General features: G+C 40.5%; 1 protein-coding gene across 3 annotated transcripts; it reads right to left on the reverse strand.

Annotated features, from left to right (window-relative positions):
* Nucleotides 1-16011: 16011 nt before the first annotated feature.
* On the reverse strand, nt 16012-75532 carry insyn1 (inhibitory synaptic factor 1). 3 transcript variants are annotated; one of them, XM_055044902.1, is made up of 4 exons: nt 74919-75532; nt 74658-74830; nt 72512-74194; nt 16012-16935 (listed from the first exon to the last, which is right to left on the reverse strand). In XM_055044902.1, the coding sequence occupies exons 3-4, from the start codon at nt 72653-72655 to the stop codon at nt 16129-16131; spliced, it is 951 nt and encodes a 316-aa protein (XP_054900877.1). In that variant the 5' UTR covers nt 72656-74194; nt 74658-74830; nt 74919-75532; the 3' UTR covers nt 16012-16128. The 3 variants fall into 3 exon arrangements, with proteins under 3 accessions (XP_054900877.1, XP_054900876.1, XP_054900878.1); XM_055044901.1 differs by having other exon boundaries at nt 74658-75532; XM_055044903.1 differs by lacking the exons at nt 74658-74830; nt 74919-75532 and adding an exon at nt 74408-74608.
* Nucleotides 75533-144179: the final 68647 nt, after the last annotated feature.

Consider the following 144179-nt stretch of genomic DNA (forward strand, 5'->3'; position numbering starts at 1 on the left):
AATAAGCCAGCAGATATTATGCTAACTTGGTTCACCCTCATTTGCAGAACAGTCTGATCAGAAGTCGGAAGAGAAACTGTTGCACTGCTGACAGTGTGACACAAACTGCCAAAGTTTTTCTCTGTTCTTAGCAGAAACAACCAACACGCATTAGGTAGGAACATGGATATTGTCTACACAGAACCATAGTGAATGTAACTGTCACTTGTGAAACTGTAGATTATTAATGTTCTGTCGCACTAATTTTGTTCCTCTGACTTAATTAGATTTATTTATCAGACTCCACCAATATTTACATTTCATCAGATATGTGGCATGAGGTCTTTCTACAGAATGTAAGAGAGCTATCTTGTGATTATGATAATTCGACACAACCTGTTTTTGATAAATATGAACAAAATCTTCAAGAATACTTCCTTTTTTTGTCTTCTTACCTGATGTTTCCTGCGCAACAAATCCCTGATGTGCTGGTTATTTTTCTGACAACGTGAGATTTGGTCTAATATTTCCAAGATTAGTTCAAAAAGAGGGCCGCAAATGTCACGGTTGGACAACGGTGAAGGGTGGCGGGGGACGTCCCTGTCAGTCCGCTGGTTTCCAAAACCTCGTAAAGGCGCACACAGGGTCAGTGCAACGCTGCGGGATTGCGTTCAGAGTGAAAAAAAAAAAACAAACTAGTGGGGTCCTAGACATGGAGAGAGTTGAACTGAAAACTTAAAGGAAGTCTTGTTGAAAATCAGCTTTCACTTAAAAAAGAAATTTAAAACTAGGTGTCATTCTTGCCTCTTCTTCATGATTATGCTGTATTTTCTGTTCATCAATGACTAAAAATTCCAATAAAATGCAGGTAACTGTGAAGTTACTGCTTGGCAAAAGCATTTAAATGTTCAACAGATATAAATACTTGTGCAAGATGTTCTATTTGTTTGATTTCACCCAAGCTGGAGTCGGCCCCCTGTCTTCGCGGGAATCCAACACTAACCTGGACGTGCCGACAGCAGCTGCGCTTGCACTGTGGAACTCGAGTTTCCTGGATGCTGTCTGGAAAAGTAACACGTTTGAGAGAACAAAGGCGCAACAGATAGCAACAGCAGATTGTCAAAACAAAAATCAAGTGCCTGCACAGCAGAAGGTGGACAGCCTTTCCCTCAAATGGGCTCATCATTCAATGTTTGGATTTCAGATTCGGGGGTAGTTGCTTTGCCAAGAACACGTCGCACAAACTCTGCCGTAGATCTGAGTCGGTGCAGAGAAACACAACAGTTGCTTTACGAAGCTTTTGTGAAAGCACACCACAAGCTCCGACGTGTCAAAGAGAGGCAAAGCATCGGCGCATCGGTCCGGCTCACGAAAGAAGCTGCAAAGGCATCCTGCTTGTGAATCCTAATGGTAGACAAACTAGGCGTGGTGCCATGCTTTCTAAGATTGGGTCTTATTTTAGAACTGAATCTAGCAGCAGACTAGCAGGGAACAAAGGAAATGAAATGACTTAATCCTTTGTAGGAGTGGGGAGCTGTAAAAAGGAGGTGTGGAAGTAAGATGGCTAGTGGGATGACCCTCCCGGGAGCACACACCACCCCAGGCATACACATAAAATGTATGAAAAATGATTAGGCTGTGACTAATTGCCCGTTTAGTGTCGCTGAAAGTTGTTAAACAGACCATTGCCTTTTAATACCTAAAGTAAGGAAAGGAATTAATTAAGCAGAAATGTATTCTTCTACTCTGCCAAGCCTCTTTCTCACAGTCTCTAAAAACACTGTGTGATGGGGTTTGCACCGTTGGGAAATGGGTGGTAATGGTCTGAGAAAAGGATCTCCTTTTCTCAAGTCACACTTTTTTTTTCTTTTTTTTTGGGTGACTGAATGACTGAAGAGCACGAGGAGCAGCTGCTGCCATAAAATGGAAGGCAGAAGCTAAATGAAAGTTTAGGAGGGATTTATGGCTGCACAACTCTTCTTCCAAATGCACGAACAGCAAATTGGAAATCTATAGTCATTTTTTTAGGCCATGTGTGCTTTTAAAAAGAAGCACCGTGGTCCCAGCTTGGGCTGGACTGAGTTGATTTTCTTCGTCAGCGTGCACTTTTTCCACTTGGCTAATCAAACTCTTATCACTTTTGTAAGCGGTTATAGATCACTCGGTGACATGGCCATTGCGAGAAAAGTAAAATGTGTTGGCAATAATCGCTGTAAATGCTCCGACATGCTCAGCATGCTCAGGGTAGGCACTTCTGCATCTGGTGCTTCTGCGTCTTTTGAAATGAATCTATGCTGGAGGTTAGATTTTATTTTCGGACATTGTTGTCTGGAAAATGACGCGTTTCTGAACATAACCATACATATTGTCATAAGTAATGATTTCATTATCCAAAGTCAGTTCTGTTAGTGGGAGACTTTGAAATAAAGTGTACATAGTACATATGGCGATATGAGGAAATGCATCACTCCTTGCCCAAAACAACCAGTCAGTCAGGAGGAGGGTCTCAGTGCTGTCAATCAATCTTGTGTATGTGCTACTTATTGTGCTAATAGCAGTGAAGCAACTTACCATCACAGGAAAACTGTTAGATGGTTGCTGTGCATTCGTGGGAGGCTTTGCTGTTGAGAAGACATTGTAGTGTAGCAGAGAGCAACAGGGAGGATGTGAACCGCATGTACACAAACTTGATTGACAGCGCTATGACCCACCTCCTGGCTCTGATTGGTTGTTTCTGTCTGGGTTATCTATCTCTGCCTTTAGCACTGGGAGAAGGCAAAGGAGCTTTTTATTTTTCCTAGATTATACTGTGACGACAAAGTGACATTTTTAACAAATGTGCAAGACACATTTTCTTGTAAAAGTTGCATGCTGCAACTTTAAGAGGTTTTACAGAAATTTCAAGGACTAGATGTGGAGAGCTAGTGAAGACAAGCCACGTACTTTAACAAGCAAAGCATCAATTTCTGTCCTCTTTTGCAATTACGCATCACTCTTTATTAATCTTAAAATCTCAAGAAGATTGAGATTTATGGCGGTGAATACTTTAGCAAGACTCTCAATCTTGTCTTATATTTGAACATCAGATCTCGTCCTCCTCTGAACTCAATCCAGTGCAACAAACCTCAAAAGCTTGTCTTTCTCTAGTCAACAGCAGTGCAATCTGTTCTTCTTCTCTTTGCTGTTGGCTAGGATGCGCTCGTTCTCCACATTTCGTCTTAACTCTTCCTGCATAATGCGACACGCAAGGAACCGCGTTGCATACGGCACTCTTTGTATTTCCAGCAGCACCTGCGAAATTAATTAATTACCGAACATCTCATTCAGTGTGTCGAGATCCGCAACAGACAGCCATGGCAACGCTGAGGCACGGCGGTCCATGTGCGAACGGAGGATCAACGTTAATGCATGTATCCAACTGAGTGTGAGTTGTCTGCCCCTCATTAAAAGTTAGTGAAACCCAAGCAGCAGCCACACTCAGTTTCTCTTTATTTTTCTCTCCTTTTTGCCGGTTTCTTCAACAGCGCCTGGAGCATTGTATTTTAATTGCAGTACGAATAGACCAATAGCTGTGACAGACATGATGTGGTGTAACAATATCAGCAGAGTAAATTGAGTGTCATGTAAATGCAGTAATTATAAGTCTGCTTTAAAAAAAGCTCAAAACCATATTCAGTCATCCATTTTGCAAGAATATCTACGCTGCCCACATTGTAAGCTCACATTGTGGGATTCCTTTTTTTTTTTTTTTTTCTGTGTCTTTCTAAAGTCATAAATAATAACCTCTCCACTACATTGTCTGACTTGCAATGCTGACATTAAATTCATCTGTTTCACACGGAGCGTTTTGGCGCTCTGTGCCGTAGAAGGATTTTACATCTGAGGCTCTTTTTTTTTTTTTTTTTTGTGGAAAAAAACAAATAAAAAAAATATATATATATATACATCTCTCTCTCTCTCTCTCTCTCTCTATATATATATATATATATATATATATATATATATATATATATATATATATATATATATATAGCAGAGCAAATGTTTTTGGACTGTCGGTGCATTTGTAGATAAACTGTCTGGGTGAGCTCAGGCTAACCCTTGTCCTTGCAATTCAAATGCTTAGGAAGCAGTCTCACATTTGATGGATTTGGTTGTCGAAGTGCAGGGTAAAAATAGTCTGAACTGTGCTCTGCCGCTGTTGTTTTGTGAGTGCCTCCAGTCAATGGGGAAGACAAAGTGATTCCATGTTTATCAGAATACATCCGAACAAGAGCCTCGTTTTCAGCCTGTCTCTGCCCATTTGTTATTATTGATAACGAGGAATTGATTAGAGTGAAGAGCCATTGCTGCCACTGGGAATGTCTTTAATCAGTCATTTCCTAAGTTCTTTGTGCTGTCAGAAAACATAATTATGCAGATAACGCACATCGAAGTAAAGAGTGACCTTCTCTCAGCAAGAGAGATACGGGACTTCCCATTTTGCGTCCATGGAGCTCTCGTTGTTATCGTCAAATGAATCTATATCCCATTTTCTCTGTCATTTTTTTTCTGTATTGCTCACGATGTAAACATATTCAAAACACCTTCTTTGTTTGAAATAATTATTATTATTATTATTATTTTTTATTAAAGATGGCTTCAAATCTGAAGCCATCTTCTACCATGTTTGTATTTGTTGAAGGAATAACTAAAAAACACCCAGTTCGGTTATTATTTAAGGCATTTAATCATTCAGAGAGCAAGAAAGCTACATAAAAGTTGTTTATTATTATGATATTCTGATATGTCTCCTCGCAGGCAGTCTTTCATCGGTCACTGCCAGAGCCATCGAAGGGGCAACCGTGCCACTCAAAGCGTTTTTAAAAAGAAAAGTAACTGTTTAGTTTCCGCTGAAACCATCATCCATCGTGCAAACATGCAGTGTCGGCCATGTCACCTGTCTGTCACTGCAGGCAAACGCTCAACACTCTAATAAGGGAAATTTAGAGACGAGTTAACCTGACATGCATGTTTTTGGAACATGGGAGAAAACCATAGTCGTCTGTGAAAACTAACTAAAATAAAGAAAGAAAGAAATAAAGAGGGTAATGCTGAGGGTAGCTGAGTCCTTTTGGACCAAGTGTTGCTAGGAAAGGAACACTCTCTTACATCTCTGTCCATTTACTTTTGATTCCAGAACGTAAGCAGCAGACCAGCAGGTTGTGCATATAATTGGAGTTTCGACTTTGCATTAAATTTTAAAGTGTAAAACACTTTACGCAGCATGAATTTTCCAACCGTGGAATTTCCATTAAAGTCAGGCTATATTTTTGTCTTTCATAGAACAATTCCATTTTCCAAATTACACAAGAGGTAGGACCGTGAATTGAAAGAATCAATATAAAATCTCGAGTCCCCCCCCCCCCTCCCGAGTGAAAAACATTTGGCTTCTTACAGCTAGGTAGAAGACGTTAAATCTTTTTGTGGAGACAGCAGAGATCAGTCTGTCAGTTGCAGGATTTACACTTTACATGCTCATTAAGTTCAGTCCTGACGCCAAGGGGACCTGAAAGTCCTGAAATCTGCAGGCCAGCAAGAAAATAAATTAAAAAAAGATTCCAATTTTACGGCTTTCTAGGTCTTACAGCGCGTGTTGTGTACATCGGACTGAATATAAAGAGATTTTTACAAGAACCAAGAACAAATTTGTTTTGACCATTTTTTAAAAATTGAAACTAGCCTTTGTTTAATCCAATAGACATTGTGAGAAAGAGGTTTTCTTGCAGAAAATTTGGGGAGAACCATAAAAATGTCACTTGGATTAAAATATAGGAATTTTTTTTCTGTTATCTTGTGAAGAACAAATACACTTTGCCAAATATTCTGCATTATAAATGACTTCAGTGAACTGAACTGAGGTATGGTGGTCATACTAAAGAGCAGTGAATCAGCGGTAGTGGTCATGTTGTTGACAGAAATGTTCTTAGTTCTCGTTTTCTGAATTCATCGCTTTTAAAAAAATTTGATAACACAGCCCACAATGATCTTAAAACCTTCTGTCTTGGTTTTGTTCAAGTGAATGCTATTGTGGTTTGAATGCATATCTGGATGCCAAGCAGACCAGAGATCGCTCCAAAAGCAAGAAGCGAACTATAGTGCAAGGCATTCTGGGTAAACAAACGCACAAGTCTAATACTAGGGGGGCCAAAGAGAAATCCTGCAACCACTGAAATGCTACTCCATTTTTATTTACATTGTGATATCTTCTTTTGTGTCTTTTCCATTGGTGGTCTTTGGAACAGCGCCACCACAGGCGAGGGGAGGAAGTTTTTTGAAGTGTTTGGTTTGTGCATTAAAGTGAATCGCCCCAGCTGAAAATTTAACAAATATTGTAACAAATATTAGCCCCCAATTCAACTGAGTCTATACACCATGAGGTGTGAAAACATCCTCATAAAATAAGAGTTTTCCCTGAGAAATTTATAACAACCATTTCGCATACAAAATTGAATTAAAGGTCAATGGTGATTCGTGGTTTGAATGCTTTAAAACGAGGAAATGCCACCTGTTGTCAAGAACTGATGTGGGATAAAATGTAGTTTAAAAAAATATGTCCTTCATTTTTTCCTGAAATTGCTTGTGGGAAATGAACAGAATCAAATCTGCAGCATTTTCTCTTCCTCTAACCTGCACTTTCAGCGCAATTCTATCCAGCCTGATTCGATCGGCAGATGGAAATTTGTCGACTCCATTTCTCCTTCCCCAGAGAGTATAAATGATGAGATTTATTGTTTGTGTACAGCATGTTGTTGGACAATCACTTAAAACAAAGATTTTGTACAATGCATTGAGCCAACATGGAAAAATTTCACGTGAATTCGACAGTTATTGGATGATCACCTGCTGGCTTGATAACATGAAGGCTAAAGTAAAAGCTCCAGATCTCTTGAAGATAGTGAACAGATACCCTGATTACAAAAGACAAAAGTAATGAAAGGTATTTTTACTTTTCCCTAAGTAGTTATTGTTGCAATGTTGCTTGTTTTGTTATATCCGTGTGCCTTCTTGCAGCATTTTATTCAACCCATTTTTACTTGCGTGACTGATAAGGAAACCTCAACCTTGATTCTCAAATACTTACCTGCTGTCATCAATTTGGAATCGGTTTCCTCCTCATTTGTGACGTTGTTGCTGTTGGATTGAAGAGCGGTTTAGCAGTGGTTGATTTTCATATTTAATAGTACACAGGGAACTGCATTTTTAAAGCAATGCATTAGCAGTTTAGCTAAAATGTGCTGTTTTATCTGTTTCAATTGGGAAGCTTGGGATTTACCGAACATGGGGTCTGTTGTTCGTGACTGCAGCACCAACAAGAATGCAAAGCGGCTGCATTGTGGGAAGTGAATGCATGTGTGAGAGGGTTAAACTATTTTAAAACAAAATGACAGCACAGCTGACATCTTAAATTGTTCATGTGAGACTTCTAAAAGACTGTCAAATATCCATCGTGATAGAGGTCAATTGCCTCCGTCAAGGATTAAAAAGAGCAAAACTGCTTCAGACTATTTAGCCTTCCTGTTTTCCGCAAAGGTCTCACTCTCTTTTGCTTTCATGCAACCTCAATGAACTGTAGACGCAAAAAAAGAAACTGCTGTTCTTTATCAAGTTCCTTATATTCCTTTTGTTTCATAAGAAACAACTTACTCATGCTGAACGAAACCAATCTTAGGCTAAGTTTTTAACACCACCGAGTCGCACTCATGTAGGACACATTGACTAAAAAAAATGATTGGACTGTTCGTATGACGGTTACTCATATTCAGCTACCCCAAAAAGGAAACAAAGCAATGCATACAAATGACTTTTTAAAGTTTCATAATATCCACTAGCTACATATTCCTAGAATTAGTGTTCTAATGTACAATATGCCCCCGTCACAGAAATCCCACTGCCATTAATCTTTTGACACACCTCTAAGGTATGCTGTCAGCAAGCCACCGTGAGTTCGCGAAGCTAAGCCTGACATTTGAATAATTGTAGTCATTTGAGACGGATCACTGCTATAATGTATTGGAAACGCGCAGCGGCTTAAGCACCACAGTGAGGCCCCCCACTATATTGTACATCTGGTGACCCATTTTACAGCTGGAGCAAAGAGGTCCCTGTAAACACACTAGAGAAGCTCAACTAATTGGAGCAAGGTAAGTACAGCGAAAATGATTGTAATTAGAGCCTCAGTGAGACTTTTTTCTCCCCCCCATCTCTCCCCTCTCATCTTTTTTTGCAAACAGAAAACTGGAAACAATCACCGGCATAATCCGTAATTTACATTTTTTAGCGTAGCTGAGCATCAAGCCATTTCTTTCTCTTCTGCTTCACAGAGTCCTGACAGAGGAATGACTCTTACCTGTCCTTGCCACCTTCCAGCGGGGCTATTTGCAACCAGGAGCATGCATGGGCAGAAATGAATACAGGGGGGCTGGGGAGGTGTGGGAAAGTCTAGGGTGTACGCTGTGGTAAAAGCAGTAAATATGACTGATGGGGGAAACCCTTTGTAGGGTGAAATAAGGGCCGCTCGGGGACTCGGCGTATACACAGCACCTGTCTCGTCATCGTTTAACTCTTAGTTGTTGGATATACTAGACTGTCAGCAATTCCCTGCCTCCTTGGCCTTTACCTGTAAAGTAGCATGGTAACGCTGACGAGGCAAACCGGAACGCACTGGAAATGACTGCCGATGCCTTTCTTTTGAGTTTTCCTTTCTCCTTTTTGTCAGAATTAGACACACTGGTGGAAAGGTGCACTTAGCAGCATTCGTATTAAGCCGACCGCCTTTCATACGTAGTTCCACTTAAGAGTAGCTTCCTTAAACGATCTTTTCTTCTCGACACATTAGGAACTTTGTGTCGTTGCAGCTGTCCTCTGATAATTCTACCCTCCAGCTTCTTGCAATTTCTGTCTTCCCCCAACCCAATTCAATTGTCTCTTGATATATTCTCCGCTCAGCCGAGCATGTCATGAAACACATTAGTTGTTTGCAGTTTAATGCGTCGAGGTCACGTCTCTGCTGTAGTACAGTTTGAGGTCTTGTGGCACTTCATCCACTCTTGTTTCTCCCACCACGTGGTCTTTTTTTTAAATTTATTTTTTTTTTAAACCGCAAATTGCTTCAATGACGATGCCAGACCTCTCTGCCACATCTTGACTCGTCATTGGTCTCTGCTCCAATTACTAGTCATTCAATGTGATGGTAATGGTCCCTTTCCATAGCTTTTTAAAAAAAATTTTTATCAGACACAAGGTTTTCTGGTTGAGTTGTAGCAATTTTTCAAAAGTATGAACATGCTATGAATATAAGTGTGTATAGTATGAACACTTTAGGGCTTTACCATGTGAGCTTCTTAGAAGTTACAAGCTATCACAACACACATGGCTGAGGAAGCTTCCGTGTTGGAGCAAGATCTTTGCATCCAGCTTTAACTAGTTTAGCAACAGCGCTAAAGACGTAAATGCTGATGTTCCCAACCCTGAGACAGTTGCTCTGTGGTTGTCAGGAAAGAGTTTCATATTGGTAGAAAATGTTCAAAAGGCTGTTTTAATATATTCCTATTTTAGTACAATGTAAGCGCAACCTAGAACTCTGACAAAGTACTCAATTTGAGCTTGTGGATTTGACAGCATGCTGTAATTATGTTGTTTACAAGTCATTTAGTCAATAACGAATAGCCTGATGTGTCCATAGTTAGAGTCAGAATAAAGCTAGAAATGTATTAATTTATTTCTTTTAGTGATTAACTGTGACTAAATAAGACTAAAATAGACTAAATACTATTTATAGAGTATTTTCAAATTTGTTTTGGTAAAATTTGCAATTAAGCTAATTTGGAGTTTAGATCTTTGTCTCATCAGAAACATTCCTTAAAATGCAAACTGTTGCACCGATTTTGTTGGTCGATTCTAATGGTTTATGACATCAAAAACAGACCTTGAGTGAAATCGATTTCAGCTTTTCTGATGTCATCAGTCACCCTTTGCCTTCTTTCTACAACTGGCGTCGACGGCTTCATGCATTAAGACCCAGTAGGAACTTTTCATCTGTCACCAAACATTGTCTGTTGGTTTGTTTCTCTTAGAACATCGTACTTTATTGGAAAAGTTTTCTTTCTCTTACAGTGAAGCAGGTCATCTGATGGCATTGTTTTTTTCTTTGTCCCAAGAGTCACCCCCCCTCTCACACATATCCACAGTCCATGTCCTTCATCACTTGTGAAGGTCTAATCTTATCTGCGGTGGTTGCATGGCTCATCATTAATCACTCCACAAACCCAATCAAATGGTGACTGATGGTTGATCTGGCCTTGTCCGGCCATCCCTCAGTTCTCAGGGTGGCTATTTGCTCTGCTGGACCACTATATTGCACTGCGCTTGTGGCTGATTGCAACTGCTGATTGTGTGTGCATAAAAGCAGGAGCGTTGTCTTTATCGGGCACAACATGTACTGTGCAACCCTGTGTCAACTGTTTTGTGGATCTAAAGGTTCAGCACTTTGCTCACAGTTTGACTTTGCACGAGTTTGAACAGAAGCTGAGACGGTGCATTATTTATCTGCCGGTCCGAGGCAGTGTGGGATGTGGGCCGAACACAGAAGTGCGTGTGCACTTAAAGATAGGGAGGATATAAATGTCACATGGCTGCAAACACATCAAATTTAGCTACTCCATCTGTTAGCTGATCTGTAGTAATCAATGAGATGGTGTTGACCTCCTCACTCCTCACTTCATGAACCTTTAGCGGTCGGCACAGAGCGTGAAGATGTGCCCATCCATTTCCCTCAACTGGCTCCCAAACAGGAACGTCAAGGATGCATATATAAGGGGTAGTAAAGAACACATCTAGGCGCATATTTCTGTATTTTTGCATCTGTATACTCCAGACATTCAGCAATAACGTAAAAGAAAATGTCAGTGACTGAAGCCCCTCTCTCCCTGAGGCTGTGATTAGAGAATTGATCAGCAATGAGAACCAATACATGCCCAGCGCTGATGTCAAAACACAGATGGCATGACTTATTTCGCCGCATTCTGAAAGATTTGTTTTGTGTAATCCCCTCCTATGGACTTGTCTAGCCAAACGACTTCCTGGGGGGGTTGTGCTGCATTGATCTCCATTAATTGCCGTGACAGGCAAATATAAAATTAAATACGAGTCTGAAAAACGCCACTTATTTCCGCGCGCAAGGTCCAAAGGCAGCAATGACATGTTGGTGCAAAGCTCATTCACAAAACAATAACTACTGCTTGGTGCTCTGCGTTGATGGTGGTGGGGGGAAGGATCTTTCCGCTTGACGGATCATTTTGGTATCGGCCCACTCTGGTTTTCGTAACCTCCTATTCCTGTCCCACAGAGAACTGAGGATACATCTCTGCCCTATTAGGGATGAATAATAAGCTTGTTGGCAAAAGAGACATTGCTAATATTTTGTCCAAATATCTCAAATCTGTCCCCAATGATAATGTATTCAGTGTCGGTGCCAAACAGCTCTGTGTTTGAGGAGATGATTTCACTGCAGATATGACTAATAAATTCTCCCGGTGCACGAGAAGGAAATAACGACCTCCTATCGGGCAGGTGCATTGCCATCGCAAGATGAGCTTTGTTTTACTGTAATTGATGCTCTGCTTTTGCAGAGGCATATTTTTGTTTGTTTATGCTAATGGCCATGATAGCCCGTTGGTCTATCAAGCAGGGAAATGGCAGCCGATGCTCCGGGGAGAGAGTCATTGATCTCTCCTCTGTGCTTTTCTTCACAGGCACCTGACGGTGTCGGAGTCGACTCTGAGACTAAAGAGAACACGTGGAAAAAGCAGGGTAAGAAATCACTTCGGCCTGATTCATGTGTGCCACACCAGCCTCGAGTTAATTATTGCCTGTGTGGCGTCTACCACGCTGCCTGCCTGGAAAGTGCACTGTCCGCTCTCCTTGTATTGGGCTCTTGAGGCTTAATGCTGCCTAAACAGCAAAGCCGTAATTCCCTTAAGCTGTGCTCTATGCAATAACTGTTACGCTGGAGTACACAAACAAAAACAGAGGTGGTCTGTTTTGGATGGAAATCTCCACAGCCTCTAATAATCGTCGATGTTGCGGCGGTCATTTGCACTTATTGAACACCTTGCACATCACAAAGTGAGGAACAAGAGCTGCTGGCATCAGATGAAATCAGCCTGACTTGTTTCTCCAAGTTGTTGTCTTTTTTCGCCATTTGAGGAATTTCCTATCAACTTCGGTGATCCAGGTAGTGCATCTTGTGATTTACAAAAAGAAAAAAACAAACATACTTTTTCCACTTTTTTCACAGATGACAATGTATTTAACATTTTCGTGTGACAGATAAACAGAAATTAAAGCCTGATTGTGAATTGGAAGAAAAATTAGGAATTGTTTTAAAAATACAAATGTCATGCATTTGTGTTCAGGCTCCTCTACATGCATTCAGTACTTTGTAGTACTTCCAATTACTACAGATACAGAGGCAAGTCTTTTGTCTCAACCAGCTTTCTACATCCAGAAATTGATATTAACGACTCTTCTTCATGTCAAAGTAATGTTGGACTGGATGGAAAGGAGCAGTGGATATCAATGTTTGTGCCTTGCTGCAGACACATGATTGATTTTAGGTCATGGCTTTGACTGGGCCATTCTAACTGGTCCACTGCAACTCTGGTTACTATGTCGTGTTCTGGCTAAGCCATGGCTGTAGCGTCTTTATACTGGACCCCTGCCCTACATCTACACCACCCGGGTCATCCCTTCTAAAGAAAAACATTGCAAAAACATGACTTTGCCACCAATCGTGAGGATCGTTTGTTCTGAAAGATGTGCAAAACTGTTCTTTTTCCAATAGTCCCAAACAGTCTCTTCCGACCAGAACTGGCTCATGGCATAATTCACGCGGGACTTCATAAGGCTTTCTTCCGTTGTGGCGCTCATATTGCCGTAGTGAATGAAAAAGACTAGATTTGTCAGCCGTAGGACTAATGGTTGTCCTGCCAATATTTCCTTCCACCTGACCTCTGGGTCTCTGCGGCTCATCCAGAGTTAACGGCTCTTTGGATGCTTCTGACATGAATTGCTCTTTTTGCCCAGCCTTGTCACGTTAGGTGTATCGCCATGTCTTGGCGGTTTGCAGTTAGGTCATACTCTTTTTCTTTGTGACATACTGAACAGTGCTTACTGAGATGTCCAAGGTCGATATGTTTTCTTTTTTAAACTTGACAACCTTTATCTTGATCTCTGTGGTGTGTTTTTCTTCCCCTTAACGCTGTTTGTTCATTAACGTCCTCCGACGAAGGCCTTTCTAGGACATCTGCAATTATACTTGAATTAGATGACATGCAGCAAAGCAAGTGACTGGATTTAAAACGGAGCATCAGGGTAAAGTCGACCGAACACAAACGTGCAGCAATCTTTTCAAATGTTAATGTGTAAAGAAATAATTCAAAGCCCTGGATCTCCTTCTATGCTGCCCAATTATAGCACTGCATTAGGTTGGCAGGTCAAACAGCACCCCGATAAAACGGACTGTACTTTGGTACTATGGTGAAGAAAAGGTGAAAAGGCTCAAGCGGTATAAATTCTTGTGCAAGGCACCGTATACAGCAGAAAAAGAAGGCTTCATAATCCCTGCCTCTTATGAAAGGCTAAGTACCCACTGGGTGACCAGAGGCAGAAAGGTCGGCCTCACCGGAGTCAGCAAGGATTTTCCAGTTAAAGATTTCAACATTTCACTTTTGTTTTCAATACTGAAAACACAAGGGTGCGAGGACCACACTCACAAAGCTGTTTCCCAGGGTAGAGCATTGGTGTGTGGGGAAAGCAAATAAATAAATGAAAAATAAATAAAATAAAGAGAAATCATTGAGCGAGAACACTCTTTTCTTCAGCCACCGGCTCCCGCTCCTGGACCCACACTTTTTGAAATGTCAGTTCTTTAGGGCTACAATTCTAATTTTTGTTCTGCTCAGTGTAAGTAAATAGATCTGACTGTGAGTTTTTGTTCACAGATCCCAGGAGAGTGGCTCGCACGCTCAGCAAAGAGACCTCTCACTGCAACCTCCCTCTAACATATTGATCAGGAACGGCTATCGGCGCTGGCCCTGTGAATAAAACGCTGCTCTACCGAGTTCAATTCCCCGCTGGGCCTCTGAATGAAGAGACAAAACCTTTAGCGCTTGTTCTCCCTTCCCTAACCCCCCCTCCTCTTGCGTCCACCCCCACCAAAACCCCTCATCCACCCAATTGCTATTTAGCTCCGCTTCTACATCGAGTGTCGCTGCTAGCAGGCACATCGAAGGACAAAAATTGAAATGTCACTTTTGTGGAGCGCTACTTCCGAAGTGCCTGTGTATCTGTTTTGCTGCCTGTCACTCATACGGTTCAGGCTCCACGGCAGACCAAGGAGCGATCACAATGAGATGGTTTATGAAACCGGAGGTAAATGGCGTTGTTTTTCTGACTCTGCGCTCAGTCGTTTGTTGACATCAAAGAGAGGAGGAAGCGCCTTGACACATGCATCTGGAGACATTTCCCTCCTGGAAGCAATAATCCTCCTGACATTTGAAATTACCAGAACATGAAAAAAGCCAGTGTTTGTACAGATTTAGGGTACAGAATGAGTGGCGTTTTGTTTACACATGATAGACAAACCTTTGCTGTTTTTTTCTCTTTCTCCTTGTGACTCCTTCAATTGTGTGATGAGGGAAAGATTTTTGAGATCTCTTTCTCTCTCTGTCTGTTTAAAATAATGCAGTTAAATGCAGTGGGGTAAATAAATAGTTGATCTTCTGCTGAATTTGTCAGTTTATCTCCTTAACAAGAAGTTAATGGTTTGGACTCGCACCATTTTGAAACTACATCAAATACTGCGTACAATCCATTGAAACATCTCCACTGTCATGGGCAAGACCAAAGAGCAGTCAAACGACGTCTTGTGGATTTCCCTCAGTCACTGGCAAGAAGCTCGGTGAAAAAGAGGGCGCTGCCGGCCCAACAACTTTAACACGGAAGCAAGATCTCACGATATGGGGTAGAAAACATTGAAGATGGATTAGGGATGTTTCTTACAGCATGACAAATAAAGTGAAGGAAACACAGGAGTGGCTTAATGGTGCGTTCCAGTTTTACTCGAACGGGGACAGTCCAGAAAAATTAACGGGAACGAAAGTTGGATTTCCCACTGGGAAACATAGGAGTAATTTGGACCATCCTCAGTTACGACTTGTGAGGCTGACTTTGTGTTTCAGTATGGCCTCTGCTCACATCAGCCGGAGTAAGAAGCTGTGGAAACGTGTTTATTTTACAAGACACACATGCAAAAGTGTGTCTACAACCAATGTTATCTGTACCGCCTGTAATTCTCACCCGAAGAACTAAACGTGATGTTTACTTATGGAAAGTAAAGCACATACTTCTGAAAAGTATGTGCTTTAAGACCTATTGCAAGCAATGTTTGTGGCCATGTTGAGATTCCGACTTCTCAACCAGAGCGCCGCTACTTCGGGTCTGACTTCCAACCAAGCTCAGCGTTCCCACTTCCCAGGTAACTCAACGCAGCATGAGAAGCAACACATTAAAGTTCCACAGAGAACTTTAAGGGTTTAGATCTTAATCCCTCTAGAAATGACGGTGTGGACTTTTGAAGGAGCAGACACTTCGAGTTGTCAAAATAAAAGCCTCAACACTTTTTTGTTTAAGTGGTGTAGGCAAAAAAAAAACAAACAAAAAAAAACACTCTCCTGGTCACCAAGTGCAGACTGCCGCTTACGAATCACCACCAAGTATTAAGTCGCGTTTTGCTTCTGGGTCAAACTTGTATTTCACCAAATTAAAAACAAAATTCAGCAGTAGATCAAATATAATAATTTCCCCCACTGTCGGCCCCTTCATTGTAGTTTTAACTTGAGTGTGGATAGACTTCTTTAGACTTTACATCCTATTTCATATGATTCCCTTTTGTGTGTTCCCTGAGCCACAGAATGAGTTTGGGTAGTCAAGTGATTTCCCATATATCATTTATTTATTTAGTAATTTATTTATTTGTGTATTAATCTATGAGCTATGTATTTAATATTAAATAATGCACAGTTCTCTTCATGAGATTTGCCTGCTTCCTCAGTGGTCCTTTGCTTTCTGTTTGGTTGGAATATAGGGCAGTACAGTTTGCGTGCTCTTGTCAGAGACAGTTTGTGTGCTGCTGTTTCTCAACAGTTTTTTGCGGCAGCCGGGATTTAGGAGACCTTTCCTGGGTAGCGTGTGGGCTCCCGTCATCGCCTTCACCGGCGAGGAGCCATAGGAAGGGTCCAGACAGTTGTATAGGAGCGAGTGCTCAGAGGAAGAACGCTTGGGAGCGACTGAGCTGCCCAGGAGACCCGGCTCCGTGTCGCTGTCTGGCGTGGCGTAACCGCTCTTGTCCTCCCGTAGCTCCTCCTGCTCCTCCTCTTCATCGTCGTCGCAGCACAACGCGTGGTACAGGATCTTGTCACTGAAGCGGACTCTTTCCCGCGTGCCAGAGGTGCGCGAGGTCTTTTGGCTGTGCGTGGAGCTGCTGGCCTCCTCGCTGGAGGAGTCCGGAGTGATGATGCGTGGCCCGTTGGGGATCGGAAGCCCGCCGTTCATCTGGGAGTAGACCGAGGCGGTGGTGGGGGGCGGCGTGGGGGTCTGGGTCTGGGTCGGGATAGTTCCTTGGCCCAGGTCCTGCCGTAGATCGCTGGATCTGCGGGCGGCCGCGCCGGCGGCCTCCAGGTAGCTGCAGAACTCCCAGCTGTCGGAGAGCACATCTGCGTTGAGAAAGTCCAGCCTGAAGGCCTCTCCCAAGCCCCGCTCACTGCTGGACGTGCTGCTGGCTGTGGCCACCGTCCAATCATCCGGCTCCAGGTCAAAGTCGAAGTCGGACGTTAGTTTGTCGATTTGACCCACCACCTGGAGCAGGAAGAAGCACACGGCAAAAACAACCAATGAGATGTTTCAAAGAAGCCAATGACATGGAGAATGAGCTTTCTGATGCATTCAAGCAAATGTGATGCTGAAAGTAAATGTTGGGGAAAAGTAAAATCTTTAATCGCAGCCGTTCAGACTCTAAAGTCTAAACGAGCTTCGAGATCTGATTCAGAGATTAAAACTCTGCTGTATTTCTCATCAAAGTGAGTCAACGTCTGTCTATCCAGTTGCTCTCAGCATGTGACTTTGTCTAATGTGGCTCATCATCAAAACCATCAAAAATAATCATCAAACACGCATCAAATACATCAAGCAACGTTGCAGCTGATTTTAATCAAAGGTAACTCTAAGCACATGGACTCTTAGGCTTCATTTAAAGTTTCGCAGTTTCCTGGAAGTTTGCTCCTGATTTGTTGAGCGTGAAAACCTGAGCGCTGCTTCCACGTGTTTGGTTCTGGTTCTCGTGACGCAGAGGAGGCGAGAACCGCCAGACCCGACCGGTCTGGGAAGGTTGATACGGCAACAGGTCTTTAATGCTGCGCCAAGTCATTCAGTGAGTTGTAAACTGACAGCAGCGCAGTACAGTCGGCAAAATGAAAACAAAAAGGCTTTTCTGTTCCATTACCCGATGTAGATGAATTCATCTAATAAATATGTCTCAGAGCTAGCTGACACATAACTATTAAAAAAAAAAGCAACTCCTGCTGTTAAATTGGCTATGTAGCAACATTTAGGGCAGTAGGTAGAAAAAAAAACAAAAAACAAAACAGAGGCACTGACAACATATGATTCATTTGTGAGCACTGTGAGGGTCCTGTGTCTCGCTAACCATTAGCCGCTAACGACGTGTGTCTGTAAGTCTTTCAGGGCCTCCTATGGCACAAAACTGAAGGGTTGTTTCATTTGATCATCTCTCCTTCTGAACCGCCTGAATAGCCTGATCCTGGGTGTCTTACCTAACCCAGTATCCCGCATGTTTCTTTCCCAAGCTAAACACGCAGGAATTAAAAAAAAAAAAAAAAGTATTTGCATTTTGCATAAGCTTGATGACATGCTAAGGAAATTCCTCCATCATCACAGCTGTGCTGAAGTAGACGCAGGACACCGACTCTTGAGGACCGCAGTCGGGCATTCTTGCAAACGAATGACTTCACCAGATGAAAAAATAAGAAAAAGATTTTAGATACATTGATCTACTTGTGAAGAAGAAAAGCTAAAAAGACAAGAGACTTTCTTTTTTTTTTTTTTTTAAACATCAAACATAATATTCAGTAAGCCTTTATTTCTGTTTATTGGTCTGATGTAATTTTTTGAGTACTGTGGTTTTATTAGCTGCAAGCAGAAAATCATCATAAATAGCAGAAATAAAGGTATCAGTCTGTGAGTAGGTAAGTCCACATAATGTTTTTCACAAAGTGGCAACAACCTCCAGCTCATCATGACAGATCCCATGGCGTTGCCAGGTCAGACTGGATATACGGTCCCTTCAGCACATTCTGGGTTCTTCCCTCGGGTCCACTCCCAACGGGGCATGTCTGGAAAACCTGCAAAGGGATTCGCCTTGGGGGCATCCCGATCAGCCCCAAAGCCACCTGGATTTCCCGTTACTCCAGCGGCACCTTTTACAGAATACCTCAGGGGCATCCAGATACACAAAAACACACGTAGCCCGAAGAAGCATTCTCCCACGACAGCCTCAGCAATTCTACAGAGGTAAAGATCTGGTTCGCTGTTTCATAGCGGGGATGAAACCCACAGCGCTCCTCGTGGAGCCCATCTTATCCGTAGCTATGTTTTCATCACAAATGAGCACAAATCTTTGTCTATATATATGTCAAAAAAACACAATTTTGCAATTGCGGTAATCCCAACGAATACAAAATGAAATTAAAACCACAAGTGAATCAGCTTTCTCACGCGGTAAGTCATTAAAAGTCATGGAAGCAAAGGATGCAAACATGAGAAATGAGAAATATTCATAAGTCAGACATGGCACTGTCAGTAATCAGAGGAGTGTCAGGTTCCTAATACTTTGGAGCAGCTATGAATGCGCCGCATTGCGGAGATAGTTGTTACAATTTTACAGAATAGTTCTGAATTTAACACATTTGCTGTTCACAAAACACCTGAACATTGTCTGGAAAAAACCGTAACAAACCACCATCCTCCTACAACTTCCTGTTGCCTTCATCGTCTTTTCAACTAGTAGTAACGTCCAGATGTTGATCACATGACTTGTGATGTGGTCAACATCACAAGTTTTGTCACTTACATCTTTTTCATTACGGCTGAAGAATTGCGTCATCATAACTCTAAAATGTTCAATCAAAAAAGCGTCCATTTTTCTTAAGAATTGCCATTTTTAAGGACATTTATTTTCGTAATTTCAATTTGTTCAATGTTACGGTTAACGGAAATGCAGCCTCACCTTCCACAGCTTTCCCCAGCTGAGAATTTTGATCCGTTCCTCTTTTTTTTTGTCTGTTCCTCTCCCACCTTCACAACAACTCACATTCATGTTCGCTCCTGCAGCTGTCTGCATAATTAGCAAACTGAGAGCTGGCAAACAGCATCAAAACAAACTTTCAAAAACATCTGGAACCACATGAACACTAAGCAAAGTTAGTCAAAATGCCTTGCAGAACTTAAACATAGCACATGCTCCTTTATTATCAGTTTTCTTTCACAGCTAAAGGCAAATGCCTTCTTTTGCACCAACCCTACATGATTCAGATGGTTCAGTTATTCATTTAGCCCACAAAACAAACATTTCATTTCATAGATCATGTGCAGAAACAGTAGAACAGAATTATTCTCAAAGAAATGGCTGTGAGCTTGCGTTAGACTAAATCTTAGTGGAGTTTTTGTTGTAACGTGACGTTTCCAGGTGCTTCCCGTGCCGACGTCCCACTGATGTGCGGATGCACAACCCGCAACGCCACCTGCCAAGTTCAGCAAAAGTCAAGATTCATTCACAGCTGCTAATAGATCTGTTTGCTTTCCTGAGACTATTTTTTCTCCCGTTTTTCTTCCTTATCCGCGAAACCTAAATTGTTTGTTAATGTGTTTGAAATGGGCTGTGCTTTTCAGCACGGCCTCCTGTGGACAAAGTGTCTTAAATTGCTCCACGTCGCATCCGCGCAACATTAAATGTCCTCAGAAATGAGCTCGTAGCGCCGACAACGTGCCACGACTCGCCAAGCAGACCAGGGGCAGAAAGGGGCAGAAAGAAGCCCGTGGTCTGATTGGTGGAAGCTGCTTTCAAATTCATGCTAATGTTTGCTTTGTTTGTGTTTTTACCTTACCTTAACCCAACCCTAACCAAAATCAACAGAAATATCCCACCGCTGTATGAAAACGTGTCACTGGAAGACATTTTATTTATCATTCCCTCCAAATTGACCTGAATGCTTCTGTGATCAGGAGCCGCGGTGTTGAGTGTTTGATGAATAGAATGCCCTTCAGTCGAAATTGCGCCGCTTTGCTTGGCAACACCTAAAATCCAAGCCCTCTGTACTTGACATTTCAGCTCCCTCCATCAGCGCGTACGGCTTTCAACGACGGATTGTGAAACGAAAGCCCTCGCGGCGCTTGTAAACGATACGTCTCCCCCAAACTATCCAGCAATTAAGCGCCGTTTTGAACTTTTGTTTAGTTCTACAAAAAAAAAAAAAAGAAAAGAGAGAGAGAGAGAGGAAAGAGGTCACGTGGATTAGCGACATAAATGAAGATGAAAAGAGGAGGAACTGTAATTTCATCAATTATTTGCAGTGTTTGCTTCTCTCGGGCTTTAATGACTGCAAAATAAGTATGATTGCAACACAAATTTAAATCCCATCCCGGTATTTAGACCAGGAAAATATTCCATCCACAACTTTTAATTAAATTCTGGGCATTACCACCCAGTTTCAGAGACAAATTTAGTTTTTTTTTTTTTTTTGTATACGTTTCATTTTCTCAATACACCCTCAGTCAACAGAACATTGATAATAAAGATTTAAAAAAGTATTTTAACAGTTCTTTTTATTGCATTTTATGACAGAGAGATTTGGATTTGTGAGCAAGTTATAATAACGTTGAATAAATCAGTTGTTGGAGGAGCATGGATTTTTGTATTCATCAGAGTCCAGTTTATTAAATGATCGAAACGCTTTTTTTTAATCCTCTGCAGAATATTATTTTTTTCTTCCTCATAGGCAGATGGAAGAAAATTATGTTTGAATCTTAAGAAATCAAAATATGGAAAACCTGAAAGGCTCCATGACTCCAAAAAATCACAGAAACTCAAGAGACATTTCATGCCGTCAAGTGAAACCATCTATACTTTGCATCCAACTGTACGCCTGGCTTTCTTTTTTCTTTTTGCAGATCCGCCAGCCGCATCATCGTACACCTCGTGAGTACCTGGCCAGTGCGAGTCTGCTGGCAGGCTGTCTGAGGGAATTGGGCTGTATGAATCCTCTAATCCCTGAATTACTCAACCCTGTTTGCTCTGTGATTTGCAGACTTTGACTCATTGGAGCCCTTAATGCAAAATGCCTCTCTAGGCTGGGGGAGCGAGAGAGAGAGAGAGGAAGACTTAAATCGCTTTGTTTACTTCATTACTCAACTATTAATCAGTGGATTTAAAAAATGATCAGGTGCATTTCAAGACATCGTTATAACAGCAAGTTGGAGGTTGCATCTCAGTTACGGCGGCGCGTTGTAGGTTCATTAAGTGTTGTAACTGTCTTGACTTCAAGGGTCTGCTGAGACTCTGGATGGTTTATGCAGCAGCAACAGAAAGCTCTGCACTTTTCTTCTTCTTCTTGAAGAAGGTGTGATGAAACTGGAGAACAAACTGGAATGACTTGACAGCTTTTGGGCAACAGAATGATTTTTGCTTGTACTTTTGCTGTTTTTAACACTTACAATGCACAACTGTAGCAACAAGGTTCTGACTACCGGGAGCAGCTGGTTAGATTCAGAAAAGCTTAAATAATATCCGAACTATGACCTCAAATCTCAGAGGATTTGAAAGGGAGGTTTTGTGGATTCGTGACCATAGAAAGATCTAAAGAGGAGCGTCAAAGGCAAAGGAAATAGATCAGCTGTGCTTCATTAATGATGCCGTTACTGTGGAATATTGTCTCTTCCTGGAAATCAAGCTGTTAGCTTGTCATATGGCAACAGAGGCTTCTTCAGATCCGTAAATTCTGGGGTTTTCCGCTCTCACTCCAGACTCAAGGTTATCGATTTCCAAATTAAACTTTTTTTTTGTGTGTGTAAAGAAAACAGCTCTGGATCTCTCAGCAACAATCCAGACCTTTTTCTCCTTAGTCCAGGAAACGACTGACGTTGTCTTGACTCAAGGAACGTCACTATTTTGCTTCTCAAGGATCCAGGTTTTCTTTCTGCATGTGCCACTGTTTCCACCCCACTTTCACTTTCTACTTAACTTCCCTTCTTCACAATCAGGATTCAGCACTCTGAGCAGCCAGCTTCTTTATCTGTGACCTTTTGCGGCTTACCCTGCATGTGGAACGCATCGGTGATCATCTCCCCAGTAGCTGTAACAGCGTCGGTTGTTTTCTCCGCGGCCGTGACCGCCATGACACTACATTTCTTTTTCTTTTTTTGTTTGAAAAAAGGTTTATATCACTTTCACCTTGTGAAATTGTAATTTGCTGAGGAACAGAATTTGGGGGATTTTATTAGACGTGACCTTTTAACAAAGAACGAACTGAAATGGATTCCTGAAATGCAGCCCTGCGCGCAATAAAAAAAGATACGTTAAGTTTTTAGCTTTGTTAAGTTGAACTTTTTAGATGATGTTGTAATGCATTCAGATGGGTGAGTAACATGGTGCCGATACATGTTGTATCTATATTTTTATTTTTACTACTGGGCAGGTTCACTGGACTACTTCTTCCACGATGACCCTAAAAAAGTTTTTAAAAAAATAAATAAATTGGACATGCATGGTTTAGAGTAAAGAAAAACCAGCCTGTGAATCTCTGCTTTCTTTTTATGGCTCTCACACTCGTTGCAGTTTATGACACAGCGATGGCCTATTTTTGTGACTGCAAAGACTATTTTCGACACAGTTGAGCTGTAATGGATTGTATGCGAGTTGATGTTCTGTAAGTGCTGCGGATTTGACTGTAACTCCAGTCTTTAATTTTCTCTCAAAGGCTCTGCTGATGGCTGTTTTCGTCACTGGGTTTGAAGAGCGCGATTGCAACCGTGTCAGTCATTTCCGTGCGCGTATTCTGATCATGTAAATTATAGAAAAGAAAAAAATAAATAAATAAATGAAAAATTCAAATTTAGGTGTTTAATTGGTGTAATTTCAGAGCATCTCTCCGTGTGTCACAGTAAACGTCTCTCCCACACGGGCTTTTCTATAAATTTCAACCAAACGAGTGAGTGTTGCGGTAATTTTAAGTGTTATTGTAATTTCTTTTCTCTGTCTCACTGCACACTATCAACCAGCAGCGATGAGTCAACTGTGTTCACAGCACCTGATCAACTCGGAGCTTAGTCATTTCACAGCTCTCAGAGGTGCTTTAAAGGAGAGGTTGCCTCGGCACCATCAGACGGGGGTTTATTACTGTACCTCAACACCTGTCGGAGATGATTGGGCCGGGTAATTGAGGGTCAGAGTGAAAGAGAGCTCTTTGAGCCTTGTCTGTGACAGAAAGTTAGAGTGATGGCAATGACAGTCCACGATAATCTAACACAGGGCCATGGTCAGTAATGTAAAAGCACTCGAAGAGGCTCCTCTTTGGCAGAGGTGTGATTTAGGAAATGGAATCATCCCCACCGACTGTTATTTAGGCCTTGGCAGTGTATTGGCTTTGGGGAAAAATAAAATAAAATAAATGTTTTAAATAAGATTTAAAACAAGATATAACAACAGACATCAGTGTGCATAGAAGCTATAAAATGCGATGGTGTTAATTTAAATTGTTTTCTTTGTAAGGACTTGGTAGTCAGAGCAGTTCCTTCTCCAGGGTCGGCCCGAAGCAACATCAGCTCCTTTAGCCAAAAGAATTAGCTTAACTTCGCATTGTACTTCTAAGACCATATGTTTTAAGTTTAAGTTATGAAACTAATTCCGACTGGATAGTGTTTGACACTCTTGCCTTAGAGTTAAAATGTGTTTGCTCCTTTTTTGTGCGGCGTCTGCATACCCGACGGGGTAATCAGTTCCCTACAGACAGACAAAAATGATTATTTTAGGTCATTTAATAACATAAAATAATAACTGGAAGGTTACAAGAGAGTTTTCTCCAGTAGTATAGAGCAATAAAAACCTTTGTCATCACTTATTTCAACTGTATTTTAGCTTGTTTGGAAATATTTTGGGATAAACATTTTGTCAGGTGACAACATGAGACCCATTTTTATTAAGCTAACACTTGGTTAGCTGTTAGTCTAATGTCAGCTTGTTAGCTTACCATAACAGAAAGCAATATTGGAAAAAAAACATTCAACTCAAAACTATAATTACACAAAAACTACATTCTTGTTTTTTTTTATTAGGTGTCCAATGTCTAAATGTGCATCAGAATCAAAATGGTGAATATATGTATTTTATATTTCAGCAGCACAAGCAGCAGCTTTCATTATCTAAGAAAATTACTTAGAACATGTTGCACATTTTTATTTCTGATTATTAAATTAATGCCAAGATAAATATGAACTTGTGATGCTTTTGCTCAAGTGTGTCATGTAGAACTACACATACATTTACTGAAACTGTAAATGTCATGGGTTTGTCTCAGAATTGACCCGGCAATGCACCCTGAATCAGTGACTCCTGGGATTTGCTCTAAACAAGATTATACAGGAATAAATTATGCCGGATGAATAACTACTGGTGCCATTAAAACCAAACTTTAAAGACTTAACATAGGGATGCTTTTTCTTTAGGTCATTTAATAACATAAAATAATAACTGGAAGGTTACAAGAGAGTTTTCTCCAGTAGTATAGAGCAATAAAAACCTTTGTTTTTATTGCTCTATATCAATGCGTGTATCAATTAGTGATACACGCAGGTCCCCTGCGTGTATCACTAATTGAAAATGGACTGGAACATTAGCACAGGAATACAGGCAGAGGTCAAAATCACTGAATGTGAGAATTTAGGTGTTAAACGGCATCTGCTGAGAGGGAATATATAAACACATTCTCTAATCACTGTGATCTTTCAGCAGATGTTTAAGGGGAATAACTTGATAGGCATTAATGGCATTCTATATGAGCAGATTTTTGTTTGCTGCCGAGTAAACAGATGGAGATTGCCATCTTTTACAAGTCTTACATAAAAGTGCATATTTAACATTCCTCTAATGATGTCTGTGGAAAGGCTATCATGTCTCCACATTCATATTCTAGTATTTACCAGCAAATAAAAACTGCTTTGAAATAGGACATCTGTGACGATGCGGTTTGTACATATGTAAAAAATAAATCAGGTGCAATTTACCAAGAGAGCTCGGATAGAACACCCTCACTGGGCTCGTTTGAAATGCGCGACGTGTGAGGAAATTTTCGCTGGAGCGCTTCATTACTCTGTATTCAAACGGTTTCTCTCCATCTGTTACTTTGCCACCCATTCTTGCAGGAGTCGTTTTTCAGAGGGGTTTGCGGCGCTTGTTTGGTTATTATGCCCCATCCTGCACGGCTTTGCTTTTGTTCACGGGGAAAAATTGAAATGTTCATTTGAGCTCTTCAAATAAATCAAAACAAGCCTTGTTTCTTTCTCAACATGCTGCAGTGGATTTCCATCTTACCCCTCTGCTGCTTTTCCGGTGCTGAAAGCCAATATGAAGGTCTCAGCAATTATCAAAATGGCCTTGCATGCTGGCTTCATGAGTAAATCAGTCACAAATATTGTTTTAATGCAGTTAGCGCCTGCAGTTTTGCACTCCCCCACCACCTTATCCTTATTTTCCCTCAATTTAAATCCCCCAAAGACAAGAATATGAATGGATTCCAGCCACTTGCATTGTTTTGATATGGTTTATCTTACCCCCCTGAAGCTAATTTATCATCCCAGACTAACTCTGAAGGAACATATTTACTGCATTCCCAAGGAAAATTATCTCAGGGATCCCCCAGGCATGTGCAAGTTTTTTTTTTTTCCTTCTTCTTTTTAGATGTCTTATTTAGCACTGGATGAAACAGCGGCTTGGGATTTTAAATACTCAGCATCACACAGCTGCAAGAAGCTCAGAAAGACGAAGCTCATGGCAGGTTACACTAAGCAGAAAGCTTAGTAAAACTCAACTCAGCAACACTGTTTCTTATCTTGTTCGACGACAAACTATCGTTAACCAAAAACTTCTTTTTGTCTCGCCTATTTCCATTTTATTTTTTAAAGTGTTAATGTTATGTATTTTCTAGGAACATCATGCTGTTAAACTGCTGTATGTAGCAAAAATTACCCTGCTAGGGACAAGGGAGTACAGAAAATAGATGGATGGAAAGAATTGATACTCTGTCTCTTTAAATTAAAGATCCAGCTCTTTCCGACATTCCACCTCGATCACGCCACCACAACGCTGCCATTAACAACCGTTCTTATGAGTGGACTGAAAAGCAGTTCAAATGATGAGCTCAGCAGTTCTACCAGGTGTTTGCTAATTGCTGCTGCCGCTAGTCTGGGGGAGTTTTGTGGGGGGCTGCTCAGGGGCAGGGTGCTACGTTAGGCGGAAGCTCGACTGGCGTTCGCAGCTTCAAGGAGGAGCTTTAGTGGAAATAGGCGGGGCTTTGTGAGACCCAGCTCAATGGTTGCCATGGGAGATTCAAGGATTTCTCAGACATGCCTGAAAGAATCAAAGCAACACTGCAGGTATGTTTTTGATGAGGGAATAACATTATAACGTGTTGTAAAGCTAAACGAAAAAGTTCTGATTTCTACATGATAAATAAATGGGCAATATCAGAAATGTATTCATTTTTTTTCACTCAGGAGTTAACAACTCTGCACTTAAAAAAATAATCCAACTGAACCAACTTACAACAAAACACATAATGTGTTACAAGTTATCAAATGAAGTTTATGCAAGTGAATATACTAAGTTAAGTTGTTGTTAAACAAGCACAGATAAATTAAGTTTGATGAACATAGTTTGATTACACGTAACAGGTAATCACCTCATTTTTTAAAGTTGGAGCGCCATTCTTTCTGTTTTTTTCAGTGTGGATGTTGGGCTGATATTGTGACAGTTAATATCTATTAATATAGCACCATATTTCTGAATGATCTGACGAGCTCTGAGCCTTTCAGGGAAGCCACTGATAGCTTCACGTGACCTCACTGTTAAAAAAAAAAATCTATCTAAATCTCCTTAATATCCATAAAATCTATACTTCCACATCCGAAGCTGGATAAATGTGTTGTTAGTCTTTGACCTCCGTTTGCGTCACGCCGAGCAAAGCGAAACAACACTAGCACAAAGCGACGGCGGCACGTTCCACTTTCTTCACGAACGTCCGAGGCCCACTTGTTTCTGCTTCGACGTGAGCGAGGCTAATCTCTGCGCGCTCGCTGTTGGTGTGAGCATATCTAGGGTGCTTGGGATTCCAGAGCGGTCTGCTCTGCGGAGATGCAATGAGCATTCGAGTGGACGGCATTAGCAGAAAAAAAAAAAGGAAAACAGAAGGGGGCCTGATTTAGGTCAGGCAATCTTGATTGGTGAGATGCGTTCCGTGGTGTTGGCACGCGGATGAAGTGTCCTTTGAAGTGTTCACTGGAAGCATTTGGTGTAATTATCCTGTCATGAGAGAAGCTATAAGCTCGAGACTTCATTAGGCGCGTGCTTCGTCCTTTTTCATCTTTTCTCGTAAAAAAAAAAAAAAAAGAGCCCCACTCATCCTTCTGCAGACCTTAAAGTGCTAAACAACGCCATGATGAGCAAAGAGCCAATACCTCCTGACACCTCACTAATCAAAAACATCATTACAAACTTCACCATATAATGGGCTTCATTTATCCCTCAGGGTTTTTTTTTTTTTTTTTTTTTTTGCAAGAGGTGGGCTTCTTCGCTCCTTGAGGCCTGGGAAATCAACCACTTCCTTCCCAAAATTTAGGTCATTAGACTGGACAGACTCATTTAACAGCTGCAGGGCATATTTGGGAGGTTTACGCTATCAGCCTGGAGAGGTTATGGGTTGTACAATCAGGGAGGGAGCAAGACGGAAACAGCAAGAGGGAGGCAGCAAATGCAGCATGTGTTGTTGCTGGCAGAGCACACTGATCATTTATTGAGGTTCTCCTTCATTGCTTCTATCCGTGCTGAGAGGCCTAGTGCCGGTAATGACCAGAAAAAGATGGTAGGGCCACGCTACAGGGCTCCTCAGTCTGTCTGCTTCCCAGAGATAGCGACGGATTAGGCCTGTGTAATGTCGGGTCATGCTGCTCACATGCAAGTGGAAAGAGAGAGCGAGAGGGAAAAAAAGAGAAAAGGAAACACACGTGTGTACACGTTCGGGTGGCGCTCAGCCGTTTAATGAGTCAACGAGGCTTTTATGAATTTCTCTTTTTGCAGCGACTGTTTTCAGCGACTGTCAGAGGTACGTATGCAGGTCGATCTGCTCTGGTAAAAGTGACCGTGAGACGGGGAGGGTGCGGGGGGAAGCAACGCTGTGGGAGCCGGCTCAGACCAATCCAGCAGTAAATCCCTCGTCCTAATACCTCAGACTCCCAGTTTGTCTACCAGCCAAACCAATAAGCAGACACACAGGAAGAATATACTTGAAGAACAGGGGGGAGGAGGGAATACAAAATAAATAAAAAATTACAGAGAGCAGTTCCAAAACCATGTGGTTATCCCAATTTTTGGCAAGAGCCGCTCCCAGTTTTTTTTTTTTTTTTTTTGGTGCTGGAAGGGAATATTTGGATTTACTTAAACTACAATTCATTTGATTTGTTGCAACAACAATGTGCTGCATATCTCTTATTAGAGCAGTAAATTGGTGTGAACACGTTAATACACCAAAATAAAACGGAACAATATAAACAAATTTTCCACGCTGTCAGAGCCGGTTTGACTCACTGACTGTGAATAGTCTCACAAACGGTTAATGCCGCCTGAAAAAGTAATTATATACACATCTCATTACAGACTGATTATGCGGCAGTAATTGATTTGGTTGCATCTTGGGGTTTGACTTATTTATTTGCCACTTACAGTATAGTGCGGAGAGGCATTAACCTACACAAGCAGCAGCGGCAATATTTCTAGCTGTAAATCGACAGACTTTTAGACGGAGAAACGTCTTTGGGAACAACACGGCAAAGATCGGGACCCGGACGTTTTTCTGGCACGCCGTATACAAACGCCGCTGTCCTGGGTTCGATTTGGAGCCACGTCGTCCAGTTTTCTCTCCATTCTTGCTAGTCTACCGATCAATAAAGACCACAATTGTTCAAAGGCATTTCCTTTTTTTTAAATATTGTTTTCAGAACAAAAATAAATCTTTCCACGTTATTTGATGAAAAACTTATCGCATATTAAGGTTTATGACATATAGGTTTTCCTGAGTTGAAACTCAAAGCACTTCAGTGATATTTCTGCAGTGTTCTCAGGCTGTTTGCTGGCTGTCACAGCTGTGAAAACAGGAAACTCTCAAAATACTCATATTATTTCAATTTTCACATCATGAAAATGTTTGGTAGCTGAAAGAACACGCGCATTTTTGTAGTGATGTGGAGTTGAAACTAATGTTGAGGAAAAGCCGAGTTCACTTTTCTGTCTTTGTAATAGTATGCCATTCAAAATTCCTCATACAATTATTCATACCAGCTTTCATATTACATCACATTCCAGCCACAAACCTCAGGATGCTTTGTTGGGATTTTTTTTATAGATGAATACAAATTAGTCCATGATTGTGACGTAGAAGGGAAGCAATCCGTCCAGCCATTGTCTGCACCTGCTTGTCCAACTTTAGAAACCTAAAAGCCAGACTGTTTGGCGTTTTATCCGATGTTGGTTATGAATGTAAACTTACAATCTTCAGTCAATAATTCATGTCTGAATTTCCCAAATCTTTGTTTGAACCTGATTTAAAAGAAGCGATTTAAAGCAGAGTGGCTGTCTGCATTTCTAATCTTTGCTCTTTCTAACTCCTTTATGTATATCTAAAATTTCAAGTAAAAGTAACTATAAATAAACACACAAAAAGAAAAGCAGCAACAACATGCAATGTCACAATATTATTTTCTAAGCAGTTTTCACAACAAGGCAGTGACATGTTAGATAAAATTATATATTTTTTTGTATTGTAAATATGTTGGAATATCACAACGCTAGCTGCATTTCCGTTGCACATGTGTGCAAAACTTTGTTGACATTCCGCTAATGTAGAAAAACAAAATTTCCATTAGATGTGAAACACTATTAAAATCATATTCAGAGGTGTATAAGTTTGTTTATACACATGTGAATAAGTTTGTTCATGAAATAAGTCACTAAAAAACAAGCTGCGCCCTCATCCTCCACTTACTTCCTGGTTTCTTGTTCGTGGTTTGCACCAGTGACAATATCCAGTTTTTGATCATGTGACTCGTGTGAGGTGAAAAAAAGAATTTTGCTGCCATTTTGGAAAATAGACTCATTTTGACACACAGTAACAATACTCTTCATCAAAATCATCAGTTTTTAATTTTTTATTTTTTGGAACTGCCGCATTTTCCAATTGTCAAATTGCGCGATGACAATGGTCTACGAAAGCACAGCTACTGTGACCAAATGATTACAAGTGGTGAGATGAATGCAAGATGTGAGGTTTCATATTCTTGACTCCAAACCATGTTTCATTTGCAACATCTGGCACTTCTCCTCATCCTTTTGTTCACCTCATTCCTCAGAAGTACAGTATCACTTGGAGACGCAAGCACGTCTAAGCACAGATAGGTGTGAATTAAAATCTCCTCTCAACTTTAGAACTGATTAGCACTTTGCTTACAGTCAAATTATCAGCCACGTGGACCTCCATCACTCCTTAATTGTATGTAACGATGAAACTGCGAGCAAATGTGCTCAGAAACTATTTAGCTTTGTCTGTTCTCTGAGAGAGAGACAGAGAGAGAGAAAAGAAAAAACCCAACGAAACATTGAGTTCTATTTATCGTTTGTCTGGGAAATGAGTCATATCAAGATTAACCATGCAAAAGCTATCACCTGCTGCCTTTTTGTAATTAAGAATCCTTACTTCCAGGTTCATGTTACGGCTCCCATCACAGCCTGTGTCCCAGAGCAGGAGACAAGACGCCGCCGCCTAATGACTGTCTGAGCAATGCCGCGGAGCATGTCGTTATTGCAGGGTGTGTAAATGGGTTTGCGCGCACCCAAAAGTGAGGAGTAACAGGCCAAGTTAGCTAAGAGTACTCTGAGAGCTACCATCTGTCCCCCCAGCGAGAAAATGCAGTGGGATCTATCACCTCGGCCAGTGCTGAGGCGGGCAGCAGAGTCTCTCTGTTGGGTCGTGTGAAAAAGGACGACTCTGCCATGCAGCTCGCTGTTAGTCGTGCAGGTATCATCCATGACAGCTGCTGGACTGTTTTCAGCTGTTGACATTACTGCCTGACTTCTGTAAGTCACAGCGGCTGCTGGCACTTTAAAATTTTACCGCATGCACGCGCAAAACTAGCACACAAGCGCATTTGTTGTTGGCAAGTGTTGGCAGTGAGAACAGCATCTGGATCGGTTACTCAAAAAGTGAATTAAGTTTCGAGTTGCTGTGAACCAGTGGACTTCAAACAAAAATCTTATCCGTCACTGGCATTAAGCTACGCCAAGATTTTTAAGAGACGGCCTTTAAAGGGACTATGTCTTTTGGCGGTCGCCCAGTAACAATGGTTTCAACTCCTTTTTGCGGGATTTCAGGGAAAATGTTGAATTCACCAAAGTTTTCTCTATCTCTCTCCCCTTCTTGTTGCTGTGCATGGCAGTCGGCTGTATCAAAAAGAAGTCCAGTGCACTTACACTAATGGAAAAGTTGTTAGTTCCTTGATCAAAAAGTCTAGGAAAGTGTCATGGTTTTGAAACTGAGATGGTCACCCTTCAAGGCAATTGTTGTTGTTGGAGTGTGAAAAATCAGTTTCACAGTGTTGACATAAACAAATAGGGGGCAGTGTTGTATCCCAAAAATGAAAAACTGTGCCTGTACAATTAGCTTCATCATATGCAGCTATAGAGCTGGAATCAAAAACAGAACCTGAAAAATTGTTTTGGGTTTGTTTTTTAAATCCAGAGAAGTACCAAAACCAGTTTTGTCTGTTGACATTACTTTAACTTCATGCTCTATAATATGTTATGACATTTTATGTATTTTGTAAGTTTTTTTACTCTCTATTAGTCCCATTGAGGAATTTGTTGGCAACAAATCAGAGTTTCTGAGAAGCAAATATAGAGATTATGGATTTAGAGTCTAGAAGTCCAAAAGTTTTTGCTTTTAGAGTTAGGTTTCATGTTCCTTGTATTCTTCATTTATCCTTTTATAAAAGCATTTGCAACTTTCCCTTAACCTGTAGCGTAAACAGCTGTTATGTCAAGACATGGCTGGTTGACCTATTAGTTGTGGCAGATTGGGTCTCCTTTCCATTAGAAGTAACACAAATATTTTGGGAATAAAAATCTGAGCAGTGTGGCATGCATATTTCCATTTTTTCTTTGAGTTTGCCACTCTGTTTATTGCAAACTGAGTTTGTTAGTGAATTTTGTCAAACACCATCAAGATTAAGCACCATTCTACAAGTGCTTGAGGTATCTTGACTATTTCAATGAAAAAAAGCTCTTAAATGTGGTTAATCTCATCGATGCATGTTGACACAGCATCTATATTTTGTGTAAGCTTTCAAGCTTGTTAGTAGAGAAACCATATGAAAATGTTGTTATACATTTTCCATGAATCGCAGCTACTTACAAACAGAAATGAACATTGAAGGATTAAGAAAGTTTCAGCATCACAATGACTTCCCCCTGAATGAGTCCAATAACCAAAACGGTTTGTAGTAGGAAGATAAATCATCACTGGTGGTTTATGGTTAGGAATTAGGACCTGGATTAATACTAAATTCTTAATCTAATGTCAGGATAGTTATCCGAAAAATTGGAATTTCTCAACATGAAGGTATTGAACAAATCTCGGGTTAATTTTTGGTTTTCTGTAAAAAAAAGCAAAACAAACAAAAAAAAAAACTATAGATTTCAGAAGATGGACGGTGAATTTCCATCTTTTTCCATTCTGTGAAATCTGTTGTTGATTTTCATTGCAGCTCACAGCCGGCGGTGCGTGACTTTGGAGCAACAGTCCAGCGCCGAGAGTACCAGCAAACTCGACTAATAATAAAGGGCATGCAATCAATATGCCACTGGCATTTCTAGGTTTTCTTTGCCTGCAGTGCTTATCTTAATGGGAGTGTGCTCCATTTTCTTTTATAGTGTGTCAACTCATATATCATTACCCAACAAATATAGCCCAATCTGCCACAGTGGAGTGAAAACACAGTGGGTCAGAGGAAAGAGAAAGAAAACAACTCCTTCATGTAATTTGTTTTTATTTAAACTTTCGCCGCGGAGCTTTACGGGAGCCTCGGCAAACCTCAGGAATAATTTACTTCTTCTTAGCTTCGCATTGGGCTGCGGCAAGCAGCCAGCCAGCGTTTTCTTATTTTTGAAAACATAATGTTTCATGAACTGTACGACAGAGGGTGACATGCCCAACACAATTAGAGCCCTGTGGGAGGTCGCTTTAATGTTAATAATAACGTTAAAAAGTACGAGAAAAAACAACAACAAAAAAAGATAATACAAGTGTGTGATGTTTCTGGAAAGAAATGAAAGAATGTTTTTAATCTGCCTCTTTCTCATTGTCAAGAATGTGAGAAGATGGGAGAACTTCGAGTAGATGAGATAGAAAAATAATAAAAACAACCTGCGTCTCCTTTATCAGAAAATAATTGCAGATTACGTTTGTTCTTTGGTTCTCACAGCCGAGTGATTTTTATTCGGTGCAGGGCGCCAGCACTTATGAACCAGAAAATGTGGCCATTTCTGTGTGAAATCAGCCTGGTTTCTGTTGTCTTCACAAAACATTGTACTCCCTCTGATTCAGTGGAGGAGGAGATCAAACTTTTCTATCTTTTTGAACGAAGAAAGGCTGTCTGCATTCTGAAAGTATCGCAAAATTACGCGCACAGTGAACAGCCTTAATGAAAAATAATGGAAGACAAAATTCGTTTGTGGAAAATATTCACCCCACTTGAACTTCACGGTGTCTCGTTGTACACATCAGTGCTTTCTGTAAGGATTCATGCAATACAACAGCAAAGCGAAGCACAAACAGTAATTGTGTCGTGGCAGAGAAATGATAAAGGGCGTTAAATTGTTTGGGAATAAAAATCTGAGCAGTGTGGCATGCATATTTCCATTTTTTCTTTGAGTTTGCCACTCTGTTTACTGCAAACTGAGTTTGTTAGTGAATTTTGTCAAACACCATCAACATTAATACCAGCAAAATCAGGCCTGATGAACTACCAGCTTCCCTTTAATCAGTCATCCAAAAACGGTTCAATGTGGCACGACATAGCAGGGAGAACATTAACCGAAAGCAGCTAAGGGGCCTATCTTAGGTGTAATCGTAGGAGTAGTATTAGCGAATCCCCAGCTCTGAAGCAAGAATTTGTTGAATGATTAATTATCTCAGAAGTGACTGCGATGAATGACAATAATATTGTATATGTTGAGAATATTTTCGAGTAATATGGCAAAAAATAATGCAAGAGCACGTTCTCAGAGATCATTACATTCTAATGAACATTGAACTCTGCACTAGAAAACTTTTTAAATATCCAAAATAAATCAACAAAAACAACAAAGAAAATGAATTATGAAATATTTGTAAACAAAATTGTCCTTAAAAAAAGGGTTACTTGAGACCTAAGCACCAGACTGAAGACTTTTGCCAACCAGTTTTTGGTAGAAAAAAAATGCAAACCATAAATCATGCAAATAGAAATGAGCGAATTCCTTATTTACTTATCAAATAAATTGATAAATTGCTCATTGCATATTTTCCCAATATGTTTTACAAATGTGAAAGGCTTCAGTCACATGGCACTGCAGTTGCAAGTACTCCTGCCGCAAAGAGCAATACATCAATATGATGTTTTCTTACCACTTCACAGTTATGCAAAGTCCCAATGCAATGCACACACTGCACATCTCCAGACTCAAAAAGCCAGCCATAGTAATTTTAGGATTTTATAGTCATGTTTCAGACTGTCTGGAGAGTTTCTGATGAAGCAGGTTTATTTTTATTGTGGCTGGATAGTTTTTCTTACCAGTGTTTGGTTATTTCTGCCTGCAGATAGGACCCTGCACACGAAGGGTCACAACACCCACACGTATCGTGATGGAGAGCGAAAACTAAGCTCCTGAGTAATGGTGAGCTCCCCTTCCTCGCCACCACTGTGCTAAAGTAGGCCACAGATATTGGAATCACCGACTCCCTTACCGCTTTCTCTCAAAACAATTTGTCATTGCTTCTAGGGTTCTGCCATCTCTATCTGAGGCAATCTGCAGGGCGGCTGCCTCAGAGAGTGACAAAACCTGTCACAGTGCGTCACTTTCACTCTCTCCCTGGGAAGCGGCGGGACATCTTTGAATCGGCAGCACCTTTATCAGATATGGCAGTTCCTAAAGCTCTGCCTAGAACAGCGGGCGAGTCTAAGGAGAGGAGCCGGTGACTTTACTGAGACCTATTTGCAAACAAAATCACCGGGAGACATTCCCCACAAGGCACCATCTGGCAGCCACATATACCTGCCTCTCTTGCCACATCGCCGGCTCAGCTATTTATAGACGCTCTCGCGTTCGCCTGCCCGCCCGCGCATTGCATTGTGTGCAACAGCAACCAGAACCTAGTGAACTGGAGAACTACCTCCTGGCAGTCAATCATCTGAGTGACAGATGCCAACACATTTTCCTCGTAATGTTTGAATCTTCCTAACTGTCTGCCATATCTGACGACAAGAAATGAACGATCATCCGGCCCTTAAGAGAGAGACCTCTCAGAGACGGCGAGTCCTGAGATGACTTCCTTTGTCCCCATTTCAGCTCTTTTTGTCTCTTGTCCTCGGCTCTGGGCATGCCGCGACGAGGCGCGGAGCAGAACCTCCCTCTACATCGACAACGACAGAATCTCTCATGAGTGTGGGAGTCGGCAGTGGAAGGTCGTTGAGAGTTATCAATGAAACAATTAGCGTGTCATCTCAAAATGCAGGAGTCTGAGTTCTCTTCATTGCTATTATCTTACTTAACTTCCAACCTTCAGTCCTTGCAATCTCATTGAGAGCCGTGTAGGAGCAGAAACGTGCATCTCAAAGCCTCTCTGTCATTTTCTGCATATTCATATGCATTTAAACCCCACATTATTATACTCCATATTTGAATGAAGTGCTAAAATATCTTAGAATGACTTTTTAAAAATTGTGTGACAAAAACATGGACTTTCTGCAGGTGTTTTCTGTATTTATGTCCACATACATCACCTGACTTCTGCTATTGCTTCAAGCGAGGTTTCATCATCTTTGAGGAAGTTTTTAACTTTAGCACAGTTTCAGATGATGATGTCAAATGCAGCCTTTATGTGTGGGGGGATTAGTCATCAAAATCCAGATGTTTGGCTCGCTTTTTGCATTCAAAAGCTGAAACGGCTTGTTTTTCCTCCCTCTTGTTATTTCGGATAGATTTCCTCAGCCATGTCGCTGGGAGAACAATTAGTCAATGCTCCCGGATCAGCTCCTTTAATTACATATTGAAAGAGCCCTCATAAGTTCCAAAACATATTGATTACTTGCCTGAAACCTGCAAAGAATACATATGTGTTCCTTGCGGAGCGATACTGCTGCACACTTTTTCCTCCTAACAATTCTCCTGATTTGCGTCCTAATATGTGCGCGTCTCTTGACAATTGTAGGCAGCAGATTTGGCAGGGAGACGTGGTGGTGTGCGGAGAAGTGTTATCTCAGCCACATAAGCGCTTGCAGCAAGAGGAGCCTGATGAAGAACATGGGGGTGGGGGGAAATCGGGTTAACACTGACTGTGTTTTAGTGTACAAATAAAGTGCTGCTACTTTTATTTTAGGTCTTGTGTAAAGGGAGGGTGATGGTTGTCCGGTGAAATGCACACCAGCAAACAGAATCCTTACGAAAAGTATCCTTATCTGTTAAGAGCTTTCATATTTTGTCACATCACATTCAAAAATCTTATTGTATTTTATGGAGATTAAGTAGCAACTTCCATTGGACCGCTACTCTTTCTCCTTTGGGTTTCATTACTGTCATTTTTGCTCATGTGGAGGGAGGAAAATGCTTCCCAACATTGTTTTAACCTAATTTCACTTATAATGTATGAGCATGGGTGGATCCAAACCATTGTATTGTAGCTCTGGATGTCTGTTTAGTTCTGTTGTCCTATTTAAAGATGAATCTCTTTCTCAGCATCGGGTCTTTTACAGCCCAGAACAGGTTTGATGATGCGTGGTTTACTTCATCCATCGTCCCAGAAACTCAGATCATCTTTATTGTACCTTCTGGACCACGATGTCCCCACAGTATAATTTTGCGGCCACTGTATTTTAAGGGTGATGTGCAGTAGTGATTTCCTTCCACACATGCAGGCCAAAAAGTTACATTTTGTTGTCATCTGAGCAGAATACCATCTTCCTTGAGATTGGTGTGCTCCCTACTGGCTTGTTGCCAACTGCAAATGGGACTTACAACCTTTCTTTAACAATCAGCTCCTACTAGTCACTCTTCCACAAAGGTCTGGTTGGTGGAAATGCATGAAAAAGCTAAGAGTTTCCCATCTGAGCTGTGGATCTCTGTAGCTCCTCCAAAGTCGCCCTGGCTGCTTCTCCAATTAACGCTTTGGTAGCCTGGCTAGTCAGTCGAGGCGGATAAACCAGTGGTCATGTGTTGGGAGGCATCGAGTCACTTCGTTCTCTTTTCACTTTCAAATGGCAGACTGAGAAGTGTCTGCTATGGTTGTTGGTCTAAATTTGTTCTCTAATGTTCTCTGTCAAACCTTTGATGGCTTTGCAGAGCAGATGGATTTATACTGAGATTGAACTACTAACAGATGGACCAATTTCACTAATTAAGTAATTGTTGGCTTTTTGCAGGGATATCAGATGGAAGACAGCTGAATTTATACATTTAAAAATAAAACTCTTCATACCAACGGCAGATTAAGATTTATAGTAATCTATTTATTTGCTCAACATGAGGGTGATGGCAAGAATAACTTCCAACCTCAAAGGCCTGCAATTCTTAAAGAAAAACTACCAAAATCTAAAGAAAAAACCCAAAAAACAGTCAGGGCTTGAATTGGTGAAAGATTATTTGTTTTTCGAAATGAAATTGTTTCATATGCTTATGAGGGATGCCTGTCTTGTTTAAAACCAGAAACATCTTTGTACAGAGGTCTAATTTATTCGGGCTTAATTGTTTTGCACATCAGTTTTTAGTCGGGAGAGTAAAAACTCAGAAAACTACGTATCCTTTAATGTTCCGCTCTGCATTCTTTAAGGCTAACACTTAAAATTTGTGGTTGTAACATGACAGAGTGTGAAAATAACAAGGTGCATTTGCAAGGTGCTATGTAACGTATTCACTTTAGCTCATTTGTGTTTGACCAGAACCAATGTTTGCCCAGTGATAGAGAAGTAAGTGCAATTTCAGAATGGATCAGTCTGGTCTGTCAAGCTCACACAGTTTAGAGGAAGTAAAAGGGTAGCGAACCTGAAATGTTGCTGCATAGTAACAGTCATCACTCATCCATCTCCATCAGATATTTTCCTGTCTGCTGCATTCTGCTTTGTTGTCTTGTTTAAAAAAAATAAAATAAAAAATAAAAAAAGGTCAACCTGGGTTGCTTACTGGCATTCAAGCAATATTATAAAAGGCCAATTACTACAGACAAATAAGCAATGCATAGCGAAGGTAAAGGAACAGAGAGGCAGTTTTCCATCCTTTCCTCTCCCTCTCATCATCTTTGGCTTTGGGCTTTAAATTAGCTGTCCCATTGTGCTGAGCTGCTGACACGAGTCGGAAACGCGGTTTGAAAAGCGATGTATTGTTTCATGTAAAGCGCATTCATCAGTTAAGTTTAGCTGACTTTGGCAGGGAAGACAAAGGATGAGATGAAGAAACGCCGTGCAAATGGCTTTGTGAGGTAGGTGGGACATGCTGGCTAACCTGTATCCCTGAGAACCTTTTGTGAGAATCTCTGACTGAGCTGTCATTCTTCCCAGCCGTATTTCTGCCTGACGCCCTCCTCTATCTGCTCAGTCTGCTGGTAAATCTGTAAGACCTAATGCAGTGCCTGTTTGCAGGTGCGATGATGTAGAGATCAACATCTGAAACAGAGCACCCGCCCATGCAAGGTCTACACTTCTGTTCACACGCTGCTCTACAAGGTTCCCAGGCACGTTTAGAAGGAGGATGCATTAATAATCCATGGATTCTGAATCTGTGCGTAAGTGCAGTGCCAACCGATGAGTGCATGTCCTTAGACGGCCATTCGTTTGACACCTTTCAGAGTTTCTCCCCCTCTCTGTCTCTCTAGAACCCCTCACTTGGTTTGCTGAACTTTGATTGATGACATCAAAAGGAGTGGTGAAATGTGGGGGCTGAATGTAGAGATAACTGACTGCTGAGAATGACTCAGTCTGTAGTGGAGAGTCAGTCTTCTGCAGCCTAGAGGAAGAAAGCAAGAGGGACAAGTCTGGAGAAGGTATCACGGGCTGAATGAGGCCTCGCGGCCTGGTTAGCACACGGAGCTTCATCATCCGTGGCTCATGTTCGGAAGCCAACATGACTAATGCTAACGCTGCTTCGTTTTGAGAAAAGACACATCAGAGTCGACGTGATGTAAACAAAGAGCAAGAGTACGGCATCACCTGCAGGTTCCTGTCCAATCAATCAAGTCTGGGAGGACAGAAAACAGAAACTCGCAGCACAACACGCAACTGCAGCACTACATATATAAGCTCCTTCCCTCTTTGAACGTACTGCAGCACTCATGCCTTCTGGCAGATACGCCTTCACCCATAGAACAACAGCATCAATCACCAGTTTTTCAAATAAAAACAAGTCGCCATAAAGACACAATGGATACATTTCCTGTATACAACACACCGAGTCATATGGACCGCCAGCCCGCCTGGTGTTGCTTCCACCCTGATGCCAAAAGGCGATTATTGGAAAGGAAGCTTGTACATCTAACCTCGAGGCTATAAAGTTTTGTTTAGAGGACCAGCAGTAGCCCTGTACAATACGTGTGGCAGCTTTGACTAGATCTCTGACATCATCGCATCATGGAGTGCGACCTTGAAGTGAACGTGATAAATTTCCGCGGCTGCATAGAGTGTGCTTGGGGAGGTCAGTAACCGCAGAAGAAAAACGCCGTCTTCTGCGTCTCCTCCGTAGCCGTAATTTATGCATCATATTTTTCTTACTTGTCGCAAGGTGATGGCTGCCAATAATTCCAGAGTGGCGGCCGAGAGGTCTGTCGCGCTCTCCCTCTTTAAATAGCCGCAGATCTAATCTGCAGACAGCAGCAGAGTTCTGACAGATCCTGCCTTGGTGCCTCCTCCCACTAGGTGACACATTCTTATTTTTCCTCTCCTCCGCTCTGGTATTCACTCCATGGAGCACTGGCCCCTCAAGCTATTGTCAGTTCTCTTCTTCATCCATGTTTGAAAAACCAAATGGATTTACAGTGTTTACTGTCAACCTCTCCCTTTTGTCCAGGCTTATGAATGTGGGACTCTCTTCTGTCTCCTCCCTTTTTATTTCCACACTGTTTGACTCTCCATGATGACTTGGTCGACCTTCTTATCGGAGGAGTGCTGTTGTGGCATTGGCTTTTTATTAAGCATATCCTTCACAGGTGACCTTATAATATGCCTTGACCTAAGCACAATATAGTACAGTCAATGCTCGGTATATAAACTTCATGAGGCTTTCAGGCAGTCCTGGCTCTTTTGATCCTAAACACACAGGAGTGTTGTTTGATTCCCATTTTTAAGGCCGGTCGGATTGGGCTTCATTTCGTCTCGCTGCCCTGTTCCTAGGAACGGGACAATGAGGTCACAGAACCTGAATTCTACTAATTTAACCCAAATGACTGTGCATAAAAAGGAGCAAAGTAGTTTTTCTAAATGTGTTTTGAATTATTTTTTAAATCAATATGGCTCCACTCAACGTTTAAATTAGGGATTTTACGATTGTTGTTATGGAATATTGTGATTATGTCAGAAAACAGTTCACTTTGCGCATAATTATTGCCATATGTGTCTCTTATTTCAAAATCTTCGAGACTCATGGCAAACCAGTGTCAGGGAAAAGGCGGCATCTAATAAATGTTTGTCTGGAAAAACATTTTTGAAGGACCTAAGGTTTGCCCAGCAGGACAAGCGCCATCCTAACTGTGATCCAATTCTGATGCTGACATGCACAATGTTGGCACCTTCAACAGTGAACAGTGGTCTGCATAGGTGTCCACAGTCGTCCACAGCTGCACAATTTTTAATCAAAACCAGTAAAAATGTCTTCTGCCGTTGGAGCTCCAGTTGACCCAAATGGGCCAAACGTTGGTCACATGTTCCCCTTTGCAACAATGTCACAGGTTCAGTGTTCATTCACTGAATTTGACAAATACTGACAACTGCACATATTCCACAGACTCCACAAGAGCTGGAACGCTTAGTCCTTGTCATAAAACTATCACAATAGATCAAATCTATCTCCCTTTGCTGCGTTTAGCACATCAAAACTGGACAAAATGGTCACTTCCTGCCATCCACAGATGGCATGATGAAGAGTGACGCTGTATTTTTTATGTTTTTTTTTTTTTTTTGCTTTGACCTGTAGGTTAAAGGAAAGAAAATGTATATGTAATTGTCAATAAGGCAATCTGACAATCAATAATGAATCAAAATTGAACTACAACAAATCATCCATGTGTAACCGTCACAGAATGCATGTGGGGAAGCTGAAACGGCCTCCTTACTTTAATAGCATTTCACAAAGAAAGTACCAACCAATTGGTGCTAATTAAAAACACTTGTGTAACTCATCATTAGAAAGTGTGGACATGTCGATTAAAAGTCACAGTTTTGAACGTTTGCTGGTTTGGAACAGCAAATGGTCCAAGCAGTTCTGAGAAGGAAAGACATCAGTGATGCTTTCACTTCTTTGCATCCCCATAGAGAAGCAATTCTTCTGAAAGGTTTTAATCCAATTTCAAAAGCAACCCAAGAATTTCGCCTTGGACTCTACAAACATCATTTATCATGTTCAATGTCCAACTTTGTAACAGTACGATTATCCCCCCAACAACTTCAGCATGGGTAAAAAGGTAGATGGGTAAATGGGTTAAATAAATTGCCTCTTTTCTTAAACACATAGATGCATGACTGAAGTCAGCAAAAACTGATTTGATTAAATCACTAAACATGTAGAACGGTATTCATCCTCCTGTCATGTCAGAACAAGTACCTCATACCTTCGTATTGCTGTTACAGGACCTGAACACCTTTTAGTTGTTGAATTGACCATGAACTCATCTGTACTTAAGATAACCATTGTAACAGATGGGATTATCAACTGCTGCAAAATTTAGTTTCTCATTTCTTAATAAAACAAAACATGAGAACAATCATTGTCCTGTGACTGAAGAAAAGGTTAGTCTACATAGAAAACCTGTTGTGTGTTGCAGGTTTCTGCCCAGGTCCCTCATGAAAATGAGATCTGGATCTCAATGGTTAAATAAAGGCAATAAAAGTAAATAAAAAATAAAAAGAGTCAAGTCATTGGCATGAAACAGGCAGAGAAAACAGAGAGAAACTTGGAATAAAAACCCTGGAAGTCAGGGCTAGTTTTAATAGTTAAGTAAAAGCATCCCTCCAACGCAAGGTCCCTTTGCATTTAGTCATTTAGTCTGTTTCAGAGTGCAGTGTGAGGTCATTTGAATATCAGCTCTTCCCAAACAGAATCATCAACATGACAGCAATCCTATACGCAGCTGCTAAATTATATGAAACAGAGAAAAGAATGGAAGACGCAGCAGAGATCCCAGCTGAAAACGCTGTGCTCAGACCATAGAAAGATATTCCTAAACAATGTGCACAAACCTCACTGAGCTGGAGATGATTTGGAAAGAACAGCCAACCAAACTGCCTCTGCAGTGACATGAAAGACATACAGAAAAGAAAAAGGCTGCTTCGTATACTACTTCTACAAGTGACAGAACCAATCTGTTTTCAAATACGTGTTTATTTTTGTTAAGAGAAAAATAGTGTGAAATGTGCTTTGTATATGTGTGTGTGTGTGTGTTTTTTTTTGTAGTTGGAGGTAGAATTACATAATTTTATACCTGGCAATGCTGCATTTGTTTATTTCTAAAGCATGAAATTGTGAAATTGAAAGAGATTTTCTTCTTCCTATCAACGTACACATAATAAGAGAGCTGAAAAGGAACAAATAATGATAAAAAAAATACTTTCACATTTTTTCTTGTAGTGAAATGAAGTGGTCACACATTTTAGTGTAAAAATGGTGCTGCGAATAAAATTGGATGTAATTACTTCTCAGTAGTTAGGGCGAGAGCGTAAACACAAATTGCAAATCGTTTCTGCATTTGTTTATGAATTTGTGTGTATTGGTCTTCTGACTTTTGTCAATCACTGTAGAGAACCCGATTCATTTCAGTGATCACCAAAATTTTTAACTTCCTTGAATGTCTCGAAGCGACAGCATCAACAAAACCATCAGTCTTAATTTATGTTAACTTTTTAAAGCCGGCTCTAAAGTAAATTCTGCGGCTTACCCGTCTTTATTCCATCGCACCAACACCAGAAGCCAGCTATTATCAAACGCCGTGGCCCATTTTGCACCCGAGCCGGCGCTCTAGAAGAGGATGCAGCTGGGTGTAATTTGCTCGAATGAGGGAGAAGAAAACAAGGAATTCAGTTTTACTTGCTATTGTTTGATGACACGGGGAAATCCATTTCTGTGAGATATTCTCTCGCCCCATACTCACTCCATGCACAATTAATTTGATACAAGCTACAAGCATAAATCCAAGATGATTATGCTGCGTTCAGGACAACAGCAACGAACATTTCCATCTTCTCAGAAGTGAAGAACAGAAGGAGACAAGGAAATTAGTTTCTGTGTATTATGTAGATGTCGCCTCATTCTGCAGCATCGGCAGGATTCAGCGGCTGAGGTGTGTTTGCGTGCGAGAGCTTGTGATTGGATGAGAGGTGAACGGGATAAGCTTATTAAAATTAAACACGCTCTCTGTGTTTGTACATTTACATTTAAAAAAAAAGAAAAGAAAAGGTTCCATGTTTTTGTTTCTCTTCAGAAAAGCTAGCGTGTTTCGACAACAGCGGGTGTGGCCGTTTATGGATTATTGTCAGACTGGGTCCATTGAGTCGTACGTAAGAGGACTAAGAGTTTATTCCACTTACTGGCTTCCCCGTCCTCCATCACAACACACAACGCAGCTATTTGATCTGGAAAGTGGCCAGCCATTGGGTTAATAGATGGGTTTGGCCAGACGTCTGCGAGGTGACCGCAAGCTGGCAGTTTGCTGGATATGGTTGCAGATTGTAAGTGGACATGTACTCTGCTTCTCTCACTGTGCAGTTGTCACTGTATTATGAAGCACTCTGAAACTCCCTTTCTCTCCATCTGCAGTTCCAGCCTCTCTAGTCCTGATTTTTTATTTTTTTATTTCTTGCAATGTCTTGCGAGGCGCCATCGCGAAGGTGCCATCGCCTCTGACATTAGATCCCAGATCCAAAGGAGGGATGTCGTTAATTAGTCAGGCGAGTTTGATGTCAAAACTGCATGATGGGATGCTGGGCGGAAAGGATGTGGAGGAATAGAGGCACCAAACAGAGAGTCTGTCCTGAAATGACCCATCTGTCTTACAGAAAAATGGTCCACATTATCAAAAGTGCAAACTTTGGCACTATCCTACTGTAGTTATTAATGACCCCGATGGAGATGCAGCCACACTCCACTTTGACCTGGAATTACATAAAATTGTATGCTAAAATATGTATATTGCTCTAAATATTCACTCTGTGTGTCCTGGTTCCAGCTACTTCTTATTTCAGCACTGCTCTGCTTCACGGTTTAATTTGGCTTCTGCTCTCATTTCCAGTGCAAACAAAAAGAGAGAGAGAGAAAAAAAGAAAACGAGAGAGCGAGAGAGAAAAAGAGAGATAAGTGGGGGGCTAGGGGTGTTGTTGTGAACTCATTTTTCTTGTAGTCTCTAGAGAAGAGCGGTGATGAAATTGTTAAAGAGACGGTTTGGGCTTTTGGAAAATACGGTTCTGTTAAAAGGTTGCAGGCACTTAGTTAACTTTCTTGGTTTTCTTTATTTAGCAACCAGCTTTTCTGATTCCAGAGGTTGAAGGTAGCAAGCAGTTCAAGAGGCACTGAGGCCAAAGTGATCTTGGCAGTAAAACTCCAATTAAAAAAAAAGTGAAATTGTGACAAGAAAGTTGTGTTATTAACATGCCAACAATTATGTTTTGTATTCGGTTTGCATTTATGCATAAACTTGGGATTTAAAGGAGGCGGTGCTAGCTTTGTGTCCTTTCTGACAGAATTAGAAAAGGGAACATATCAAGACTTTTTAGTGAGAATAACTGAAATACATAGTAGTATCATCAATGGCGATTCACTCGAAGGCTAATTGATCGGGCTAATTGGAGTCTGCTTTTCTGGAGCCGGACTTGTAGCACAGCCGTGATGCAACACCGTTTGAAAGAAGATGAACTGAGTCAAATTTTTACTTGTGAAAATAACAAAGATGATTTAAAATATTCAGAAGTGCACAGGAGTATTAGCACAGCAACATGCACACCGCCTAAGATAACCGGCAGAGCAATGCAAGCCAAATATTTGTTAGGGTTGGTGTACCTACTCGTCATGCGATACTGCAGAACCTCATCTGCAACTGCAGGTTAATGGATGCTGACAGAAAAAAATTGTTTTATCTGTGGTAAATCATACATTTGCCTCAGTTTTTTTTACATGCGGCATCATTAGCATTTTAGCCTTTATGTAAATTTGTGTCAATATGAATTCTATTTTTCTTAATTATCATTTTTTTTTCTTTTCATTTTTCTATGGACCTGCGTATGCTCCTAATAAGGTAAGCTAACTCGGCAGCTGAAACCGGGATAGTAACACATGAAAAGTCCTCGAGTGATCCATTTGCTTATGATGCATAATAGTTATAGATGGTGGCTCAGCTGCTAAAGTCAGCAGGGCTTTAATTGGAAGGTGCTCAGATTAGTAATATGGCACAGTTGTTTTCTGATGATGCTTCTAAATTTAGATTAAAACAGGTTTGTGCTTATATTTACGTGTAAAAGTCAAAATTGCATGTTTTCTCCACCCGTCTTCCATTTTAACTTCAAGGTCAACAATATCCCAATTTTAGCCTAATAGTCCCGAGACAGTGTCAACATTGCTTAGATAATAAACGGAAGCTGCAGACAGGGAAGATTTCAATTGCTTCTTATAAGAACCTCACTTCAAAAATCTACAATGTACCTTTCAAATGGAAATGTTAGGCAAAAAAAAAAAAAAAGACCTTAGAAGTCACACATGCACATGGCTGCTGCCAAGTAGCAATGGATGGTTTCCATAGAAACACGTCCACTTTTCTTAAGCATTGTGATAAAAGATAAATTATTAAGAGTGTAATAAATTTTTTAAATTCCTCATTGTTATAATTATTCAGCATAAAATCAGTCGTAATTTCTGTACCAAACAAAACCACCCAGAAACAACATGGATTGAGAAGTAAAACATGCAAATTTTACACCTGTGAGTGAATCTTTTAAAGATTACATTAGTCCTGATGATCAGTATGTCCAAACAAATGACTGATCGGGCCTCACTCTCCCTAAAGCAGAAAGTAAAGTGGTTGGAGTACGTAAGCAGGGCGATAAATAACATCAAATGTTTGAAGATCCCATCAAAATGCAAATGGGATATTCACTTAATGGGTCACACTTTATTTGGATTGTTCCGTCGGTGACTGGTGCGTCACTCGAACGCCTCGGGAGCCTGAAAAGCTGCTTGTAATTGCACAAGAAGTAGTCGATATATCTCCGGGACACAGCCAAACTTATGCTTGAGGTTACTTCAGTGGCACAGTGTCCTGCCAGGCCTCAAAGCATTAATGCAGCAGAAAAGGAGGAGGAATATATGAGTGGACCCTTGCAGCGCTGTGTCGGCTTTGCGTTGACCTGATTAGTATTCTGCATGCAGCACAGGACGCTGGTCTAAATTTAACCAGCAGCAAATACGAAGGTGGCCTCAACATTGCTGACGGAACAGATCCGAACCGACCCGAGCCGCTCCCACACCTGCTGGTGTTTGCGCGTTTCTCGCCCGTGGCCACGATTCTGGCTTTGGAGCAGCAACAGTTTTCTACGTGCAGGAGGTTGGCCGGGTTTTCAGTGACGCGCCTCGGTGCTGTTGGTGCGATGCTTCAGGCTCCGGTCCTGCTGCTGCGTTGCTGCGGTTCAGCAGCAGAGATGGCTCATTAATAAATACCTGCTCTGTGAAGTCGTGTGGTGTTCATGACACACTTTAATCGGCGCTTTGAAAAAAAAAAACGGAAAGATTTTTAAGTCAAGCTGACGTACGAAGAGTTCAATATAAATTTTCCAAACTAGGCTGTATCAGTAGGACTTTGTGTGATAGACAGACCCTTTTTATATATAATCAAAAGTTTTGAACAGCAAAAATAAAATTAAAGAATGGGAAAAAAAATTGTATGTAAACCGTTTTGCTTTGATGCTCTTAAAAAATCCAGTGCAATCAGCTACTTGTCTGGCTATACACTTTACAAATTCAGCTTTTACGAAGTTTTTGCAAGTAGAAAGCCGTTCAATAATACTTTGATAATACAAAAGGAAAATTAAATTTTGTTATGTGCAATTTACTTTAAAGAGTTGTTGTAGAAGCTGATGACAGTGGGCAGGAAGGAGCCCCAATAGTAGGCTGTAACACAGCATGTATGAAAGAGCTTCTGACTGAAGAAAATCCAGTTAAAACAAAGAAAAACAAAACAAATTTGGTTTCAAGCAGTCGCATCTGAACAGTAACTAAACAGGTAGCAATGCGTGCCAACATGCTGATCTTTCTAGCTCTTAAAGATGAATCTTTGTTGTGTATCGTACATAATATTCTTGATATTATGAAGAATAGTTCTTTGCAGTAATCTCAATATTTTCCAGTCTAGCTCTTAGAATAAAGGAAAACAACAAGAAGTTTAATTTGCACAAAACAAACAAAAAAATAAACAATGCTCAGGTCTCATAAAAACTTAAATCTTCTGGTGAGATGAGGCTTAAACTGAACTTTTTCCACATACACGCCAAACGTCATCATTGATTGAACACTAACACCTTGGATCCCCTCTTAGACCAGCAGCACACAGAGAAACATGAATGTGGAGGAAATGGCAGATGGAGCTAAATACAGTAAATTCCTACAACCTGCTTGAGCCTGGATTATTTAAGCTAATATATGTGTTAACAATATATTAGAAACAAAGTTGCAAAAACTATTGGAATATTGTTTAAAATAAAAGATTTAATAAATGTAAAAGGCTTGCATATTATTTATTATTCTTTGGTTATGCCTTATTTGTCTTATTGCTCAGAAATCTGGGGAAATGCAAGTAAAACAACTATTGAAATAGTTAAGCTGCAAAAAAAGCTGTAAGGCTTATTAATAAAGTGGGATACCGGGAACCAACGAATAAACTTTTTAGTCAAAGTAATATTTTAAAATTTAAAGATATTGTCTATATAAAAATACTGGAATTAATGTTTAAAGCATTGAACAAAAGTCTCCCTTCAGGTATTCAGACATTATTTAAGTTAAGAGAGAATAAATATAATTTGCGAGGTTTGTTTATATTTGAATGTGCTAAAGAGAAGAGCCAGGTGAAGTCTAGATGTGTTTCAGTTATTGGTGTGAAATTGTGGAATGAATTAAGTGATGAATTTAAGTTATGTTCTTTTTTAATAAACTTTAAAAGAGCTTTAAGATGTAAAATGATAAAATCTTACGCTATTATTTAGATTTATGTATGTATGTTGAAAATATCCTGGTAGGTTAAAGGGTAAAAAAAAAAATATAGGGTAGGCAAGAATAAGCTTTGCTTCAGCCTATTCCTTTTTTGGTAAATTGTGGATTATTTATTGTTTATTGTTATTTCTTTGTTGTTTCTGGTGATGTGGACAGTTTACCAAAATAAAAATAAATGAATGAAAATGAATGAATGAAATGTTTACATCATATGCTTGTCAAAGTTCACAGGAAAAATCAACTGACAGTCCGGGACATGTTTTGAAAATTAATGATCAAAGATGCTCTCCATTCACTGTGGCTGAGACTGTGCAACGACTTTGCTTGTAATGTGATGAAATGTTGAAGTAATTCAAGGTGGACAAGCTGCAGCCCCTTTAATCTCACAACAGACTGTTAGCCACTGACAAAAAAAAAAATGTTTACAAATGAATATAATTTTAGCCTCTTTTTTTTCTCCTCTATTGTCAATTCAACTACTTCGCCTAGCATCTTAAAGTAAAGGAGATGCCCCCTTCTAATGCTTCAGCCACCAGATGTCTAACGATGATCTGTAATCGCTCCCCATTCTGCTCCAAGTAGTGAAAGTGGCAGTAAATAGATAGCTTTGTGGGGAACCGGTGAGAGTGAAAACAGAGAAAGAGAGAGAGAAAAAAAGTGTCCATCTATCAATTAAATGACAAGGCCCAGTGTGTGTGCAGGGAATTAGGAGAATCCAATGGCCTATTTTTTTTCTCTCAATGGAAATCGTCAACACTGAAGACAGCAATAACGGACAAAGAGAGGAAAACCGATAAAGTGTATAATGGAGGAAAAAGAAAAGGTGGCGCTCGCAAAAGTTTACAACAGTTCTGACCTCAGAAGCGCCGGTAGTCACCTTAATTTAGAGTCTGGATGGGTGGGGTTGCCTATTTGTGGTGGAGGACCTTTTGTTGGTGGGGGAGAAAAAAATGCTTCCAAGTTGAACTGCTGTGCTGGATTGGTTTATTGTGACATTCACCTCCCTCAACGACCGCCATTTCTGCCTACAGTTCCGAAGCGTGAAGCACGTCTGTCAGTTATTTTGACAATGTGGCGTGAAAAGGAGAGTAAGAAGTGGGTGGGTGGGATGAGTGACGATTCTGTTAGCTCTGCCAACGTTCCCTTTTTACACTGTTCCTTGAAGCTTCTTTTTTTGCCCCCTTTTAATAGCTCAGTTCCCCACAAAAAGATAATGGCAGTAGAAGTCTCCAATTGTTTTCTGCGTTCTAGCCTTTCTTTTCTTTTCTTAAGCAAATAAATAAATAAATAAATGAAAATAAGAAGCCTACCTGCAACATCTGCTGCTGCTTTACTGTTTTATCTGATAAATGATGAGCTGATGCGCAGACTGAAAGAGAAGGGTGAAACAGAAGCCAATTCACACGTCTTCGTAGTTTCCATAGCACTGGAAGACAGTCATTTTAAGATATTATTCCGATGACCTTGCAGGGGTAGGATATTATCTATTTATCAGTTTGCTGAAGGACGCCGCATAAGATCCTGATTTGCAACAGTTTACGCAGTTTTCACAAAATCAGAAATCTGGGGAAATGCCTTGGACGCAGTTTTCACAAAATCCGAGCTCGGCTTTGCAACAAAGAATGCCTTCCCTCAAGGATATCCACTTGTGTTAGAGAGTAAAAGATCAATAATGCATCCTGTGAATCTCCCGAGCCCACTGATAAAAAATAAACAATATATTTGTGAGGTGAAAGTAGCATTTATTGATCTTTGGTATCCCCTTCTCTGTGTTCAAGTCAAGGAAAACCAGTTCTAATTGTAAACATTGCTGTAAACAAGGGCCCCTGTTTCTATGCACTTTCAAGCTGGTTGAATATGGAGGCTCTTAAGCCTGTGAGCCACTGAAGGACGAAGCAACTGAGCCGAGTTAGTGAGTTGGTGTGAAACAGATTTCGATCCAAAACGCACCATTATAACCAACGCTTCTGCCCCTTGGTGTTTCCACAAAGCTTTATTGTGTAAGCTAGCATGTAAGCTAGCTGGTTTGCTGTCGAGATCGTGGAATCATACGTAAAAAAGTAAAACAAAAACAAACAAACAAAAAAATTCTTAAATGTAGCAACAAATGTGACTAAATCTACTAATCAGCCATTTCCTGATAAATACCAGTTTCTGCTTGAATTTACAATTTTTCTTCTTGTTTTAATGGAAAATATAAGAAAGTTGTGGAAATTCTTTGATAAAAGATATCCAGTTGAATCAAAAAACTAATATTATTTTATGTATGAAAGCACAATTCCCAACCTGAAAACCCCAATGCAGTATGTTGAGTATTTATAGTTTATGCTACAACTAGCATAAACTTATAGCTTGAAAGTAAAAAAGTTATATATATATATATCTATCTATATATATATATAGATATATATATAAAATCAAACCTTTATGATTTTATTTTATTTATATATTTATCTATATATAGATATATATATCTATATATATCTCTATATATCTATATATCTATATCTATATAGATATATAGATATAGATATATATCTATATCTATATCTGTAGATATATATATATATTTATATATATATATATATATAGATAGATAGATAGATAGATAGATAGATAGATAGATAGATAGATAGATAGATAGATAGATAGATAGATAGATAGATAGATAGATAGATAGATAGATAGATAGATAGATAGAAATATATATATATAAATAAAATAAAATCATAAAGGTTTGATGTGGCCTTATATCCTTGACTCAATACTTCATAGAACCATCCTTCGCTCTAATAACTGGACGTTTACCACTGTATCCACAGGTGGATGAAATCCAAATACTTTCCTTACACAGTGTATTGATTAACAGCAAAAACCTTCATTTTGACAACTCCTCTACAAAAAACATAAGCTATTCAAAAAATAATAATTTTTAAAAACAACCATCTACAGTTTGATGATTACTTTTCTACTTTTTTTTTTTTTTTTTCCAAAGTCTGCGCTCATACATATGTATAGTGCTGATGCAGGCGGACAAGAGTGGGTTGGGAACAGCATGAGGCAGTGTGCACTGTGTATATCTAATTGCCTGACCACCAACAGCTACAGTCAATTTCAGATCCAAAACTAAGTATTTTTCCTGAGCTGTTTAGCGTTTCCCGTCCTGACGGCATTTTCCCTGGAGCCCGGCAGAAGAGGGTGCTAACTGTCCATCTACCCGCGTTTAGAAATTTCCAAATCTGGAAATCAAGCTGGAACCGTCAGACAGAATTTGAGAGCTTTAAACCCTCTCTACCTCTCCTGCAGAATTTGGCTCCGGAGCTGTTTCCCTGCTGCCAATGTTGCGTCTGTGCGATTACGCTGTCGGGGAGGTGATGTTGTCGCCCTTCTCTGAATTGAATGGGACGCATTTAGTCAAGAAGGAAGAGAAGGCTTTTGATGGGGTGAAGATTTCTGAGGGGCTCTAAATTTTCACTTGGATTATTAACCCAGGGAGTATTTTTGAAGATATTAAGCTTTGTGAGACATTTACTTTCACTGTTTTACATCAAAACAGCATTTATTTTCTTTTTTTTTTTTGGACAGTTATATAATTGAACATTGTTTTTTTTTCTCCTCTTTGACAATTTTTTTTTTAAAATACTATGTTATAAAGTCAAATGTTAACCAAAAGGTTAAAAAAAATCCACAATTACAACAGTGTGTTTTGCTTTTAACCTAATTATTATTGAAAATTGGTTCTTGTTTCCAAGCATTGAGGCATTTGATCCCAAACAGATTTAAGTTGAGGGGTTTGTAAAAAATTATTAATTTGCAAGCTTGTTCCGTTTTAAATTTTTACCGACTTCAATTTTTGCAGCAAAATAAACTCGCAACAAATTAGAACTATTTTTCAAAGTACCGATGCAATTTTACAAAACCTTAGTAGTTCTGTGCCAGTACTGTTTTGGTTTTTCATTTATTATAACAAACACGCTACAGTTTCTTTCCTGATTAAAAGTTATTTGATTAAATTACTGCTGAGTGAAAAAAAGGTTCTTTGTGAAGAAACCTTCACACACCCATCTTATTGTTTCTTTTCTCTGAAAAATAAACTAGCTCAATTGCACTTGAACAGAACTGAGTCGAGTTGATCTGAATTGAATTACCTTAATTTGTTCGTTCTACAGTAGATTATCCACGATGTCTATTCTTCCTCGGGAAACGGAGAGAGAAAAGGTATTTTACACATGAAGAAAAGAGTGTTCAAAAAGGCATAGAAATCCAAAAATCCAGCTGAAATATTTGAGTTTTTACAGTGCCTGGCGCCTATGTGCAAATTAATATTAGTTGGTTTAATAATAACTGAAAGTGCAAATGCATTACTCCCTCATAAAGCCATGGCCCTTGTGTGTTTCTGACACAGAAGTTAAAATACCCATTCAAAGAGTTGTTAAAGATCCAAGAAGCCTTTTGCTGTCAATCACTGCACAGGACATGGTAGCCGAAGAAGTGCAAAAAAGGTTGTTTGCAGCAGATTTTTGACGAGACGCTGAAATACAGGAAGGATATCGTGTGGTCGGACGAGGTTCAGGCTGAGCTCCTTGAACACACCATGTTTGGAGTTCAGGACACCATAAACTACTCCTTAAAAACACCGTGCCAAAAGTGGGCTGCTCTACAGCAACCTGCAACTAAAGGATTCATGTAACTGAAGGGAGGATTAAGGGGATACATGTACGGGGACATTTCTTATCGAGACAAAAAAACTGTTTATTGGTGTTGCGGAAGAAAACCGTGAAGCACTAAAATGGCCCAGTATTCTGCTTTAAACCAAACTTTTTTGCTATTTTCAAACACAATCCTTTGGTCAGCTAGCTGTGGCGTCGCACTTTAAGCTGACGTCACGGCAAATAAACAGCTATTCACATGCAGTACCACGCGGACCAACAGGGGGCGCCCGGGGACCACAGTTTGAGAAAGAGCGCTTTAAACAAATCAGTAGAAACGGCTGAAGATCAGAGTGCAGAGAAAGGAAACGCAAAACCATCAAGAATCTTAGAAAAATGGCTCAACACGACACACGAGCATTGGATGTGACGGTACAAAGATAAAACCTTTTCTTCCACTTAGTTCTTTAAAGACTGTGTCCCTCTCTACAAATTTAGCTGCTGGCAGCCCATTTAATCTGTATATATATATATAATATATATATATATATATATATATATATATTATATATATATATATATATATATATATATATATATATATATATATATAGACAGACAGACAGACAGACAGACAGACAGACAGACAGACAGACAGACAGACAGACAGACAGATAGATAGATAGATAGATAGATAGATAGATAGATAGATAGATAGATAGATAGATAGATAGATAGATAGATAGATAGATAGATAGATAGATAGATATTGCCTTCATTTAGGTCGCAGCAGATGTCATTGCCTAAATGTAGACCAAAGCTATTTTTGGTTGTTACAAATGACTCTGCGAAGCAATGGTGACGCAAGACAGATGGATGCGATGCTTCTGCAGGGCAGGGGACTCAAATCTGTGAAGTCTGAGATAAAAAGAAAATATATTAAAACAGAAGGCAAGCAAGAAAGGACAGAGGAATCTTTTATGTTCACGTCTGAACTTTCTAAATATTATTAGACAAACGGTTCCGGTACAGACACTGTCATGACAGGTGTTTCATAGATAGGGTATTTTATATGTATATGAATATATATATAGATATTCTGAGTGTGTTTGACCTGCAGCCATTGCATTAGTGGATGAGCTGCTGCCCCTCTGGCTCATGCACCCTGAGGATGAACACACTTAGCCCCCAGCCCTGTTTACACGGCTGCAGCTCTGAAAAAGAACTGTTGTCTGCAGGCCAAGAGATAAGCCCCTCTCACTGTCTCTCTTTTCATTTTGTCTGTCTCTCGCTGGTTCCTCTTTTCTCGATTTCTCCTTTCTAAAGGCTTTCAACGCACACACATATGCAGACTGTAAGGGACAGCGTACGCCCTGCTTTTCTATTTTTTTTGTTCTTTTTTTAATGCTGACTAAAAGGCCCCCACTTAAACCCGCCAATGGATGGATGGCTTGTGCACCCTCACCCTCACCTGACTCTGAAAGTACCGACTGCGGGCGAGGCGCTCCATCAAGCTGCCCTCTTTGCCAACGCGAACAGCTGATTTTAGAAGTTGTCGTCTCCGCTGTGACCTTGACGGGCACCGGGGGAACTATTGCAGCCGCTCTCGTCATTCCTCCCTCCCTACCTTCTTCTAATCCCTCTGGATGGCTCTGGAACCCAACAAGAACGGGTCATACCTATTAGGTCAATTAGTCATGTGTAGTTTTTTATTTATTTATTTTTTTTTTTAAGCTCGTCACGGAAACGCACGCGGAATAATAAAAGCTCAAACTCGCAGACCGAGGCCCATGATTTATGTTTTCTTAGTCTGGAAAATGCAGCTTTGTGAGGGTCAGTGGAGACATAAGCCTTCACATTGGCCCAAAGCATTTATCGCTACTTTTGACCTTGACCTTTTTGTTCCTTTTTTCTTCCCTCTTCTTCTGAGTAAAAGTGAAGAATAAATGAAAAAAGTATTTAAATTGTGGTCAGCAGCATGCCGTAGCTCGGCACCTAGTAAAGTAAAAGCAGTGTGTTGCCAACATAATTGTGTGAAGTAATCCTTAGCGTTTCTGCCAACCATCTTTGTTCTTGTGTGTAACTCCTGCTCCTCCCTGGGAGCATGAAATCAGTGAGTCATAGTTGAATTGAGGACACCAGAGAGGTTTGACCTGTCAAAACTCCTCTGCTGTTTTGTATGTTGCCTCACAGATATGGATTTTTCTGCATCGAGGTGAATGTAATATTTTTTGCTTATTCCTGACAAAAAAATTCAACATGAGTCTAAAGAAAAAATTGAAGGCGAGCACAGGTGGTACTGCTCCAACTTTGCGCTTTGTTTATTAGGTTGTACTTGACATAAGGCGAGACCAGTTCAATAAAATTCGTTAGTTTGACTGCAGTGATTTCAATCGCCTGTTTGAGTGAAGCAGAAAGTTGACAACAGCGTAATGTTTAATTCAAGTGATGATTAGCTGATTAGCAATGAAATTATCCATTTAGTCAGTTTGTAGTAATTGTAAATGATTGTTTTTTTTTTCTGGCCCTGCGGGATAAAGTATACATTACAAATCATTAGCACTGAAAGGGAGCAATTTGTGCCACCTGTAGATAACACCAGGATTAAAAAACAAAACTTAGAATCCATTAATTCATTTATGCAAAGTGCTTTAAAAAACCAGAGGCAACCAAAGTGCTGTAGAGGCCCAAATTAGAAAATACAAATGTGATAATAGACAATGCAATCGTCAGTGCAAAGAAACAACAGCGCTCTCTGGAATTAGACGTCAGTCTGCAGACGTAAGTCTGAAGGAGATTTAAATGGATTTCAATCTCCAACTCCATAAAATACAAATGTATGGATGAACTTTACGCCGATCAAAGTTTTCTAGCCTGTTTCCAATTTGCCGACTTTTTTTTCTTTTCTTTTGCTGATTGCCGATTCCTTTCGTAGGGCTACATTGCACGTTGCTCAAATCTTTCTGGCCATTTTACCATGAACACTTTAAATTAACATTAGATGTGCTTGTTTTCCAGAGAGTAGACTCTGTACAATGTGGTCATTGCTTGACAGTAAAGATAAAATTATAGCCAAGCTCATATGTTTAACTCTTTTACAATTTTTAAGGTTTTTTTTTAGAAGTATTTGTAACAGAGATCTTACTGACTCACACAGAGACAGGTAAAAGTTGGTCTTACGGCTTTACATCTGATTCCACCTGACTGGCCGTTCAGGTCCAGTTGTGACACCGATTCGTCGTATGAGACATTTCCAGGTTTTGCTTTTGTTTTGGCTCCATTTCTCTGTTGTCAAATTGCTAAGACTGATGATACTAAAGCCAGCTGAGGAGACTGATGGTAATTCCAAGGCTCTTAGCGATTGAAGACCCTTGATCAGATCATTCTTCTCTTAATCATACGCCTATTTGACAAAATAGCCGCTTCCCACAGGCCTCCCACTTGTGATCACTGGAGAAAAACGACAAGCAAGCGGCCACAAGTCAGCATGAAACATTACATCCAATCACCGACAACAACAGCTGTATGATGCTTTACATTAAAATGGGATTGGATCATTTTGGAATTATAGCAGGAGTGTATATTTCTAGAGAAACTATATTCTACATAAACTAAACGTGAGAAATAAATTATTCAGTTTCATCAAAAGATCCCAAGATGTTTGAATTTGTGTCTGTGTGTGTGGGGGGAGGGATCGGGGGGAGAACATCAGCATCAACCTAACGTGAAATCAAGGGGAAAGTTTGGTTCAGCCCATCCTCTGAAGAAAAACTGATGAATTAGGAGAATAAAGTGAATATTTATCTGTTCAGTTTCCCAATCTGCTATAACTTTCTCTCTTATCAGAGCGTGTTTTAACACACAGCTGACTGCAACCCACGTCGGCCTGCAGACGTCCTCCAGTTAATATAAAAGCCGATCAGAAAGTCTAATTACATTCTTCGCCCTCCGAGGCCGCGCCGCTTTGCATAAAAGTCAGAAGTCTTCATCATCTTGGCCATAAACTGCCAGCCGCACAGGTGACTGCTCAGACGACAAAAAATGTTAATCACCCAAATAGTCGTTGACATGTTCTGTCCCCTTTCTGCTCTTAGCTGTGTGTCTGAATAATTAGGCTGTCCTCAGCTGCGCCTCTTTCATTTCGCCCTACCCCGCATTAGGTGCTGTGTTGTCACGCTGTTGACAATGACAGCGGTGGCAGCCATCCATGCGGTGCCATTGGCAGAGTTTGAGCTGCCAGGGATAAAACAATGACAGAAAGAGAGACAAGCAGGAGGGGATTCCAGAAACACACAGAAATGCTTTTGAAGACACTCACTTTGGCTTAATTTTTCCTGGGTTCTCTGTGTGTGTCTTTGAAGGTGTTTCTTTCTCTTCTGAGATAAAAAACAAAACAAAAACATGCATGACTATATCACCATGCCAAAGCCTGTTTGATATCAGCAACATATTCCTCCTTCATAACTGAGCTGGTTTCCCGTTGGAGGGCTCTCTGAAGAGCAGGGCCAGCTTTTTTCACCTGCAGCCACAGCACCTGTTCAACCAACACTTCCTGGCATGGACCTCGCATTCTGTTGGATCCGTGGCGCCGTTGCTTTGCATTCAACGTCCAACGACAAACTCTAGCCGCGCGTCGGCACGAGCCAGCGGCTAGTAACTAATCCAAAACATCTCGGGAGTTTTCCGCGGACACAAAAGCGCCCAAGCTAGCCCTGGAAATCACTGGCCACAATTTTCTCCGCATCCAGCTCCCAGCACGCAAAGACCCGAGCGAACAGGTGTTGCGGGGCGACGCCGTGCTGTTTTTATTTGGCTCATTTTCCATGCTTAGCGCGTGCTTTTTGTGATTCATGAGTTTTGTTGCAGCTGTCTGTGAAGCCGTCTTTGCAGGATACACAGGTTTTATGGCATCTAAAATCTTACTGCGGCTTTCACCCGGCAGTCGGTCAAAGCTACTAGAGGTAAAAACATCCATCACTGAGACACTGACCATGCCTGAATGTTTTTTAGTCTTGCCAGTATGTTTTGTTTCGATTTAAACAATGAGTTAAAGCAGAAAGATCCACGGCAGTTCATTATGCGCACTGGATACAGGGAGTGGGGGGATAATTTGTATTCAGACCCTTTTACTTTGCTTCTCCTAAGTTAAATCCAACACCACCTTCAGACCTGACCTAATTAATAAAACAATTCCACCAGACTGTAAATTCCTACATTCTGTGAAGGCCACATGTGTTTGTTAACGAACAGGAATGAACACACCAGACACAAAATTCAGAAAGAGGAAAAGATGGTGCTGCTGTTTGCCAAAAGCCATGCCGACAGTGAGATCAGAAATGAACTCTTCAACCAATATGCTAAATGGTGTGTTGTGGAAGATGAACCTGAGCCCGTCATCTCCATGGCAGAACATGGTGGAGGCAGGATGAATGTGTTAGGATGCTTTTCATTCAGCAAGGAGAGAAAAGATGCTCAGAGTCGATGGATGGCACTAAATATAGAGCCTGGAGAAGACTTGAGACCAAGGCAGAGGTTTCCTCACTCAGCGGAGCAACGACCCCAAACTTCCAGCCTCCACTACAATGGATTGGGTTCGATCGGAGCAAATTCATGTTAGAGTGACTGGGCAAAAGTCCAGACATGAATCCAACTCGGGATCTGTGGCACGACTCAGAGATGTCTTTTCAAAGAGCCTCTCCAGCAAGGCTCACTGATAAAATGAGTTATTTAGAAAAGAAGAACGGAAGAAAAAAAATTAGTCTAGCTATGAAAAGCTGGTAGAAACGTATCCATCCCCTTTGCTGTAATATCAGCAAAGAATAGTTGATTCAGTATAGCTTAGTACAAATGCACACCACACCTTTCAGATTTTATTTGTAAAAAGAAATTCCATTTTGAAATGACTACTTTATGTTGGTGCATATATATCTTTTTAAGAAGATACATTGAGGTTTGTGGCTGTACTAAAAAAAAAAAACCTTTAGATTCAAGAAATATTATGACTTTTGTAAGCAATCCATGTCCTAAGTGTAATTTTATTTATTAAAGTTTCAAAACTTTATTAATACGTTTCACTATCATTTTTTTTTTCCTGCCAGCAGCTGATATTTATTTACCGACATAACATTATTTTCAGCCGACTCTTGGACCGTGCAGATGTCGCCAGAAGATAGTGCCAAATGTAAGAAATGAATTTAACGTGGCGGCGTCCTTATTCTGTCCTCTGACTGCATTTTATCCCCCCTCCCCACCGACAACAAGAATATGTGCTTGAGGAAATGTGCTTGGTAATAAATAGATTGCGTCAACACTAATGCGTACCTCTGACAACTTCCTTATAGAGACCTTGGCCATTCGTCTTGTGTGATAATATGATCAGAAATTGGAACAAATGTACTTTAAGACAAGGTAAGCAGGAGGACAAGACTCATTCCTCAACGTTCCATTAAGCGTTTTCTAAACTGTTTTCACTGAAATAAAGTATTCAAGTCGTCCATTCCTTGTTTCCATCCCTTGAATGCAGGGGACAAGAACGTTTATCACACTAGAGCCAATCAGTTTTGTTCCATTTCTTCTTCTTTTTTTTCTAACCATAATCATATGTGCAGACAGGACCAGGTGCAGAAGGACGTTGTCCCCTGGGCAGCAGCTAGTTTTACAACGGACACACTGAAGTTTAAACAGATGCAAATTGCAACTGAAATTAAGGTATAGCTCAACTTCAATGTTTCCCCTTGTCTACTTAAAAAATGTTTTCCTAAGCAACTTTTCAACTTTTCAATTATAATTGGTTTTTATTTTTTTCATAGAACCAGCTTGCGTTCTATAAATGCCTTCATCGACACAAAAAATAACTTAAAATATTATATTTTTACTCTGTATGTATGTGGTGGTGCAGCAATCATAGACATCTACTGAAGCATTGTTTCAAAATTATGTGTGGATATTGGTTATCCACACATAAACCTAACAACACGAAACATACAGTGGACCTCCGCCAATTCCCTGTTCGGTATTTGTGAACTCGCCTATTTGCAGATTTCTCTGTGGCACATGACTCCTTTCCAGCTTATGCACGGAAAAATATTAATTTTAAAAAGAAAAAAAAAATTGTAGAGCACGTCTAAAATATTCAAAAGAAAAACACAGCTTGGGTTAGCTGAAGAATTGAGGATAAGCTACTTGATCAGCTATTGGTGGATGGCATCAACTATTACAGCAGTTTCTGGTGTCGCCACCGTGCCTCATTAATGCTTAAAAAACCAACAACAAAGACGTGGAGTGACAACAGGAAAGGTCAAGCCACCAGTTTGGCAGAATTTCCCATTTTGAAAACAAAAAACTGAACAATGATTATCGATGCTGACTGATATGCAACACAAATATCATAAATGCCTACTAATACAAATTAACAGATATTTGTTGTCTTTACTGTTAAAGCAGACAGCTACATATGTTTTTAGAGGCGGTCTGAAGTATCCACGAATTTCCTGTGTTTGTGAGTAGATGTGGTTGCTAACCTACTGTGGACACCTGGCGTTAACTGTGCAAGTTATACGGGCTTCAACTTCTTGGACAACTTAAATATGATGTATAGAAAACATTCATCTGTTTTTCAAAAAAATGTATGTTGGGCTCCCAAAACCACTTTCATGGAAAGCATTGTTTAGCTGTGTGTACCATTATCTATAGAAGACAACCTTAATTGAAAAGGTGATGGGTAGATGGTCTTTAATATTTAAGAAAATCATGATTCTGAATATTAATAGCAATAAAGAACAGCCATATTATATGACGGCAACTCATGGACAAAATGTATCCATATGAAAATGCAGTGAACACATTAAAAATCCTTGAAAGACCTTGAGAAATCTGGAAATTAGTGTAGGGATACTGTCCCATCATTGTGCAGTTTAACTTCTAGTTCTGTGTAAAACTCTTCAATAGGGATGATTTATGAGACGTCGTATATTGTGGCTAAAAATAAAAGGAAGGACCAAAAAGGCTCCAGACGATCACTCAAAGAGAGGAACTGGATCTGAACTCGTGGGCGACGCCAAAAAATGGGGCAAAACCAACAATCCACCCAAGGAAAATTTCTGTTTTCCATGTGACCTTTTAATTTGTGTTCATACCTGAGGGGGAAAAAGGCAACATACATAGGCTTAATTGAGACAAACAGCCTGCTCCTTAGTACACCAGGCTTTGACACGACGGAATGATGTCGCTTTTCTCTGAGACTTTGATAGACGCCGCTTCTCCCACCATTAACTACAGCCCACTGATTTTATCCACAGCCCCAAAGGATGGGCCCAAAACAACCCCGAACACACCAATTTTAATAATTGTTCTGAGCTGTTTGTCACAATTTTGTGAAGCTGGAGCAACCATTATCCCCGTCTAACCTTCGCGCTTCCCTCTTCCTCTTTTTTTTTTTTTTCCTCCCGCACACTTTCCGGAAAACACATCCGTCCGCAAACTGTTCAGCTCTTTCTCTCCCTTGGAACAAGTTTAAAATAATGATAATTAAAAAAAAAAGGTTGGCATCTGAACCACAGAGTACAAGCATGCATAGTAAAAAAAAAACAAACAAAAAAACACTGCTTCATCTGTAACTAGCCCTCTGAAGGTGTGTTAGGTGATAAAAATCAATGAGCACAAAGAGCGCAATTTTTGGAGTGTTTACCTCAGCAGAGGTCTAACCCAAAGCCCTCATTACAGCGTGTGCTGAGAGCAGGGTTCGCAGAAGGAGGCAGAGCTAATCCAGTAGGTTTTGCAGGCATGATGGGCTTGTCAATGTGCCAGGCCTGCATCCTAAAGAAGCTAGATCTCCACAGCAAAGCCAGGTAAAAAGGGGCTCAGGGGAATCATTTGCATGTTTCGCTTTTTTTTTTTTTTTAAGTCTCTTTACCTACTTCCAAGGTTAGACGCTACAACAGTCTTAGCTTGTTCTTTTCATCTCCCTCCGCCCTTCTTTGGTGACTTAAAAGTGCTCCGTTATATCATACGTAGGAATGTGATACTATCAACACGGTGTCGCGTTTTTTATTTTAAAAGCGGCGTTTGGTCACGACTGCGGCCAAGTAAGATTCAATAAGAAATCAACTCTTAGGAAGAAGAAGGAGAAGAAGAAAAAAACGATAATCAGGCATTTTACTTCCACTCCTCAGGCAATACTTTATCAGTGCTGGGAATAATTGAGCCACTGATTCATTCCAGGGATGAAAATAGGAAAAAAAAAAAAAAAAGAAGAAGAAGCAGCAGAAGCAACCTACGGAGCTGAGCTCAAGGCAGCAGCACAGGTTTGGGGGAGATGGCACGGTGTTTTGTATTCAGGAAAGAATAGATAAGGCTTGAGGTTCCTCATTCTTGTTGTCTTCCTAAGCAAAGAGAGCTCTGCTGGAGGCGTGTCACCCAGTTTAATTTAGGAATTTAATTTCCACACACAAAAGAGGTCTGACAAGGAAGAACAAATTGACAGACACGGCGGGCGGGTACTTCATTTCCTCCAAATGGCTTTTAATGAGAATAAACCCTTTGGTCAAGGTATGTCGGGTTGAAGGGCACTCTCGTCTTGTGTGGTTAAGCTCTCAGCCTTTCCCAGGGAGGAACAGTCACCCCGCTGAGCTGCTCGGTGTGTTTCGCGAGGCCCCCTCCCCGCCTTAATCTAAAATAAATAGATTCTGTTGAAGAGACCGGGCTGGGCTGTCGTCAGTGGAGATCACTGGGCTGTGGTCAACTGGGCAGTAAAAACCCACAATGCCAACGGTCGAATCAAAATGGCAGTTTAGTGGAAAATGATCCATTAGAAACCAGCCTGGGGACTGGTTGTAATTTCTGATGGTGGGAATTTATTTGGAGGAACGAAAAGAAGCAAGGTCATCTGCCAAGTTTGTTATTGAGGCTCGTCAAATCAGATTCACTGATGGATTAAAATGTGATGGGATTTTTTTCCAGTATCCCACTCCCAACACATAACGTTGACACTGTAATAAAGGGAGATTCAGAACCTGAACGGTTATACGATGTTTTATAATTTTGGTAGACTCCCATTGCCCTAACCAAATATTGAAACAGTATTGCTGTAAAAACCAATGGTTTAAAATTGGCTGTGCAAAGAAATGTTTAATTCTTTGCTTCCTCTTAACTCTTCTTCTCCCGTCGTTCCTGCTGTTAGTATTTCCTGCAGTGGCGCCCGGTGATTATTAGTGACCGCAGCGTTAGCAATTAGTTCACCTTGGTGATGCTACAATTTGCTGTCAATGTGTGCTTATATTTGGAGGTAAGCTGCCAATTTTATAAGGGAAAAGCTGAAAACTTTAGAAGCTGTTATTTAGAGAACTGATATATATATATATATATATATATATATATATATATATATATATATATATATATATATATATATATATATATATAGAGAGAGAGAGAGAGAGAGAGAGAGAGAGAGAGAGAGAGAGAGAGAGAGAGAGAGAGAGAGAGATATGTGAGGCAGCTACTTTAATATAAAAATAAAAATTCAGATTATGCAGAAGGTCAAGTAAACATTAATTAAATAAATAAATATAAGAGGCAACAACAAGGAAATATTAGGGGGAGCCTGTGATAATCTGAGATTGAATTAGCCTTGGGACTGAAAACCCGAGGCTAATTGGGCATTTTCAGCTGGAAAGTTTGCAGTCTGCTGTGGAGGAGTAGGCTAAACCCTGGCTGCAAGACGTTGGAAGCAGGGCTGATTCCTGATAAATATGAAATATGCCACAGAGACATGTAGAAGCATAATGGGAATAAAAGAAGAACCAAATGGACATAATGAATATTTTGTGGTTCATGAAGGTCACAGAGATACGCCATTGCTTCCCTTCAACATTCGGATCAGGTCCTCAGCCAAAAGGTTCCGCTGTAGAAATAATTTCATCAATTTCAGAACATCTTAATGCCATTCTGACGCACTTGCATAAAATCACAAACATATTCCTGGCATAGAGCCTGAATGTTGGGCACTTATACAATAAGCTGATATATTTTGTGATATTCATATTGTGTTAATACTTCAAAAACAATTTTGAGCTACATTATGAAGTTGATTTGTTAAAAAAAAAAAAAAAAAAAGAACCTGTGTTTGTTTCCACAGATGATGAGTTCATTGTGTAAAATTATGTTACACAATCAAAAATAATCATGTACTGCTAAGAGCGTTTCCTTTGGAGTCTTTATCTGTTGCTTAGATAGATATGGCTTGTAATGGGATTGTAGTATTTGTGTCTTTAATCTAAGAAAGCAGTGTTAAAAGAGTGTTATGTATTTTCCAGGAGTACAGTTATGCCATAATGACATGGTATAAAGCTCAAAAGAGTCGCTTTTGCATGACACCCTCACTTTCAAAATCGAACAGAAAGCTTTAAAACTCACTGAATAACACTCATTTATGACAAAACATCGCAAACCCGTCTAGCCAGATGGTGCTACCATATCATTTTGGGTATGTTCTGACTATAATAATCCAGTCTCATCCACATGCCCGTACATTTTTCAGGATGCCATCCCTGCCAAGACAATCTAAAGCAACCAAACGGACTCGGCGCGTCTCGCCGGAATCCTTTGTGGTTGTTCCTCCGTCAGTGAAAGAGCAGCTTGTCGCCACACTTGTGGTTTAATATTAAAACTGCATCTACTAAGCAGTTTTCTTCTCACTGGCCTGCTCAGCAGCAGCATCAGCAGGGAAAACAGAGTGAGGAGAGGACATGGCCCTTCAGAGGGAAAATAGCTCTTTGATTTTGGTTTCAGTCTCTCACCGGCTCCCTCTGAGTTTGGAACAGGTTCAGTTCGGTTACCCTCCAAAGGGACCCCTCCCAAATGTGGACATCTGTTTATTATTATTATGATTATTATGATTATTAGCATTTCTATCTCTGTGTTGACATAACGATTTAACAGCTGAATAATTTGGATATGAGAGGACACCACATCTTTCATATGTCCAGTTTTAATTGGACACGCTCCATTTTTTAGTAGAAACGCTTATTTTTCAGATTGCTTAAAGTGAGGGGGTGGAGGGTCGAATTCATCTCTTGTTTCTGCTACGAGAAAACATTGCGTCTGTGTTTCCTTCGCACATTTTTAAACCCAAAACTACTTGGTGGTTGATTCTTGTTTTACTCTTGTTGCTTTTACTGCTTCCTTCTTGGAAGAAAAAGAAAAAAGGGGGCTGACGTTTGAAGTGCACAGATTTTACCTGACAGTCGTCTCTTGCTGTCGGCTATATCCTCCCTCTCAGAGCTTTAGTAGGCCAGCCTCCTGCATTACATAAGCATAAGCACACAAATACCAAAAGGCTAATCGTAATTGCTCTTTGTCGAGCTTTTATTCATCCTTCCCTCTTGGAGCTTTAATTCTACGAATCCTGATTGCCTTCCTGTGTTCATTTGTCTTGGGGATGAGCACCAACATGAAGGATCTGCAGCTCGTGCTATCATTCTGCATAATAACTACATCCGCATAATAACGCTCCATCATTCCTGTTTGGGTCCATATAGACATGTGTAGCTTCCCCCCCGCCCTGTTTTTCTTTCCCTCCCCTTTTAGCCTACGCCATTACTGCTTTTATGTTGTCTCAATCTTTCAGCGCTTCATTGATCTATTTAATTTGCCATGCTGAATGTCTGTAGTTAACACCATGGGTTAACTCTGACATCTGTGTCTCCACAGTTACCCTTTAGTGTTGAAATTCTGTTTCTGCAGGTTTTTTTACATGGCCACTTTGCATTTTGTTTGACATTTCCTCCCAGTTTCTGCCAACCCCCCACCCACACACACCCTGCCCCACACGCTTCTCTAATGCCCAAGGTTGACATGATAACTCGATGAATTATTTCCTCTGCGGATGCCATTCATGCCAGTGCATTATTACAAATGGTGTAGTTTATCAGTGTATTACCTTCCTGTGTCCTTCCTTTAGGTCCGTCTCATTTTACCTGTCATGAGGACTGTAATGGGATTCAAAAGGAAGACCGGCTTCAATTGACAGTAATGGGCTCTTGAAGGGAGGAAACTAGCCGTGTAACATTTTTCTTTCACATGTAAAGGGGTGTTGTTGTTTGAAGAAATCAAGCAAGGTATGAAACAATGAAAAGCTTGATGTCTCCTTTTTATCCACCATTGGTGCTTTTTAGGCATACACTGTGTTCTGGGTTGGGGGGGCATTACATTTACAATGTGATTAAACATGTTTTAAAATCAGAGGAGTATGGCTCCAGTTACATTTTTTTTTCTTCTGGATGATGTGCATCTAGATATTGTGTCAGATTCCAGTCCCAATGAGACCAAATGCTTTTACTGCATCAACAAGTGACACTAACATTTGGAAAAAAAGGTCCTGAGCAAGCTTAAAGCAGCTGTAGGATTCTTACAAAGACAAGTGTAGCTGGTGTTTAGTTTCACTCCGTTTACCAGGGGTGGAGCAAAACGCCCCGATATTGAAACGACGACACACAACTTCGCTTTCGGGAAACGAGACAAAATCCAATGTGACTTGAAAATAATCTTAAATAATCTGTCCAGTCCAGACTCATTCAAAATGGTAAAATATCTCTATGACGTTTAGCAGCATTATTAGTCATTCTGCAGACAGCATTTGCAAATCGCTAGCCAAAAAGCTAGAAAATGATAGAGCGGGGTCTTTATCTATGTACCACGGTCCAGATCTCTTACAATGTTTTATGAAGCACAAGAACTACAAAACTTCATATGTTTATATTTCAAAATAAAAGCTCCAAAGATTGATGTGGGGTGTCAAACTTAAGACCCTCACCTTGACATTTTAAGTTTACAGAGACAGCTTGAGTTTACTTTCCTGACCAATGAACATAATGACAACAGCTCAACTAAAAACATAAATAAATAAGATAGACATCTCCTAAGAGACGACTGCTTTTTACTCTCTCCTTTAATTTTCCCGTTTCAATCCAGGGTTTAAGAAAAGCAACTTCACCATATGTGGTTCCTGCCAGTGGGAATGTGTAAAATGGGTCTCCACATTATTGAAGAAATAATATTTACTGGTTGTCCAGTTGTCACACATGCACTGAGACGAGGTTTTTTTTTTTGGTTGTTGTAAATAATTAACTCTAAAAATGATTTTAGAAGATCTGTTACCAAAAGCTACAATTTGTAGCTTTGAAGTCTTGGTTTTTACCTCAAACCTAACCAATTTTGAAACAAATAAAATAAAAAGAAATGAATAAAACAAAAAATTGTGTTGCTTTGGATGATCTGAAATGTAACTTGTTAATACGTAGACGCTAGGCATTTAAAAAACTTTCTAATTCAAATCAATACATATAGAAATAAAGTCGGTTTAAATGTCAGCATCAGAGAAACAACTGCATGTTTCGTAGTTTTTTTTTTTTTTTTTTAAAGTTCTAGGACTGCACTTTTCTTCGCTTCCACATAAAAAAAATAAACCCCCCAAAACATAGTGTTCCCTTCTCGACGCTTTGCCGAAGAAAAGTATCAGCTCTAAATGCCTCACATGAACATCACAGCCCACTGGCTTCCATTTACATACTGTGACGGTGATTAAAGTTAAACAGTAAGTTCACCACAGGGTTCGCTCAGACCTCACCGGGTGTTGTCATAGAGACTCAAAGTCCCCGTTAAAAATGATGATGCTTGTTTTTGTAAAGAACTTAAGGTGCGAATTGAGAACATGCTCCAGGGAAGAGGGATGCTATGCATTGAGATGATGAAGGCTGGCAGACATGAAACAAAGACCCCTAAGTAGTGACCTCTTTTTGAAACTTAGTGGCTTTCACGCGGAGCTTGCAGCTGAAACAGCAAAGAATAGTTTGACCTCACTTCAGCTCCTTGTTTTTACTCGTGGGGATTTTTGTTCTAAATAAATATAATATTTTAGGCTTACGTATTTCGCTTAGCAAGTGGTAGTCAAGAAAACATAACATAACATAGGACTTTCTTTTATCTGCAAACGTACCCAGTATCTTCATTGTCACTATTTTTCCTATCAAAGTTAAACAGTAAATTTGGCTCCTTTCCAGAATATTTTCACAGTACTGAATGTTTGGCTTTGGCTGCTATTATTATTAGTAATTTTCAATTAGCAATATTTTATATTAAAAAAAAGTATTATAAATCGTTTTAAATCCACCTCAAGTTCACATAAATTATTTAAACTGCCGTGCAAAATTAATATATATCTTGAATCTTTTTTTTTTGTACTTATTTTTCAGCTATAAGCACAATTTTTATTCATATGGTTTGGTTTTCCTGTGATTGAAGAACACACAAAAACCCCACAAACAATCTACATGTTTTTAGGTATTCCTTAGCTAAATCTGGTGTGATCATTTGCCTCCAGATGTAACCTGAGTAGCTAATACAACAAACCTCTGTGCGTAATCGTATCTCATCTGGATCCAGCCTTACTGTGAAGGCCTGAAAAGACTAGCTGGGACCATTGGCGAAACAAACAGCATCATGTGGCCCAAGAAACATGGATGGCAGGATCGAGGATGAAGTTGTGGAGAGGTTAAAAGCACGGCCGAGTTTCATTACCCCACGCTGTGGACATGAATTGTTCAAGGAAAATATTCAAAACAGAAGCAACAATGGAGGAGCTAGCAAGAAAAAAATCTGTCAACGGGACAGCAATTTGTTGTGGACACCCCGATGCAATTTTGGTCTGTGAAGAGGATTGCCCAGGAGAAAACCAATGCTGTAGGATAGCCATGAAAAGCCACATGTCCAGTTTCGTAAAACATATGCAGACCTGGACAAGCCATTGCCACACAGTGCAACACGATGGTGGCAGCGTCATCATTTTCTTCGGCAAAAACAAAGGGCAAGTTGATCACAGCTGATGGTAAAATGCATGGGCAATCCTGGAGGAAAACCCAGTGAGTCCAAAGGACTCAGGACAGAGACTTACAAAACAAGACACTTTCTGGGTAGTCTCACTGATGGGCTTTGTTGCAAAGAGAAATGCAGCTTCCAGCCTGTAGTTATGCAAAACTGTTAGTGACACGTCACATGTAGGCATGCAGGACTGACCTTGCATTCAGATTTTAAAGTGTTTAGACTTTAATAAAATTCCATATTGATTGTCTGTGAATCATCTGAATTCTAGATAAACACATTAAAATCTGTGATTGTAATCTGACGATGCAGCTTAAAGGATGTAAATTCCTGAAGGTGTTAAAACCTGACAAAGACACATCTTTAACAGCTGATGAGTTGACCAGAAAGGTAATACTTTATTAAGACTCTTTAATCCACTTGACTTTTAAAAGGATAAACTAAAGAGAAACTTCAATCTGCTTTATCCCTTTGAGGAAATAAATGAGACCAGAACAATGAATGAAGCCAGATTGTGTTGCAGTGTCATGATAAAAAAAAAAAAAAAAAACAAGTGTCATGTTGTTACTTTGAAAAACTTTTTGTCGATTAACTTTTTGGCACAAAAGCCATGTGCATCTATAAATGTTGCAGCGTGGAGCAAATTTAGTGACACCTTTGTTTGCTTTTGCACAGCTTGTGCTTTGGAGTGTTTGCTTTAACTTCTCGGAGCACCCTGGAGTCCCCAAGGACCTGGTGGGTGATAATCAGACATTACTGCTCCTTCACTAAGTTATCGCTTTCACGTAGTGGTTCATCAATTATTTATGTGACAGTTGTTATCTGTTATTGCCTTCCTTTCATGAGGCCAAGAATGAGATGTTTTATGGAACAGTAGGCGTCCGGCGCATCTGACGGCGCAACAATGATCTCGTTTCTTCTTCCTTCGAAGCCAGTGGCAGTCTCCTAGGTCAGTTAATTGCATGATATTGATATGGGTATTATGGCTGCCGCTGTAGCTAAAGTGATTTTGTCACCATTTCAATATGTGGGATTGTGCTCTTCCAATAAAAAATGACATTTGAGCCACTTTGTGCAGCCCTCTCTAATGGGGCCTGGAATAAGAATGGTGATATGCGTTGGTGCTGGCAGAGGCACAGGCTGTGTTTTTGTTTATAAATAGCTCCAGCCAGTATTATTCCACTTGCAGTTGTCCCATAATCATCAATCACTCCCGCACGTGGGCCGGCTTCTCTTGCTCGCCAGAGAGAAGGTACACACTGCGAGCGGTGCCCTTGCACCTCCCGACTGCTGAAGCAGAGCGCGGTGAGTGGGACAGAGCTGGCAGTCGGGCGGTGGCGGGTGGAAAGAGGGTGTGGGGAGGGCTGGCTCTCATGTAGTGATGGAGTGAGTTATGACAACTTTTAGACCCCCTGCGTCCTTTCCTTCAGGTCATTACGTGCTCCAGCATCCTCCATTTGACTTCTTCAACACATTTCCACACACACACACGACATCCGCACCAACAGAATTTCCTCCTCTGTTTATGCCTGATTAGAAGGCAGATGGGAGGCTAAGCGTGTGATGTGCAGGGAGGATGTGGGTTAGGTGTAACTGTTTGCTAGGGCTTCATTTGTCTTTGTCTTTCTATGTGCTTCCATCTCTTTCTGGGGAAGAAGGGCTCACTGCTTTGAGGACCCTGCAGGGGGGAGATCCTGATGTGATTTTGCAGTCCCTCATCTGTGGACAGGCTCTGACTATCAGCGCGCTGACACATGTCCTCCGTCCAACTGCAGGAGGTCTACATGCAGGACTCCCATAAAAGCGTGTCTTTGATAATCTTTTCCCAGACATTTTGCTTGTGGACACATCACACACACATTCTGTCTTTCCATCTTCACAAAGACTTTCTATTCCCTTCTATTGCTTTACCCTTAACCCTAGGATTGGGGAAATGCCTAAACCTAATCCTAACCTACACACACCACATATGCATCCTGCTTTTCCATCTTTACTAGGACTTTGCAATAACTTCAAATCACTGTTTATTCACTTCTATAGCCTTACTAGTCACCAGAAACAGTTTGTACATCCCACTCCATTATTAACTCATTTCACAAACACATTCAGTTGCCCTGGTTTTGGATCTTGTGACTCTTTACAAATGTTCAGGGTGAATTTATCAGAACACGACCATTGAACATGGCCACCCCTACCCCCCAAAAAGCAATTCCTCTTTTGGGACTTAGGCCTTGGGCACCAAAAGGAGCAGTGGGTCTTGACAACGTAGTATTTCTTGATAAAATGGGCTGTACAAAGTAAGATATGCGAAATCACACACATAAACACACACACGCCAGCAAAAATACAGTAAGGATCCAGATGATCCTTAACAAAATGGTTATGTAACTATTGCAGCACCAAGTCCTGTAGCCTCTCGAAGCCTGCGTCTTTATTTCTTTTCAGCCTTGGCTTCTTTATTGCTTTCCAGCTGCACCTTTGTACAAGACGCCACTGAACACATGAGAGGTTTGTAAGTAGCAGATAAGCAACTGTTTGCTGACTGTGAAAGCATGTCAGCTTTGTGGTAAACCAAAAAAAAGGTGAGATCTCATCCCTTTTCGCATCTTAATCAAAATCTCTACGCTGCAAAGGAATTTTATAGCTAATTAGATCCAGCCCACCGAGAAGCCGATATATATATATGTGTGTGTGCGTGTGTGTGTGTGTGTGTGGGTGTGTGTAGAAATTTTTTCCCCCTGTCCCCTGCTGGTGTCTTTTCTTTCCCCGTTCCCCTCGAAATCCCTTCCAAAATGCTTTGGCACTTGTAAGCTGATGTGTCGAGCCTCACCTCCCGGAGTTCCTTGGCCACATCCTTGAGCTCCTTGAGAATGCCTTCCAGCTGGTCGATCACCATCTTCATGTGGCTGCGGATGCGTTCTCTCGGGCTGGGGGTCTCAGAGGTGTCCCGGGCCGGAGCTCTGCTGAGGGACATCCTTTACAAAGCAACGTGGGGCCAGTGGCCAACAGGCTGAGGGCGTGGGGGAGCCGAGTCGGGGTCCATGTCTTTGGCTACGAGGAGCCTCAGTGCTACTGATCCGAACAGGGGCCCCGGCCACGCAGGGAGACCTCAACATCTTAAAAGCACCTGGGCAGCCAAAACGCCTTGCCTCGCCTGCACACTTGGCACAGGGTCACACTCTGAAATCCATGCCTTCTGGCAGACACTTCCCCAGATGAAGAACAAGTCAGCATGGGAAAAGTTGAAAGGAGTAAATCCATTGAAAAAGGAGAGAGAGGGGGGAAAAACACATGGGTGGAAGCTGGTGTGGAACTCTTACATAACCACGTTGAGCCACCTCATCTCATGTGTCAAGTGTGTATATTTGAAATTGTTCCCAGGTAGGTGCTATTTTTGAAAACACCCGTCTATAAGGGGAGACGACTTTTCCTTTCCTGCACAGTCCCGTTCACCTGGTGACATCACCGCAGACCGACATAGAAAAGTAAAAGCAGCGGAGAGGTTCACGTCAATCCTTTTCAACGGTAAGATTCATACACCGTAACCTCAATAGAAAAAAAAAAAAGAAAATCCCAGCAGTGGCTCAGTTTTCACAATGATCTTTTTTTTCTATTCTCCCAGCTAGCCAGAGGGGACAAGATTTGGCTTCTAAATATAGTCCCCCAGTGAGGACTGCTGTCTATAAAGAGATAAATGATGGATTCTTTTTGGAAAAAGGGGAATATTCCTCTTGTGCCCAGGAAAAAAAATAAATACGATTCTCCTTAGAAATCAAAATGAACTTTGTCTCGCCTCCATTATCTTCACAGATGGTGGTCTAACCTTTTTTTTTTTTTTTTTTTTTTTTTTTGTCCATGAAAGATCTGAGGTGAAGGACTGGGGGGGGGGGGTTTCTTCCAAGCAGCCCCCAATTTCTCTAACCCCCTTCCTAAATGCGGAGCTCATTCCAGGTGACGTGGGATCAGAATGAAATGACTTCTAAGCCGGCAGAACGTGACTTGTGATGACAATTTGTGGAGGGATCACAAACCATCATGGTCCCAGTGAGACATGTGAACGGGGGGGCCGGAAAGCAAATGAGTACCGTCCCCTGGAATCCGGGTGGCACATCGTCTTATGCAATACCGCTCTCCAACTCCTCTTCCGAAACGCTGACCGAGGGCGGTCCACAGGGGTGTGCCCAAAAACCAAGGGAGCAGAAAGAGAGACAGGGAAAGAAAAAAAAGAAAAAAGTAAAAGGATTCTCTTGTCTCCTTCAGTTGTTGCTAAGGGAACCCAGTCTGCCTGCTTGTGCTGTGATTGGATAATTATTTTACTTCTTATCCATGTACTTAGTTTTCTCCACGGAGTCTCTTCAGAGGGGAAGGGATCTCTGTGCCATCCGGCAGCACAGGATAAATCCCATGAAAGCTTCCCTACGGAGCCCCAGCGAACGGAAAGGGGGGGGAGACTCTCGCCAAACGCAGGGCGCTGCCACGGCCATGGGGTGCGCTGGCCAACTGCACATGGCACCTGGACAGACGGACAGACAGACAGAGAGGAAATCCGTCACTCACTCTGACACGTCTCACCTGCCTCCCCCCTCGTGTCCCAATGGCATGGAGAACGCTGAGAGACCTGAGGACGGACACAGCGGCAGGAAGGATGTCTTGCAGCTTTCGAAAATACATCTCTTGCATCACTTCCACACACACACACACACACCCAGGACACACACCTACTCACCTTCCCTGTACATCACTATGCTGTTGCTATGCCTAGAGCCCACTGTCCAGGCACAGCACGGTTACTTAAACTGCGCACAAAGCAGCCGGTTCTTCTGAGGTCCTTCTGTCGCACACAGTCACACTTCTCACCGTCTTGCTGTTCTCTCTTCCTCTCACTGTCTCTCACACAAAACCCACACACACTCTCTCTCTCTCTCTCGCACGCAGAGTTCCACCTCCCCCCACCCCCCTTTCCTCCCACTACTTACTGTCTTGACAGAGAGAGAAGCTTCTATCAGCAGGGTTATTTCACTCTGAGGTTGTGGCTCATCAGAGGAGGAGTACAAGTGGAGGATGGAGCTGTGGAGGAGGAGGAAGGACAGGAGGAGGAGGTGGAGGCAGGGGGCATGAGATGGGAACGATGAATGGCCCTGATAGCACTCTGGAAAAAAGGAGAGAAAGAGAGAGAGAGAGAGAAAGAGAGGAGGCAAAAGATGACTAAGAGCCGGGGAGGCGAGGAGAACTCCTACTTCGGATTGTGATGCGGCCGCTGCCGTCACTCAGACAATCGCGCTGCCGAAAAAGCGCTGCCACCCGTCATCCCATCCGGAGGCTGCACGTTGAAGAGGGGGAAAAAAAAAGAAAGCAGCGTGTTATTCTTGTGACATCCTCTCCCTCTCAGTGTTTTTGGCCTGTTAATCTCTCTCTGTCTCTCTCTGTCCCTCTCCCTCCCTCTTCCTCTCCAGCGCCCTCCGTCTCTGTCACTCTTTCTCCGTCCCTGTCTCTCTTGCCCCTGCGCTCTCACTGTGTCCTCGCTGACTGCCGGATGAAGAGCAGCTGATGCCAGAGTTTATCGTGGAGCTCCGGCTCCTGCCAGCGCCACTCGGCTCCTCGGCTCGGCTCCGCGGAGGAGGGGCCTGCTCGCTTTAAAGGCGCAGCGCAGCAGCGCAGCGCATCACCCGGCGCCTCCTCTCGCCCCCTTCTCCTTCTCTCCGCCGTTGTCGACGCGTCCTCGCTCGCTTGTCTCCTCCCGCTCTGGCCCGTCCTGCTCGTGTTGAGGGTGTTATCTCTCCGCAATCAGCTCGAAGTCTTCCTCCGCTACCTGCCAAGCTGGCCCCCAGGGACCCGGGTGTCCGAAGGACCCTGGAGGTTACATCATTAATAAGCAGGGCAGGTTGGCGTTTGATGACCTCATCTAACTGACAGAAGTAGGTGGGGGAGGGGGAAGGAGCGGCGTGACTTTTTTCCTCTCCCTTGCCGTCTTCATTAGGCCCTTAGTCAACAGCCAAATAAATCACAGTCTACTACAAGCTCAAAACCGAATTGAGAATGGAGACGTTTTCACTGTCAAGAGGATGCTGGAACCAGGGGTTGCTGCCAACAGGCAGAGGGCCTCATGCACTGACTGTGAGGAGGGATGAGAGTCAGGCTCGGTGGGTCGAGCTGGATCTTTCGTGCGGTTCTGTTCTCTCTGGTGGTTTCAGAGGTTTGTTTGTGACACAAACCTTTCGCTGTGTCACAAACACATTTAACCTACTTGTTGCATACTTCAGTGTATTTAACTTGCGATGTTGTGAACAAATCTGAGGAACAATCTGTCTAAAGAAACCAAAGAGAGTAAATTTGAACTCTTAAGATGATATTATATATATGTTTATAGTTTTAAGATATAACAAAGTATGAGGATGCTGTGAATTATTGTATCTTTACTAGGATAATATATTGTTTTTTTGTTTGTTTATATAGAAACATTGCCTGTTTTGTGTGTAAAGATGTATCTTTATGATTTATGGTTGATTGACAGCAATTTTTTATTTCCCTCCAATTAAACGTTTCAAACTCAAAATCTTGTTTACATCAGCATGTGACGAGTTCATTTGAAACTGTAAATGAATGAAATAAGCACAAGCGCAAGCGAATAAACAAATCAATAAACCCACTCAAAGCGATGCTCAGTTCAAAAGTGGAACAGAAACATCCAAAGTTGTCAAAATGTCTCTGAATAAAATCAAAAGCCACCAACTGCAAGTCACCCGACGGGTTAAGGAAAACTACAAGTGTTTAATTGAGTTGCAGTTTACATCAAGCACATATAAGGTCAAAACAACACCAGCCGACAGATCAGAGACAAAGTTGGGGGGAAGTTTAAAGCAGGGTTAGATTAGAAAACACTATGCCAAGCTTTGAACACCAAACTGTGTTCAATTCATCACTCAGAAACAGGAAGAGTGTGAATCTGCAAATGCATTGCATGGTCTTCCCAAGTTACCAATGTGTGCAAGGAAAATATTAACTGTAATTCTCAATGGAGCTGGTGATCAACATCTTGGGTGGGAAAGTAAGTTGACGGGACAGTCTTTGGGTTGTCCTCTCCATAAATCTGGTCTTGGTCGAAAAGCGACACCCACAAAGCGATTGTTTGAAACAAACGACGAGCGTTCCTGCTAGCGTTGGTCAGGAGCTCAGGGGCTGTGACCGAAGGTGCTCTGGCCAGTTCAACGTTTCGTATCACATGCAACTCACCTCATGTGGAGAACAATGGGCATTGCAAATTACCCAGTATGCACCGTCGACATAGTGAAACATGGAGCTGAGAGCATCATGCTGTGAAGATGGCTTACCGAAGCAGGGAAAAGGAAACTGGTCACATTTATAGGAGAATGAAAGGATCTAAATACAAAGTATTAATTCATGGCAGCTGAAAACAAAAGCAATTTTTACACTTTGGATTTTTATTTGTTTAGCAGTTTTGAAACATTTTTGTATTTATTGCAATAGCTTTTATTGGTCACCACATAAAACACAATGAAATGTGGTTTTATAACATGACAAAGAAGATCAAAATGTATGGCTACTTTTGCAAGGCTGCGTGTGTATTTTTTTTTCTCTAAATGTATGGGTGGCTGGCCTTTCTGTGAAAAGTCTGCACCGTTGGACACCATCAGCTCCAGGGCAGTGATGCCTTTATGGCAGGGGAGTGGGAATATTTCCTTCTTGTAAAATACATGTTTTAATGCTTAGGTCATCATGACTTGTGAGTTTTACTGGAAATCTCTCGTGACTCTAGCAAAAATATTGGTTCCACTTAATATTTCTGCCAGGGATTTATTGCGCCATGTTTATAGAGACACTTTATAGAGTGTATATATTTTTCCTAGCTGGGCACAGTCTGATGTATAAACATGGTAATAAACATATGCTCATGCAGGTTCAGGCCCACAAACACATAAAGATCAAAGTGGATATTCTTGTCCGGACTGGTAATTTGAAATGACACGAATAAAACCCCAGGCAAATTTGTATTTCTGTACATTTTCCCCTGGTTGATGCAGCAATGATTGTTTTTTTTTTCCTTTCCCACAGCGTCTTGCAGAAGTGCACATACATCTATAATATTTCCACAATTTATCAGGTCAAACCCTCAAACTATTTTGTATTATATGAACAGTTTATGCTGTTCATATAAAGTATTTTATTGGGATTCTATGAAATAGACCAACAGAAAGTAATGCGAAATGTAAACTGGCAAATAAATGTTGTTCCTTATCGTCATGTTTTTTCCCCGGGCAGGTGACCTTTCACCCCAGGCTAATAACTTCCCATCATTTCGATGTGGGGTCAGCAACCTTCACTTTTTTACCTTTAATCCAACGAAACAAAATTGACTTGGAGCCACAAAAGTAACATGAAACAAATAAGCTTCATCAAGCAAAAGTATGTACATATTATGTGTCATTTTTAAATGACAGAAATTCCACTTTGTTTTTTGTTTTTAAGTTTTACGCAAAAAAGGAATGAACATGTTTTCACTGTGTTGTTAAGTTTTAATGGAAAATGATGTTGAAAACACGCAGACTTTGCAACCAAAAAGACAAAAAGTAACTTTCCCCAAAAAATATTTCTGCCACTATTATTGTCATTCCTTGTGGAAAGGCTTTGCATATTTTGCATGAAAAGAGCTTTTTTTTTAATTTTTTTATTTAAAATGCTAATCTTTGATCAAAGTCATGAAGAGACAGAGTGGACAGTCTGAAGGGCCACATGTTGCATGTTGCAGACCCCAGATTTAAATCATCAACTCCAATGTGTGTGCTGTGGAGGGTGAGTTTTCTTCAACAGCATTTTGTTCAGAAAGTTTTATTTTGGTCTAATCGGACCAGAGCAGATTAGACAGAGATGTGATTTGTGGAAACATGAAACTTATTACATTTGGGGGCTTTTTTTTTTCAGCAATTGCTGAGGAAACACGGTCAGATTTGTGTTGGGCACCAAGAACTTGTTTTGTTGGCATGTCTCTTACCTCTCGTCCAGGATTACCAGAGCAAATGTCTCGTTTTACCTTAAACTCTCTTGTGGCCAAGCTTTTACATTCAGGTGTCTGACTGCATTTGCAGGTTTGCGTTGCTCCAGCATTCAGGAAACTGAGCACTTTTCACAGATTCATTCGTCCACTGAACCCTCTGAGCACTTCAGAGAAACTTCGTTTCAAATTGCACATAGTTGCGCGACGCGTACTACTCCTGTAATCTAATTTTAATCGAGGAAAAAGGCAGCCGAATGAAAATTCACGCCAACTTTCTTAGAATTTGATTTTAAAAATATCAAAAACCATTTACTTTTTCATTTTCCCCTTCGCTGTTAAATGGCACTTTGTATTTATCTGTTATATTAAATCCCCCGGGGGAGTAAAGAGGTGGATTTTACAGACAAAAAATAAAAACGTATTGAAAAAATATAATAATTTAACAGCTTCTCGATGGAACAATAATAAATAGCGGCTGAAATGATTTTGCTGCCTATAACATTCACTTGTTGTTATTTGGTGAAGCTTTCATACACTGGACTGATGCAACAAAACATTGGATCACTTTGAAATTCCACAATCTGGAAAGAAAAACAATGACATAAAGTGGATGTAGGTTTTTTTTTGTTTGTTTTTATACCAAAATGATTTTTAAGTGAGAAGGAAAAACTTTTCCTTCTGCTTCATGTCTCCAAATATGCTTTTCATTCCCTGGCCATCATGTGGCACTGTTGTGTAGTTGTGGCTTGCAGGATTTTCTCACCACAGATTTCAGTGTAAAATGGAGGCTAAAGCAGAGAAACAAAATATGTTTTTGGTGTAACCTCGACGCCCCATGGAAATGGGCTGTCGTGAATGTTGCATGGCACAAACGTTGTGTGAAAGAAAACCTGCGTTGACACAAAACAGGATCAACGGGAGTTCACATAGCTGGACTTTCTAAGTTTACATCCGGCACACAATGTAAATAGGTTGGAGCAAAAAAAAAAAAAATAAAAGAAAGAAAAAAAAAGTGCAGTCTGTTCTCCTCCCACATAATTTATCTACAAACATGTATTTTAATAATTTGGAGTAATAAAAAGCGCTCTCGCTAAGAGGCTTAAGGATTTTCCCGATTAATCTCTGCGAATCATAATTTTTTGCAGGGCAAAAAGGAATTGCGAGAGACGCATCTGGCGAATAAAATATGCATGATCAAACATAAACACCGACGCTTGTTTACGGCTTTGCAGTGCTGTCCTTAATTTCACGCAGACAAACAGTGGTGGACAGAGAGCTCAGCCCCGGCCTGTTTTACAGTGACACCAGCCTGCGTGCTGACCTTTTGGTATTTCCCTCCTCGCCCCTGTGCAACTCGTGTTTGCCTCCGACTGCGTGTGTGTTCTTAAAAGACTCGTGCGGCGGAGTGGAGCCTGTATCCGACTGCAACACTTTGCGATGGATCAGTGCTCTTCCACAAGTCAAAAAGAAGCTTAAGTGATTGATGTCTCGTTTCCTTTAGTCGCCGCCGGGGTAAATCTGAAAATGCGGAGCACGGCTGTGCTTGTGATAAAACAACGTTGCATTTTTGGTGAAGCTTGTAAGTTTTCGCAGGGGGTGGAGCTCAGCATTTTTTTACCACCGGGTAAAAAAAAAAAAGAGCCTATCTTCTTACCTGAAGGACCCACTGCACATCTTTCTTTGTTATTGTTTGAGGTGTCAAACGTCAGGGATGAGCAGGATGTTTCCCTCAGAGCAAAGAGGGAGCTTTCTGCTCTGAAGCTGATGAATGCTCTATCTTGCCTCCATTAATTTATTCCGAGTCAGAACAGTTGATTGATCTCCTCATTTGCTTGACCAGACACTGTGATAATATGTCTCGCTGTTATTCAGAAGGCAACAAAATCCCATTGTAGCAAAGGCTGTCTTCATGAACGCTGTCGCCACGCCAACGAGAATACCCTCAAACAAACAGGATCGCAACGTTTTTCCTTTGAACGTGACTCTCTTGCATGTCTTCCAGATTACCAACATGACTGCGCTGACTTTCAATAATTTCAGTGCATTTTCACGACAATGTGGCGACATTTCATCCGCCATGAGGTTGATTTACAGCTCTAGGCCCCTCCTCCTGGCTCTGATTGGCTGTTTTTGTCTGCAAGCTGTGCATGTGTCCAGATGACAGTAGCATCTGAACACAGGGAACAGATGGAGAAAATTGATATTTTCACAAATTATCTGGCACTGTATACATTATCACAACATGGTGGATGCTTTGACAAATATGTAAAAAACAAATCTATTTTTACTAAATGTATGTACTGCAGGTTTAAATGACACCCCCTCTCTCTAAACACTACAAATATCACTGCTCGTAGATGACTGATGAATTCTATAAAAGCTTAAAGTACTTGAGGTTTCTAACTACCACTCAGTAGGCACTTTTTCAGCTATGCTTCTTTGTAATAAAGCCCTTTGTGCAGAACAAGCTGAAGCATGTTCCATTTATTTTTCGTCACCTGTTTCACGTTTCTCCCATTGTCACCTGTAATCACCTAAACAAGACTGTTTTTGATTTCCCTGCTCTTTAGCATCCCCTCGAAGGCTTGTTTGAAAAATCCATCCCCTCTGGAATGAGGCCATGTAGTGATATAGTCCACAGGTGATGGTGAACTGTTGTTATTCAGCTCAGGTATGGCCGTGTCAGCCATGTTACGTCAACAGAACATACTACTGCTCCAGCACAACAAGACAAGGAAACAAAAACCTGTGCACTGCACGACGGGGATAGGCTGGTCACTCGGAATGGCAATTTCTTCCAGCTTCTTTGTAATCCTTTTTGCCTCATCCCTGTTCCTCGGAAGTGTTTCTGTTTTTCTTAGCTTGGCAACTTCACCTCAATCACTTTCAGTGCTTCACTTGGCCAAATGTTGAAAAAAAATTCAGGCTGCAGTATGTAGGTTTTATATATATATATATATATATATATATATATATATATATATATATATATATATAAGAGAGTCTATATATATATATATATATATATATATATATATATATATATATATATATATATATATATATATATATATATATATATATATATATACTGTTCCAGAGTGAGGAGGAGGGTCTTAGCGCCTTTTTATTGTCTCTCCCTTGCTATCTGTAATGCTATCCACTTCTTGCTGACAGTAGTCTGTCAGGAAAGCTCAGTCCAGTTGGCCACCAATTATGGAGGATAAACAGTTTTTCAGGGATGTTAAGTAATTGTTCTGCTATATGCACACTGAGCAGCACATTCACATCTGTGATTGACAGCGCTCAGACCCTCCTCCTGGCTCCGATTGGTTGCTTTTGACCGGGAGCATTACTTCAGACGGCAACAGTTATCCAGGAAGGAAATGGAGGAGCTCTTTATTTTCACAGATTATGTATCTCAATATAGTGAAAGTTTTAACAAAAATGTAAAAAACAAACATCTTTTTATAAAAGTTGCATGCTGCAGCTTTAAGGCCTAGTAAGGGCTTAGTGTTGGACAAGGACAAAAATTATGCTGCCACTAGGCACCCAACAATTATTATTTTTTTTCAAACATGATCTTGGGATGGATTATGATTGGCTGTTGAGTGAAATTAAGTGCACTTTTTATATTAACTGAGGTTTCACACTTTCACTTTAGTGGTGAAACCTCTGTAAATACTTTTTTACAGCTAAGGAAGCAATGTGGTTTCATGTCCTATATGATGCAGTTTGTGATCGGTCACCGGGCACACTCACCATACAAATATCAGAACCCAGTCTCTTTCAAGTACAAAAAGCTTTCAAAAAATCTATAATGTCTGTAATGTAAAGGTAGTGGGCTGTGTGTTCCCAGTTGCTTCATTTTGCAATCCATAGTGCCACTGATGCACTGCAGTGCATTTCACTACTGGATGTCAAAGGACAGAAGCAAATAAACAAATATACAAAAATAGAAAAACTGACAACAATAGTTGAGAAAAAAAATTTGAACTGAGTACTGAACCATGAGGATTTTAGTGATTGTCAATCTGGATTTGTCAATCTGGACTGGAACATTTCTCAGTTCCGGAGAAAGAGGTGAGTCAGAGTCGTTGCTTTTTATTGTTTTGACTGTTATTTCAATATTATTTAAACAGAAATTGAAAAATGTAACCAGCAAAACATTAGAAACAAAAGAAAGCGCATCTCTAATGATCCTAAGAAAAAAAACCGAACCTCCCAGACAGTGCAAATTTAAGCAGCTCCCCTGTTTGCATGTCCAAAGCGTTCTGCGTTCTAGCGGCAACAAAGAGTCTTCAGCTCCTATTATCTCCGAAGCAACAGTATGAACACAGGCAGCTAACTGTAACTGCATACGAGCGAGCGCAGGGACAGTTACGGCTTGGCCACTCTTTCTGAGGGTCACTGTGGTTATCTCCTGCTGTGAGGATGCACTGAAAATAGAAATGAGCCCAGCATGCTGAGATATACTGTGGCTCGTGTTATATGGACTTTCTCTGCAGGAACCACAGAAAACCATATGCTCTCAGTATGATCGCAACACTGTCCTTTTGAGGACTATCAATGCTGTATGTATTCTTGCTAAGTTACTTCGTTTCCTTCTTTCTCAGTTTTTATTGTTTGATCAAATGAAAAGAAGAAGAAGAGGAGAACAGTTTGTCAAGCTGGTTCCTTGATCTTGGAGGAAAAGGGCAAGAATGACCGCTGACTAGATAGGATTCTATTCCCTCTGTGTTTTACTGTCTTTTCACTGTCTTTTAAATTTTTGGATTTGCTCTGATCTGTTCTAGACATCTGCAGTTCTCATGAAGAAATGTGGATGGTGTAGATTTTGCACTATAGGAGGTAGCAGAAATATTTATTTTGTGCATCAAATCATAACACAGTCCATGGTGTTATGATGAACATTCATCATAACACCGTGATGTTATGATGACGCTGACTGAATGTAGCTTCATATGTCAGCATGGAAATCAAATGGGGCATGATGCAAATTATAGAAATGATCACAATTTTAACTTTGGGGAAAACAAAATTTAATCTGAAGATTATCTGTCATGTGGATATCATAATTTCATCAATTCTATTGTGTGAAACCTAAAATTCACCTCCGAAACTGACTGATAAGAAGTAAAAAGACAGTTCTAAGACGGATTGACTTTGACCAGTGACTGTCAAAGTCACTGTCTGAGTATTGGACATTTTCCAATGCTTAGCGTTGTCAGTCACTACTCCACATGAAGCTGCTCCCCGCTTTCTCTCTGCAGCTAGCCCATCCCGTCATAAATGGTAATTGTACTTAGCATGACCGCCAATGACGGCAGAAAAACAATTTTTCCATATTGGTAAGAATGTTTGCACATTTAGCAGCGGGACATGAGATTGACTGACAGCACTAAGACCCTCCTCCTCCTCTCTGTTGACTGTTCTTGGTCAGGAGCGGCGCATTTCTTCAGACAGCAACAGAAGCTTTTCACAGATTATCTTTGTAAAAGTCACATACTGCACCTTTAAGATGAGGGCCTCTGCTCTTCAAAGAATGCAAACACCACCTGCAGTTTATTAATAGTAACTGTGCTGCTAGTGCTAATTACCAGTACGTGATGCTAATCACATTTCAAATTGACATCTATAAATTACAGCCACTCATGTCAGGAAGACTAAAATATACGGAAATATGTCAAATGTCGTTGATGGAAAGAGAAAGTATTCCTTGGAAGAATATTAAAATTTTTTTTTTTTTAAAAACTAGACGCATACAGCAAATAATATAGTCTGGAAGGAAAGTAGACAAGTCAGTGTGAAGTGATTAGGAGAGAAACAATCATCGTTGTGGCAATGCCCAGACAGCTTAATCTCTCAAAAACATTTTTTTCCACGAAATTGCCGCCAGAACAGTTGTTAATCAATTGAGTTTGTTGTTGAACTTTTCGACTCATCCACTTATTTTTGTTTCGTTTTATTTTTCATAACACAACCATGACATCCTTGGTTTTGCCTATAATTTAACTCTCAGAGAGAAATCGGAATCAGCCAAAAGCTCTTTGCCCTGGAGTCGTCACATCTCTGTTTGAGTCACATAAGACGATGATGCTAAATGTTTTGTTGGCATAGAAAATAAAAGGAAATAATTGCAGTCCCTATAAATGTGAGAGGACAGGCGTGCGTGCGTGCGTGTCATGAGTTGCTGATTTGCAGGTGCAGCAATCATCCCCAGCCTGCTGGCAGTAAACTATCAACTGAACGACTGTGCGGTCGCCTCGGCTCTGACGGTGCTCAAATCTGCATGAGTGGATGAAAACACAGCCCTGCAGCTCTCATGCAGAATCCGGAGAATTCTGCGGGTAATTCCCGTTCTGTGTCAAGGAATTTCAGAGAACGAGTACAAAGTCTATGACCTGCAATAGCCTTTAATTAATCCCACAGTGATCGTGACACCGTTTGTTCTTTTTACCATACATCACTGCTGCAGCACTTTGCCCACTTTTAGCTGATTCTTTTAATCTCTTCTTCTTTTCTTTCCTCTCCCTTCTTCTCCCCCCAGCATGTTCATGTTACACTCCTTGGGAAATCTGGAGCAGTCGTCCCTCTTTGACCCCGGCTTTCTCTCGGCAGCCAAAGTATCTTTGGTGTGGCGTTTGCCAGAAGCTGCGAGGTAGAGAGCGGTGGAATTGCAAACGGGCTCGCTCAGATAGCGGACTGTGCATCTCTCATCGGCCCTGCCTCCTGAGCCACGTGCTAACAAGCCCAGCAGCCTCATTGTGAATTCATAACAAGTCGCACCAATGTGGGTCATCTCTGCTGGCTCTAAATCTTACCCTGCTTTCTCTCCTTCATCCCTTTTTTCTTTTCTCTCCCCTTTCTCCTAACGCATCTGTTTGCTTATGATTATTGTTATTTGTTTCTTTTTAAAGTATATCGGTTTGAGTATTGCCTTATAATGGAGTCAAGAAAAACACATTTTCTGGCAGGGCAATTTCTTAGAGGGAAAACCTGATTATGAATGTTTTTTTTATCTGTACAGTCAAGACCTTAATTAGAACCCTTTGAAAGACGGTTGTTCGGATAAATAGAGAATGATTTAGACACTTTGGGAAATTGCCGCCATTTTTTTTTGTGTGATCTGTTGTGCGACAGATGTGAATCGTATCCACTGGGCTTTCAGACATTACTTCTAAAATAGTGGTTCGGCGCTCTTAGGGTAAAATAAAACAGACTGTTTTTTGTTTTGTTGTGTTTTTTGTTCTGTCGTCGTCATTTTTTTGAATGACAATATGAGGAATAAAATTCTGGTTACTCGTCTTACCACTACACAATTTCTGTCATGTTGCTGATAATCAGAGGAGACGCACTCATCAGTTGGCCAGAAATATTCAACAATCTCTTCTTTTTGCTCTGATCAGTGATCGGCAGCTGAAAAACTGACAAAACCGAAATATTTTTCTTGTCATTAAATGCACCAAAGCTGAGATCTCCCCGTATTTTCTGTTTTTTAAATGCATAGCCAAAACCATGCACTTTGATGCAGATTTTTAAAGGGTTCTGGGGAATAAGGAAGCTTCGCTTTGATGCATAAGAGGGGATAATCGTATGTTTCTTTTTATCTTTTGTTGGATTGAATTTTACTACCTCTATCAAAGAACATCCAGCACATCCTTTTTGTTCCTCTTCTATGTGTTTATAGTCTTTACAACAAAAATAACAAACAAACTAATTGTGCAAAATCCAATTCAGCAATTCAGTTTTAATAATCTGCAGTGATTCCAGAATATGTGTCCCTATTTAAAAAAAAAAAATCATCAAAGCAAATAAATTAATAAATAAAATGTTGACTTTCTTTCACTGCCAGAGCCTGCTTAATGCAATTCTTCTTGGTCAGAGCTCAGCGTTTAGCTGAGTGAATCATTGTTTCCTGTTGGCGTGACTTTAAAGGGTTTGTATTCAGAGACCATGTAACAGGCCTCTTTTAAAGTACAACCACAGTAATAAATATTAAAAGTGGTAAACATTACCAAACCGAACACCGAAAAAATATAAAGGAGATACTGAAATTCTGAAAATCCAAAAGGTATTTTAATTGACACATATTCTTTCCAATGTATACTTGCCGACACATTGGATAGTGTATATAAATGTTAGGATTATCCTGACAAAGAAATAACATATATACAAATAGTAGGGGGTAAGAAAACACCCATTGTGTAACAGTCGCCTGTTTCACAAGCGTCCATTTCCCAAAGACAAGCGCCGTTTGTGACACACAGTTGGTGTGAAACTTGTAATCTTTCCTTTCCCCATGGTGGGTTAATTATCTTTGCATATGAATGAGGCTGATGCAACAGATCTCCTTTAGCTACAGTAAATAAAAGTTGCAACTGAAACCTTAGTTAATGTGTTAAATGCTAAACTTTAAATCATGGCAGTAGCTCTTGCCGTGGGGAGACACTTCATATTTTGTGCTCCCAGTCATTTATGTGCCTTTTGGTGTTTGAGTAATTTTAAGATTAAGCCTATGCAGTAATGGTGGCGTCCATTATTACTCCAGTAAACGGTGCGCTCGCTGTGTGGCGTCTACGTTCTTGTTCTGCGCATGCGGGTTGCTTTGGTGGAACAAAAGTCTCATAACCGCTGCTTTTAACTGGTACTATGAATGACCACATTAAAAAGTAACAAAATAAAAATAGAATTTCAGCAAAAAATTGTAATTGAGCAGGAAGATCTTCTGTGTGAACACAATCAACGATAGCTAACACTTTATTTGAGGAGGTGTATTTAAGACTGACATAACACTGTCATAAACATGACATAACACCTGTCATGAACATGAAGCAGTCTTTATGAATGTTTATGATTGTAGTCGTGACGTGTCAATCAGTAAATAATGACACTTTTAATGCAAATTTGTCCTAAAGATTGCATTAAAATTGCCAATTTTGCATTAAAAGTGTCATTATGTACCGAATGACACTTCATGACAAGAGTCATAAACATTCATGAAGACTCATTCATGTTCATAACATGTGTTATAATATGTTTATGACAGTGTTATTTCAGTCTTATGCACACCCGTTCATTGTCACGTTTTTTTTTGTTTTGTTTTTTTTTAATTTTACTACAAAAATATTTTAAGTGATTAGTATCAAGCACCGTTTTCACTGAGCCAGAAATAAATCACATTGACCAAAGGAAAGAGGAAAACGTACATTAAATATGTGCATTACGAGTGACTTTCCGTTACCGCTCCTCCCGGGGAACATTTCCCTAATCAGCACCGACAGAGTCCTCACACTGCTGCAGACCCAACCTTCAGGTGCTGTCTAACGATGCCTTCTTAATTCCTCACGAGAAGTCATTAGCCCGTTCAGATATTTATGGGGTCTGAAAAGAAAGATGCTGTCAGGAAAGAGGAGGAGGGAGAGCCGCTCAACCAAATACGCCGGTGAATATATGCATATGAAAATGTACTCCGATCCAGTGATTGAATTATTTAGCTCGGCCCTCATGCCTACTGCCACTCTCGTTACATTGCCTCAGGCAGCCCAAGCTCCTTTCTCGTTGCTACGGTTCGGAGAGCGTCGGGAGACAGTTGCATGACGTCAGCTCAGCATCGGCGCGCCGAAAGTCAAGATCGTGAGAGGATGCGGCTAATTATTAGGAGAATTTGTGGAATCAGTCATTGTCTCGGCGTCATTTAAAATGAAGTCTCTGCCTCAGTGAGATGCAAAAAAATAAAACAAACAAACAGTTTACACAGAGCAACTGCACGGGCAGGCAAAAGTTTGCAGAAACCTGTTCATCTTGCACACATTTCTGCTTTGTTGGGAGGAACTTAAAGTGAACATGATACAGTTCTTGGTGTTCGTGGTCCAAATGAATGATGATGGTATCGCTAGAACAGCTGTGGTCTAAACCAAGTTTCAAGGACATAATGCTCACACTAAGTAGCTGATTGGTACCTATAACGTTGGTACCTGTAACTTAATATTTGGTTTTGGAAAACTTTGAGGCATTCACTGCAGTTGCAGAGCTTCTGTTGATGTCAGTAACACTTCCACATCTGTCCACAGGTTCTCGTGGCCCACTAGTGACCAACGTTCTCCCGGTGTCTCAGGCTCGAAGGGTTCTTTCTCCAGACAGCATGTTTCAACTCCTTCCGCAGATTTAGATCATGACTAAGACAAGTCCAGGTCAGAGTGATCCGATGTATTGCTCTTTTCCATTCTTGGGTGCTTTTTTTTTATGATTTGCTTTCAACAAGGTCGACTCCCGTGAAGTCCGCTCTGAAGGATGGTGCCGTGTGACACTGATGTACCTTAACCTCCGAGTTCACCTTTAATTTCTTCTTCTGAGGTTTTTCCGGGCTCTTTGGTTACCATTTGTATCATTATTGTCTTTGGTTTGTCATCAATTTTCTTGCTGCGGTCATGGCCATGGAGGTTGGCTACATTCCCATGGCCATTAAACTTTTTAATGTACTTGATTTTACTAAGAGGTTTCAGAGTAAATTGGGTATATCCAAACTCACATTTTCCCTTGTTGAAAAAAATTTGACAACCATTTCTCAAATATTTCTTTTCTCTTCACAGTCATGCAATGAATATACACATATATTTTTGTTCTTTCTCAAATAAAAGTGCAATAAAACACATTTGCATTCGCGGCTGTAATTCAACAAAATATGTAGAAGTTCAAGAAAAATAAAAGAAGGTATGTCAACTTTTGCAAGGCACTGTAAGCCTTACATTTAATATAATTCTATAGTGGGGGATCGTAAGGCCTTTATTGGTTTGGTTTTTGATCAAATATCATCTCTGGCAGGCAGACTTTCACTGTCTGTTGAAAATGAATGTTAGTAGAAAAACTTATTTAAAAGCATCAGCGATGTCGTGAACTTTCAGGCCTGATCTTCATTTGGTCAGTGGTGTTTGTCAGACAGAAGAAAGTACAATCATTTTTACGTTTTATTGTCTAATTTCTCAATGAATATGATAGGTTTGCTAATCAAAATCTTAATTACTTCCACTGCTTTCAGTGCTAACATTAGTTGCTACTGTGTTGGCATGAAATGTCAGGTAAGGTGCTTGTGGGAAGAAAAGTCTTTTGGCAAATGGGAAAATTTAAGTCCATGTCAATGCCAAGATGCTATTATTGCCACAAAAATGCGTGCTATGGCTAGATTGTCTGTCACTGCGTCTCCCACCAGACACAACGCCATGACCTATTGGCGTATAAAAGCAACATTCGCTTTACAGTTTCATAAAACATACATAAGAGTATCTGCAAAGCAGATTTCAGGCCAAGAGGGACCTCTGATTCTCGCTCGCATCCATACATCACATAGATAGAGCGCGTTGCCCCCTCTGCTGCACCCACCGCCCCCTTCCTCGCCCGCCCCTCTTCACTGACTCATCAACAGCCGCTCAACATGTGTCAGGCCAGCCAGCAGCCTCCATCTGTCTCCCCGAGCGCCAGCCAGCCATGTCCATCCCAGAGAGCCACACAGGCTGAGAAAAAAAGTAATTCCCAAGACAAAGTGCGTTATGCCATGCAGCCGTTCCCCCTTGAAAATGAGAACTCCATTTGGGGAGCCGAGGTAGTTTAGCTGGGCGGGCGGCCTGCCTGTGTGTCAGAGAGCCAGGGAAACATGGCCCCGGCCATGCAGTGGAGAGCTGCATGGCTGTAGATAGTAAGGGGAGATTTGTCATCCTCAACCGCAAGCCGACATGACGGCGAGCTGATTTAATACAGAAGAACACAAAACTCACAAGTCCACAGATGGGTATATCATTGTGCGCCAGAAAACATACGCTGGGTTTGGACATATATATATATATATATATATATATATATATATATATATATATATATATATATATACACACACACATATCGCTGCTGAGTACGCTCAAACAAGACACAGAATTATTAATGCTCAAGTGCCCGGTGAAAACAAGCCTGCTTCAAACAGGTCGACTGAGGCCGATTGAGTCTTGTGTCAGACGGCTGTCGGCTCTTCTCAAAAAAAAAAAAAGTGGAGCTTCAGCGTTTTCTGATAAAATGCTAAATGAATTTTAATGAGTCAAATGCAGTCTGTCTGAATACCAAAATATCAGTTATTGTCTTTTTTTATTGCTTTGTTTTGTGTATGTCTTTATTTGTTTATTTATTTATTTAATCCCTGTGCTTTCTTTGTCATTGCAGCAACGGTACAAAGTCATAAAACCTGAATTTCAGGACTTTAAAAAAAAAAATCTACTTTTTCTTCTTACCAATAAATATCAACTCAACATCAGAGGCTTCATTTACAGTGAGAAAAGTCTGACACTACCTACACCAGTTTGTTTCCTGCCTCCATTTCATTCTGATGCAAGAGGTAAGAGACGGTCACACACACGGCGGTCCGTGTGACCAAAGAGAAACATGATCCATCAGACCAGGCAGCCGTTTTCCATTATCGCCATTCAATTCTCATGTTCAAGTGCGTGTTGGTTTGCGCTTCCTGCTGTGGACAGGGGTCAGCATTGTCACCTTGATTGGTCCATGGCTCCTCAAGAAACTACTCCGATGTTCTGTTTATCCTGACGCCTTTCGATTAGAACCAGTGTTAGCTTCCTCAGCTGTTTGAGCCCCAGTAGCTGCAGTTTTGATGACGTTCTGATCCAGTTTCCAGGCTTTCACAATTTGAATAGTGGCAAATTCACTTATTTCCTTACGCATTTATCCTGCTTCTAACACAGGAAACGTGACGATAGACTGTTCACACATCGCAGAGTGTCTTCTACTGACTAACAAGTGTGATGATTTAGAGATTATTGGTGAACTTCAGTAGTTAGTAGTCGTTATGTTTTTTTTTTTTAACACCTTAATACACCTTGCCGAGTATTTTGTCAAGTTTCTAGTTCAGAAATCTTGGTAATGTACTAACTTAGAAATAACTTTTCAGCAATATTTAGGAGCTTTTTTTAGGTCAATAATTCTTGAGCATAGATAAAAAGTACTAGTTGTGTTTGTAACATGGCATTTCGTCTGTGTTATAAGTGAGCAAATCTGCTGGCGGAACTAGAATTTTTTTCATCGATGTTCAAAATGATTAACTTAACGCAATCTCCTATGTCTTTCTGAAAAGTTACTTCTAAGGTAGTTTTGTCTGATTTCAAGTGTAATCAAATTTTTCCACTAAAAACCAGACATTAAAAAAAGCTTCTGTGTGTATCCAAAAAAACTCCAAAGTTCACCCAAAGAAGTTTCAAAGTACAATGCTTTGTTAATACTCTTGTATTTATCTGTTCTTACGTATTTTATGTTGTTTAATTGACCTCGTAAAGTACTTTGGTCATGTAAAACTTTGTATCAATGAATGATCGGAAATAAATTACTTTGATCCTTGAAATGTTATGCAGACGATGATGACAGCGACTGCATCTGAAAATAACCAAATGTTTTAGGTACACTGTCAGTATTTATTCGCTACTCAAATCCACTTTCGTACTCATTCAGTCAGAAGAGAACAGCACATTTCACTGTTACATTAGCATTAGCTCTGAGAATCACACTCAGTCAGTGGTGCTGTGCTTAATAAAAAAACACGTTCAAGTACTTTTGACATTTAACTGCATAATATTTATGTTGTATACCGTCTAAATGGCACTATTCAAACATGTTCCTTGCAACCTTCGAATAAACAAACTTCTGTTTAACAAGCCAACCAGCTCCAACTGATCAAGGCGCTCAGTCAAACATTCGCTGTATAATCCTGTTTCTAAACACGCCTTTCAAATTGACGGTAAAAAAAGAAAAGAAAAGAAAAGTAGCCTGAACGTTATCGAGTCGCTACTCTCATGCAATAAGAACATGCATAATATGGCTCAACTCCAATTGCGTTTCAATTAGCGCTTGCGTTGAGTTGCACTTTACGGGTTAATTATTTCACGAGCCGAACTCTCAGGGAGGCAGGCCAACAAATTAGAAATGCAAAATGACTGAAAAGTTCCCGGCGCCTTCTTGTGAAGAGAACAGAGCCACCTGGGTGGTCCTGTTACAACGCGACCAGGAAACATGAACCTGGCGAACAGATGTGCAAAAATTAAAATGATCACTGAGATCACTTTGGTGGAATGTATTTACTGAGGATCAGTTTGTGACAAACAGACTTTATTCATGTTGGGATTGACAATGCACAGATTCAATTTCACCAAGACAAAATGAGTTGCTTTCTTTGAGCTCATCCTAATCACCGGACTTCTTTTGTTTCAATGTTTATCACACTATTAGACCAAACAATTTGAGGTCCGTTAGTATTGCTGAATATGCAAAGGATATCACAGCTATAACCCACTGAGCTGTGAAGGTGCCTCATGTGGGATAGTGGAAACTGAGAGTGAAACTAACACCACCGCTTGCTTTCTGATGAATTCCACATTTTCCTGACCACCTGGGGGCAAACAAAGAGCATTGAACTTTCATTCGCAAAAGATCAGTCCATCCAATAACATTGGAAAACAATAAATGTGACATCATGGAAAAGTAACACAGACAAAGCAGAACGCCAGGATTCCAATTTGAGAAGGCACTCACTGACAAAAACCTACATTTTTTTGGGAGACATGTCCCAGGTCTTTATCCCAAAAAAAACAAAACAAAAAAAACCCAACTCATCATTGAACTCATCCAAATATTTAACCAGCTCATCAAGAAACTATTTTCCATCGCTTGACTTTTTCTGCTAATATCTGACACACGTTCAGGAAACTCTCAGCTGCGAGTTTTCGAAAACAAACCCACTGCTCCACATGACGCCTTGTTTGTCTGTTCCAACGTCTTTCTCTTTGTCATTCACGGAGGTGACTGAAGGAAAACACAAAAGGGATATTAGCACTCACTGCGTGATGAAAATTATCCAGAAATTACGGAGCAGTCGTGAATTCTTCCGTGAATTTCACGGAAAATGAATAGGACATTTGAACACGAGGGCCCGTCTAATGTCTGACTAATGATTAAATCAGTGGTTCCCAAAGTGTGGGGCGCGGTATGGATGAATGGAAAAAAAAAAAAAAAACAGTTACACAAAAATGCTTCACTGTAAAGCGGTTTGTGTGGAGTTTGAAAACAAAATATGTGCATAGGTTTATGTCTGGCTGACCGGTGTGTGTGCCCTCATTGGGAGGCCCAGAAAATCTTTGGGAACCACTGCATTAAATATTCATGAATAATATAAGCCAAATTCAAAGAAGGATGGAGGCATTTCTCTGTGTCATTATCTCATCTTCTACAGAGCTATCATAGTGTTACAGCCATGGAGCGGCTTTCAGTATTTAAATAGGAGATACATAGGAGCATGTGCAATATGTTGCTGTGATGGCGCTGCAGAAAACAACAAGGATCCACATCAGATTATTCTCACAACCTGCACATTTCTGCTTCGATGTGAGCAAAGTAAAAATAAAGTGAAGCGGGGTTTTTTTGTTGCTTTTTTTTTTCTCTCGAGTGAAATGTATTTGATGAATATCAGCCTACAGTGAAGACTGTCAAAGAAGATATAGTGATAGGGTTTGGAGAAATGAAGGAAGTTAGAGAATTTTTCAGGCAAAGAAATACCACTTCCACCTGCACAATGACAGGCATATAAAACATTCACCTTATCAGCGTTCTGTTGAAAAATTAATCTTGTAGCTCTGATATATTTTTAAATAGATTTTTTTATTTATTTATTTTTATTTTTTTAAGATTCCCCAGGAAACCAAGATTACATTAAAGATGCCGGCTTAGTGGATGCCTGGTTATTTACTTATAAATCACACTTTAAGGCGTGCGGCAAAATTAAATGACTTATCAAGACGCGTTTTTTTCTTCTTCTTTTTTTTCTTGCAGAGCTCACACTACATTTCTCACAGATTTCAACTTCAGACGGGAGAGGGATGTCTTCATTACGAAGCACACGAAAGCAAAAGAATTCAATTTTTTAACTCGGGGACAGTTAAAGATGGGGGAAGGCGCCTCGGCGGGTCAGTGCTCTGCGAGGGGTGCACAACTTTTGGGAGATTTCTTTAGAAACTAATCCTTTGCTTGAAACCCCTCCACGGCTCTCTTCATGGATCACTTTTGACTCCACTTCACGATGAAATATCCCGTACGTTGCGATGAAGAAATCCCTCTCCACCGAAAGTGGCATCTTAATAAGTCACTTAATGTTGCGGCACGGCCGTATAAGCAAATAACTTTGCGGCTTTCTTCTGCTTGACAAGGATGCACAAGTTTTGGGCAGTGTGCCAGATAGAAATGCAACAAAATACATTATTTTGAAACGTGAAATTCAAAGTGTTTCAGGCGTTTTGCATAGTATCTGTAAGCCATGAGCACACTTGTGCTTTTTCAGTCTGTCGATCTTTATGTATTGAACATTATCCAAGTGGTGTGTTGTGTCTTCCACTGACCTCTATATCCCGAATAGCTGAAAAGTCTGTCACCTTGTATTACTGGTGACAGGTACCATCTCTTATTTCATTTTATAAGGAGCACCAGAATGTTATCTGAGGTTATGTGTTGACATGGACACAGGAGCTTGTTGTTACTTTGTTGTGAAACCTCAAAACTAACACCAAAATCTCCGGAAGGTACGACTGCCTTTCCTGTTTCCAGTCCTCTGTGTATCAGCAACAGGCCGAGGGATGATGTTGCTGGGGAAAGATCAGGATATAAGGCACTTCTTTCTTTTTTTTTTTCGCTGACAGCAATGGTAAACCAATTCTCCCCCCCTCATTTCTAGTAATCCTGGGAAAGAACCGTTTATTATAGCTCCCTGTGAATTTTGCATGAGGTTTGCATTAATCACAGACCTCTTTGGCTGAAGGTCCTCTCAGCTTAAAGACGGTTTATTGTGCTGCTGAAGTGCAGAATGTTCAGGGTGTGCATTTCCTGGCTCTGCTAATGCGAGACGGTTTACATTTTTTAAGCGAGCCACCGGACGAGCTCTCTCGGACGAGCACTCGCGTTTCCTGAGAGGTTGGAAAACACGGAGCAAAGGCGTGGATGGGGACTGAGAAGCGCTGCACAGTTCCGTTATTGGAGGCGGCTAAATAAGCCTGTCATCACTTGTAAGTGCAGGAAGGCCCACTGTGGGATTAATGTCAATAGCAAAAAGGGACAACAGTGGTATTTGTCGGTGAGTGTTATTGAAAAGTCAATGCATTTATCCCTTTTTCTCCTCTTCGCTCACACTTCTGCGCACGCCTCCCTGCATCACGAGCAGACGAAGCGGCGTTCTGCTTTATCCTTTCCACGAGCCGCTCGAGGGTCAGACTCCCCCACGAAGGAAGCGAGGATGCTCACCGGGTGCAGTCACTCAATGCCTATCACTCATCACTGGGAGTCCCGCTATCTCCTCACTGCTCACACACTGCTCAGCGGTGTCACTGACCGGCGAATAATGAGTAGTGACAGCCAAGGACAACCCTGCGCTCAGCCTCAGCCTTGGACTTGAGTCACCATGCAAAGCAGCAACACACACAGACACAGGAGTGCGCGCACGCACGCGCCTCCACGCAAACATGCACACGAGGGAGCAGCCAGATGTAAATTTTCACAGACGGGTATGTTTACATACGCGCTGGCACGTTTGAAAACTGTGGATTAAAAAAGATGTTATTGTTTAAACGTCTCAGCTGAAAAGTAAAAAAAAAAAAAAGAGAGAGAGAATTTAAATGCACATGTGTTCAGAGTCTTAGTATATACTGCATACCTTTGCCAAGTTTTAACTCGATGAGTGATCTGTGTGTAAGAAGTAAAATGTCCTCCTTTCCACAAGTTGACATTTGTTTTACATGCATTCATTTTAGACATATTTGCCTCAGTGCAGCTTCTCCACTGAGCTAAAATAAACTGCAACCTTCTTGATCTTTAGGTAAGCATCAACCTCGCCCCCCCAAACACCTAAACGATAAAAGCCGCCTGCTCACTAAAGTCATTTTTGAGTGGAGTAAAATCCTGCTACTCCCTGATGCACGTGAAGGCAGACGGGTAGCACTGAAAGCGTCGTTTATCCCACAATCTATCGTCCCAGCCTAAAAAGTTAGCCATGAGAGCGAAGACACACACACACACCCACACACAGAGAGAAAGTATAAAACAAATTGTCAGACTATTTAAATGTAGAATGAATCATTTTTAACTGTTGGTTAAGTCAAAGAAAGGGAATTTATTTTCCCAGAAATAATACAACCTGTTCTTTTGCTGGTGAGTATAATATTGTACACAGTGTTCTTTAAAATCCTGTCATCCTCACCTTTTGTTTTTGGCTTAGATTTGGTGAATAGTTTTGTCATAAGATTGGTCAGCTGGTCTCACATAGACATACTGTATCTATTGTCTTCCTTAAGTCTACATTTAGGTGCCCAGCCAATCAGCAACAAGGGAAAAAATATACATAAATCAAGTCATGATTTTAGGTGATTTCGGGGTATTTTAAGGGGAAACTACCATATAAAATTTAGAATGTATTTATTTGGTATTTGTTGGTTTGACTGTCAAAGTGCTTTTCAAAAAAAAATGCAGTTTATATTTATTAAATAAACATAAGAACCTGCGTATTACGCTTGATAATGCCATTTCCTATGTGGTAAAGAGAAAGTAGTGACTCTATGTGTTATGAAAGACGGGATTTTAAAGCCTGTGGGAGAATGTGTCCTTGAAAAGCAAGTCTGGGTTTGATCTGAAAGGATTTACCAGTGGAGAGGACCTCTCTAATGTTGGAGCATAATGCATTTCTGAGTTACTAAAGCATGCATTATTGAAATAACAACTTATCCCGTCATGGCAATCCGAGGAAAGTGCAGGCTTCACATTGGTCCAATTTAGTGCTGGTAATGCAAAAGACAAGGTGACATAACAGGCAAAATGGCAAGTGAAATGCAGTAAAATTAATAATAAATGCAGACTTTTGTCTCTGGCAGTGAAATGGGACTTGACTGTGTAATTTCCTCTCCTCATTATACAAAAATTGCATACTTCTAAAAGCCGGAGCAAATTTTAAAAGCCAGAAGAATTGCTGAGACAAAATTTAATGGCAGGATCTGGAAGAAAAAAAAAGAAAGAGAAACCTTTATGCATAAGCTTTTGAGAACAATTTAAGTGAAAGCTTGACGGGACACTTACTTTGAGTGCGGGCAGTTCATGAGATTAAATTAAAAAATAAAAAAAGACAAAGGTGGGGGCCAGGAATTTAACTCTGGGAGAAATATGTTTTTATATAAGGGCTCCATTTTCTTGAACAAATGCAGATCTGCAATATTAACAGATGTGAGATCCTAGCCAGGAGACCCTGGGAAGGCCTTCAGACGTTCACACTTGAAAGCGGTGAGTCTGGGTTGACTTTAGAAACTTTGGTAAGCTTCAGCAGTTGCTGGCTCCCTTGGGAATTAAACAAACCTCGCTTCACACTGCCTGAACTGTGAGAGGCCGCAGAGATGCTTGGCCTCGGTACACAGGAACTGAAGCCTCCAGGGCTCAAACGCCAAGAAGCAGACAATGATGTCCTCTATCCGTCTCTCTTCTCAAAGCCGATTAGAGCACCGTGGGCCTAGTGGAGGCAACTACATCATTCCTGTCTGTGTGGAGACATCTTCTTCTTCTTGTCCTTCTTCTTTTTTTCTCCAGCAAAAGCCTTGAGACACAAGCTGACAGCTGTTTTCGGAAATCTACAAAAATGACACAGAAGCTTTCAATTGGAGGAAAATTTACATTGTTGTGGGTAATGCACATTGACTTTTGAAAGTGTGTGCGGCCCTTGAAGTTTCCTTTTACATGTTTGTCTTTTCCAGAGAAACATGTGCCTTTTCTTCCCTGCAGAAAACCTTCGAGCCGGTTGCGCTTCTTTAAATGTGAATGAGGATCGATTTGATGAAAGACGATTTATTGTTGAGGACCACTGACCCAGAGTAAGGCTCTGCAACCTGCGTCTCTTCGGACCTTCCACTGTGGCTCTTGATAACGTTGGCCAAAAAAAGGCCAAAGAGTTGAACGTTTTGAAACATAAAGGTAATTTTAAGAAAGACTCGTTTTGCAAGTTCTTTATCTTAGGAGTGTAAAGAAGTGCATAGGAGTGTAAAGAGTGTAAAGAGCTGCCTTTTCACAAGTTGCCAACTGCATTAAAAAAAAAATAGACCCCTAAAAAAAATAAAAAATATTCAAAACTTTTTTTAATTTAAAAATGAAAAAAAAAGTCACATTTAGACTGCTTAGAGCTCTAAACAGTTTTTCTTTAGCTGAACCAAAGTCCAAAAAGAGGCTCTTATGGTTTTGATGGATATTGACCTCTGCCCTGAGGCCTGGTCATCCTCCTTGTCCGTTCCTTCAAATTATTCGCTTACATGTACAAGTTCGACTTTAACAGCAACTTCAACTGTGTTAAGAGTGTGTAGGAAAGGGGAGAGGATTGTTTAACGTTGGATCGGAGGGGAATAACGACACGTAGAGTCAAATGAACTCACACTCGTGTCATGCCGCAACATGCGCTGAAGATTCAATAAGTACTGATATCAAAAACAATAAATAAATGCACTATACATGCCTAGAGCCAATGCCTGGGATGTGCGGATCTGCTCCGCTCAATTGCCACCGAGGAAAATCCCCTGTGAAATCAAACCACTGGTACATATAGATGTTCTCGCACTCCATCACGCTTTCTGGGATGAAGGAAGTACAGCTCTGAAGATTTATGAGAAGATCACAGCGAGCAGAAGAAAGGTTTATTTAACAGCCAACATGTTATAAGATCACCCCCCCCCCCCCCCCCGCGGAGGCTAGAGAGTGTTGCAGTAACCATGGCAACAGGTATACAGCTGTTTCAAGACATATTTCAGAGATTTGTGAAAAAAAATTCATTAAAAAAATCATTACTTTTTTTTAAAATAAAAATATAAGTTTTGGGGGGGGGTTTTATTCATAATAGCTTGCTCTTTTCAACTTTTGGCTCAAATATGTCCCTCTGCTGATATAAATAATTTATTTTTTTTTAAAAAAAGACAACATTGCCAGGAGACCTTTAACTTTAACTTAAAAACAGACATGCTCTGTCATAATCATGGCACATTACACGGACTTTCAAAGCCCTTAACACACAAAATGGATGCCTCTGTGTTGATGCATTAAAAGACAGAGTAATGTCCCCCCTAAATAAGTTACATTTGGTTAAAATTACATGCTTCCCATTAATCTGGCATCATGTCTATTGTCTGACTCCATCTCTGTGCTACTCTGTCTGAAACGGCTCTCAGCCCAGAAAGGAGCAAAGTGGACCGCTGGCCTTTTGTTCCCTTTTTTTTTGTTATTCTAATAGCTTAGAGCCAAAGCCACCGGGCTTTGTGAGCGTTCCAGACGGCTATGTAAGGTTTTGTTTAAAATAATAAAAAAAACACAATCTATTTGTACCCACCATTTGCAATTTTTCATGTGTCCCATATGTCGTCTCAGACGATACCATCCACGTCTCCATCCGTCCATCCGTCTGCCTGTCCAACTCGTCTCTTGTGCATTTCCTACACCGGGGCTCTACTTCAATTTATAGAGCAGTCAGAGAAGGTAAAAACATTCCCTGGGGGAAAACTGCACTACCAATTGTTCAGGAAATGACCGGCCAGAGCAGAGAGAACTGTCAACTTAATCAGAGCAGAAAAAGCCTCACCTGACACCCTGACAACTGTTGTCTGTGGAAGTTGCCCCCTGCCAAGCCGTCAATGCTACGCTGAGACACTCCGACTGAAAAGCCTTTCACTTTCAATGATAATCATACATTTCTTCTTCTTTATTTTTTTATTTAATCAAAAGTGGTAATAGGAGTTTTGAATGTCTCGAACGAATCGTTCCACAGTTTAGACAGCAGGATACAGAGATGGCTGACAAATGGGGAACAACCAAATATTTTGGACACAGAGAAAACCATCAGTGCTATGAATGATGTTTTGTACTTTCTGATCCCCCTGATCCGCTATTTGCAGGTTCAACATCACTGTTTCAGTGGAAGTGAAACTGCTGCGACATCAACTCATGATTCTTGTTCATTTGATCCCAGTGATGTTAGGTGGTTGAGAAATCATGCTTTCAGACTTGTCCTATTTTTACCTCTTAACAAAAACGTCATTTTTTTTTTGTGAAAAATTGCGTTTTGCTAAATGACCAATTAGCAAATGGTCATTTGCTAAAATGGTCATTTGCTAAAATGCATCTTCACAGTTACTACGTTTTAAGTTAAATGACGCTTAAGCCTCAGTAATAGTTAGAGGGTATATTCAACATGTTAAACATCCATAAAAATATTTAACCTAATCTTACGGCGCTTTGCATGAAATTAATGGTATTTACATGTTTCATTCGTACTTGATTGAAATTTAGCACAATTTATTCTGTTAGAGAAGCAGTGCACATGTGAGTGCTGGTATTTATGCTGGATAGCAAGTAGGAATTATAATTGTTTTCAAAATCTTTTTCTCCCTCATAGCTGGAAGTGATGATCAAAGATTAAAATACACGCAGTGAAATTAGTTGCAAGAAGCACTCCCCTGAGCAAGCTATATGTCTGTGTGGGATTATTATGAATATCTTCTACATCCATGCATCCTCCTCCTTCCTGCAGAGTCATTATTCTGTAAACTCTGAACCTCTATATTACATTAGAAATTCAAATGCCGTTTTAGCCATCACTGCAGAATTTATGACTGGGGAAGTTGGCAGCTCAGGTCAGACAAGGATTTTTTTTGGGAGGGGATTTTTTTATTTTCTTTTATCAGCCACTGTTGTCTTTGGTAAAAAAAAATGTCCTGGAACCTTACATTATTCCAACAGAAGACCAGCAAACGGAATTAAAAAAAAACCATCCATTTGTCATATTATTTAAAAATAAGCAAGACGGTGAATCTTCCAGAATTTAGCATATGGAAATGATTTTGGTAATTCTAACAAACTTTGGATAGCGAGGATTAAAAAAAAAAAAAAGGCAACGGATGATGGAAAACAGAATCCTCTGGTTCTTTACTCTCAGCTTCTTTGTCTTTAATAAACTAATATCCTCATAATTAAAAAAATGTAACAAAACTACCAAGGTGTAATTATCTCTGTGCTTGTAATTGTACTGTAATATATTACATTTTCATTCTACAGCAGTCCCACATGGTCTGTTTCACTCACTGCTCAGCAACACTCCTTCAAAGTTGGTACACTTGGTAAAAGAAGTAAAGTTCATCTCTGTTTTGTGGGATTTTTTTTTTAATTTGTCATTCAGTTTAAAGTAACAATTCTCAGCACAGCTGTTTAAATAAGCAACGCTAATGGACCTCGGAGACTCTGCGATGGGAAATATCCACTGAGCTGAGCTCCATCTGGCTCAGACGCACCGAGTTTTATGCTTCTTCCTGCTTTTTCCCCTCAGGTTTGTTTCTTCGAAAGAACAAGGAGACGGTGTTGCACTTCTGTTATTTAAAGATCACAACAGATTCACAGGAAAAACAACAACGAGAGAACCGTTGTAAAGCAGATCCTCTCTGCTTTGCTTTTCTCTCCTTTAAAAGCAACAACAGCAAAAAACAAACAAAAAAAACTAATCGACTAACACTACTTGCTTCAAACACAGACAGCCACTCTGTCGTTCCACCCTCTCTCTTCCATCAACGGCCAGATGATGGTTTTCGTGTTTTTTCGCGATCCACCGCCGCGCCGCACTGAGACTCAGCTCAGTTACACAGCAAGACAGCCCTGGTGTCAGAACGACTTAACCCGCCGCAGAGCTGATTCTGACCCAGTCTGTCAGCCCAGTCAGAGGTAAACCCCCGTCCCTCTCAGTCAGAGCGCGCCCATCGGAGTGGAGGAGACCGTTGCAGGGAGATACCAGTGCATCAGATAACCTAATTGGACATGAAATGTTATTAGCCCCCCAGCCAAGGCGGTTAAAGTTGATTGGGGCCTGTCGTTACAGATTCTCATCTCCTGGTTAGTGATAGGTGAGCGTGAGATTATCGTCGCTGCTTGAGATGATGCTGAAATCCTTTTCCTGACAGCTGAAATCTGTGCACCGCGGCCTCATCCTGCGTCTCCGTATGGTCATGTGTGAGAAAGAAGCGAGTCCTTTCTCTCTCTCTCTTTCTTTCTTTCTTTCTTTTTTTTTTTTTTACACATTCAAACATACACCTCGTCCAAATTTTCTGAGTCCAGAGTCGCACATGCAATGTGGCGTCAAAGAGAGAAGTCGTCAGAGTGTCAACACTCGTCTGACCCGAGTGACTGATTTACAGGCAGCGGCAACCTGGAAAAGCCGAGTATTAAAAATGTGATGACATTCAAACGTGTTTTCACGTCTGACAAGTTTAGTTTGATTGCATGATGCTGCACTGTGCATCTGGTGTGTGTGAGTGAGAGAAAGCACTGCTGGGGTGGTTTTGAACTGTCCACTGTTTTGTTTCTCTCAAAGTTTTTTTTTGGCTCTAGCAGCCTTCATTTGAAAACGCTACGACAGGAAAATAGGTAAAGAGAGAGGCAGAAGACATGCGTCTCTGGGCTGGGACTCGAACTTGTGATGTTTGGAGGACAAAGGACTCCAAGTCCTAGTGGTGGAGTTTATGAAATCCTGCTCAAGCACCCAAATTTTTACAGGTTTAATACCAAATTGGCAACAAACCCGCACTTTATTAGACCGAGACATGACAAAACACCAAAATCTAAGCAAAAAAACAGGAATTAGATTATTTATCTAACTTACAAACTCATCTGCAGGAATGAGTTTGTAAGCAAAACATTTGATATAAGGCAACTTGAAAGTTTAGTTGAAAGAAAAAGTGACAATACAGAAAAAAAAAGAAAAGAAAATCCTTTTCTTGGTACAACCCAGTGATGCAATCAGTGACATCACGCGTCCATTTCAAACAGGACACGCTGTTTTAAATGGACGCGTTTAAAACAACCTTACACACCCGCTCATCTAAAGGGACAAAAAATTGTGAGTATAGCAGAAACAAAGAAAAAATTGAGCACAAATGGACCTCGGTACAAAAGAAGCATTTATATTCGGCGGTTTTGCAGTGTTACCTTGAAATAAAACATTTTTGCAAGGCGTTCATAAGTTGATCACATAAAAGGCACAAACTTGCCTGCAGAAACACGGTAACAATCAGGGGACTCGTGGCTTGGATGTTCAGACAGTCAGGCTTTTGAACTGCATCAACAACAGTAGTTTCATGAACTTGCAGTGCTTTTAGGTTTAGCCCTGACACAATTTAGTAGGTATCCCTCACGCTGGGTCATTCTGGGTCGCTAAGGGCCGATATTGTCACGGGAATGTCTCAGTGCAGAAAAAATGAGCTTAGGCTAATTAAAACTGTTTTTCCGGTTGCGATTCTTTTAACGGAGGGAAGTCATGAAATGATTGTTGCTGTGAGCAGCATCAAAATACAGCTGAATTATTTAATAAGGATGTTAATATACACTCATGTCGCAAAGAAAGTACGGACTTTTTTAATGGTTAGGGTTTTAAATATTAATACATACCTTGATCTGCTTTTTTTCTTTCTTTCTTTTACCAGGTTTCTAAAACAATTTCAACCTGATCTCAAGTGTACGCAACACAACGGTTTTTACCTCGTCATTATTTATTAAACAAAACCAAGGCCACATTGAGAAAGCTGTTTGAGAAAACCAAACACACTCTGTGATTCGGAAGCTTTTACAACCACTTTGTGTACTGTGCGGGATTTGGAGTCTGTCTCGTCATTTTGGAGCCTCGCTTCACTCGACGGCTTTGCCTCGGCTCGTTGTAGTCTGGGGCGGGGATTTGCTCACGCCCAGTTCCCTTAAGGCCCAAAAAATTCAGGAAATTCCTTTTCCTGGTCATTCTGTCATGGGATCACGGTTTCGTCATCAGCAGAGGCAGGTCACCTCACATTCGATACCAGAAAGCCTCTGTGCACCGATAAACTGACGGTTGATCCTGAGGCTACGGAACGATCCCAAATCACCAGCCCTCCACCGCAATCCCATGGTAGTTGACGTGAAGAGTTTGTGCTTGGGTAGTGTGTATTTTGTCTCTGTGTAGATATTTGGTGATCCCATGTACTTGTTAGTGGGTTTAGACATTCTTTTTATTTCTTAATTACTTGTAATTATTTACTCTATTATTATTATTATTTACTTACCAAGACAGTAAATGTGGGGGAAATGGAAAATAGTTGACACTGATGTTGATAAATTCAATGTAGCGTAAGGTTCTTGTGTGGTTTTGCTTTGAAAGCCACATGCAGTCATTGAAATAGTTTCCTTCACAGTCTTCATTATTGCTGACTCGCCCAAAACTTTGATCTTGTTTGAAGCTTTTGTTGTTTCCAGTTCAATGCTCACAAACACCTTGACAAGTCAACCAAAAAAATACTTTGGATTGTCAACAACAAATGAGATTTTTAAAAGAAAAACAACAACAGTTATTTTATTTGATGGATGACCTTTGGATAATGACTTACATAGATATATAGATGTTGCTTATTGTGGCATTGCTGAGGCAACGCAGCCCACCGTGCGCTCTGACTGTATGTGTGCTGCAGCATGAAACAGCAACATACTCCAGCACCAGAATTTAGCTTGAGCTAACTGTGCAGTGTTCATTTTAATGCGTTTGGTAGCTACAAGCTGTTTGCTGATGACAGGACAGATTTTCAAGCACTGCTAAAGACGCAGGCTGTATTTTTGCTGGCATTAAAGTGAGAACTGGACGCAGTCCCAAAACAAATGAAAAAACAGAACAACAACAACAAAAAAAACTGGCCAGCCTGGTGCTGTGCACCTCTAGCATTCATTTTGTTTGTCATTTGCTTCATTTTGTTTTATGTACCCTGTGGCTGGTGTTTCCTTTCCGTGACTTTATGGGAGCAGTGATCCATGTTGACCAGACGGAATAATTACCCAATTTCTGCTCCCATTGTCCAGGAGAAGCACACAGCTCTGCCGAATGCCCCGGCTTCGAAAATTGGGACCAATCAGCTTGCGGATGAGCGGAAAGTGCAGGGAATGCTGTGGGAATTCATTTTCAAACCTCACCCGGACCATAATGCGCGTTGTGTTGTTTGATCGGGTATCATGTTTCGCCCCCGCCCCAACCGATGGACCTTTCAGTTGCTGTTTGGTGAGTGAGTGATTATGTGTGTGTGAAGACAGACATGAGTGTTGTGAAAGTGTACCACTTGGGCATTAGAGAGTGATGAGCCGTAGAAAGTGTTAGACATGTAATCATTTGAGCTGTTCATCTCTCCGTTTGGTTGTGTTAAACCCCGGGGGGTGAGGGAACAGAGTGGATACCCCCCGCACCAAGGGGGCCAACATCCCGGGCTCCCATTTGTTGAACCTTGTAAAGCTCACAAATAAGAAGAGTAGATCCAACAAGAAAGGTGCAAACAGAGTAGATTTCCTTCCACATCACGTTAATTCCTCCTGCATCTGCTCCCCGCTGCAATCCTGCAAACCCTTCTCCACGTCGGCGACGCTCGCTCTCTTTCTGCTCTCGTCTCTCTTCGCCCTCCAACGCAGCCCCATCCATTTGTGCCATTTCATTATGCTGCTGTTGAATATACTGCAACCAAATGTGCCAAAGGAGTCGGTTCGCGATAATATGAAAATCTGACCTCATCTCGCAGGGGTCGCGGGCAATAAACACCTGACAAGAGGGTGGGCCGACGGAGCCTCAAATTCTAATTTTCTCTCAGCACCTTGTTGGTTCGCCGTGTTACCAGGGTCAGCTCGCCTCCCCTCTCCCCGTGGTCAGTTCAAACCCGTAGAGTTGCGGTGCATTTCATTTCCGCGCCTTCTCCCTCCTCTCTTCTTGAGCATCCAGATTTATTGATATTGACCTTTTGCTGAAATTAAGCACGCAGATCCCTGAGCAGAGAGAGCAAAGTTTAAACCAATTAAAGAGCACTTCACCAATCAGCAAGTCAAGGCGAAAGCTGTCTCACAGGCTGGCCCAGTAAAATTATAATCATTTGCACTGTATCAAACCCGGTTTGCAGAGGCCACAACGCCTAAGTGATCTAATTAGGTGAGTCACCTTAAAAAAAAAGATAAATAAAAAAAGGAAGAATGACAAGACTCAAGAATCACCCCGAGTTTGTAAACACTGCTGTCATAATGACGGTAAAGAATATTTACACTGTATCCGCACATGGTTTGTGCATAGCTATCGCAATCATTTCTGTCTAAGTACAAAATAAATCTGAACAATTTGTGTGCTGTTTGGGGGAATTATTCATTTTTGTCCAGTGTGTCTGCTGACCATGAGAGCTGATAGACTCTGACTGAAGGGTTTAGTGTGGACATCGGTTTAAGGGTGTTTTCACTCCTGATAGTCCAGTAGACTCGGTTTGAGATGTTTTTTTATATTTTTCAGCTGAGGTTCACTTTAACGCAGCACTCGCTGTCAGATGCAACAAACCCCTTTAAGAACCTTTTCACACCCCATGGTGGCGCTGCACCCAGAACTACTGGAGAAAACACAAAACCACAGAAGAAGACGGAGACCATACCGTCCTTCTTCACAAAATGTAAACAAATTTGGAGTGACATCAGATTTTAATGTTTGTAGGTTTGCTTTTTTGTCTTTGGTAAAAAAAAAAAAAAAAAAAAAAAAAAAACCCAACAAGCCATTTCTCCTGCTAGCGTTAGACTCACGCATTTGTTTTGGTTGTATTTACCCATAATTTTTCTTTTTTTTTTTTTTTAAGTTGGATAGTTTATGAATTAATACAAACTCATCAATATTGAAATTAATATCTAAAAAATCCTTAAGTCTCAGAAATGAGAGCATTTCAAAAGCACAAAATACACCAAGCATTTCTAGTCTAGTTTCTACACTTGACATAAGACCAAAACTTTTTCATCAAGCCATAAGAGATTTTTTGAAGTTAATAATTCCTTTATATTGATGGCAAACATGCTAGTTCCACTGACAATTTTTTTCACCTATAAAAATATCTTGTCAAAAGTGAGATAAACTGCCAATGGAACTAGCATTTTTACATCAATAAAAACAAATATTCACGTATTACAAGCACCTATGTCTTGTTGAAAAGTTACTTATAAGTTCGTTTTGTCGTATTTCAGGTATGCTAAGATATTCCAACTACAAACTCAAACCAAAATTCTGAGGCAACATGAGCTTTTACATATCTGTTACACTTAGAAAGAACAGCACTTGCCATGCTACAATTCAGGGAGTACATTCAGTTAGATGTCACACAACTTGAAAATTGTTTCTTAATTCAACACGTATGAGCAGTCACCAAATAAGTCATTAGTTTCTAATTGGTCCGTACCCTCGGCGCTCTCTAAAACCGCAGATCGAGTCCCTCTGGTAATGTTCGAGCTGCTACTCAAAGTGGAGGAGTTCAAGTACATTGGCTCTTTGCTCATTGTGCTGGTAAGTGAGTGTAAGAGGAGTGTGAAATTGACAGGAGGATCGGTGTTTCAACTCTCACCCCCAGTTCAGGCTGGCGCCCGCGAGTATTTTGCTATAGTTTTAAGTTGCTTAACCGAGACTCCGCCGCCGTGAGGCAGAGTTCACAGGCGGAGGAGCTTAGAAAGCAAAACTGACTGACGTAATAAATTGCTGCTGCTTTACCTTGAAACGAGGCGGCCGTTTTGGAGAAACATCGAGGCGGAAGTGTTGATGGAACCGCGCCGTAAGCAGCAGACGCTGCTGTTCGTCCTTCTGTGTCTGGAATGCTGGCAGAGAGCCTAGCAGCCACTTTCCTGAATAATTCTGTTAATTCCCATTTTCACTGCTACAACACTACCTGTTGTCTTTGAGGAGGAGGTCTGCGTCCTTCATGCATGCCGGCCCCTCCTCACCAGTCAATCTTAACTTTTTAATGCAATATGGCCGTCTTCTGTTTGACACAGCTCTTGTCTCGTCTTCGGCACCGAGCGTCCTCATCTTCAGAAGCTTTCTGAACAACTGAACGAAATTCTTCATTGGCAAATTGCACTGTATGCTGCTGCAACCCTTATTAGGTCCAGAACTACAAGTGCACGGACAGTATATTTGTGTCTCTTTGGTGTATGTGAGTCAGTTTGAACTTTTCCATTCCGCTCCAAGGCCCAGCTGCTCCCCAGGTGACGGCGCCGTGTGTTCTGCATACAAATAAACCCGTCTGTCTGAAAGACACGGCATACAGTTCAGCCCAGCACCCCTCCATTGTCAGAATACAGACACGCTTTTAACAGTGCAATGCAAACAGCACAGGAAGGAACACTGGACGGAGATTCAAGTGCTTCAAGTGATTAGTGTGGCAAAAGACCAATAACTAGTGCACCGTACATCCTGTCCCCTCTTGGCCTAGCGTAGCATGGCCGGTGCATGTGGAGTGTGGTGTCACATTATACGTTTTTATGTAGAAATGTTTTGCATATTGAGGCCAAATCTCTGGAACTATTTTACTCGTTGGGAGAAAAGCTGCAGTAACACAGCATAGCTAGGCTTTTCTCACTAGTGTTTTTCTTACGTTGACACAAAATCACAGTCTTTCGTAGGGCGTTACACTTTTTCCCGTCACAGTATATGCGTCTCCATGTTTTTGTGCGTTTTGTTTGTAGACTCGCTTAAATCTAATTTCAACACCTGAGAAAAAAAGATGCCGATATTTGTTTCCTTGCGTAAAAATCCAATCTACTTTGGGATAATCATGCGTGTGAATGGGCACCTAAAGAAAATATGTTAATATTATTTCACTCATGAATTGTGTTGTTTTTGGAAACGCCGCTGCACTATGATGACTTCCTCTACAGTCTTAAGTCATTTTACAAAAGACTCCATGAAGGACTACTCTGCTGCACTACTTCTAAGCTTGATATTATATGAAAGAGACTTTCAGATATCACTATTAACTTATATTTCTGGTCATGAGCATAGTTTTATCTTTCTTTCTGTTACCTGAATATTACACAAGGTGTCCCCCAAGGCTGTATGTAAGAGCCAACCTTTAAGATTATGATTCATGAACTGAATGTAATGATGCAACCTTCCATAAACATGGCGCTGACACAGTTATTCACAGAAAACAGCGTTAGCTCAGTATTTGCAGCGAAAGAAAAATAAAAAACCCTGCAGGTTTTCCTGTTACTCTGAATATGAATTTGATCAGTTTTCTGCTTTATAAATATATATAAAGCAGAAATATATAAGGGTGTCGTCACGTTGGTTCAGGCTTAAATACACAAATATTCCAAAACATAATCTTTAAACATAGAAATATATTCTACATTCATTCCTGTCCAACAACATTTCTTGATGAAAACAGAAAAAATTAACGACACAAATTGTCCTTAGGACCTTTCAGGGCTTCACATGTTACTCAAGCAGAACGACTGCACTCAGACTCTCACTGCACAGGGGGAAAAAAAAGAACCAAAAAAAATCTGCATTTTCCTACGTCTCCTTCCCATTTGCACAAACTGGGAAAAAAAAAAAAAGAGGTTGCGCATCATCATTAAACTGAAGGATTTCAAAGCCATTTAAAGACAACTGAGATGGCTGTTCCTGTTTTTAACGTTTTGCTGCTGGTGCCTTCTGCTTTTAACCCTTTGTATTTCTTGTTGTCTGGTTTAATTACTGGACCTTGCATGTTTTAAAATGGTCTCTTTGCATCTGAAATATTGTGTCTGAACAAGATTTATCTACATGTGTTTCATTTGAGTTCAGTTAATGGAAGTTATTTAGATGTACAGCGACATCAGAGGTGATGTTGTCTGTCGACTCTTGTGCATTATTACGAGATCTTCACAACGATCTCGACTTGAGCCAAGTCTAAATCTCAGAGTGTTGTTGCCATGGCAAAAGTCTCCATGTTTATTTCTGCATATCATCTGAAATGCAATTTGTTGGCAGGGGGGTGAGGGAGGGGTTGGCAGTCATTTATGTCTAAAAGGTTGGTCCGTTCTTTGATTTACACTCATTTTCCTTCCATGATTGTCATTGAGAGTAAAGTAGCAATCAGACAACTGGCTTTCTGCAGCCAATTTAAAAGGACATTTTCTCTTATTTAGACCACACCACGGTAGAGCAGCCTTTCAATCTCCTCCGCAAGAAGACACGGTTTATTTGATGTCAGGATGTCAGCAGGAAACGGGTCAAAGAGGGAGAAGAAAAGGGGGAAGTCATTCTTTCAGCGGTGCACATCAAATAAACCAGATCAAAGTCAAACATTAATAAGAGGAATTCACCTGAACTTTCTTCTCACTGTAACCGTGTGCATCTTTAGCCTGCTTTTTTATTTTTTGTATGTAGTTGTTACTTTTTGTTCAACAGACAATGTCTAGGAAACAAAACTGGGTCTTTTTGTCTTTTTCAAGAAACTATTGTCTTCCCCCCCTGCAAGTTACACAAGTGAACAGAACGAATCCCTGCAACAAACACAAAGGAAAGTAGTCTTATAGGCTTACAAATTTGTCTAGTTTTTCCTTTTTGGCCCGTTTTGTAACCCGTTTCCGATCATAAAACAAATGTTTATGTCAGGCAAAGACAACACAATAAATACTAAAAGCAGTTTTAAAAAGATGATCTTATTCGGGTTTTTTTTAAAGTAAATAAATATCCGCTTCAATCTTACCTGATATAAAAAAGTAATTACCCCTTCATCCTTTTAACAGGCTGTGCCACTCCTGATAGCAGCAACTACTATTAGGCATTTGCAAAAACTTGGCAGCGATTACGCATTACAGCTGTGGTGAAATGTTAGTCCCGTCTTCAAAGAGTTGTTTCAGTTAAGCCGCAATAGAGAACTTCTTTTTAGGCCCGAGCAGCTAAGCGCTGCGAAGGCCTATTGTTTTCCTATTGTTTATTATTATTATTATTATTATTATTCTTCCACCCAAATGAATTGGCTTTTTGGGGCTTTATCATATTCAAAAACTCACCAAACTTGGCGTAGGGCTTAAGCCTGTTTAAAATTTACGTATTTTAAAGTCGTCGCAAAAATTGCAACAGAAATGTCTCTACGGCGCCACCTAGAAATTGTAAAAACACCCTTTTTTACCCTCTGCTATTCACTTACTTCATCGTAGAGACATGAAATTTGGTACACTTGTAGAGCTCCCCAAGACGCTCAAATTTGTAATTAATGTCATAGTGCAAGTATCACAGGAAGTCAGCCATTCTGATTGAAGTTCCCATTTTGACCCTATTTTTGCCGATTTTTGCCTTTTACAGCCTTTGTATTTGATCTATCTCCTCCTACGGATTTTGATTGATCGACTTCAAACTTGGTCAGTCTGTTCATAAGGCATGTCCCATCTAAAGTTATCTAAACGGTGAGTTTTTGAGTATGCTGAAGGGGGTTAGCAGGGGTCAAAGTTCACCTACTCGCCATAAATAAATACACTGCTATATCTCCTACACAGAAACTCACAGAAGCATCAAAGTTTCTGTGATTGATCATCATCGGGTCTCCTACAATACCCTATGGTCGAATGATGACATTACTTAGGCCACGCCCCTGAGAACAGGAAGTGTAATGTTTTACTGTGAACTGTCGCTATCTGACCCCTTTGACCTCATCAACATGAAACTGTGCCCAGACACAGAAAACATGTTGGTGTGTTGAGGATTCTAATCCCGACCAGCTACGATGGAGCAGGTGGGCGTGGTGGCGTGGCGAAGTCACCTGTAACGCCATCGCCATACGTTTGGCTCTCAATTCCACATTTTCGGGCCCAGCTGCTGCAAACTCATAAGGATGGACCCTCATCCACTCCCCAACAGGAATCCATCACAATATTTGGTGGGCGTAGCCTAATTTCTCTATAGCGCCCCCTAGAAAACTTTAAATGATCAGCCCCAAGCCATGCTTTAACCTACAAATACGAAACTTTGTACACATGTGTACCTTGTCAGGACGTACAAAAAAGTCTCTTGGAGCAATGGTCTAAACCCCACAGGAAGTCGGCCATTTTGGATTGAAGTTCGGTTTTTGACCCCATTTTTGCCGTTTACAGCCTTCATATTTGATCTATCTCCTCCTAGGGATTTCGATTGATCGGCTTCAAACTCGGTCAGTCTGTTCATAAGGCATGTCTCATCTAAAGTTATCTAAACGGTGAGTTTTTGAGTATGCTGAAGGGGGGTTAGCAGGGGTCAAAGTTCACCTACTCGCCGTAAAAAAATAACTGTTATATCTCCTACACAGAAACTCACACAGGTACCAAAATTACTGTTGTTGATCATCATCGGGTCTACTACAATACCCTATGGTCGAATGACATCACTTAGGCCACGCCCCCTGAGAACAGGAAGTGTCATGTTTACTGTCAATGGTCGCTATCTGACCCTTTGACCTCATCAACATGAAACTGTGCCCAGACACAGAAGACATGTTGGTGTATTGAGGATTCCAACCCCGACCAGCTTCGATGGAGCAGGTGGGCGTGGCGAAGTGACCTGTAACGCCATTGCCATACGTTTGGCTCTCAATTTTATTTTTAAAGTTTTATTTTTTTTAATAATTTTGTTTTGTGGGTTAGAGTACAAACATTCATTAATTTTGGCTATAAATAATACAAACATCGTCATTCAGCAAAATTTTATTGTGTTACTCAGCTCCGCTGAGTAACACATTCTGGTCAGTGTTGATGGAGTACGACTGGCCCCTGGTGGCGCAATAGTGGTACTGCTGGCGCAATACCATTATTGCGCCAGCAGGAGTCACTGGTACTCCATCAATGAGAAAACAGATCAAGTTCGGTTTTTTCGGACGGCCGTGAAAACGTTTCCAGCGCGTCTGCCGTGAGATTTCCAAAAGGACAGCGATTACATTTAACCTGAAATGTTATATGTAAGCCCTAAGATAATTTTTGTTGGCTTAAAACACGGAGTAAATGTAGCGTTTTGTTAATGACTGTTATTTCCTACCGCAAGTAAATGCATCATTTCCCTCGTCTCTGCCTTAATGGCCAGTCAAGGGCAAAAACAAATTTAAGCAATTTGATTGGTTGAGAAGGACTGCACGTACTGTAGCTGTGCTAATACTTACTGTACGTACTGGCAGTCGGCAGGAGACCCTACATGGTTGAGGTTCGGCGCATTACGCTGTGGACTGTACTTTTTTTTTTTGCTAAACTGTTGGAGCAGCTAAGTTTTCCTGAACATTATGCCTGGTTTATGGAGCCACAGAACCGGACCACGCTAACGTTTGCTTCGGTTTTGGAGCTGCAGACCCGAATGACGCTCATGAGCCGGAACTGTCTGTTGGAGAGGAGTTTTATTGCCGTTCGTCTTAAAAGTGGTAACTGGAGATGCGGTGAGTGAAGCTCAGTTCACACTACACGATTTTAGAAAAGTCGGCCAATTCTGAAAACGTGAGAGAACACACACTAGCCTATTTAAAATCGTAGGTGTAACGGGTTCGTTCTAAGAGTGTGAGGTTTCACTCGAACACATTCTAATACCAGCTACGAAATACCTTCAAATTAAAATTCTGCACTACCACAGCTGAATTTGGAGTAAACAAACAAACATGGACAACGACGTTGAATTGGTAACTTTAGTTTGCGGACTTATTTTAACCCAAAAAAGACGTAACCAAAAATCAAAGCCCTTGATTAAGAACTGGATATATCGTAAGCAAGGATTATATTTGTTGCATCGCAACATGGAGGTGAGTTTTTTTTTCATAAAAAATACTGTTTTCAATGTTTTTAGAAAATCAAATGGGAGTTATCCTTTCTCCCCAACTGACCGCGAAAGCTTAACGTAGCCTATTCCAGCTCCTTTAATTGAAACTTATTATATTGTTTAAAATTGTATTATGACTGCAGAATAAAATCAAATGCGCCATTTCAACCAAAGATTGGAATGTGCTTCTCAACCAGATGTACTCTGTGCAATAATTTTATAATTATCTTTCATTAAAAGATAAAAAAAAAAAAGTCGGAGGAACACCACAGAGATTGGATGAATGAGCAAAGATGATTAAAGACAGTCAATATCCCCGATTTTAGATCAAAGCGGTCCCGACGTTCCACCGACTGAACTCGATCAGTCGTAACACACCACACACTACAGGATGATCGGTTACGATTGTTTGGAGCGACAATCTTACAACGTTCTGAGTTCTTAAGACTGATACATTGGGGTTGTAATATTTACTTGGACCACTTGCTGTGATTAATACCTAATTATTGAGAGAGATTAAACCTGTGCTTTTGTTCTAATGTACTGAAAGTTAACTGTGCTCTCTGAATGTGCATTGCCCTTGGTTTATTACTGATCAGAAGGGTTTATTAAACTGATACATCTTAACCTTTACCATTTTCCTGACTCATTTTAGGAAAATGTTAAAGTTGCACTGCATTTAGATCTCAGTTGTAGTTAACATCAAGCATGTGGGCGTGGCTCAGTGTAAAACTTTCACTATTTGCCATGAAACATAAACATTAAAAAACTTCCAAATGCAAGATCACAGCTGCATCACACTTCCTGTGTTTCTCTATAGAACAATCCTGAACACATTTCCATGGTCACTTGATGAATTCACCCTAGCCCCGCCCACTTTTCAAAGGCAATCACCAGTTTTTTCTCCTGTGAGTTTTACTGTTATTCTATCATATATATGGGTTTCATCATGTGAATACTGACTTAAAACGATAAGATGATGAACTCTGTGAATGCTGGCTGCTGACCAAATCGCATTGGGGTGTAGAAATGTCGAACTGCAGTGCTTCACCATGTGCATATGATAGGCTCTAAATGATACGTTGATCATCCGACTGGCGCCAAATTGGATATGTATGACCTTTGTTGACCTCTAAACACCCCAACAACATTGAAATGTATTTTGACTCCACTGCGCCAACTACATTAATACACCAGCTATATCTCCTCGCTATATCAACGAATCTGCACCACATTTTTTGTGCGTCGTCAGGAAGTGCCGCCGAACGCATCGATGCATACCGCCTGGTGGACGGGCGCGGAAACCGCGCAACGACTTCTGTGTTGGAACGTGGGGAGCGTTGATGGAAACGGAGCAACAGTTTCCGCGGTGCGGGCGGAGGTGCTGAAAACTGCTGAGAGTATCTGTGGTGGCTGGCGTCGGGCGGCGGTTGCTAGTACCCTGCGGTGGCAATAGGCCGGAGCGGCGCTTGGCTGCGAGGGCCGCTCGAGGCTGCTTGCAGCTTTAATTTTTAATTAGATTTAAGATGAACCTTTGACTAGGCCACTCCCAAACCTTCATTTATTTCGTTTGAGCCATTCAGAGGTGGATTTCCTGGTGCGGTCTGGAGCGTTGTATTCCGGCGCAAACTGTGCAGTTCCCGAACTGATGACTGGACGTTCTCCTTCTAGGTGTTCTGGTAGAGAACACAATTTCCAAGAAGTTCAACACGTACTTCATCTGTTCACCGAATATTTTAGCTAACCTCTGTGGAGTCGGCAAGATGCTCCTGGCTAATGTGGGAACAATATCTTTGGCCATCAGTGGTCTTGACCTTGACGTTCCTCTGGATGCTGCTGTTGTGTGGTTTCAGGCTACGGCGTCTTCATGGCGCTTAAGAAACATGTTTCCATCTTCTAACTATTTAGAAGTCGAGTTTTTGTTTTTTGCGCAGTTTGTTACTAATGTGAAAATGCGTTTGATGATCTGAAACGCATGTGAGAGATCTTTATAGAGCAATCGGGTTGCAGATGTGCCACATTTGTATTCGGCTGTCAGAAACTTTTTAATCCACACTTGGAAGCACGTTTCTTTCACCCATTACACAGGAGAATTGGCGTCTGTGACGATCCAATGCAAAGCTGCAAGGTGATTCAGTTGGATGTGTACAACCCTCTCATATGAAATTGATCAGCGCTGCATGGCTGCACAGGAGGCTTAGTGCACACTCTGTATGCTCGGCAGTGGCGAGCTCCTGACCTTCTATTGACAGTTTTTATACTTGTGTCACCTTGTGGATCAATTCCTCCCCTCGACAGTAGAAAACCGAATGCCACCCTCGCTCTGGGGAGCCACGGCTAGCGGGCGCGCCTCGCTTCTGTATGGATGACGAGGGCGACTGGTGCAGATCTGAACGTTCACCGAGTGCTCTGAATAAGTCTGCCTCCGAAGCATCATTCCAATCAAAAAGCGTAATCTCTGAAACGTTCAAATTCATCAACCCCGTCACTTCCGCTAATCCCCGTTGTTGCTCCGTCTCTGTCGGCGTCGCGGACCTAAACGCCGCTTTCCAACCCGGGTCATGAATATTTACCGTCGCCGCTGACTCATAGGAGAGCGGTTTTCACGCCGGCACCCAACAAAAGATTTCCATTTTTTAACATGTAAATATGGCAGTGACAACAACAAAGCAACAACAAGAGGCTTTTATTCCATCAGAGATTCACATGCCTAATCCCTCCTCTCAGGCGATTTGTCCTCCCACTGCTGGAGATTGAAATCGTGACGCATCTCGAGCTCGTGGCCCAAACTGCCTGCTCCCGATTCGTGCAGTGTTTGTTTATTATTCCATCCGACCTTCTTTCCTTCCCCTCGTATCCGGTGATAAACTGTGTTTAATATGAAATGTCTTGACAGATGTGCAGACCCGTTGTGTTTGGAATGCGAAGTGTGCCGAAGCTCGCCCGCCTGTTTGTTCTTGTACAACATTTACTTTGAAGGCGAATAAACAAAAGTGGTGTCTGAGGGAGGAAATCAGCCGACCGGTGGCTCCCCACGACTCCTGGAGATTTGGCAGAAGCTTCGCCAAGCCCACTGGAAGTGAGTGTTTTAACTCTGTGGGGGAAGGTGAGGTCAGGGAGTCGATCCAGGCTCTGCTATCGCCGCCTTTGATTTTTATTTGAGTGAGAAGAGAGACCGGCTGTAGCTTCAGCATCATCACACATCAGTGTGTGATGATCAGCATCGATCATAGTCTTAAAAATTCATAGTTTTTGCATTCTCATTAAAAAAAATCAATTTCTGAATTTTGTAAAATATACTGGCCAACAATTATTGCTCTTCAATAATATTGCACAGATTGACCAAAAGTTCTTCTATCGTTTTCCTTTCACCACTTAACGGTTGTCTGAAGCTTTGTATTGATCCATCACCTAAAAAACCTATTAAATAGCTTTTGATTGTCAATGTGTCCAAATGTAGAAAAGTTCAATATTAATATTTTTCCAGGCCACTTTTTTCTAAAGCACAAGTGCTTCAGTCCAGCACTTGACAATAGTAATTGAAAATAAAAACATAAAGTAAGATTATTTCACTTAAGTCATTCAACAGTGAACTATGAATGATTTTAGCATAAGAAGTAAAAACCTGGGGGCAATTTGAAGGACTTTTTCAAAAAATAAATACAGTTTACAGCTAGCAAAGTGATTCACAAACAGCACATAGTTCTGTTTGGCTGATTGTTGTTGGTTCAACTTTTATTGTTGGATTCTGTTCTTTTTCCAGGTGTTTCATGTTTTCGTCCTTCCTTTATAGCTAAATCCAGTTAATTGTTCATTTTTAACCCGTAAACCAGGAGCCCTGATATATATAAGTTGTAACTTTACATCTCGCCTCAACGTGTCCTAAATGAATTTTACTTTATTTCTTTCCCTATTGTGCATCTGAATGATGCAAGAACATAAATAATAAAAACTAACAAAACAAACAAACAAGAAGAAAAAACCCCAACTAATTCTGTCCTAATGTAATACCAAGGCTAATCACATCTTTCTTGTTCCCTTAATGAGGCAATTGATTTTATCTGACACAAAATTGACTTTGCTTGTTCTTTCGTTATTTTGTTAAAGCAAATTCCACCTTGGCATTCGCTCAGAGGAGAGGCGATGCCTGCAGATGAGGCTCGGCAGCCGTTTCGCCTGCTGCATCCCTACATTGAAGCGCATTCTTGCAGCGCTTTGTGCAACTGTAATTCAATAACGCGCACTGTGCTATGTCAGGGTAATAATGCTTCAGGTACGAGAAAGCTGACCTCTTAAAAATGCATAGGTTCTTGATATGACTAAGATATCTAACAAACCAAATCATAATGTTAAAAAAAAAACAACACAGTTGGTGTTTCTTCTTATGAGTGACATATTTTCCAGCAGATTTATAAAATAAACACGCAACACTGGGGCATGCCTTCGTGGCAAGAAGTAGAAAAATATATTTTTTATAAGGCCATGCATTAATAATACCAACTCCAAAAAAAAAAGTAAAATGCTCCACCTTCTTCTCCAGGCAGTGTTATAACACTGTAATTACAAATCCAGATTCAGGGCCTAAGACATATTCCGAGGGCTGGAATGACCGGGAGTTCTTTGGCGAACACACAAAAAAGAAACAGACGTTAATTGCGTTGAAAGTTTCTTCGGGTTCAGCAGTTTCAGCAATGCAGCCATAAAAAAAAGAAGTAGAAACAATACCACAGCTGCATAATCCCCATTTTCTTTGCCAGAGAAAAGGAAACGGTTTATAAGATTCCAAAGCAAAAAGTCTTTCTGTTGCTTTATTAGCGACGCCAGGCTCCAAGCCCTTTAAAGAGCAGGATGATCTGTACCGCCTTGAACCTTAGAAAAGGGACTCCATGACTTTCCATCAATTCATATTAAGGGAACACCAGACACCGAAGACATATAAACCCGGAATCAAGAGTAAAGCTGGAGAAATGGGATTCCACAGAGTACCGCAGGGAGGAACTATTGGCTTTCGTTGGAAAAATCTTTAAATCCTGCAGAATGAACACATGTCAGGCCCAGATAGCTCAGTCACCATATTGCAGTTGTTACAATGTACTGCGTCCAGGGTGAGCCGCTGCTTGTTCTCCTAAATCTAAAGTTAATGTGCAAAAAAAAAAAAAAAAACGGTGTTAGATTGCGATGCAGATAGTTCAGTTTTATCCAGGTTGAATCTCTTCTGTTTTAACCTGGAAATGAACTGTAGAGTTTTCTCCTTTTTTTAAGAAAAGAAAAAAGGTAGTTTAATCCAAAGCTGAACATCAGACTTTCCGATTCAACGTCGTCTGTCAGCCACGACGCAGGAAACTGCTGCTTCTGCTGCTTGTGCTGTGGGAAAAAAAAAACAAAAACAAAAAAACATTTGAATGCTCAAGTCTTCATTGAATCAATATGCAAAGATAGAAATTGAAAAGTGAAAAAGGGCACAAGTGACAAAAACCTCTATCCCACACACCGCCCAGCTCATCTCACACCTCGGTGGTGAGCTCGTTTTAAAAATCACCGAAAATCGTGAGTCGCCTTCTCTGCAGAAAACTAGAAATGTGAACAAGCAGATGATTTTCCAACGGATGCTGGACACATTTGACGGTTTTTATCCGTCGCTCTCACTGTGTGTAATCCCTTTGTTTTCTCTTTTAAATGGACCACTGTTGCTCAGAAATGCTGAAAACCCAAAAGCTTGCCATCACCGTCACCTCCATCAACTTTCAAAACCACCATTTCACTTAAGAATCTTATCATCTTAACTTCATCGCGGTGGCTCGCTTCCTCGTCGCAGATCAATATTAAATCTCGTCAGATACTTTCAGGGCCAGAGTAGATTCTCTGCATCACTCCTCCTCCTCCTCCTTCTTCTTTTTTTTTTTTTTCGGCTTCTCCTCTTTATTGAACCAGACAAGACGCAAGCGCGGTACACATGCTCTTCCTCTCAAAGGCGACACCGGTTCATTCATTAAGGCCTGAAGCTTGCAGGTTTCTCTCCGGCGGACGTGATTGACACGACCGCCGTTCTGTTCTGCTGAACGCCCCCCCACCCCGATTCCTCTCCTCCCCTCTCGCCTGTCACACAAATCTGTTCACCGCGCTGACGTCTCACTAGCTCTCTCTCCGGATCAAAAGATTAAAGGTGAAAAAAGGGTATAAACAACCCACTATCTACCTTTTATTTAGTTTATTCTTACCCCCTACCTCAGTTCACCAGAGGTCTGAGGCTATCCCAGCAGAAATGTCTATATTAAAAAAATAGAATAATAGTAAACGGCAATAATAAAACCAGTCGAAGCAGTCGATGTTGCGGAGAACATTTAGGATTTGATTGGAAGTTTACTTTGTAAAGGTACAAGGAATCGTCTCGATAGTTCGATCGTTGTGCTACAATCTGGTGCAATATCTGTGTTTGAGCTGGATTTGGTCATAAATATGTCACATCCAATAATAACCAATAATCACAGATTGATTTGAAACTTGGCCAATTGAACTGTGCTCCCTTTCACAGACTTGAGTAAAAATTCAAATTTGTAAGTGATGCTGAGGCCCAGTGTGTGAACAACATTATTAGACTGAGCGCTGTCAGACTCATTTATTTTGCTGAATTGTTATATTTAGCGAAATTTTATTGTTGAGGGGCAGAAGCAGGCCTCCTGACACACATATTAAAAAAATAAATAAATAATAGAAAAAAAAGGGCACTAGGGGAATTAAGAATAAAAGGAGCAGGGGCTCAAACCCACCTTACCCCCCTCTACTGCACACGCCTGGAACACATGGACCGCTTTCTGCACAACACGCATTCACTCATTCTCACATTTTCTCACATTTACTTGTAAACCCTTTTATGTAAAACCTGTAAAATTACGATTGTTTCCCCTTTTTTTTCTGTTATTTAGACCTAAATTTTCATCTAATATTCACCAAAAAACATTTTGTTAGACAATGTATTTTTATTTTTTTTGCATGTTTTAAAACAACAATGAATTGCAGCGTAACGTAAAGAGGTTCTTCAGACTGTAAAGATTTTCGGTTTTGCAGTTTCTCAGAAAACATTGACTACAAATTGGAAATCGAAATGAAACGTCCTGATGCAGCGACAATAACATCGCCGAGAGAATCTGATCGGACACACATACGTTTCCAAAAAAAAAAAAAAAGATCAATAAATGCAAAACGATGACAGATTCTGACAACAGAACGTTCAGTCCGTTACAGTTTTAATGTTTTTTGACCCGACTGTCTTCAGCTTAGCTTTGTGGGACGTGTCCAGGGTTTTGTGAGTCTGAGGGCTGTAGGCCGTTACTGGAGACATGGCGTTCTGTGTGGGGGGTCCACACAAAACAACCGTCCATCATGTCTCAGTTCAGGATCCACATGCACCACACTTAGTGATTATGACGGGGTGGCATCTGTGCCACCCCATTATGGGGGTTGTTAGGAGTAAATAATTCTGTGTTTTCCTCTTTCTCAGGTTTTATCAGCTTTGGTTTATGTGTGACTTAAATGTTATGGTTATGTAAGCATGCAGCCGTGTGAGCAGATAAAAACAGATAGAGAAAAGACAAAGAGTCCTTTTGTCCATAACAGAGTGTTCCTTGTAAATTTATTGTAACATTTCTTGTCTATAAAACCACAAGAGGAGGACATTTTAGCGGCATTCGTCTTTTTTGTTTTTCACAATGTAGCATCAGGGCTTTTTTCTCCCTATTTTTTTGTATTTATGTTTGTCCGTAACTTTAAGCCCTCACCGCCACCCTGGGCGGGGTCTGCTCCGGACCACCTGGACCCCGAATCGGCATCGACCGAGGTTAAATCACACGCATGAGCGGTTAAAACAATATGTTCGCCTGTGATGTTAAAAACTCCAAGTTTTGAACACTTCACTATTTTGATACCCAGCAAAACAGGAAAGCGTCTGTCACCGACGGTTCTATAATGAGGGTATCAATTTTGAATTGTACATATTTCCCAGATTTTTACAGCCTTACCGGAACAATTATTCCAAGTTATATAAGGTATGTACCAGCTAACTTGTCTAACTGGTCTCAGATCAGTAACTTGACACTTTGGTGGCCCAGATTGATAGTTAATATACCAAATATTTGTGCTTTTCCTAACATTTAATGTATTTTTAGCAGGGCTTAATGTGATATTCTTGATCATTATTATTATTATTACCATCATTATCATTATTACTAACTGATCTTTTTCCATCACTGCAATGTACTTTTGCAATATTAGTTATTAAGCTCAGTATCATTTATTGGGGTGTGGGGGGAGAAGACACCGAATTTAACCATCTAATCTGTCAATAATAATACTAAAAAGAAGAGCTTTAAAATGAGAGCAAATCTTACATGTTATGCTCCTATTGTGATTTGTTATATTGTGCAACTGTGAAGAGAAAGCAACGCAAGAAGAGTCAGACACATTATTTAAACACAGAAACGCACATGGAAATATTATTAGATGCATGGAGTTGGTTTCCCTTTAGCTCCAAGAAAGAAAAAAAAGAAGAATTGTGCAAGCAGCTTGGCTGAATATCATCACTTACTAGCCTGACTTTGACTTATCTTGTGTTCTTGGTGAACAAATGCCATCACTCGTGTAAACTAGCTAGTTTTGACTAAACGCCATGTGAAAGTCCTTGGTGTTTTCCTGGTGTGTAAACCTTATCTAGGTTCTGCAGTGTGCCTCACGCTGTGCTCACAATGTGCTAAACAGCCTGGGGATCAAACCCGCCATTTTGTAATTTGAAGTGGACCACTGAGTCACGGTTTCCCATCTTTTTGGCAGGAGGTTGGTTCTGCCAGACATCCAAGGTTGACTGCTTTACACCCACAAGTTATGCACACACACACGCACACACACAAACACACATTTCAGTGTGCACTGAAACCTGTCTGCATATTGACATGCTTGTCAGTAGACATCGACCAGTTGCCAGTATTAGGTTTTAAAAAGTCACAGTTTCAAAACTGCTAAGAATATCTCCTGTATACCATTCCTTTACTTTTAAAGTTCTTCTCAGGAGACGCCAGAGAAAGTTCCAGATTGACTGGAGAGGCTGGAGTAGCACAGCGCTGCCCCCTCTGCTGCTACATACGTAGCATAACATAATCACTGTTAGCTGCAATGATCAACATGGTGTATTATTTGTTTTATTTATTTCTTTTTTGTTTTTGTTTGTTTTTCAATTGAAATCGATTAAATCTTGTTTTATTAACTTTTTTTTTTTGTGTGTGTGGGGGTGGGGGTGTGTGTGTGTGGTGTGTGTGTGTGTGTGTGTGTGTGTGTGTGTGTGTGGGGGGGGGGGCAGGGGGTGGTGTGTGTGTGTGTGGTGGTGTGTGAATATCACACCAGAAAGTGTTCCAATAAACAGTTCATCTGAAGTAAACACTTTTCAAACATATTCAGTCTGAATGACAGTTTGGAGCTTTCAGTCAAAAATACAAAACAAAACACATTAACTGGCTCATATTAGAGTTTCATATATACTAGATTTTTCTTCTAATTTCTTTCACGCACAGTAAATATACCTGAAGAATGTGTAACCTTTGTTAATAAAGCATTAAGATTATTTAACTACAGGCATAGAGCCTGTTGAACTAGACTAGAGAGGACAGATATTCTTGGCAGGACGTTTCCATCGACTTTGTTAGATTTGGCAGGTGGTAGTTCCTTTCGTTTGTTGCAGTTTGTCAAAAGGTTTTCTTCTTCCACCTTGAAATTGTCTATGATTGACACTTGTTTTTGTTTTGGAAATACACTTGAAGATTGCTGTTCATTTTCCGCCTTCACAATTTCACGTCTCTGCAGATTTGATACTTTTGTCAACAACTTTTATTTGATGAAAAGACGGAACCGCTTTTGTGCGGCTTTTGAACCGTGAGTGCATCAGTCTTTTCCCTTGGTGTACGCAAAGGTGTAAACAGGCGAAATCTGTGAAAACTGCATTAATCCAAAACAAACTTCTAATTGCTTAATCTAAAGGTTCAAACACTAAATATACAGGGCCTATAAAAAGTGTTCAACTCCTGTGGTGTTTTATCCTCCTAATTCCTTTTAAAAATCAACTTCGATCAACAAAATTTGGCTTTTTGACTAAAGTAATTACAATAAAAAAAAAATGATGGTAAATAAAATAAATGTCTAACTGAAATCTATAATCATAACAATTAAATAAAACTTGTTTACCTAAAATGAGTGACTGTATAAACATTCATTACCTTCATGTCAGTATTTACCAGGCGCACCTTTGTTTGCGATCACAGCATGTTGGTTGGTTATAACCAGTGTTTCACATCTGGTTTTACTCCATTCTTCCTTTCGAAACTCTTCAAGTTCTGTCAGGTTGTGTGAAGGTTGGAAAGCATTTGGTTGGTGTCACAGTTGTATCTTGATTCAAATCCTGCCTGGCAAATTGGAGCTTTTCTGTTCATTCAAGCGAGAGCTTTTCTTCTGTGAGTCCTTTGTTTTGCAGAGTCCCAAAAGGCTGTGTTAGAGGTCCCTGCTTTTTTTGGTTTGTTTGTTTATGTACTCCAATACTGTATTAAACCTGCCTGTTGGCTTAAGGGATGTGAGATTCATTTTTCTGAAGTACGTTATTCTTGCTGTCACAACTTATTGTTTTCTACACTTTTTGATCGAATTGCTAAAGTTCGGTGCCATGTGCACTTTCTGTAATTTGCCTCTGAACTAATCATCAGCAGAACCAATCAGAAACTAAGTCAGAGAGCATTATGCTAACGCATTCAGGTGAGTGAATCTTCATAAGCGCAGACAGTGTGAATGCACATTGTAGCATGTGATTAGATAACTTTATTAGTTGGTCACACTTGAACACAACTAGATTTTAAGTAAGATATAAATGGTGTCCTAGAGATGGCCTTCTGTCACCAAACCTTTCAACATCATGTTGAACTTTGAGAAATAAAATTTACTTGGCTCGCTAATTTTCCTCTAGTCTCCCAGATCCAGGGACTCCGCGTGCACAGTGGAAAGCACAGACAACAACCATTCAACATCAAACTTCAGACATATCTAGAGTGTTATCCAGAGAATTCAATGTATATAGAATGTTACGTCAGCATTACATCCAGATTATCAAGAAGTCCAAAAACATAACAAAACATACAATTACCTGCAATGAGTTGGAAAGGAAAACACAATAGGAGAGACACAAGAATGCATTTTTGGGAATTGCTCTCATGCTGCAAACAAAGCAATTCGTTTTTCTGCTGTAAAAACAGACATTTTATAAGGAGGTGTATTCCCTTAATTTAAATATATGCATTTGAAGGTGTGTCTTCCCCTTGTAGGGCTGTTTAAAGTTAATTGTATTACCTTCTTTGAGACCTGTTCAAACCCAAAAGCAAATAAATGGAGAGAGCAAAGGTCATTCTCAAACAGTCTCCTCCTTTAAACACTCCAGACCAAAATTTATGCTTCAGCTAGACCTGGTGCTTTTTCTGCCTCAGCGATTCATCAAGAAACTGATTCCTGTTATAAACATACTGGCACAGAAATCTGGTGTCAGATGATAACTGTGAGTTTGGATCTAAAAATTGCAGGGTTATCTACTTTTAGAAAAACTCTTTTAGAATACCTGAAATATTTTACTTCTAAAACGTTTAGTTTCCTAATCCTGTTCTATTCCTGCTGTTAATACTTAAAAGAAATATCGTAATACATTTGATTATACTTCTAGAAGAATTGTTTTCTAAAGGTTTTAGTGTTTTACTGAACTCCTAAACAAACACCAAAGAATTTGACTCATCTTGTGAACAGGCAGACCCCCTCGACCTCTGACCTATCCGCTGATACAACACTCTCTTTCTGAAGGCCCTCTTTAGTAATTTATGTAAGATCAGAAAGTCAGCAGTTGTTTTAGTTTGAATCTTTATCCAAATCTACCTAACTTAAAATCTACTCAAAATATTCATGCTACATCTAATATTTCATATGCACAAAGGTTAACCGTTTCTGAAATTAATATAACCAAACTTATACTCCCAACAATCACAACGTGTCGACTACGGTGTCAGTCGCTTTGGTTAGGCGACGCTGGCTGTATTGAAGTATAAGAGAACAAGGATCCTTCCAAAGAAAACCTACCAGGCCTCCAACACCATAAACAGGTTGTTCTCTGTTCAACATCAAGAACATGCGCATACATATGTTTTTCTGTGCTCCATTCACAGCTCAGTAAAAGAAACGATAGCAAAGCAGAGGATAGTATTTGCTGATCATCTGCTGTGAATCTGCAAGCATAATGTTTTCTACGGTCTCTATCAGTCGCCAAATTTCACGGGATCCATGGCTCCCAGCAACTTTGTCAAACACACGGAAATGGAGGGCTGGAACGCTTCCCTTCTCTGAGACTGTGACACATGAAACGAGCTGCAAACATTCCTGGACCCGTTTTGGGGAGCGATCATCCTTCCTTCAGTGACAAATCTGATTCCAGCTAACGAGATGCTTACAGCACACAAAGGAAACTGAATGTTTAATCATCTGGCTTGATTTGGGAGCTTGTAAGAAACAGTTTGTAACTTCAGAGAGAAAAGCTGCTCGAGCGTCTGTGACGCCTCGCTGTGACTCCAGCCGAGTCGTTCCTGGAACACGGAAATACGTTTTGTGTGTCACAAAGTCTGGACAGGCAAAATCAAACATTTTCTTTAGGTGTTTGATTATTCATCATTAACCTTTCAGTCTTTGGTTGGTTGTATTTTATTATTATTATTACTATTATCATTATTCCAGAAGAAGCAGAAACGGTAGTTACAGCCAGAAGGAAACATTTAACTCTTAGCCGCGTCTCAGCATTTTCACTGTGCTGCAAAGGTAAGAAACAAATATTTGTTCAGGAAAATTGAACACCGATTATTACTTTCAAGTGATTTACATATAAAATGTCACCTGAAAAAAAAAAAAACAGGATGCATCCAGGGAAATCTCTGTTTTGACATGCCGGAGTATGACAGTTTTTTTCGTAAGCGCGTGAATGAAAGACTGCTTCACATCCGTATCAATTTGCCTGTGACATGCATGCAAAATGTCATATTTTTTTACCAATCGAATTTCTGCTTTTTGGGGAAAAACACATATTAGGTGGTTAAAAAACTAAATAGAAAATAAACAAATAAAACACACACACGCACAAAAAACAAAATAAATAAAACCCTCCAGCTTGACTTGTCTCTTTCGGAAACAGCTACACATTTTGTAACCGCGCGAGATTGATCGTGTGAATATTGAGTGCTCAGCAAAGGTCTTGATGGACATGAAAAAAAACCCGGAAATTTCCGATGATTGACTAGTGTGGATTAAAAATGACGTGACGGCGGTCTGAACTGAGAGCTCGGCCCACATGCTGGATTGCAGAATCTTTAAATGGTGTCTGATATTTAAAACAGACTCTTATTGCAGGAGTAGGAGCTCCAGTGTAATTCTTTACGATCGAGTACGCTGAGAGAGAAAGCTCTGACAGCACTACTCACCAGACTTGCATTTTGCAAGCGCTGCACATGAAAGCCATCCGGTATGCTGATGCTGATATTAAAATAACAGTAATAAAATGAACACCTCCAGTGTTGCTCTTTTTCAGCAAAAAAAGCCACTTTGTTTTGATGCCCAAATGAATTTATTGACACTTCCCGAAGCCTGCGTCCCTACATCTAAATACAGAGTTGACAAAAGGATAAAAAAACACAAGTTTATGAGCCCACTGGGAATTTTCTGCTTCTGCTGTATGAGTATATCTCAACCTAAACACAACAATGTGCGCATTATGTATGTATGAACCTGCATCAACGCCTCTAAAAGGTTTGCGGCCTTTGTAAGAGGAATGGATTTTGGTTTTATAATGTTAACGTTATAGCTAGAAAAAATTTTATTACATTTTTTGAAAAATATTTTTTAAAGTTTTACGCAGAAATGCTTATTTCACTCATCGGCTGTTCAGCGGCCAGTGACGCACTCCAGAACGCGAACGGTTAGACGTCATTGCTAACGAAACAGTCTGTTCGCAAAGTGCGTCGCAACAAAATGTTGAGGGATGTTTACGCCGATACAACTTCCGCCATCGTAATCCCAATTTCGAAGTTTCACTGCAGTAAACATTATCGTTGCCATTTTGGATCTAGATTTTTACAACCATACTTGAAAATAATACTAATTGAATATAATCTAGAGCAGTGGCTAGTATCTAAACCAAATAACTGCTTTCTTTTCCTGAGCCGCAGTTTCGTACACGTCTTGGTGAGTGCTGCGCGAACAAGAGTGTGTTTTCTTCCATCAGCTTATGTTAGCTGTGCCTCCCTCTCTGCCCTCTTTCCACATCCTCTGTTGTTCACTTGAATTGACAACTAAACGATGAGCGGGATTAATTAGACGGTCGCCTTAGTTTCCCGAACTGTAGACATTCCCCCATGGTCTGAGGTTTCACAGGTGTCTCAAGCAAACCTCATTGACAATTTCTGGAGAAATGAGCAAATGATGACAGTAGAATCATATACAAACTTTTAGTGGCTTTAGTAGAAATACAAAAGACTTTCCATTTTTAAAAAAAGAAGCTGTGTCAGAATATAATAAAATTGATGGGGAAGTAAAGTATGTTTTGACAACTCTGACCAGACAAAACAAAAAAAATTATAAAATTGTTCTGCAAAATCAATCAAATCTTGATTATCCTTGTTAATTATATATATATATATATATATATATATATATATATATATATATATATATATATATATAATATATATATATATATATATATATAATATATATATATAATATTACTAGCATATATTTCTCATAGCAATCAGTAAATATGCAAATGAAAATGAGAGATTTGTTTTCTTTATTTTCATCTAGTCGTTGAAGTGCCGCTTTTGTTCGACTATTCTCCAAATGCAAGAATTGCGGGAAGTCATATGCATTTTTACAAAATAGAGGAAACATTTTCAGTCGTTCCTTTGGATTGAATGCTGTCATACTTCCATGCAGACAGAAAGATTTGGTTACTGTAATGTTTTGGAAGCTACTCGTCCATATTTGGATGGAGGAATAATGAACCACATTTTTGACGTTTTGCCTTTAAACAGCTTGGGTCAGTTCACAAAAAAAAATTAGTGATGAGCTTGTAATGAGGAGTGACTCTGTTTTAATGATCCTGAAACAACAAGGGGGTTATTCATAAAGTAGTTACAATATCCTTTGTTTGTTTAGTTGTTTCATTTTTATATTTTATCTCACAAAGCCCTCTGTACTAAATTTATGCAGATGGAAACACAATCAAAAGGTCCAGGAAAAGGTAGCATTTTGCCTCAACCAGAAACGCAGATGTTAGTTTATGTTTCTTTTTTTTCAATATAAGAGGACATCAGGAAGAACATCTGACGAGAGACAATGTCATAATCATGTTCTAAATTAGTAAAAGCAGGTGCCGCTCACTAAAAAAAAACATGGAAAATTGTGTCCTAAGCTTCTGAGCCACATGTACAGAAGCTGTCAGGAAACAATTAGGTTTTAAAACCTTTATTTACAAACTAGAATATGAAGAAATTCTGGGACAGATACTGCAGACTGCAACACTGCAAGGAAACAAGAAGCAAGGTGTGAGGTTGTGAATGATGGATGGATGAGAGATAAGGGAAGGCCTTGCTGGACGCAAGGGAGGAAGTGAGTGTGATGTGAGTGTGTTGGCTTTGTGTGTGGTGGTTGATCCAATGAAAACTCCAGAGACTAGGAACGTGAAAAACCAAGGGGACCGGGGCAAGTGATGTTTAGAGTGTTGGACGTAGCAATGCAGGGGGATGATGAAACTAGGAGGAGCGCAGACAAAAATCCGAAGAACTATCGCGGCCTTGAACGATGAGGGAATCCTGGGGAGCTGAGACGGAACGAGCAGCTCAGAGGTAACCTTTAAGGAGGAGCACAACAGTCGAATCGAAACGTGAAGGCTGGAAAACATCTCAATGAACCCACAGGAGCACCGAGGGCTCAGGTTACCGGGGCAGTTAACAGAGAAGTCACTGACAATCGACTCAATTCATCCTCCTGCTGGTTGGTTTAGCCTTCACAGGTGGATCTGCGTCGTGGTGTCCTGGAATCTTAAGGGAAAACCAAAGAGAAACCAACCACACAAAAAACAACAACCCTCATTCCTGACAGTAATTGACATCAGACAGAAAAAAACATACCTGTTGAGTTTTGGACTTGAGAATTTTGGGAAATGTTGTCGTCCGCTGCTACTGTCAGAGCGGGTGGGGTATGGGGCGGTGAGGAGGCGACCAGGATGCTCATGGTGGTTCACTCCAAATGTGTTTTGAGCTTCAAGCGCTTCTGGTTTACATTAAACGTCTGTGTGGAGCGGCGGACAGGTTGGACGCACTCAACGGCAAACGCTCCAAATGGTCAATGACGTGCTGGTAACTTCATTTCGCAAAAGTTGTGCGATTAAGGGGTAACTTGAGTTTTGTTTCCTGACCTTGGAAATATGCTTATTCTGCATTTGTGTTTGTATTTTTTTCTTTTCTTTAATTACATTAATTGTTGAGAAAAGCCAGTATAGGAGCAGATATAGGTTCAGATTTGGAAGTGTTCTTGGAGTTGCACAATATGTGCAAAGCTTTGTAAAATTTGTCTCTGGAGTATTTTTACCAATCACCCTGAGCCATTAGAAATAATTTTTTGAAAAAGAACCGTGTGGCACCAAATGTTGAAAGACGTTACAACTCATTCACTTCACCACTGTCGATGCCTACAGCACAGTTGAGGTGTTATGAGTCATCCTTTAAATGAGCTTGTACAAAATTTACTTGGAGGAAGATAAATGTAAAGGGATGCACAGTGTGTATAATATGTTTGAGAACACATTCAATTTTTTTTTTTCTCACAGTGTTGCATGAAATCAGCAGCCAGACTGAAACTCATCAGCTACTGAAGGAAAGTTTCAGATCAAATATGCATCCTTGATTTCTTACAAAACTCAATGCTGCACAATTTGCATTCCTCAGAAACCAGAAAGAGGTTATGCTTGTGCCTGCGCTCTTGTGGCTGCTGGAGCCTGCAGTGGTAGAACATGAAGGTAGAGTCAACAGTTCCGCTTTGGTTGTCGCTCTGAAAGGAGAACAGGCTTCTTAGCCTCAGGTAAGGGAGCATGGTGGCTCATTTACATATTCTTAACATCCTTATCTGCATGCGCAGATATCTGTAAAAGGCTCAGAGTGACGCCGCTGCAATCTTTGTCTGGAGAAGATTGACAAATCAGGTGCAGTATTTTCTGTTCCAAACAAAGCGGCGCTAGGTGTTTTGTCATACTATTGACCTATAGCTTTCTGTCAACATGTGACACTAATAGACTTCTAGTATGATGGATAACGGAGTGAAGTGCCTGCCAGCTGGCTAAAGATGTAATCTCTTTCTTGTTCCTGAATATCGGAGGTATGAATCTAAAGAGACGACCGGCTCACCGCAGTGATTGGTTTGGAAGTTTCAAACATTTTTGAGCGGCCTCCGACCGACTGCTTATTTCGAAGATGAGATGTGTGGCGCAGTTATAAGTGATTTCTCGCGGACTCACAAAGCATTTTGATGTATTAGAAAATGAATACTGTTTACTATGTCTTGCTCTCTGGGAGCCATATTTCCATATTCTCCACCGTCGTGCATTTGAATGGATTTGTTCCACCTGAGCTCTCATTACCTGACACCAGCGTTATTCTCCTGCAGGAGTCTTTAACGGAGTCTTTTCCTCGCAACAGGTCCTGGAAAGTCGACGGTTAAAACAAGAACGTCGATGGCAAAGGAGCCGCTCGTTTTCTTCAGCGGGGGCAATAAATCCTTTTAGTTATGTTGGATTGCAACAGACATTTCGAGACAAGGTTTAACACACACCAATTCGTCCAGATTAGCATATTCGAATCTGCATCAAAATGATGGCAAGTTGGATTGAAAAATATCTACGTAAGCTGTATTTTACCAGATAAACGTTGCAAATGTTGCGTTTTAAATGCAGGACTAACCATCATTAAATATGCATTTCAAAACATCCTGATATGCTTTGATTCATCTCTGTTTTGAATCCTCCATAACTCATTACCATTATTGCATGCAAAAAGTAATCAGGAATAAACACAAAATATGTAATAAAAATATGTCTGCCTCTAACATACAAATAGCTTCCTTGTCTTCCCCTCCCAAGACAAAAAGTTGTGATAGTAAAACCTCCAACTGAATTGCAGAAAGGAATATTTTAGAGACCTAACAAACCGGCATTCTGCACAAATTTAGAAGCTCCCAGAGATGAGCCTGGGTAGTAGTAATTTGTCACAGTTTATGAGGAAAAAATGCAATGCAAAAAAACAAAAATCTACCAGCAGAAAATTGTATGTGGCAATTACTGTCCCAGTTCTGACCCGGATCATTACTCTAATGTGCACAACAACACTTTATTATAGGCAAGCAGTGGATGTGTTAAAACAAAGAACCAACGAGTGGCAGCTGTTGACACCTACCAACTATGCATGTCTTTAAACGCATGTGGGCTTAAGTGCACTAAAGTAGCCGTCCTAATATAATACCAAGGACACCATCAGTCACAACACTCTAACGCTGTATGTCAAAATACAGTTGGTTTTCTCCCAAGTACATGTCATTTGGCCCAAAACAAGACTCTACAAGCAGACGTGGAAGTTGGGAATGAAGTCAAATCCTTACATCAAATCTGTTGTTCTTACAGAAAAAAAACAACAACAAAAAACACATATATATATTTATATCTCTGCTGCTAATTACTATTGGTAAATAGGGGCTAGCATTATTAGCAGTGGTTATTGATTTGATTTAACAAAACAGCCTGTGTCAGCTGGTATTTTGCAGCAACAGATGACCAGTGATTACTTATTAACACGTTCTGACGTCGGACCGCTTTTTTCAATAACGAGTAATCTAACCCATTGCTATTTCAAATCCAGTAGTCAGACTACGGTTTCTTATCGAAATCACTGTGCGTTTCAATTTTCTTTTGTGATTAAATTTATAGCTGGAGACACATTATTGATGTAATCATGATAAAATAATTTGCACCTAAGTATTGGCAAAGATCAATGTGCAGAGTGTTGTTGTTAGCGGCTGCTGAAAGTAACTAAAATAGTTACTTTTACTGTAACTTGGTTACTTTCCAAATCGAGTATTCAGTATTCTAACTAAGTTACTTTTTCAAGGAGTAATCAGTAATCCGATTAAAGTTACGTTTCCAAAGTAACTATGCCATCACTGCAGATGGCACATAAAAGTCAAGAAAAAAAAAAAGCCAAGAAAGCAGCACATTTCTTTGACTTGAGTAACTTAATGACTGATCTTAATGGTCTCTCTGTTAGTGCTGTCTGTTGTAACTAAGCTGTGTCAGGTCTTCATCCCTTAGCTTTTGGGGAATTTTTGCTCTATTGGGGCTTAATAAAGCAAATACGAGGCCCACATAAATATGAATATTTGGCTACGAACATCAAAAGATTTCCTGCTCTTCTTATTTGGCTTGTGTTTTAGCGATTTATTTAGGAGGCTCGTCTATTAATTGCTTTCTCAAGCCGCTGTTCAAAAAAACGCTCAAGCAGACAGACTCGTGTGAACTGGCTGCCATCTCGTACACAGCTTTCCTGATTTGGATGCTTGATGTTTATTCAAGGTCATTTGATAGGTTGCTATAAATTGTTTAGAACTTTTTTTTCTTTTACATGAAGGAATGTGCTGATGGGACTCAGTGATGAGCCTTCATTTGGGCCAGATTAAAATCAAATCAAATCAAATTCAGTAACAAAGCATTCCAAAGCCACTAGAGCCAATAAAACCCTTTGGGTAAAAACAAATCAAACATAAAGAGTTATGATTACGATTGTTACAAGTAAGAGGAATCAGAAGTTGAATTTCCATTTATTGCTTTGCTGTGGTATTGAAAGTGAAATACCACAAACATACAAAGTCATAGAAAACACAGTCAGCAACATTACATCAGAATTGAACTTAACATTACAAGTTCAGTTCGTCTTTTTGTTCTTCTTGTGGTTTAAAATCACGAGAAGCCTGTGCATGATTTTGAAAAATTCAGTTGCACATTACGACTTACTCTGTATGTTTTGTTGTGAAAACCTCCTTTAGTTTCTTACTATTAATTAGAATATTACGAGCAATTCCGAAAAATAAACATATTTGAAATGTATGAATCACAGATTCCGTTGCTGCACACAAATTGTCAAAGTTGACAAATTGTCTGACAATTATACCATAACAATTTGTCAAGTATTGACAAATTGTCAGGGTGCACAGGTTTGAGCCCTGGCCTTAATGACCTTTGCTGCAAGTCTTCCCCCTCTCTCATTACCCACTCTGCTGTCTGACCACTCTCAAATAAAGGCCACCGGAGCCAATAAAACCCTTAGGGTGCAAAAAAATGGGTTGTGGTTACAATCGCAACAACTAAGAAGAATCAGAAGTTGAATTTTCCAGCAAAATATTTAGATCATATTGTAAGGATTGTTCTTTGAGATGATGATGATGATTTTTTTTAATATGGCTGATCTGTGGTTTACCTGCATAAAGCCATAATACTGGCTATTGAAGGTGTGAAACAACGTAATAGTTGCATCTCTACATTTATTTACGCGTAAAAAAATTTTACGCATTCAAATAACTGTTTGCATTGGGATGGTTGCGTTTGTCTTCTTTACTCAACAATTTATTTTATATTTCTCATTTTCAAACGACATGGTCTTCTTTCTGTCTAGGGAACAAAGGGCGCATCGTTATTCCAGAACTGCTGTTCTAAGGCTATTTTACGTCTTCTGTCGAAATACCCTCCGGAGAGGTAATTAGCAAGAGACCCACACCAGCATGCAATTATCTCATCAATTACGTTCCCAAAAGCAAGAGAGAACTTCATTAGAAAAGTGTCTATACGCATCAAACCCCCAGCTGTCAAACCCGCGAGAGGTGAGCAGAGGTCTGGACCACCTTAGTGTCTTTTACGCCTTAATGTAATCCCCCTCCTAGATTAATGCTGCAACCTCTCCGGCTTAAGAAAAGTTCAATGAATTCCCACTACCAAGTCGCTCGCTGAGTCTAAGCTGTTTTTTCTTTTTTTTTTTTTTTTTTTTTCCGTTCTTGTTGTTGAATCTCATGGGTGCCAAATTGTCTCTATCTCTTTCTTCGTTCTAATGTGCAGGATCAGATAAATGGGCCAAACACATCAGAAGTAATTAGCTCATGGATTGTTTGCAAAATTGCCTGCGGGGCATACATACATCACCACATAGTTCTGTGTAGTCGGTTTATGAACGCAACCCTGCAAAGTAAAACGACAACAAAATCATTATTTGTTCACTCTGGGGTCTGTTTGCTCAGAATATCTACACACAAAGAACTTGCACAAATGATTGCATACTTATTGATCTGCTCTTTGGACCTCTTTTGACTTTTAATCAGCATATTCTATTTTTTTATTTTTTCTCAAAATCCTTAGCTGATACACGACACTTATTCTGTCATCGGAATAGAATAAATCTACACTTTACTCTTTTGCCGATGAAAAAAAAAAACAGGACAAAAAAAAAAAAAATCTATGCATCTCTAAATGTTTGTGATCAGTAGGAGACCAACGACGGCGTAAAGGACGGAGAGGTTTCGCTTCGATTTCATTATATTTATATGGACCCTAATTCAAGACAAAAGCGCTTTCAGGGCAGTTTGCTCAGAGTGAAGCCCAACAAATCCCCTTTGAGCGAGCGCTTGGCAGGAGCGATGAGGAAAAGAAATCCCTTTTTAGGAGCAAGAAACCTTTGGCAGTAGCAGCCCCAGGAAAAGCAGCCATCTGCCTCGACCAGTTGGGGTGTGGGGACAGCAAGAAACAAACCATACAGAGAGAGACAACAAACAATAAACACTGGGCAGTTTGTTTGGGCCAGAAATATTCATCTCTGGAGGCAAAGATGCTTTCTGGACGGTACAAAAAGAGGAAGAAAATAATAAATAACAGCAAGATGATGAATGGTAAAGGCATGCAATGGTGATGTACAAAATGTCTTTAAAGGGGAGGTTTTCAATGCACCATGGAATGGAAATTATTGCACAATAACAAACTACTCTATATAAAAATGAAAGCTATAAATAGAGAGAGTCGAGATCCCCAAAGCGAGAGACTATTTCACAGGAGGAACTCTATGAAAGCTGAAAGTTTTTGGTGTCAACAGCATCGTCAACCGAAGCATCGACGACTAACAGGACACGAATAGAAACATCTAATGTCTGAAGAATACAAAATTTATGGCATAACTTCGGGTGCCTTCACATAAGCCCTGTTTTATCTTTCACCACATTAATTGCACAGTGATGGCAACACACATGCTTAGGTTGCTGGTTTCATACACTGGTGATGGAAGACATTGGAAAACTTGAATTATGTTAATTTTTATAATGTGTTTCACATTGGATATCATCAAAGTTTGCACAAACCACTTCAAAAGTTTCTTTGAAAAAAAGACCAAAATCTCGTTCTCTGTCATGTCTTCTGTCACAAAAGACAAAACGAAGCTGACATTCCTTTTATAAGAGGAACACACCAGCAACAATGTAGACAGACCCTTTTGCTGGCCCATCAAAGTGCAACACATCTTCCATTTTTAGCAGAGGGAGAGAATCAAAGAAGCCACCCTTCGAACTTGCAGCCAGTCACACAATGTCTTCTGCTGCCTTCACTTTTCTTCCCGTGTGCTTTCATCCGACCCTCTTGGAGAGGGGACAGCGGATTCTCTTTCTTGTGCTCCGAGGCCTTTCTGTTTGATCTCGGTAATTCGGCTAATGAAGCTGGGCCTCTGGCAGGCAGCTGGCACGCACACTAAAGGCAGCAGCCCTGAGATGTGGCCCCCAGATCTCAGTCGGCCTCGTAGCGCCACCCCGTCTCTCCTGGAGGAACCCAAACGCCACAGGAACGACGTGAAGGAATCGCCCTTCACCACACACTCCTGCCAAAACCAACGCGATCCAGAAGTAACTTAATCTGGGTCCACCAGATACTGGCAGTACCAGTGAAGCAAATATCTTTTTTTTTTTTTACTTTTAATATGTATCGGATTTATATCGACTCCTCTCACACCGAGATTGTGTTTTTTTTTTCGTGTTGAAATTTTCTTGGCAGTTTTGTAATCCTCGTCAATTTCCTTCGACATATGAACATGCCAGCATCAACCTGCTTTTTCATTATTTGTCTTTTTTGTTTTTAAAAGTTATTCTCATCTTGAAACTTGAACTGTGTCAGACTCGACCTTTCCCTTGGGACCTGGGAAGGGCTGAGAACCTTCCGAGTCGGCAGAATTCAAGGCAATTGCAAACCTCTCAGAAATGCTAATGTGTGATTTTTTTTTTTTTCTAGATTAGAGGGACCCATGCGGATCTACAGATAGCCGGCGGCTATCCTGCTTTTGTTTCCTAAGCATCTTGCTAAACGGAAACATGATGCTGGATGTTCAGAAAAGGAAGGCACCTGCTGATTTTATAGAAGATTTCTGCACCAACTCCTCAAAAAGCAGGAATGCTTAAAGCTGCAGTAAGTAAAGTTTACAAAGCATATTTGTTGAAACTGTCATTGTATGTCAAATAGTGTATTTTTTAAATAAAAGTAACAGCTTCCCTAGGTTATTTTTTTCTAACTAGATGCCATAAAAAATGCAACCTATTCAGCATAAGGTGGAGGCTGCCGAGCTCATTGTTGGTTTTATTAATGCCAGATCTATTTCCTGTGGTATGGAACATGACCTGAGGTATGCTCGCTGTGTGTGAAAGCTTGCAGTCTCTCTAGAATGAAATATAGAAGACATGCTCTGCTCTGTGCACCGACTGACTGCCATGTCCTGCAGCCAGGCACAGATGGCATGAAAGAAAGCCTGAGCTCTATGGAGTAAACCAACTGAAGGGCCCTAACAGAAAGGCTGTGGTAGAACAAACTCGATGTTTCCCGTCAGCAGAATCCAGCTCTGCCACCAGGCGGCTACGCTTTCTGAATTTCTTTCTAGGCTTTGTTTTTATCTCTCCTTTGAAGAAACTTTACCGCCCGAAACGCTGTGAATTCGCCGCGGCATGGCAGCATTCTGAGGTGGAGCAGAGCGGACAGTGAGATCGTTTTCATCTGTGGGCAGAGATTTGACAGAGATTGGTTCAACGTCTGAGCGTCGCGATACTGCCGGTGGATCAGTTGTGAGCACTGTTTCCTTGAACTAAGAAGGTCCTCGGCTCTTTCTGCATGGAGTTTGCATGTTTTTCCAGAGGTTCCTTTCAGCCAAAAGCCAGCTGGGTTAATTGTCCACTCCAAGTACATGCATGTGCATTGTTGCTTGTTCTGTGTGTCGCTGTGCTGCTGTGTGATAGATAGATTTATCTTTGGCTAAATTGGGGGACTAAATCTATGAAATTGAAAATGGACTCTGTAGTGTTTTACAAAAATATCTGATTTACGTAGTAAGAGTCAAAAGTCTTAAAAACCACTTCATCATATTGTCTATTTGAAAAAAAATAGAAAACAAATGATCAGAACAATAGAATTAAACTGACTTAATCTGAGCAGTTTCTTAGAATCCCTTTAAAATGTTTATGTGGGGGGGGAAAAAATGACAATTCAGATTTTGTTTCAGAGAACCGATGCTAATAAAGTTGATTATTTGAAACCTCCTGTAGCTGCGAGATTGCAACGCCTTCAGCAATAGCGCAAAGACGAAGTGGGGGAAAAGTTACGTATTTAAACCAGCAGAGGAGTCCATACAGAGTCAAAGGCACATTTATATTTGCGTTGATGTTTTTATTCTTAAATTTCTTTATATCTATAGTGGAACCACTTCAGCACTGGCACAAAATCTAAATTATTTTTTTCTATTTTGCTGTTTCCACCTGCACCTAAAACCATTTCTGTTCCAAATGTTTATTTTATTTCTCTATTTTTTTCCCCCCACGTTTCTGAACTACACTGCGCTGCGGCCGTGCGGGTCGGCACTCCGGCAGAAACCTGTCCTTGTGAGTTCACTTCGGCGTTCCTGCAACAATGTCACAGCGCAGGTTCCCCGTTTCAGCAGTTCCATCCTACATGCTCAGAGATTATAGTCCCTCTAATGCAAATTCTAAAATTTAATTAAACCGAGCTGATGGAGTTTAGAGTGGCAGCAGAGGCAGCAGTTGTGGGTATGTAGGCGTGAAGACTCAACCATACATGGCCCGACAATAATGAGCTGGAGTGGGCCATCAGTGGGTGGGGTGTTAAAGTGCTGAGCAGGGAAAGTGAAGGTGAGCCTCCCAGGACTCATTTGATGGGGAGGTGGTGCTGAGAGCAGCTCAGAAGCTACACACACACACACGTACACGCACGCATGCACACACACAAGAAAAAAAAAAAACACAATTACCTATAATTACAGCTTGAAAACTGTGGGCAAAGGGGCTCTTTATCTGCCTATATTGGCTCAGCACTCCACTGTGCCTCTAATTACTACTCTCCTACTTGTGCCTATCACTTTCTTTGGCAGTTGCCATATATTGTTGAGGCTCACACAATATGTGCAACCCTCCCCTGAAAGGGCTTTCATTGAAAACTCTTTGCACCACAAAAGCGAAGGGCTTTGATTCCTGCTGGAAGATCTCAAAGCATTCAGTCGACCTACAGTATGTGTGAACTCCATATGGGTGAATGTGCATGTTTGATTTGCTTTGGCTCTGAAAAAATAAAATAAAATAAAAAAAAATCTTGGGTTGTGTGTTTATGTCTTTTCTAAGGTTCTTGTCAACAACTTTGCATCTGATCTAGATTCTTCTTGCTTCCTCTAATTGGAGCCCATTGGGTCGCAATGAGGCCAAACCCAGGACAAGGAGATCTTGTAGTTTGGGCACAAGTTTATGCAAAAATCACTTTTTTTTTTAAGCTGGAAATTAACGTGTGACTTTTTCACTTATTCTTCTCCCTCCCTCTGTGTGCCTCTAACAGCTGTCTGTTTGTGAAATTTGATAATAGACGACACAGATCTATTTTAGGTTCAGGCAAAACATTTACAATATTAACTTTACGCGGTTCAATTGTTTCATAAAGCTAATTTGCAGTTCTAAGTGGTTTTTCGCAATATTTTAAATAACTTTTTGCCTTGGCAGCATTGATATTCCTTCCTTCCTCCTCGGCTGACACACGCAACTCGGGACGACGACGTCGTCTGACAACGTCTCTAATTTACGGCAAAATACCGGCAGCTGTGGTTGCGAGAATTTGACCGTGCAAAAGTGCCATGTAAATACAGTAAAATCCACATTTAAAACCCATATTTATGAGGTAAAGTTCTGCGGTTGTCCAGTAGTTATTGTATTAATCGAAGCAGACAGACTTTTACAAATCAAGGCATAAAAGGCCAATTTTTACAGCAGTGTGAGGGAGATATGATTGAAAATGCATTAATTTAATGTACAAATAAAGATCAGGCTGTACAAAGTTTTCAGTTTTTATAATAAAAAAGATAGTAACCAAAAATAAAATGTCAGTTAAAAAATATAACTTGGCCATAGGAGATATAATTTTCTATTGCATTGAACAGTTTTCCTGTGTTTTATCTTTTTCTAACTATTGAAGATCATAATAGAAATTGTTTGAAATTTTATTGTGACAATAAGGATCTGCACTCTGAGGAACTTATATGAGGACTAATGTTTACAGTTACTGATGCTAACCCTATTGGCTAACCTAAGTGCTAATTGTTTGCATCCTCTGTTAGCAATTAGCTTCTTTGTTTTAACGAATGCTGTTTAATAGTTCATATATAAAATCTGAAATGCTAAAATGAGTGTTGGCATTGGAGTGCTTCCAAAACTCAAATCTTATTGTCGCACAAATGTGCATGCTTTCAAATTTGTGAAAAGTCTTATAATTTGCATTTCACAAGTGTTCAAAAAGACTCTGATTCCGTCTTTTTGTTTTATTTTGTTTTCATTTGTTTCTTTTTTATGTCATGTAAATGCTGAATCAAAAAAGCCCTGAATTAAAGCAGAAAATCTTTAGGGAATATTACAAATACAATCACATCTGGCTTCTTTGTTGAGCCGTGGTTATTTATTTATTTAGTTTTATTTTTTCTTTGTTCGCATTGTTAGACTCTCATCCAAATCATTATTCCGTATTGTTCAGTTTAAAAAAAAAAAAAAAAAAAGATCAAGCGACATACATGTTCACTTTGTTTTTCTTTCAAACACTTAAAACCCACTGTGGGTTTATGACGTGCATGAACCTCGCATTGGGCTTTTTTTTTTACCCCTTTTTTAATTTATTTATTTTTGTTTATTATAGCGACACGAACAAGCACACAGCTGCAAGCTGCAATCACCCCGTTCCAAACAGGCACGTCCTGAGCTGCCGCAGTCTGATGAAATGACAGGAAACTCTGGGGCTCTCCACAGAACAGTTGTCGTGCAGCTATTACATTTTGTTGCTTAAGGGGCCTTTCAGGTCCTCTTGTTAGTCTGTCATGTACTTCCTGATGCTGCTTTGAGATGTTTGCCGTTACAAAAGAGCCCGCAAACAATCATCAGCATACAACGTCTGACATTACACCAACTGATTTTTTTTTTTTTTTTATTCCCTCCAACTTCTTTTTTCACGCACATTTGTATCCTCTGATTCTTTGTAAAGTGCATTGTGACAAGTGGGTTAAATGGGCTTTATAAATAAATCCAAGCGGCATCTCGGTGGTACTCATTATGCAAAGCAGTGATCAGCTGTGCTGTGACTGGGGCGCTCATTTGCATCGTTTGCAGCGACGCTTTGAATGCCTGTCCTCGCAAATGAGTGTAAAAGAGACGATAGTTTATCGAGTTCTTTGCTTTGAGTAAGATTAAGGTCAGGAAGGAGGAGGCCTGGCTCTCGCATTAGAGTCATGTGCTACGTTGACGTGTCGACAAAACCCAAAGATTGACAAACTGTTTCAAAGTGCAATCTGACGGCAGGTTTTAAAGAGAGACATAAGGAAACGGTGGTCTCGTTTTGACTTAAACGGTGATGGAGATTGAGCCAAAGCAGCGGATATTTTCGTCGGATCAAAATAATTTAGCCACCATCTAAAACACCACTAAATTGATAGACACCAGTGAATTAAATAGTAACAAAATGAAGCCCTAACATCCATTCTAATTATTGACTCGGGGAGCCGGAGGCGTCAACTCCGACAAATGTACCTCTCGACACTTCTGACAGGGGTGTGATGGATTAGCTTAGCATTCGATTTAAATACTTACTGTGCATGATTTCAGAAATGAATTAGATACAAATGAGCTTTGAATATGGCGACACCACATGTGAGGGCTAACACTCACCAGAGCGTGTCACTGAAGAAAGCTGTGCTGATTTTACTGGACATGCACTTAAGATGAAAAGGATCCTTGTCGTTTGGTCCATTTCTAGAATATTTCTCTTTTGGTTTGGCCACTAACATCTCCCACCTTGCAGTAACAGTGTCAACAGTGACAATGTTTATTTCATGTCAGCTATAATATGGCCTTGTTTAGAGATGGATCATAAACTCACACAGTTTATCAGAAACAATAAAAAAATAAAAAAAATCATGGTGATTATCATAACCCTATTAGCACATAGCATAACACTTTGGATGTAAGGAAACATCAGAAATGTTTTAAAAATTAGCTTAGGTTGCATTTGAAGTGGTCTAATCAAATCCTTAGCCGCTTCTTGATCCTAAAAGAATCAAAATGCCGGTCAGTTATGATTTCTCATGTACAATTAAAGGAAAAGTGTGTGTGCATTGTCAACAATCGACAACTTTATTTTCAGGACTTTCCTTTAAGGTGGTGGTGTGTTAAAGAACAGAGGTCAAAATGTCGATTTAGTTGAAATATTTAATTGGACGCTGGCAAAGTAGGTCATAATTACAGTGAGGCCACTGACACAAGGTGGCGTGTTTTTCTCATTCTTTAAGAGTTTTGAGTAATTACTGTGCTGACTTTATGACAATATTGCATATATTTTTTGTCATAGCCAATCAACGTGTAGCTAGCTAAAAATTTCACCAGTGCTGTAAACCAACCTAAGAAAATATTTTAGGATTTGATGCAAGCTACAAAAGCACCAAAAATTTGTCTGAAAAGTTTAGTGAGTGTTAAAAACATAGCTAATGCAGTACTTTAGCAGAAATATGCCTTTTGCTATTGTTATCTTCCAGAAAGTATAACCAGTCAAAACCAGAAGCTTGGAGGTTTTAACATGGGCCTCTTTCTGATAAAGTACCACACAAAGGTCGTTTCAAGCCCATTTCATGCAGTGTTTCCGATAAACTGTGTACAAGTTATCATTATTCTTCTTTCTTTGTCGACTCTATTGATATGGGACTTATTGCCATTCCTATTTATCAGATCCTCACCCCCTCCGTCTCCCTCTTGGTTTTCTCTCGTCATTGTTTTCTCATTGCCTAACGTTACTCTCTGACCCATTTGCTCCCTCTACAGCGAAATCTAATATTCACAGATACGCTCCCTGCATCAGCCTCTGTAAATATGTTTTGAAAATCCCAGTGATGTGATTTCTCTCTCCCTCTCTCTCAATGTTTCTCTCTCGGTGTCAGTGAAGGGCTTGTAATTAGACTGATTATTTTAAGATGTCAAGACAGAATTAAAGCCTGCTGCAAAAGGAGCCCTGCTTTTGAAGTCATTAGTTCTAGTAAAGAGTTCCCCGTTTCGGTGCCGGGGATGCAGGCA

This window comes from Poeciliopsis prolifica, unplaced genomic scaffold (assembly GCF_027474105.1).
Source record: "Poeciliopsis prolifica strain line A6 unplaced genomic scaffold, Auburn_PproV2 SCAFFOLD021, whole genome shotgun sequence".
NCBI classification, from domain to species: domain Eukaryota; kingdom Metazoa; phylum Chordata; class Actinopteri; order Cyprinodontiformes; family Poeciliidae; genus Poeciliopsis; species Poeciliopsis prolifica.

What these genes read in the sequence shown, in the direction of transcription:
- insyn1 (XM_055044902.1), bottom strand. Translation starts at nt 72,655, where the DNA reads ATGTCCCTCAGCAGAGCTCCGGCCCGGGACACCTCTGAGACCCCCAGC. An exon ending in TGGCCAAGGAACTCCGGGAG is followed by an intron (nt 16,936 to 72,511) that starts GTGAGGCTCGAC and finishes TTCCTGCTCCAG; the next exon opens with GTGGTGGGTCAAATCGACAA.